General features: G+C 44.2%; 1 protein-coding gene across 6 annotated transcripts; it reads right to left on the reverse strand.

Moving 5' to 3' along the window:
- Window positions 1-8,998: 8,998 nt before the first annotated feature.
- On the reverse strand, window positions 8,999-101,818 carry septin9b (septin 9b). Of its 6 annotated transcripts, none has more exons than XM_084004683.1 (11): window positions 101,697-101,818; window positions 53,378-54,055; window positions 26,507-26,692; window positions 22,743-22,871; window positions 22,525-22,606; window positions 22,105-22,242; window positions 17,373-17,490; window positions 14,322-14,417; window positions 13,984-14,080; window positions 11,647-11,698; window positions 8,999-11,138 (listed from the first exon to the last, which is right to left on the reverse strand). In XM_084004683.1, exons 1-11 carry the CDS (start codon window positions 101,716-101,718, stop codon window positions 10,922-10,924), a joined length of 1,815 nt encoding a protein of 604 aa, XP_083860809.1. In that variant the 5' UTR covers window positions 101,719-101,818; the 3' UTR covers window positions 8,999-10,921. The 6 variants fall into 6 exon arrangements, with proteins under 6 accessions (XP_083860809.1, XP_083860808.1, XP_083860807.1 ...); XM_084004682.1 differs by lacking the exon at window positions 101,697-101,818 and adding an exon at window positions 82,358-82,472; XM_084004681.1 differs by lacking the exon at window positions 101,697-101,818 and adding an exon at window positions 66,801-66,870.
- Between the last annotated feature and the right edge of the window lie 42,361 nt (window positions 101,819-144,179).

The raw sequence follows: 144,179 nt of genomic DNA on the forward strand, positions 1-144,179 counted from the left end.
TCCTTGTTATTTTGTGCGTCTCTGCATATTTGTATGTGCACAGGAGCGTGAGGCGTGTGAATGGCGCGTGGCCATCGAATCGCCAGAGTGCATCATGAGAAATGTTGATGCACAGAGAGAAATACAGAGGGGGGGGGGGGGGGGGGGGGTCAGGCTACCTACAACGTTCCCTCACCAACATTTGCCTCGTGATCTCTCTTCCCCTTCCCTGTATCAACACCCCAGTCAAAGTGCAGCCAGGGAGAAAATTAATTTCTTATTACCTGATTATATTATTAGGTTTCGCTTGGACTGTCATTTAAATATTCAACATCAGCATTTCATCAAGCAGGGTATAGCGTGGTATACAGGAGTGTATTGTACAGCGGGGCTATGGGTTGAGCAGGGCAGGCCGAAAAATGTGAATCTGAATCGGGGGCTGTAATCGTCTGAAACGTGCCTCCCCATCCCAAGGAATAAAGAGTGGCGCTGGCAATATGCTGGCAGAAAGCAATTTGCTCGAGTGCTATTCTCTCTCTGACACACACAAAGGCACAAGGACAGACGCACACACACACGAAGCAGTGCCCAGCCATTCGATTCATAACTGGTTCAGGAGTTTCACTCGGGTAAAGCCCTCACCTACATACACATTTTCTGCCTCGCTCTCACTCACACATACAAGATAGGGCCTTTTTTTTTCAAGCTCACTGCATCCATCCAGCAAGCCCTCAGATTTGCCTTTTCATTCCCCCTCTGCTCCAAACACACAGGAGGATTTGAGACGTGAGCAATGCCCGAATGCACCCTGCAAAACCATCTCCACAAATCTCACACACACAAACTGATACTGGAATTTAGAGGCCATCAGATGAAGAAAATGATACATTCTGAACAATGCAGGGCATCAACTAAGGATATATATATATATATATATATATATATATATATATATATACACACACACACACACACACACACACACACACACACACACACACACACACACACTATAGGCTACATACATATAGTGTATATACACAGTATTTAAAAAAAGAAGATAGACATCCCGGATGTAAATCAATCTCATGTTTTTATATATATATATATCCCTGGCTCAGGATGTCCTGATAAATCCAAGAAAAGGTAGGGTAAACAAAATTGATCAAAATTCATGAGACCCTGAAATCCAAACTAGGGTCTCTTTCCTCCTGGAGGGCAATGTTATTATTTTTTCCCCATTCTATCCCTGCAACAAATCTACGCACTCAGTGGCTAAGACTCGAGAAAAGGGCAAATTTGCATACCTTCCATAAGCAAGAAAATCTGATCATATAAATGTAAATAGGGTGGGCTTTACTTATATTTTCCCGGAGAAAGCGGTGAATTGATAACATGAGTGAGCAGCGGGCGGAGGAGTCGAGGTGGATGGAGTGGAGAGGGCTCCGAAGGGCTTGTGGATCACTATATGCATTAATGTCATGGACTGACAATGGGAAATTTGCTTTTTTCTCCTCCACATGCTGGCACGGGGTTGAAATGTTACTGCTGTGGACAGACAGCAGGAGGCAGTGGTGCAGCATCAGCAGCACAGACGCAAACCTACTTCTTCTGCTCACTATCTGAACCCATCTGCTCCCCACCTGTATTTTATAAGTTGTTGTTTTACGTTTTTTTTCTCATTTTCTCAGACAAAAGTCCTGCAGTGCACTGAATGCATCACAGCAACTGAAATGTCTCTTGTTCCCTGTCATTGTTTAAATAAAACTGATGTAATTTCAGCTTCGACAGTCTGTCATCTTTCTGCTATGTCTCCTACTCAAAGTCTATACCAGCCATATACAGTATGTAACCCTGAATGAATAAAAGTAAAAAAAAAAGAAAAGTCTAAAAATTCATGGAAATTATAATTGAAAATGTACATGGCCTGAACTGTATCTGGTCACAGCATTTCACTTGATATTTGATGTCATAATACACAATCAAATGTAATGTTATGACAGATGTAATATTTGTTTCAATCCAACAGAAAAGGTATCATCCATTTTGACCACAGGACTAATTCAATGCATCTGGGTCAGTTTGTTATAATTATTCATGTGATTTCTAAGTGGAACTGCTTGCACTACATTAGGAAATGAGCCGCGGATTGGAGAGTTGCCAGAGCAACTGAGAACAATTGTATTGCGTTCTTATGTTTCATTATTGTATTCCAGATACTTGTGATATATACAGCTCTGCTCTTTTTTTTGTGGCTGAGATCAGAACTAAGTTTAGGGGTGAATGAATGAACCGTCCTTGTCGAGTTGAACGTGAGCATTTGACTGCTTCGCTTCGGCTAATATGCTGCATTTGGCTGAGAGGCGCCCAGGCCTCCAGACTGAATGTAATTGTGACAGATAAAAGTTCATGGCTGAGAAGATACAAGACAAGCATTCTATTAACTCACTCCGGGAGACGCTGCTCTACCTACTGGGAAACTGAAAGGACAGTCTCTCTGGCTGTGCACTGCAGGCTTAAATCTGATTATTTCCCCCACCTATTGTGACCCAGAATTTGATCTTTTCATTTCTGTCAAAACAAACACTCAATCTGATTTTCTCCATGTTTTGACATCCAAAGAAATACACCAGATACATCCCACAAAAAAGCGTAAGAGAAAACAGAAGAAATCAGGTTTGAGGGTGCGGTTTAACTCAACCCCGCGGAGGGGCGAAATGTGATTCACATTATCATGACCTCGAAGGGGGTTTCATCGCAGTGTGACTGTGAGGATGCCAACTCAGTCAATGGTGCATGAAACTGCCTCCTTTTATTGGCATGGCATTCAATCAGTTCCTCTTGGGTATATGTCCTTGGCTTTGTGGCGGGGGCCACCCATTACGGCTCTCCCTGCACCTGCCCATATCTCGCTACCCAATCCCTTTTAATGCTTTTCCCCCCCTCGCTTCCATCCCTGCATAAATACAATCAGCCCTGTCAAGAAAGGCAGAACCACTTGCTCTCTTCCTCCATTGTTTCTGATTGATTATGCAGAGCGACCACCACTCCGTCCTCCCATCCCTCCCCACGTCTTTGATTTCCACTGGAGTTGGCTCTGTGCCAAGAGATCCTCCCCCATCCTTCCTGTTCCCCACCCTCTGACCCTCATAGCATGCCCACCCACCTATACATCACCCTCATCCACCTTGTTGGGTGACTGCCACCCTCAACCAGGAAAAGAAAAAGGAAGCTCTTCTGTCGTTCACAGATTCATACTAAAAAACAAATTTATAACACTGAAAAGTCAGAACACAAGGTGGAAACTTTAAGAGAAGCAACTTATTTTGCTGAAGAGTTGGGTAAGCAATGCTTTTCCTTTCACCCTGCTCACATGGGAGCATCCTATCTGCCAGAGAGTAAAAGATGGCCACACGAGAAACCATTTCTCGTTTTATTACTCAGAAACAGCAGTTTGCCATTCTCTTCCTCAGCAGCCTGGCGGTGGTGGGTCGCAACACAACAGCCTTGGCATGCCGGAGCACCTTGAAGGCTGATGGGGGTCTATATTTCATTGTCAATTGCTCCAGTTATCATGCAACGCACATTCAGTCACGCTCTGCATCGATGTGAGCTTTAACTGATGTGCCAGTGAGTCAGCCCCATTAAACCCCAAAGCAGTCCCTGGGCAGCCCTTTTGTCTTCGCTATTTGTTCCCCTCAGCAGCACTAAACAGCAGCTCCCACAACATTCACTCCAGCTAAACAACCTTCGCCTCCCTGGAGAGGCATGCCTTCTCTTCTCCAACCTCCACTGGTGACTTTAATGAAATATGCAGCTGTCTTTTAATCAAAACAAGGCTTATTTGCATATGGACAGAAAGGGGCGGCGGACTCCAACCCCTCCCCACCCCGGCCGCCCAAGACCTGGCTGCGATCCAGGCAGACGAGCCGCTCCTGATGTCGGAGCAGCGGGAAGGAGACGGAAATTTGGCGGAGGAGGAGGAACAGGAGACGCAGGAAGGTGTGGATGGGGAGGGAACAGTGGAGTGGGAGGGGCGGGAACATGGCTAGAAACAAGCAAAACCCAAATTAAGCAAACGAACAGATGGATGTTGCACATTAGCATACACCAACAACAAACGGGCGCCATGCTCCGTGTCCGGGAGAGTGAGTTGGCAGGGCTCAAGGGTAAACCGGGCAGAGGATTAGAGAATACTAGAGGTCTCCGTGTGCCCGTGTTTACATGTATTTTAATTTGTGTGAAGTCAGTGATTTAAAAAAAATAAAAAATGGTGATTATCCCAGAGGGAACAGGACACAAAAACACAATTGTCAGCATGCACATTTTTAATAAACGCGAAGCCATTAAGCAATGCCAATTTAATTACCAAATTACCTTGCGTCGATTACTTTGGAGGCACTGAGCAGCGAGGAATGGCGGGTGCGAGCTGGACAGCGATCTTTTGTTTTGGGTTGTTCTCTCGGCGGAGGGCTGAGGAATAGGCAGATATGGCAGAGTTCTCTCCTGTTCAGTGTGAGTGTGTTTTAGGAGCTCTGAAGGAGACAGAGGCTGACGAAAGGTTTTGTTTGTGCGTTTAGAACTGAGGGAAGCAGACTACTAGCCCCTGGTGCCACATCGGTACAGATAGGCGTTGGCTCGCTCTACAATAGGCTGACCAGCCAGATGGTGAACTGGCTGACTGGGAGTCTGTCTGGTTGGCTTACTGGCTGTCTGGCTGGAAGAACTCTGCCTGGTAACGACGGAGCCAGCAAAGGAACAAGGGAAGCTTTGTATTTTAACACAGTGAGCTTCCTTCTCTCTCTTTCTTTTTTTAAAATCTGGCTCTCATCCTTCATTTTGCATTTGAGTGTAAATGTATGCATGGATGAATAGTTCTGTAGCACATTTTTTTTTTCATCTCATAAACAGACATTACGGCCTTAGACACCGTTAGATTACAATGGTGCAAAAGGCAGAAAGGCAGAAATACAAGGTGAATCACTGTTTCCCTGCCAGTAGACAGCGGTAACGTGCCGCCATGGAGCAATATGGTGGTGGGTGAAGTGCAATGATATATGAGGCGATATGATCCAACTGAGACACATAATGTACCTGCTGTTAGATTTGGCATGGATTTCTATATTTCTAACACAGCTCGGTAGTAGAGGGAAGGGGCGAGCCACCCTTTCCTTCCTGAGAATTAATCAGTACAGAGTTACAGCTGAGTCATTTACATGTGTTTCTTCATCCCATTGAAAAACCCATGAGAATTATTATCAAGCTCCATTGGAGAAAAAAGAAGAAAAAAAAAAACACTCATACCATGCCAATCTTCAACTGCCCCGCCAATTCTGTCAATCCAGCAGACACATCATCACAGAGCGCTGAGCCCAGCCAGCCACCTGCAGACAGACCGCTCACCATCTGAGAGAAAGTGATGAAACATTTTATCATGCTGTCACATTTAAAAGCTTGTCAGGTCCATTTTGCCTGAGCTGATACAACTTAAAATTATTCCGTGGAGCTGTGTGTTGTTGGATGTCTAATTAATTCAGACCTCCCAGTGTTTCACAGCGTGCTGTTGCATGTTGCATCTGCCAAAAGTGGAAGAACACCGCAAAACATGTTTAAAACTAACCAGGGGAGGTTTCTTCTTCTGTTCTTTGTGTGACTTCTACCTACATTTGTTAGAAATAAAGGCTTTGATGACTAGAAAACACCTCTGATTCTGAACTGCTGAGCAGGCTAATGCAATCTCTTGGAGTCAGCCATCCCGAGAACTTCAATTGATGATTAGAATAAAAGTAATTTGGAGCTACCATCCAATGCATGTAGCATTTCCCAGGTGGACTGAATAAATGAAAGGTTGGATGAATGAATGGATGATGCATGGATGGATGACTGATTGACTGACTGAAGTGCTGACACCAGGTTTCAAGGAGAGTGCAGAATCTATCATTGAGCCCTCTGGGGGTGTCCTTGCCATTCAACAAACCATGGGGTTCACTTAATAATACTCATTCCTGACGATCATGACATTATAAATGTACTTTACTCATAATTTGGACATTAAATGGGGAATCTGGAACAGCAAGTAGCAGCCGCCCAGCTAGTATGTCCTTAGGATACTACATAAGAAGAAAACCTAAAATCAATCCTATAAACACTCAATCACAAAAAGATATGGGTCTAGTGTACATTTAACCACTGATTTGTAGTACTCTATACCCAATACCCACACTGTAGCTGGCTAGCTAGTAGCTAACTAAGTAAGCTAGCTTGGCATTAGGTAGCTTGTAGCTAAATAAGGAAGTGAACGAGCCTATAGGTGGCTTGCTAGTAGCTAAAAAGGTAAGCTAGGTAGCCTGTAGGTAGCTAGTAGCTAAACAAATTATCTAACTAGATCTGAGATCTAATATGGTTTTAAATGTCAGTATTTTAGTATCACATATCTCACGTCAAATTATCATCAGGTAGAAATAATTACAATTACTATTTGAATTTAAATTAAGAGTAACAATGACAAAGTGTACATGCAGTGTGTCTGGAGTGTGTGATCATTTAATTGCACAATAAAAATTAAAATGACAAATCCCCAAAGCTCCAATGTGACGAATTTACATACCTTCACCTTATTGTGCCTCCATTTCTCTTTTGTGTGAAAAGTTTTACCTAATTAAAACTTGCTTATAGCCTACAATGCTATGCTGTGCAAGAAAAGCAAACTTGTGACTTTAGGAAATGATCAGGGACTTTACAGAGGAAGTAAAAGCATGGCTTTTTCAAACAACACAAATGACCGGTTCTTCATCAATTATCCAATGAGGACACACAAAAGGCTGCCCTCTAAAAGATGCTACACCTACAAAAGGAGATTTTCAAAATAAAAGTAGGCTTCTGGGGGTTGGATGACAATTTGGGGTGTATTTTATTCTTTTTTGGTAGGTTTTTCTGTTGAATAAGACTGCATTACATTGAGCTATGCAAATTTAATAAACTGGCAACTGATGGGTTGTGATTTTATTTGAGTCCTGATGAAGGCCACGTGGAGAAGTTTATTGGCTGAATCAAGTACAGACTTTCACAGTTATAAAGTAAATCAGACTATAGGCGAGTTCTTTGTATCTGTAGCACCACCAGGAATCTTGTTAGTGCCTGTCAAGATTTCGACCACATTTCCTATATGTCAAACACAATCTTTGCGTCTTTGATCAAAGGATTTCTATTTGTCTTTTCTGAGAAGATTACACATGTTGGGAATGATTTTCTTTCCTCCACAGTTGTTTCAGTTTTTCCACGTCAAGGATTGTTCTGAAAGCTCAGTTTGGCTCAGACTGTCTCTCTCTGTGCCATAAGATAATCCGTCTCAAGGAAAATGTCCCGGTGTCTTGCACTGTAAAATGCTGGTTTAAATCTTCATAGCACACTTTGCTGTCTAATTTACCGCATCACATGCATTTCAATTGGGAAAAGTCATTGAATTACATGAAAACATGCTGTATTGGTGAGATGGTACGCATCAGTTCACATGCACTACCAAATTGGTTTAGCACCTGTGCCAGCCAGTGGACCTGTCACAGCAGTGTCACAGTTGTCATTATCACTCACCTTCATGCTTAGGGTGGCTGCCTGGAAAACTATTTAGATAGAGCCGTCAACGTTAGGTGAGTGTTCGATATGTACTGATTTTTCTGAAACTTTCCTTGTCTCTCACCTTCACATCCTTGACATCTGTCACCCTGGTGCGATGTCGTCTTCAGCACAGAGGAGCTTCAAACCAGTGAATCCGACACAGAGAAAAGCCACAGCAGGAGCTCTAACGTGTGAAAGGGTGACAATGGGTGACAATGACCTTCGACAAATAACACTGTCAACACATTACCATCCGCAGAGTTGTTGAGAAAGTGTGACTGGAGGTGTAAATGAGAAGCCCCATTACACCAGTGCTGTGTGAGTGAGGTGCGACGCCACTGCAAAGCTGCAAATTCACATTTCCCCTTATTTGGGATTGAGTTTGGAATGTAGACGGCATGTTTTTATATGAATAAATGTAAAACTATTATGAATTGAACTCAAGTAAAGTGAGCTGATCTTTAAATAAAAAATAATGTCCAACAAATTCACAGCCGAGCATATTGTTGGTCAAAGTGTCCATATAGCCTTAAGTGTAATGGTTTCATGCACACATTTCTCAAACAATAATTTGCTAAGAAAATTTGCTACTGTTCAACAACTACACCCTCTGCCAATTATTTCATGATTCTGCACCAGCAACATCCGTGGCCGTTGAACTCTTTCACTTTTGTGAGTGCGATTTCTTAGGAAGGCCTTGAGCAAATTTCTTCAAATGTGGCACAAACATCATCTTGGATTCAATGATGATCTGATTAGAATTTGGTTGCCAAAGGTCACGGTTACTGGGACTTTAGAAAATATGATTTTGACCACTTATGGCAATTACACAAACGTCTGAATATATAGAGGTAAAATTATGAAGTGATGACATTTTGGAGAGACATGGATGTAAACCGCAACATTAAAGGCAACCACAAGGTGGTAGTTGTACTTTACTAGGGGAACAACAGATCGACATTTGCACTTTATTTTTCTCACAGTGAAAATGAAGTACTGTAGGTTTTTGATTTCAGAATGGCTAAAAGAAATTGAAGGACCTCTTTAATGTGTTCTAAATTTACAACAGTAGGCAAGGTCCTTCGTGGCTTATTCCTTAATTAGGAAGGTATAAATATTCAAATTGTAGAAATCCATTTTAAAAGTTGATGAAAAAGATTTGGCTCCATCAATCAGATCTGAGGTGAAATAGAAAGATTACATTTGAAAACCAGATACACAAAACAATTGTGTGAACTCATTAAATACAAATTTAAATGTCGTAGCTAACTGATGGTTGACATGTTTTCTTGGGTTGAGAATTGCTCCAATTAATTAAACATTTGGGAATCGTCAGCATAGAGAAGCATCAGCTCTAAGTTGCTCCTCTTCACTGAATTACGGTTTGACAATCAAGACAATCAACTTTAAACAATAAAAATATCAATCTTTATTCTTTGAGATAGCATATCAAAGATAAAACCTTATGCTATGATACCATAACAAATTACACAAAAACTTTACAACAGTAAACAAAGTGTAACCCAATAACTTTCTCCGGATAAAAGACAGGATAGTTCTCTTGGTTTTTGAAAGTATCATCTCATCTGTATGTTTGAATGGAACATATATTTGTTGTGATTTATAGAGACAGAACATACACTCTTGGCTATTTTTGTTAGGAAAAATATGTTTTGAATTTAGACGTAGGCTCTATAAAATATCCCTTGAGTTTGTATCAATGCACACATCTTTCACAAACATTAACAAAAACTCTCTCTCTGTAAATATATGGGTGTTATGTTCAGGTTTTTGGCACAAATTCTTCCTCTGTGATGGAGCAACATCCCTCTCTGACAAAATGCTTTAATTTTTGACTGTAAATATCACTGTTCTAACCATCTATTGGCTGGATCGCTTTGTTATTGTTAATAATCAATGTACAAATATAGACAACTTTTGCACTTTGGTGCTAGTTCTAGTGCAGTCTAGCCAACAGGGTACAACATACTGGAAGTATACAGGCAACTAAAAACAAACAGCGTCTAAAGCTAAACCCTCTGGAAGCCAACAGCTGGAATGAAAGTTGAATCAAACCAATTACACTTAACATACACATAAATACCTATTCATAAATCAACTCTATAGACTGTATGTGCTTCTCTTTAGAACAGAAAAAAATGACTTTTATTTGGTCAGAAAAAAAATTGACAAAACTGCTGCACGGGACAACAGTTGCACAGATTCCTCCACAACTCCCATCCTATACAATAATATTAGAACATGAACAACAGCAATAAAAATTCAATAGTAAATGAGCAATGTAAAACGCAAGGTATGACTGTATTACACAACACTGGCATTATATAGAAAGAGATGGGATGTTTTGGCAAAAGGGGTTTTTAAAAACATAACAGAAAATCGACAATGGGACACATTTTTCCCGAAAGCTGCTCCACACTGCCACTGCTTTTTTATTTTTATTTTTTATTATTTTGCAGTGCAGAGGTGTCAACAATATCTATACTTTCTCCATGATACAAGAAACCTAATCTAAATAACCCTACTTAACCTTAGTATCTATACAAAACTTAACACCACAACACAAAACAGACCAGGCCAGTGGCTCTGGCAGTTATGGCTAGTTTAGAGCTAATGTGGTATCATCGATATGCTGTACTTCATTTTGAATTATGTCATTTCTCCTCATCCGGACAGCGCTGCCTGGCTAAACCCATCAACCCAAGGTCTTGCGAAGGTATTCTGCACACAACAGGTCTTTTTTGTCTCTTATTGGCACTCTTTTCCCTTCATACTCATTGATTCTGATCCAAATCTTGTACATCGTTTCACTGATGGTTTACTTCCGACTTGCACGGCTAACTGCACTCCGCTGCAGTCCTGACAGTCGGTGACAGGTCTAAAAACTCAGCAGCCAAAGCTCAGTAATGAGACATGTATAGATTTACTTTTGTCTATCCACGACCTGACGACTTTCGTGTTTTTTCTTCTTCTCTTAAACCCTGAATGTAGAACGCATTGCGCAGTCAGGCAGATGGGTGAAAAAAAAAGAAGTTTCCTTCTGTACAGTATGTGGATCAGCAGAAAAAAGACATGATTTTGTATCAGAATTGTAATGATGGAGGGAAAAAAAGTAAAATATTCTGATTTTCTCTGATCGTCTTGGAACTCACTGTGTTGGTTTTTTTGGGGCAAAAAAAAGTCCTTCTAGTTAACAAAAACACAGGCTTCACAGCATGAGTGTGTGTGTGTTTGTGTGCATGTGGGCTTGTTCATGTAAACAGCATACATGTGTGCGAGTGTATGTTTTGTGTATCATATATGGACTCTACATCTCGTGGGACAGGGCTTCGTGCTGAGCAGCCACTCCGTTGGCCTGCAGGGCGGCGGGCTGCTCCTCCGGCTGACCGTTGGCCTTCAGCTGAGCAGCAGGGTGGTCGGACGGGTGTGGGCTGAAATGGCCGTTGGATTCGTTTAACCGGCGCACACGATACGTCTCATAGTGGATGCTGCCTGTGATGTCCTTGATGTTCTGCATGTGTGTCCTTAAAGACAGAAGGCAGCATTACGACATCAGTAAGTGTTGCTGAAAGCTTAGCAGCAAAATATGTCTTCTTGTGGTATTTTATGTTTTAGCCCTGTGGGTGCCATGCCGTGGGCCTGCATGATTTGTTCATGCAGTGCCAATATGTTTTGGCTTAGTTAAGTTTTTGAGAAGAAACACAGACCCCCCCCCCCCCCCCCCCCCCCCCCCCTTCTGCGGTGTAATAAGACTCCTGTCCTAACAAGCTCAAATGCTAACATTTAAAGGAGAACCTTTGTAGAAGCGCCTGTTGTACCACTGCGTGGAGAAGCGCTCAGGCCGTCTAAAACAATCGCATTAGTATTGATTTCAGCAGCGAAGTCTAGCTTCATAGAGTCTCAGTAGCCGTATCCAATTCATTTCAGAAAATAAGGAGTTGCTTCTAATGTAGCAGGAGACTCGGACTCCTAACAGTTCCCCTATATGGTAACATTCATACAACCTCCTCTAGCGGGAACATGGAGGCTCACCTGATGAGGAGGTCTCGCAGGTAAGCAAACTCACAGTGTGCAATGTTCTCAACTGCAGAGGGAGAAAAGAAGCCACATTAGTTGAATCACAAAACTTTACTGACGAAAACATAATCTTAACTGTTACGTTCTGATGCGGCAGTCGAGAGAAACTTTGCATACACAGGGAAATGGTTGGCAGCGATGCGATGACTGAAAGTGAATCCTCACGAATCCCACTTGCCATCCCTCAAAGCACCACAAAATGGCAGTGTTGTTCCCAAGTCAACTGAACGGCATCCTCCAATGTGACATCTCCAGCAAATTTTCATAAGCCAAGATAACACACTCCTCCACTTTCCAGTAATTTAATACATCTCGGCTCGCTTATATATTGGCGAACTTTAAGTGAGACGTTTTAACAAACTCCCCGTGACAAGCTGCCGGTGCCTCCAGTCGGGCTAACACGTGTTTGAATTATAGATTATGTCAAGAGTGTAAATGGGGGAAAAAAGGAGGGTGCTATTTATGTAAAGCTTTGAAATCCATGGGCAGGAAATTAAATTCTCTTTGAATGGAGGAGAGTGGAATAACTGCCGGGCCTGTGAGCGCTGATTAGTGGCGTTGAGGGAAGCCACTACCAACTTGTAACGAGCTCCACTGCTGGTATCTCCGCTCTCTACTGATCCCTATACAGTATATACATTTACACTAAATGCATGTCAGACGCTGCTCCACGTCCCCTAATTGTCCCCCCAACCCCTGAAAATGCTCCACTCCAGCAGCCCGGCAGCTTCCTCTCCCTCTCTCCCCCGCCTGGCGTTACTAGAATGGAGCCATTGTTCTTTTAGCCGGACAAGATGGCTTTGTCCCACAGTCCATGTACTTCACCTCTCTCCCTCCTCTCTCTCCCTCCCTGCCATTCTGTGGAGTTAATTTCATGATGCTGAGAAACTTGTATAGTCACCTTCAAATTCTTAACACTCAGTGGGTTCACTGTACAACTGCCTTGTTTAGTCTGAACTAAATTCACGAAGGCCAACTCGGATATCTATACGGTTGCATTTCTCTGGATTGAGCATTTTGATTCTTTTGCAGTATCTATATAAAATCTCACTTTTTAAAATATGGGACTTTTAAAAGTTGAGCAGTCGCTGAGCTAACTATTATATGTGGGTATATGACGTTTCTCTGAGGGCCCTCGTCTCCGTGAAGCAGTAGGTGGTTCCCAACCGCACAGATGAAATAAGACGAGCAGCTTTCTGGATTATGAATAATTTACAGGATATAAAAATGGTTTATTTTTAGTGAGATACTTATATTTTACACTGCATTCATAGCATGCCAATAAACTAGAGCTCACTGTGGACCGCAGAAGAGTGTGCTGAAGTGCATTCTGGGAAATAAACGTTAGTTTAACAGTAATAGTCCCTTGTCCAAGCCTCCTTCAGCTGTGTTATTGTCCTCCAATCATACTTTCACTCCCCATCCAGACAGATGTCCACACACACACACACACACACACACACACACACACACACACACACACACACACACACACACACACACACACACACACACACACACACACACACACACACACACACACACACACACACACACACACACACACACACACACGGGTGAGGTAAGGACATTCACTTACAAAGAACCTCTTTGGCAGTGTGAGCATGCAGCACAGTCCAAAAAATGTAAACTGTATCGCAGTCGTTGCATGTGTGTGTGTGTGGCAGCGTGTCTGTGATCCCAAAGGACACAGAAAGTCCTTGTAAATCTCCTCCTCCCATCTCATACATGTCCCCAGTTACAGACTCGGAGACGTACATAAACAAACGTCTGGTAGTCAAACAGCAGATGGTGAAACCAGCTGGCCAGATTTTAAAGCTGCAGTTCGTAAATTTACAAAAGTGTTGAAAACGCACCGACAACGAGAGTCTGTCGGCTTCTTTGTGGAGTTTCACCGTGTTGTTGCTGCTACGTTGTGTGAATGCGGTGGACTGACCTGGCAGCAGCGTGCCTGTGATTACCTATCAGAGGGACGGGCGGATAGATTGCTCTGTCAACTGAACAGGTGTGGCCCAGGTGTGAGTTCGGTAAAAGAGACGTTTCGGTGTTTGAACGAATTCCACCGCGCAGATGGACGTTATAATAAAATATTAGAGCCAATCTGTAAAAACCTCACTGCATCTCAGCTTTAACCGAGGCTGATCCGTCGTTGGACAGGAAACAGACATTATTCTGCCTGATGAATCATTTCCTAATGTCCTTTTGACGGGACGATTAACCAGCTGTGCATTTTTATGTGCGTGTTTGTGCTCCTGTGTGCGGGTGTGTTACCTTCTATGGTGCCCCATTTTGTTTTCCTTCCCAGAATCCTCTTTCCGTTCACCTGGTACTCCTGGTCGCTGCCCACAACAGCAAAAGGGATCATCTCCTGTTGAGTGAACACATGCAAACAGTCATTGAAGCGATACCACCGATTTATTTTCCGGTCATGCTCTTGGTTGTTCATCTTGGATAGAACAAGATGCTCTATCCCAAAGAAAGACTAAAGAAGAATAGGATACAAAAAATAGATTATATCTGACAAAGGCATGAATTTAAACCTGCAAAATACACAATATTTGTGATTGCCAGGTGAAGTGCAGAAGTCACAGGAAACTACTGAAATGTACCCTGATTTTGTCGTTGATCATCCTGTCCTCTGCGTCCTCGTCAAACTCTTTCTGGGGGTAAACATCGATGCCGTTGGCTCGCAGCTCTTCCCTAATCTGCACAAGCATAATGACAAAAAAAACCCACATGAAATCAAATCGGCTAACTAAACGCAGTAACTAATATAATTAGGTAACTAATTCAATTAAACAATGGTTATTTTACTCTTAAGTCTTGGTCATCACATTTCCCCAACTGCTGAATCAAAACACATCATCACTCAAAGGTTTCCATTATGAGAGCTGAAACCGACAGTGAAGGGAAGTCTGATTGGCAGACAAAAACAAATCAATCAGGCCTTCATCCATCATCTCACCACCGCGGCCAACATCGAACTCAATCAGTCACCATAACATGCAGACACCACTTGGTGCTTGGACCGAGTCCTGTTTACATATACCGGTATTTAAGTTTGGCCCGGGGACTTGAATAGAAGCTGCTCCGACCCACGAGGCGACTTGAATAAACACTTGGTTATGTTATACTGTCTGGTGTTGACATTAAATAGTTCCTAATATCCTTGACATGGAGGTGTTAACATGGAGGTTAACCGCTCTTAGGGGACAACAATGACATCCAGGAGGAGGTATGGCTATTTTTTATGATGACTGAAACGCAAAAATACAGACACACAAGCTTCTTGGAGAAATGTCCTTTTAATGAATGACTGTCCACTCCCACAATTACTACTCCGACAAGTTTCCACTTGGTCCGCGATCAAACACTTCATTGTTTATCCGTGGAAGCTTTCTCAGGCTTACATTATAGGACTCAAACCAAGTGAAATTCCATAAGAAAGCCACATCAACTGTCGGTTAGAGGAATGCAAACAGACACTCACAGCTGGACACGCTGAGGCTCAACATTTAATAGAAAAATCCCTCATATTCTGTTTGCAAGTTGCTGCGGGGAAAGTGGAAAAAAAAACAAATTGGCACGAGAGGCTTTTAGTCAATAATCTTCAGGGTCATACGGAGCATGTGCGGCCAACCAAAACAATCCAGCTACAAGCCCTGCGGCTTCCAGTCTCTGCCAGGGCCGGGTCCAAAACCCTGCTTTGTTCTCATTGGACGGCGTTACAGGCATCAGGGGGGAAATCGGTAGCCAAGACACCCATCATGCTTCTCTAAAACGAATAAAGCTTTAAGGGAAGTCTCTTGGAAGGAGGGATGGAGATATGAAGGAAGTGTTGGAGGAAAGCAGGTGGCCATCTGCCTCCTGTGGATTGAGAATTATCCAACAGGAAACACACGGAGGAACCGATGCGGCGGCGACCGTTTAAGACTTAAGCCAGGTGGAGCAAGAATCTGTTGTAGCAGGCAACGGCACGATAAGGAGGCGACATTACAGCGGAGGATTAACAGCCTGGGGAGAATCCTTGTGTTCTCGTTTGCTATGAATGTAACATTCCAAGGAGGGCTTTCGCAATGTCAGATTTTCACTTTCACTTCAAATTCAGGGCCGTGATATTATAGTAATTTCGATTAAGTAACTGCGAAAAAAAACCAACCAATACGTATCTTCTAAATAGCACTGGCCTCGTTACTTTTACAAGTATTAAGACACAAACCAAAGTCATTATAATTCATTTTCTGCTCACCATGGATATCTGTACCAAATGTCATGGCAATGCTGGTGTTATCACGGGGATGGCGAAACTCATTAGGAGATACCGCCTGTAACCAAGACTGCCTGTACAAAATGTTGTGCTTATCCATGCAACATTTGCTGGGCTATTTTGATTGCTAGCAAGGCTAGCATGTAGTATTTCAGTATATGCCTCTGCCAGTATACCAGTGAAGTTACAGTTTTCATCACCACTTCAAATGTTTCCTATTAGACATTTATATTTATATTAAGTATCATCATCATAATTACCATATGAATTAATGAGTTATGGCCAAAAACCTGATTTGTGAGGTCACAGTGACCTTTGACCAACACATTTTAATCAATTCCTTCCCGAGTCCAAGTCGATGCTGGGCCAAATTTCTTCAAGGCATTCCTGAGATATTGCGTTCACGAGAACGACGGACGGACAACCCGAAAACATAATGCCTCCAGCCACAGCGAACGCTGGAGTATGAAGAATAAAAAGATATTTGACCATCACCGACATCACAAACAGGGAAGTGACCTCGGATTCCTTTGTATAAACTGATGACTGTTGTTTGTCCACCAAAATGTGAGTTTTCCAGCTCCTTTAATCCTGGTCATGTTTCACAGAGGTCATGTTTTTTTTCATGTACCACACAGCGGAGACCTCTCTGAACTTCACCCAGTAATTCACTGGTAATGAAGGGCCTGCCTGCTCGCTTGGCAACTGGACAGAGGTTCCCCGTCTAAAAGGGAGACATAAGAGTTGTGGAACGCCGCTCAGTAAATAAATGCTTCAAATAAAGACTTCTTAAATGTTTCCTTCTGGACAGAACCCGACTCTTCCAAGTGTTGCCGTTATAGAGATGACAGTGTAGCCTATTCCCTGGGACGGGTGCAGCGTGGGTTTCGCAGATGGCTTTTGTTTGTGGTGCCTGGCAGCTCTTCATGTGTTACCAACCTGTGGTTGTGGAGATGCGTACACGTGCGTTTGTCAGGGGAATCCATCGACTCTTTAACCTCCTCAGCCATTTATTTTGAGCTTAAACACCCGTTGCAGGTTATTGCAGGTGTGATGGGAGGATGGTATTAACCAGAGTCACATGTGAAAACCAGCCTTGCACGCATAGTATTTTCAGACACTCATGAAAGCACCGACACACACACACCGACACACACACAACACACACACCGAGACACACACAACACACACCGAGACACACACAACACACACCGAGACACACACAACACACACCGAGACACACACAACACACACACACACACCGACACACACACACCGAGACACACACACACACACACACCGAGACACACACAACACACACACACACACACACACACACACACACACACACACACACACACACACACACACACACACACACACACACACCGACCGTCTGTTTAAAGTAGTCCCTCTCCTCCAGGGTGAGTGTGTCGGCCTTGGCGATGACGGGGACGATGTTGACCACCTTACTGAGACGCCTCATGAACTCCACATCCAAAGGCCTCAGACTGGGGGAAGATAGAGAGGACATTACAGCTTAATATCATGTAAAAAAAAAGTGGAGGAGTTTAAGTATCTTGGGGTCTTGTTCACGAGTGAGGGAAGGATGGAGCGTGAGATTGACAGGCGGATCGGTGCAGCGGCTGCAGTAATGCGGTCGCTGTATCGGTCCGTCGTGGTAAAGAGAGAGCTGAGCCGAAAGGCGAAGCTCTCGGTTTACCGGTCAATCTACGTTCCTACCCTCACCTATGGTCATGAACTTTGGGTCATGACCGAAAGAATAAGATCCCGGATACAAGCGGCCGAAATGAGCTTCCTCCGCAGGGTGGCGGGGTGCTCCCTTAGAGATAGGGTGAGGAGCTCCGTCACACGGGAGGAGCTCGGAGTAGAGCCGCTGCTCCTCCACATCGAGAGGAGCCAGTTGAGGTGGCTCGGGCATCTGCATCGGATGCCCCCTGGACGCCTCCCTTGGGAGGTGTTCCAGGCATGCCCCACCGGGAGGAGACCCCGAGGAAGACCCAGGACACGCTGGAGTGACTATGTCACCCGGCTGGCCTGGGAACGCCTTGGGGTCCTCCCGGAGGAGCTAGGGGAAGTGTCCGGGGAGAGGGAAGTCTGGGCGTCCCTGCTCAGGCAGCTGCCCCCGCGACCCGGTCCCGGATAAGCGATAGAAAATGGATGGATGGATGGAAAAAAAAAAAAACAGTAAATCAACTCACAACAGAGCAAACCTGTGCATCCCTAAACCGTTTTTTTTGCCGTGGAACAAAGAAAATATCTCCTATCAATGTAATGAAACACAGAAACCACTAGAGGGCAATCACGGTCCATTAATCACACCAGTGGACTCTGGTTTCTCATGTCGACACTCATCAGACATCATTAACGCATGCTGCCGTTTCTTCCCTACACTGAAACCATTTCCCTGCTACACTCTTTAGGTGTGACTTCAGTAACCTGCAGAAGATTCATTTGGAGGGTTAATGGATCCAACAGTCGGCTCTGCAGCTCTTTGTTTGACGTCTCCCATTTGTCTAATATTCCTGCTTTCAGACAAATTTTGGACAAAAAGATATTCTCCACATTTCAAGTGAGGTTGTCATGTTTCTCCTGTAACAGCCTTATTGTGCCTTGGTGAAGCACTGATTAGCGCTGTCCTTACATCACTCTGCACTGCTGTTCTGTCTCTGTATGTTTTTCTCTGCTTTCTGTGCTTTTTTTTTTTTTTCCTATCTCAACGTTGCTTCCAGTTGTTCCTCCAGACAGCCTCCCCTCATGCTGCCCACTCTGCCCTCCAATTAGCCCCAGCCAAGCCAGGCCAGCATGGTTCAAAGACCAAAAGGGGACGCTGGGAGAGTGGCCTGGCAGGCTCTCCACAGTGACTGACAAGCATGTCGCTGTGAAGATGGGGATGAAACACGGGGGAGCGTGGGTTACATGGAGCCAGACAGGGAAAAGGAGAAACAGAGCTGCACAAAAGTAAAGAGCTACGACACAGCGAGCGGTGCATCCAACCAGACATCCCAACGTTTTTAAGCATTTTCTTTTTCACGCTGAGGGAACAACTGGCATGTGTCATGTGCATGCAGAGAGGAGGAAGGATAGCGAGAAAGTAAACGGGGAAAAAAGACGAGGTTGATTTTCTTTCTGCGTGAATGTTTATCGAATATAAAATATCTGCAACTTGTTCTGCACAGATGCAACAACGTACAAATTGGCATGTGAGCTGCATGACTGGGCATACATGCACACATTGATGTGTACACATGTATGTTTGCACATGAGCATATGGACAATAAATAAGTATGTAGGCATATGAACACATGTATGTGGTTGGAAAGACCAATAACAGTCATGTATGAATTGAGAACAGCCAACCACAGCTCATCCTTCCTTCTTTTTTTTATAGATCAGAAACCAGCTCGGAGTTGAGAGTCAAAGTGCAGCCTCTCTTTTTCTCAGGGGGACATGTTAAATGCGATCGCCCAGAGGGGAAGCAGCGTGGCTGACTCTGCCATTATCGGAAATGGCTGCCGATGCCATGAGTGTGTTCTGCTTCACCGAGCACCGCTCGTCTATCTGAAATCACGGAAGCTACTTAAAAGCAAATTGCAGACACGCAAATGACATTAGAGGCCCAATAAATACAAACCGCTTAAAACTCTTTAGACAGAAAGACAATCGGAAAGCTATCTCCAGTGATGGAGGCCTGCGAGAGCTACCAAGGAAGCTCTGTCATGGTTTTCCTGCATGTCATTCTTGGACTGTGGTCACATGGCAGAGGCGTCCAAAGGCTTCTGGCACTCTGTGTAATTGGTTACAGACCCTAATTTAAACTTCAATGTTGGCGTTACTCTGTGAAATGAAAAAAAGGGAAAATGACCAAAAGGAGAATAATAGAGAACGTTTTTTTTTTTTAAGATTTGTTCCACCAGTATTTTTTTCCCTCATGAAACAAGCTCAAATCTGTGGGAGGAGAACAAACGTGTTAATATGTTGTTTACTTAAAGGTCCCACATTCTAGAAAGTGAGATTTCCATGTCTTGTCATTATAAAGCCGGTCCAAATGGTTAAATACTGGTAAAGTATCAAAATGTTCAATCCGTGGACGCACACACGCCTGTATTCGGTAACTGTCTTTAAACAAGCCGTCAGGACTTCTGTAACGCTGTGATGTCACAGCAAGTCACCGGTAGAAGACTGGGCTTTTTGGAGGGAGGCTTAAAGACACTGGCGTTAAAATGGGCCTCATATAAGATAAATAAAACATTTTTGTTCATAAAAGCATGACAACATGTTGAAATAGAAAACCAAATTACATGAATGGACTTGGAAATTACCATTATATGTCTCCTTTAGGATTCAAAACTCTCTTGCCTAGCGTGGAAGACACGGTTTAGTGTCTGACACGATGTGCCGGGCTTGCAACTAACGCCGATGTAAACACACCCGGGTCCTATTACACGCTCAGGGCGAGTGACATAGTATGAAGTGCGAGATGGTCCAAACAGGGCAGGTGGGCGGCTCAAACAAACACAGGACTTCCAGGAGACTGCAAGCTTGTACTGACATGCCTTCGTCAACGCGTCCCAAACGGACTCTATGGGGTACGGTGGTCACCGAGGTATTTAAAACATCGGGGTGAGAATGTGTTGCACACATTAACACACACGTTTCTTTTAACATACACTCATCTCTATGCGAGGTCACACCGGTAGCAACAGATGTCGCCTTTCTTCTGCTGCCTAGAACTCTCTGGTTGGCTGTCAGGAAGACACCACTTCCTGACAGATGTTTTCATGGATCGTCGAACACGTTTCAGTAAAGCGCATGTGGGTCAGTGACACAAGGTTTGAGGATTTAGGAGCTGAGAGAGGGGAGCCGCACGGATTCTTGAGCTGGCTGCACTGAGCAGCTGGAAGTGGTGCCGCAAACACATTCAGGGCATCCTCACAAGCGTACTTATAGGCTACAAGTGTTAGCATGCCTCCTGCCCACTTGAGTCCACGACACGCACTGCTTTACATGAAGGAGACGCACATTCTCTGAAGCTGCAGCTGTGGCGACGCAAGCAGATGATGAGGGGGCCTGTCAAGCAGTGGGACGCACACATGTCGTATGGTGAACGTTTAAGTGGGCAACTGTTGAGTTACTGCCGCGCCGAAATATGAAGCAGCAGTGGACGGAGCCGTCATGGAGACGTGTGCTCGGATTGGTTAGTGAATGATCGCGTGTTTACAGCTGCGCATTGGCGGTTTTGTGCGCTTTTATCTGCTTGTGTACAACACAACGCTCCTTTCAAGAATCCCCCATCGCCGGTCAATCCTCTGTGTGAGTACTGAGCCTCGGCACATGAGGACAGACCAATCATCACTGTTAAATTACAGAGTCGGCTCGGAGGGAGGAAAAAAGGACACTAATCACTGAGAAAGAAGCAGGAGAAATGTGGTTTTGTTGTTGTCTGCAGCAGTAAAGAACAACAAAGACTCCTCCACCTGGCTGTTTGAAAAAGGAAACCAAAAGAGCAGTTTTATTTCTAAAGAACCTTCCTTGGATTCATTTACTTGGACAAAACGTGGGCTAAATTGCAGCCCCTTTATGGTTACAATCCTCACATCCTCCTTTGGTTCACATCTTTTACACCAAGGAAAATCTTTTTCTGCCCGGCTCATCAGGCTCGGTCAAGTCAAACTCCACCGGGGACGGATCTGGGAACCCATGGTGTCCCATCTCTGTTTAACAACATTAATGAATCCACTGAACCAGTAATCTAATCCAGATCTCTGACGTTCCCGTTCTTTCTAATCAAATTCAGGAGAAAAACAAATTGTTTTTCTACTGCTCTTAACTATGAGAACTACAGAGTCCAATTTCATTGTGAAATCGAATTCTTCAAGTGATATTTAGTGTCTCTGGGGAGAGAACGAGTGCCACGTATGGTCCGTAAAGAGAGATGATAAAGACAAGCTGGGGGAGGATGTGGTTAAAGAGCTGTGGACACACAGAGGGTCAGGGGGGATTCCCAGCAGGCCTGATGAGTCACCGCAGCTGTGGGAGATACTGGTGGAATGGGGAGCAGAAAGGAGTCAAGAGTGCACGTCCCTTTAATATGGAGGTCTTACCAGTGGCCTGTGGGAGGTATGAAGTATATGCAGCAGTGCACCCTGGAGTCTGGGATCCTCTTCTTCCTGTTGATGTGGATTTCCTCCTGCAGGTAGGCTTCGTACTGGTCATTGATGAACTTCATGATGGGCTGCCAGCTGACAAAGGACACAGGAACGAGACGTTAACTTTGGATCAGCCCACAGTCAAACCCCTTTCTTACCGTTAATCAAAGTATGACAGCAACTTAGATTATAGGGATGAATAATGTGGTTTCATGCAGTCATGTTCTAGCATTTTATATGACTTTTATATTTTGTATGTATTCTCTATAGAATACTGAACTTTGGCTTTGATAAGTAAGCTACACACGAATGCAATGATGGAAATGACTTTGGTATCAGTGACCGAGGCCTTCAGATAACTTAACATCAGCTCACCAGTCTTCATTGTTGATCTGATCCCCAAAGCCCGGAGTGTCAATAACGGTCAGCTTCATCCTCACTCCTTTCTCCTCGATGTCTAAAGAAAGAAAGGCAGTTTAATTGGCATTTCTTTTGGACACACAGAAAACAACAAATAAGCAGTAAGATAGAGAAAATACACGTTAATAATATGCTAGAAATATTCTGGCTACTGAACATGAACGCTGACCGACCGTGACTGATGGACTTGATCTCGATGGTCTTGGGGATCCTCTCCTCCGGCTTCGGCTGCGCTGACTTGCGGCTCACCTTGGATTTGAACAGGGTGTTCATCAGAGTGGACTTCCCCAGGCCGCTTTGCCCTGATCAGGAAAACACACAGTGAGAGAAACCTTTAACCCCAGACAAAAGCTTGAACAAAAGAGTTTCTTTCATGCTTTTTTTGTCACAAAACCAGTGAGATTGAATTATGCACATTACATCATCTCAAATGTATGGATTGCAGACAGGCAAGCTGTGGAGGCCAGGAAGACAGATGTATAGACCACACACACACACACACACACACACACACACACACACACACACACACACACACACACACACACACACACACACACACACACACACACACACACACACACACACACACACACACACACACACACACACACACACACACACACACACACACACACACACACACACACACACACACACACACACACACACACACACACACACACACACACCCTACGGGTCTCCACGGTGGCGTGTGGAGCGTTGCCAAGCTGCCAGGCCTTCTGTGACACCCAGGGCGGCCTTTTCCACTACCACTCTCTCCATCTCTATTACACACTTGCTCTTTCACACACACATTTTGTCTCGCGCGCACACACTGAGACGCCATGGCCGGCCTCTCTGCATGGTGGAAATCAAAAAGGTCAGCTGGCTGAGGGCAGGGATTAGGCAAACACATCTCATCGAGGAGACCTCAACAGACGCAGCCAAGACCAAAAGCTGATGTAACCTTTCAAGTCCTCACTCGACACCCGAGAGACAACTCTGTGGGCCAACAGAAACTTTATTAGACTCACAAAACATGCTCTAGTTTTTAGATTTCGCTCCACTTTTCCTGGCATTCTTTATGTTTAGTTTACGTAAGGAACAAGGAATCTGACAAAGTTCAGGCCAAGAAAGTCCATCAAACCGACTGCATACATTGTGTTAGGGGTGAACACAACATCATCTCATGTGTCTGAGGAGTGGCAAAGCCAAATCAAACATCAAATAAACCCAAGGGATTGAGACATTTTTTGCAGGATTTTATGGGGCAGGTCAATACTGGCCTTCCAGTGAGAAATAAGAGTCCAGTGAGGCGTCACGCAGACAACTGCCAACGCATTACCCACAAGAATTTGATACTCTGATGTAGTCCTGTATATCAAAGCTCCCTCTAGTAAAGAAAAAGACTTCAGGCAGGTTAAACTCTTATTTTCTATTGTTAACTTTTATTGTATCGACTCCGATGTGCACAGTTTGAGAGTATCATTTCACAAGACAGTATTATATAATCTCACGACCCAAGTTTCATTTCTCCTCGAGGGGTCGGAGGACTACGAGCGGATACATGTTGGCGTTCTGTAGAAATGTGCACTTAGGCAGTGTGTGCATCAGTTAGACAAACAAAGTCATACAGCTTTCTCACTAAAACTCTTAAGACTTTCACTTCATTCCCCAACATCTATAAATCAATACGTCTCCTTTGATGAACAGTATCAGTACTCCTTGGAGTTGTGCTGACATGCCATCTAGCCGTGCACACAAGATAATGTCCCGCGGGGGCCTGAAATCAGACCGGCTGCATTCTCTCTCTCCCACAGAGCCATTATGATCCAAACATAAACACCCAGGCTTAAAGCTCCAGTCGGGATGCAGCCGAGGTTTTCCAATATATCCTTGTTTAGAAATCCGGATCTGAGCGTGTGATAAAACACACTCTCTCTGACAACAAGGCTGTAAATGAGAAGTGGACATCGTCACCGTGATGTCACCCACTAGATGGTTGATTGCAATTTTTAAACTTTGAATGTGGCATTGTGGTTGCCATCTTGTGTTTTTGCAAACAGTAGTGACACGAGAGGCTGGAGCAACTCATTTTTAACTTTCATGAAGTGAAAACACTGAAGGGTTAAAGTTCTAAGATGAATAAACTGACAACTCCCAGACTGGAAAACGCTGTGGTGGCCCCGCCCCAAAGCAAACCCTGCTTTATCCTCTATTTGACACTAAATGGACCATAATGTACTAAATGAAAAAAACGTGCTTGATTGAAGAAGACTTGAAACTTGTAATTGAGACCATAAATGTTTGCAACGTTTACTGAGGTAATAAATCAAGTTAGAAGTTGGGTCATTTTCTCATAGACTTCTATACAATCTGACTTCTTTTTGCAACCAGACGAGTCGCCTCCTGGTGGCCAATCAATGCAAACTTAAGGCACTTCTGCATTTACATCACTTTTCAGACCCTCCTGCTGAATGCATGTCAACAGGCGCATAAACGGATAATTGTGTTTGCACTGGCGGATCGACAGCAGGCGTCGGCGTGGCGCTGCTCTCCAAGGAAGTGTGAGCTTCAGCTCGTCAGAGTGATCGCCATCATTGTGCCACTCTCGGCCTGACAGCATACTTTTGTCAGCTGAAGCCTGTGTATTTGTTACAGCACTGACGCACAAATAAAAGGGCTTGTTCAGGAAGCACCGTGGCTCTTAACTCAACAACTGAAGTAGAAGCACACATACAGACATTTCTTTTCTTCTTCCCTTTGACAGCATCAAAGGACAGCTGCCCGAGAAGCTTCATGATAAATGGAATGAAGGGAAAGAACAGAAAGCTTGTCAGAGAATCTGCAAACTAAGCCTGTCCTATAATATCCTCTTTTATGTGCTTTGTTCTGCATTTCATGTTGCAGCTAAACTGATGACATGTTTTAAATTGTTGCATTCTGATGTTTTGTTGTTGAATTCAGTACCGAGTCAATAACTGTTGGAAGCATTTGGAAGCAATTACAGCCTCAAGTCTTCCCGGATACATCTGTGTCAGATTAGAAAATCGAACATGAAGCAATGATCGGGCTCAAGGTCAGACTGGATGGGAAGTTGGGAACATCACACAACTTGTTTTCACACAGTATTGTCACCAACCTTCTCTCTTAAAAAAAAATATATATATTTTAAGGCAATCATTTAGCATTAGCTGCACAGGATTCAGCAGTTTCATTCTCCCCCACAGTGTTGACTCATGGCAACTACTGCATAATTAAGTTACTTGATTTTAAGCAAATTGCTAATTTGCTGCATATGAACATAATTTGTGGGTGACAAGGTTAACATTTATAAATAACACCATTTGCAAGCAAGAGGAGTCAAGGGTACTGAACACTGATTTATTTTTCCCCCCAAATTGTACAGAGCAAGAAGATCAGAGTAAATATCCTGCCCATGTCGTTATTGGGTGTTATTTTAAGTGTCTAAACTTTCTTGAGGTGAACAGTCGAACTTTGGAGTCCAGGATAAATGTAAAATGCTTTTCAAACCCTTTTAGATCTCACTCCCGGCCATATTGTGCAAAAATGTACAAAATAATCAATTACTACTGCATTTTTATATCAAAAGATAATCAACTATTATTCCTGTTAAACACAATTTGACGTTAAATTGAGTACGCTACAGAAGCACCAACCAATAAAATCATAACATCCTTCCAATCAATCCATAGGCAACTTTGAGCCAAACGTGAGGTGAGTGTGTAGCGCTACATTTTAAACGGTCCAATCAAATGCAAAGGATTTTATTTAAAGCCCTCTTGTAACAGCACACCAATCACATCTTGAGTTTAACTGGGGAATACATCACAGTGCAAGAGCTAAAGATGCTCTAACTTCTGCTTCAGTGGGTCTTTAGGTGAGTGACTAAATGTGGGAATGTCAGACTCACCCACAACCATGATGTTGAGCTCGAAGCCCTGCTTCATGGCCTTCCTCCTCATCTGCTCCAGGATGGCATCGATGCCCACGTAGCTGAAGTCGCTGGCATGGCTCTTCTCCCCCTTAACCTGTGGGGTGGCATGGTGGGGCTTGGCGGGCTCCGACATGTTGCTGTGGCTCAGACTGACCTCTGACCCTGAGGGATGCAGGTTAAACGAAAGACAGGTCAATAAAACATAGGCGTTCATTTATCTCTCAGATTAATATGGTATAGACAATATAGATGCATAAAACATGACTTTCCAGCAGTGGAGTGTATAAATTGGTAATACAAAGTTACAGCAGCTGCATGAAACAAATGCATGTTAACTGCACAGCTCAGAGTGCAGTGTGGGGACCATCCAAGATACTGATCTGAGCAGTACATTTCCTGTGTGAAACAGGATACACCACACTTAAAATGTACCCGCCTTTGTACAAGACAACGGTGAAAGGTGATAATCTGTCATTTTAATTTTCTGCCAAAAAAACAACAACTTGTGCCAGCAGAGAGACACGTGTGCACACGTGTGCAGATATTCACAAACAAAATAACAAGTTTAACTTCCCATAAAGCTCCAATAAAGAATTATTGTTTTCCTAATGGTCTGGCGGTTACACTCGCAGGTCAAATTTACCAGTAAGTCATATGGGAACGCACATCTGCTCCTTAATGTTGCGTACATTTTCCGTTTAGCAACTGCCTCATGTAAGTAGCGCAGACCACAGGAGAGATTCAGACTTCTCAGGAATAAATGATGTAGAAGGTGTGACCAAAGTGAAACAGAGCATCTGTAAATTAGATGTGAAGCTCAGGACGCTACAAGAATTAAGAAGGCAAATTGAACAGACCTTGTTGGGAGAGAGCGCTGCCAACTACAAATCACGGCTTACCTCACTTAATGGAGGATCAATTGTGTTGTGGACGACGACGGCTGTGTGCCAAGGCGCTGCAGCACACAACCCGACTGCCAAGTGTGCTAATGTGTGCTTGCAGCAGCAGAGACTCACACTCTTCTTGATGTAGGAGGAGACAACATTTCCTGTGCTGTGTGACAGAAACCTGTGGTGATGTCTGACAGGACAAACCACAGACACACACACACACACACACACACACACACACACAAACCTAAAGCCGAGACAGCCATCCTGGCCACGTTCAGGTACAGCATGCTGACAGATTCAGGTTCTGTTTTGGGTCGAATATGTTTTCTCATATAACAGAGAAGTGAGATTTCAAGGCACCAAGAGTTGTACGCTTTTTTCCGAAGAACAGAGACGCCTTTGTGCTTTTGATTCGATAGCGTGCCTGCAACATATTTTTGCGATAATCATTGGAATATAAATGTAGTGCAAATAACAGTGTGAGATGGAGGTACAGTAGACAGTGGGAGGTTGGGAGAGGCATGCCATCTTACTAAGAGTATCGAATTACAGACTTTCCACAAGAAGAAAAGAAGCCCTTCTCTGGCTCTCTGTGACTTTGTCCTGGGGAAGGTGTTGCTAATAACCACGTTGTGCAACCCACTGGGTCCTTTTAATTTGAGGGAACAACTGGGACCATCTGTTTCACAGGAAACAAAAAAACACACTGACGGAGGTTGACCGTCTCTTTAACAATGCACGTGAATCAGAGTGATTCCCCCCCGCACATTTGCACTCCTCAAAAGGTGCTAAGTACGAGACAGAGAATTTTTATTGCCGCTTCATGGCTCTCACCATGACGACAGTTGAGCCGGCGGCTAGCAGCTAGTAGTGCCAACAACACGAAAGGTGCAAACTACTGCAAAAATGCTGACACAGGTGTTTACCTGAGGGGAAAGGGGCTATGCTACCATGACGACGCCGTCGGTCAGGGCAGCTGTATGAGAGCAGTGCAGAGCGGCGGCCATGAGTCAGCCAGAGGGGCACACTGACATACACAAAAAGCCCAGTTATGTCAGAAAGGGAAGGAGAAGCTCTGATAATAACACACACAGAGGGAGTGTCTTCATTGTCTGCTCAGGCAAACATTACTACACTATATCGCTACATGGCTACGAGTTGTTTGCTGTTCTATCGATGCTCTAAATATTTTAGACTGCACCTTAAAAGAAAAGTCATTGGAGTATTGATGACTCAGCTCAACTCCTCTGAACTCAATAGCCTTTTCTTCTCCTTCAAGCTACAGTGTTGGACCATGAGGAGGGTACCACACCTTGGACAGTCCCTGATGAACTGCGATGCGATACCACGTGTGTCTTGGCTAAAACTCAACAAATCAAAAGCAATCTAGAATCTGAACATTCCACTTTATTTTTACACTAGGACAAGAAAGCCTGACATTCAGGAGTACGGTTCAGCCCATGTAACGTGAACCTCCGGTTAATACCTCATCACGGCGGACTAAAGCTGATTTGTGCAGCGGCGCTGTCCTCAAGACGCCCGACACAGAACGCCAACGTCTCAGAAAGTGATACAATAATCCTGAGGTCGGCCTATTTGGATTGACTTTTCTTTAGCCTGTGAGATCTTTGCAAATGTTTGCATAGTGTCATTTGGCTAACCCTGCACTGAACTCCTATTACATTGAGCCCCGATTGCATCAGTAGCCTTTTGAATGACAGAATGCACATTAGCTCTAATGACATAGTTCCAGGTCTGCAGCCAAACCGCCTCCTGGGCACTTTGACAATGCCAGCCCCGGGCCATCTGCTGGTCCACATGGCTGCTCTCTGAGAGTAGGCAAACACAGGCGTAGTAACAAGAACGGGCAAATGTGAGGCACACAGAAACACATGCAATGGAAGAACAAAACGGCAGTTCATGGAGAGCCAAACACATTCCCCAGCCTGACAACCACCCTGTTGCTTTAAAATTCTCTTCTGGGGAAGGGACGGTATCGGATTTTATTGTGGCTCGTGATAACAAAAAAAAAAAACAAGTTGATCATAGTGAATTTCCATTAGAAAGATAATGACGAGTGATTTGAAAAAGCTGGTACTTGGTATCATTGTAGACAAGTGAAAGCCTGATTTAAAAATCACAGAAAATACTTTTTATTTATTGATTCTTTTATGCAGGGAAACCAGGATGTATGATCATCTTATTTAAGATTATTTTTCACTTCAAAAAGGATCTTCACTGAAAATATGTGTCTCATCTGTGATGCAATAAAATATTTGTTTCTTTAGAAATTGTACAGTGATTCCAGCATGTTTAGGTGCCATTTTAAAAGTTTTAAGCATATTTTGATGTTTATCGGGATAATCACGAGAATTATTTTGGCCAGAAGAAGAAACAATACATGTTGATATCGTCTCATGCATATTCACTTCTCTCTCAGATATATTCCAGCTGAGCACTTTCATTTTGTTTTATCAGCGTTGCTTCCTAATGATTTCTCAGGGCTATGGCTGAGCTGGCCATTAGGAAATCGCTTTTCACTGCTTTTTTTTTACCTCATGATTTACACGCCTAATGTATCAAAGCGACAGTTCTGCCATTTACATCCACAACAAATTGTCTCTTCATGAGTCAGATATGCATGCGAGCGTTATGATGTTCCGAAGAAAGCGTCAATAACCTTTGCCACGGCGAGCTAAAGTTACTGGATGAGTAACTCATTACAGACGTACAGTATGACTCAGATCAGTGGCCTCGGCCGTTGGCTCCTAACTGTTCTCAAACGAGATAGACCCGAGGGCCGCATCAAGATAGAACAACGCATTAGACATGTAAGACTTCACTGGAATAAACTTCCTTTGAAGAGCAGGGTTTCATTAAACTGCGGAGGAGCAAACAGGTGCATCAAGGCAACTTAAACCCATCCCTTGATGAGAAAACACATCCAAAAATGTGGCCTGCTGCTCTAATAATCTTCACGAATACAAATACATATCTCCAAATGGTAACAAATGTATTAAACTGCAGACACATACTATCTGTTTTGCTTCATGACATGCAACAGTTTTAGGAAGAGCTCTGTTTAATGAATGGAGTTGAGTTCAGGCCTTTTCTTCACATGAATGGATAGATCCCATCAAAGAGAGGACTCTAGCCCTTTATCTTCAAATATATGGGAATGAGAGCTGTTTCACGTTTCATCACTGGAATTTAGATATGCATCCATATATTTCTGAATATGACACTGTGCCGTTTATTCATGGTCTGCTATGCAGCACCACTGGTGTTGTCTTATTGGTGAAAAATGCTTGTGTTTCACTCAAACTGACAACAAAAATGTGTTTCAGTTGTGCGTTTTATCTGCATGATGGGAGCTGTTTGGTTTCCTGTTTGTCACCGAGGGCTTCACAGCAGACAAAACCACAGCATTAACATCCGCATTAGCCTGAGAAGATAGTGTGCATATAACGTCTCCTGTGTGCCAAGCGTGTAACTACTACGGTTTGGCAGGAAACGTGAATGGTCCTATCTAGAGCCAGTGTTTGCTTTGTTTTGGGCTGCCGTAGAAACATGGCAGTGCATCATGGCGGACTCCATGAAGAGAACCTGCTCCCTATGTACATATAAACGGCCCATTCTAAGTTAATGAAAATACAACAATTAATATAATATTCCATTCCATGGGCACGATAGGCATGTTACGGCTGAATGTCAGTTAACTCGTCGACTTCTGCCAAGCTTTTAAACCAGATGTATGTTTTCTGTGGCTCTGAATGGAGCTTTGTCAAGACTGAGAAAATAATCCTGATGATGTCATCAGTTTAAGCTTGGAGATCATCCAATCCATATTTTTTAAACAGAAAGACGTGGACATTTAGGGGAAGATATAATAAAATAAATGCTACCAAGCTGCATTATGGCAATTGTAGGATCCAGTATTTTTGGATCATGACCTAAATACTGGGGACTAAAAGTCAGGATTTCTCTTCCATTGTTGCATCAATTCCTCAATTGTGTCTCTCGTCTCTCAAATTTATGGAAGTGCAATACAAAATCACTGTGTGCTCCTTCAATTCACGGTTACTCTTTAATTTCCCAGTGGCCACTTTTCATCGGTATCCTCCTGATGCTGTGTTTTACAGAACTAGTGCATAGTGAGGGGAAATAAGTAATGCCATACGCTTCTGAAAGACCCTTTTAAGAATAAAACCCCTAGTTGTAATCATTGAATAATTTTAGACAAGACAAAAGTGATCAACTGTGCTCAACATATTCCTTGGAAAACATTACAGCCCGAAGCAGCATCACTTATTCGTGTTCATCCCGAATGCCGGCATAGCTCAGTGGAGACCAGAAAACACTGCTTTCAGGAAACATTCTTGTCTGGCCTCAGCCTTCACAGAAAAGTAATACATCATGTTAATAAGCGCGTACCATGTAAATATTGAGCTGCCTGATATCAAAAACCACTATCCTGCAGCATCAAACCCACTTCCATGGGCTGACCTGCAACGTAATCCTCCTGGAAAACCAACACAAAGTGTTCCCCTTCATCAGATACAATTTTCAATTTCGCTGTAACAGAGAATCCCGTTCCCACTCGAGACTCACACATAACTCAACACTCCCCTCCCAAGCCTTTCATTAAAATCCCATCAGGCACATCACATCTAACTGCACATTTAATATTCACTGAGTGAAACTTGAACGTGCCAATGCCAGAAACAAAGACTTCATTGTCTTCTTGAGAAGGCTCTTAAAAACCAAAAGAAATTCGGTTGCCTTCGATCCACAAGTGCCACTTCATCACTTTCCAGCCCTGCTTTAAAAGCTATGAGAAAGTAGGATTTTGTATGTTATTGTTCCGACAGTATCAGTGTGGTAATTACCCTGCAGGAAGGGAAAGAAAACGAAGGGCGAAGGAGACAAAAAGAAATCAGTAAAATGATTCATGGCATGCACAGCATGTAATTAGCGCAGATGAGCCAAACGGTTTAAATGAGTGCGGTTGATGACTGACGCTCTGCATACGGAACCGGTCTGCTTATAGTTGACCATAATTGGTTTTCAGTTCGGGATTCAAACTGTTCATTTCACAGATTTTGCCTACAGTGCATGCCGTGCTGATCTGTTGCTCTACCTCCACGATAAATCGTTTGGAAAATCTCACTGCTGAGACCTCTACAATCATTGACTAGTCGTTTTATGTTCTCTCTAGCTGGCACATGAAATGTATCTTTGAAGCGCTGACAAACTCCAGAATGCCAAACAGAAATTCAATTGAGGGATTCAGTCTTTCAAATTTAACTTAATTTATGAGAAAATCTATCGTATCTATTATATTCAAATCCTGGAACACCCCCGGCAAAAACATTGTTTTTCAATTTTTCTGTCTTCTTTCAGACTTGTGGAAAGAAACCATCCAAAATCCACATTTAGTGGTTTAGTTTACTAAACTCGGTCTATGTGTTTGCAGATTACTTCTAAATTCACCAAACGTTACTGTGCCTCATTTGCATATTTTAAAATGACATTTCACAACACTTATGCAAAAATAACTGTTTTAACAAGTAACCAACAGGGGAAGTTTCATAGTGGTTTTCCTATTATGTATTGTATGTATTGTGAAACAAGATTTTTTAACTTGAAACCAATGTTCACATCTCTGTTCTGCAAATGTGCAAATCAGCACATATCTAATAAGATAATGACTTATTTGCATATTCAAATGTATAATTTCAGGATGACATCTATTAGCCCTATTCACCTGCAGTGTCCCTTCATCTCACAGTAAGTCTGTACTGAAGACTCCTATTTCAAGTGGGTCATGAGTAAGGCCTCGTACCACAAATTCAACCTTTCTTAACCTCTTGATAACAACACTACTATTTGGTGAAAAGTTTTGTCAGACACCCAAAACTTCAAACTGCACTTAAAAATGGTCTTGCACAAGTGCAATTTTCTAGCGATGCTTGCAAAAGACAGTTTTCTCTCCGCCTGCCTGCCTTCAGTCTATCTAAGCATATGTTCTCAAGCTGTCCAGTTACTCCTCAGGGGTTTCACTTTGGGAAAAGAAGGTTTCATGTCTGTTCTTCTACTCACACACCTTAACTGACAGCTCTTAAACACTGTCTGTCTGTTATTTTTTTTAAAACATGGCTCCCATGAGGTGAGTCTCTGCCCTAGCGCAGTTCAGTTGCATATTTCCCTTTCCTCTGAAAGTATATTCTCCCCTCTGTTTTCTCTCTGTTCTTTAAACCGGAGATGACATTTGCACTGGTCCTGGTGGCTTTGGAGATCGTTAAGTTTTATGCCTGCTCAAGTCTGGTTGAGATGGATGGAGGGTCCAGGAAGAAGACTTGTAAGTGGGTCACAGGAATACAGGATAAACATATGCACAATTGCATTTCATCCAAAAAGGTTTATGGAGTAGTTTTAGGGCCAAGGTGAGGTATGAGAAACGCACCGTCTCAACTGGTGCCGCAAGTACTTCAAACACATCACCATTACCAGTCCTACTTCCACTGCTTATTTTCCTGATAATGAGTAATGACACTAACACGTGGAACTAACCCCCCAACTGTGGCAGTAAGACAATCTGTTGTGCAGAGCGTTGATGGCTTAAACCCACAGTGCCTCTCTAGCTGTACTCTGCTGAGACAAAGGTTCAGATGGCAAAAGCAGTAAGTATACGTTTCACAGGCACAGCTCTGTGACAGAACAACAGACTCCCGATCTCCCAAAAATGATAGCTGGGTGGAGAATACACTTCTCAAAGTCAGTGAGACTTTTTCCTTTAACCCTTTTCTATAAAAGCTAAGAGAATTAATTTGTAAAAGCCCTAATCTTGATGCTGAACTTAAACTGCACTTGGGGAAGCAATTGATGCCATAATGTAACGGCTTCATAGACAACACTTTTGAAGCAATCATAACCCCCTAGGCTGTATATAAGAAGTGGGCGTGGTCAACGCGGCGTCACCCATTGGTTTGTGAATTACTTTGTCATTTTGTCGCCATCTTGTTTGTGCATCCAGAAGTGAAAGGAGAGGGTGGAGCTACAGTACAACAGAACCCTTTTCAGGAGACCAAAATGTTAGTTAACTTTCATAACTGAAAACACACTGTGAGGGTTAAAGTTAAGGGTTGATTTACAAAATGCTTTTTGAAGAAGATTAAGACCATAAACTCACCGTTTACTGAGGAAGTAAATCGAGAGTAGTAAGGTCATTTTCTCATAGACTTCTATACATTCTGACTTCTTTTTGCAACCAGATGAGTCGCCCCCTGATGGCCAATAAAGAGAATGAAAGTTTAAGGCACTTCTGCATTGGGTTCAGACTCGCCACCTGGGTGGTCCACATTGGATTCAACACAGCTACAGTATATTGAGAGGTGGAAACCCACATGTCATCTGAGCCCGAATCATCATGTGTTTGATCAGGTGCATCAGTTATCAGAAGAAGGAGTATTCATGTTGAGGGACTGCCTTGAAAATAAAGACAGCGTAGGCCAAACACAGAAACTCAAACACACAATATTGTGGCAGCGCTTACAGTTGAGTCTGCTCGCTCAAAATGTCCTTCTCTCTTTCCAAGTGGTGTTAAGGTTCTTTTGTCTATTTTTGTAATGGTCCGATACTGGGCCAACCACAATCCTGAAGTGTGTTTGAAAAAGTTTCATAAATCTCTATGAATGGATTTGCCAGTTTTTTTGCCTGGTGTTGTGACTTCAATGCCAAGTCTATGAATATTTCTTTTACAGGAGCAAAGGCCACTAGCATGATGCCACTAGTGTTCTGTTTGAGGGAGGTAGCATTTACAGTAGGTAGTGACGGAGACAGGTCGACAGAAGGGAGCTCACTGGGCTGTCATTTACATCCAAAGGGAAATCCTTCTCTCTTAATCCCCCCTCCGTACTTGGAAACCAAAGGAACGTGGTGGTTAAAAAAAAGAAAAAGTCTTTCCATAGCAACAACTCCCCACCGTGTAAGACGATGAGGCTCGGTGCGATTGACGACGGCTGTAGCCGACACAAACGGACGTCGGCACCTCAGAAAAGGTCTGAAGAATGCTACCGACCCACATCATCTTTCAGCCCCGTCACTCGTGGCGGCCCGATGAGAACACGACCCCTGGCCTGACGCGGAGCAAAGCAGATGGCGTTCGCTCTGTGTTGAAATACAGCCCTACACACGGAAGCCCCTTTCCGCAAAAGGATTGAAAGGGTGAGTGGAGATGGAGAGAGGGAGGGTCATTGAGGTTAAGGGCGTGAACAGGGAGCGATGGGATGCGAGATAAACGCTACGAAAACAACGATGAATCGATAGCTATGAGACTGAGAGAATGAGAAAGCGAGGTCCGACCCAGCAGGGCGAGAACAACTGTAAAAGCCTGCTGCTCTCAGGGCCGCAGTCTAACTGAGCACAGGCGTGTTCTGAGAAACACGTATGGGGAACTAGAGTCCAGCCGCCGGCCCATCCACAGCTGCAGTAGGGGAACTGAAACAGGACGAAGGGCAAACCGATGGTGCAGTAAATCACACAACCTCAAAGTGTGAAGTGGGTGAGGGCTGGATCGAGTGTTTCAACGGGCGGACACTGCGTGGAGCTTAATGAGAAGTATCACGCTGATCGGAGTTGCCCATAAAATGCACCGCTAATTAGCTCTCTTTATTAGTTCCCCATTTTCCTTTCCTGAATGTAGAGAGACAAACGAGAAGAGAAACGCAAGAATGACTGGATGGACAACCATGTTTGTGCAAACCAGAGACGAAATTCGGTAAAACATTGCATTATCATCGCAGCAGCAAAAAAACTGTGAGGGACGACCCATAATGCCTTGCTTGAGGTATAGCACTGTAAATGAAGGCACCGCAAACTGGCCGATGCCACCCTCCCCCTCTCCAGTGTCAGCAGGCCCACAACCTGTCACCTCTAACAGGACATGACATGTGTGACTTCCTCCCTTCATGACGTAAAAACATCCTCCCACTGTGGGCAGCTAGAGAGATGCACAGAACGGTCTATTATTATTTTACAAAAAGGCCTCTAGTCCAGAGATCTTCAACAGGGGGTCTGGGAGTTACTGCAGGGGGTCCCCAAAATTATTTGATCGCAAACTTTTTTTTCTTCAAAAATTGAAATATGTCCAAAACATTAACATTAAAATATCTAATAAGAAAATATACATGTTGATTGTTGTATTAATGTGAAGTTATGATGTAGAAATATTGAATTACATTTAAATTATTATTTTAATGGCTTAGCATTGTATACATACATCATTACAAAGTACCTTCATCCCTGGCACAGGCTGCACTACACCTTATTATTGGCCCGGTTTAATAAGCAGCACGATTTTTATAAGATATGTAATTGGGGTCCTCTGATTTAGTCCATCATTTTACTTCAGTGTGCTGATGAGAGAACCCGATAGTCACACGAGAGAGACGTTCTTCACTGGAAGATAGAACAGGAAGACAAGACGAGACCACATGAGATCACGTACATGTGGGTACAATTATCTCAAGGACTGAAGACATACTGCAATGTGGGAACGGATATTTTCAGACAACAGTCGGGTTGTTTACTATAAAACATGTCCATGCCTCCTCTCAACCCTGCTGCCTTCAGGCCACATTCTTTGGTGAGGAACATGGGACAAGAGTGTGCTGAACAACGTCATGGCAACAACAGGTTTATTCAACAACGAGGCGGCTGTGAAGACTCAGGTTTGAAACCTTTGCACCTGCAACACAAAAATATATCATTTTTAGTATTTAAGTTTAAATATATCTCTGATGTGGCATAACTGGACTGATATGATATCAAGGATTAAACAAAAGCAAATGCTAAATTAATTCTGTGTGAATTTAATTCAGGCCTCCAAACAAAGTGTTTATCTGTGGTGATTGAATTACTCATAAATCAATCAAACTAATCTGATAAGCAACATGCAAACAATGGCTGAGTGGCTTGAACCGCCGCTGAGGGTGAAGCATATAGCTACGCTTCATGTAAATCAGATATGAGGCAGCATTAGGAATCTGCTGGTATCAAATGTATTGTTTGCTAAGCTCCAGCACACGGACGCTGCAGGCTGACTCCTGTTACTGGGGAAATAAATCCAAAGTCATTTCTTAATTCAATAAAGCTCTCTTGGACACTGTTATAGGGACTTGAAGGGGACGAGCTCAAGTGCGTTTAAGTCTCAATGTGAAAGTTCGAGTCACTTTTGCTGTTAAATATGAAGATAAAATGCGGCCGACAAGTGCAAAGCATGAACAAACGCAACATATCCGACAATGCTACGTCAGTGTCTCAGGATTTTCTGGCTGCAGCATCCACCCAAGCAACTACTCCAGCTGCATACTGGGTAAAAGTGGACCATGTGACATGCTGAAAACATGGGAGATTAAAGCTAAGCAGCTAACTACAACCTTCCCAGCATAAGTACCGACAAGAGTCAGGAAGAGATGAGTCCTTGCTATTTCCTGTGGAAGAGCAAAACTAAAAACTGAAAATACGACTCCTCAACTCTCCTCGAACTTGGCAACTAACTCTCCGGAGAGCAGACACAAGGGATTGTCAAAACTAAATCACGTCCAAACAGCTTGGCTCCATCAGTGCCTGGCTAATCCACTGCACTGGATCAAAGTCAGGCTGGAAACTCCGTCTGATGTGACGCTGAAGGAGAAAACATGACCAGAGAGAGAGAGAGAGAGCGAGAGCGAGAGCGAGAGCGAGCCCTGGAGACCTGAAAGAGTAATGGTGGGCTATCCTGATTGGTCAACATGCTGTCCCATTATGGCAGATTGATTATCCATGCATACTCCAGAGTTGAAGACACAATGGGAGGGAAAGGGAGAAAGAAAAGGGGAGGAGGGAGGAGTGCATGAGGAGGAGGAGGAGGTGAAGAGTGGTAGTGCTGACCCCCCCACACAAACTCTCCCTGGTGGCTGAACAATGGGAAAGGGAAAGCATAGGGAGGGAAAAAAATAAAAGAAATGAGAAAGTAGAAGGCCTGCACGCTAAATTAGGGTTTTTCTACAGATCTCCTGCCAAAAACACACTCCACCTCTCTGCCTCCAAACTTCACACAGCACACACGAGACACCTGGCTAACTAAGTTTGACACAGACGACCTCAGAGCACCACTCATCTCGCCCTCCTCCCGTCTCTCTCTCTCCTTCCCCCTTCCTGCCAAAATCTTCCACAGATCTCCTCGCGAGACAGAAACGCACACGGCGACACGTAAAGAAATCAACAACTCACCCAAACCCTTTCCTCTCCTTCCCTTTCTTCTCTGCACTTTCTTCCTCTCTCAATCACGGCTCCAGCTGGTGAGGCTAGATTGCTGCTGCTGCTGCTCCCCTTCGGCCACGCCCACAGCTCGGTCACGTGACCGGCCATCCCGCGAGGCTGGGGAGCCACACCCCTCATTCAGAGGGAGTGAATGGAGAACATTGTGGATGTAGCAGGCTATCTCAGACCACGTGCGATTAGGTAAACCCACCAGAGATACAACAAAAAGAGAGAGAAGACCAGCTGTGTGTGTCTGTGTGTGTGTGTGTGTGTGTGTGTGGTTTCATCAAAATGAAACACAGTGGGAGAGCATGTTCATGTGAAAATACCAGAACATTTATTTTCATTATTTTCTCAGAGTGCTTGTGTTTGCACAAGACAAGAGGCAACATCCTTCTTACCTCCTCGTCCTTGTGTGTCCATCTGCTCTCTGCCTCCCACTGCTTTGTTTCACAGTGGAGTATTTCATTATGTGTGTGTGTGTTCCTCCTCCTATCCTTCAGGGTGCTCTCTCTCTCTCCCTCTCTCTCTCTGTCAAACACACATCCCTCAAAACTGTGGTGGACTCGTGACTAAAGCCGTGACTAAAACAGACCGTCTCTAAGTTTAGGAGAGACAACCAAAACTAAGAAAGACAAAAACAAACAAAACATCTCTAAGAGGTATTCTTGACATTTTTGGAAATAGCCTACGCTAGGCTAGCTCTTTCTAAAGCTCATTACTTAATGAGAATTTGTGGTTTTATGGGGGGGTTACGTTCTGGACTATTTGTGACTAGTGACCAGTCTCCACTGGTTGCTTGGCAACCTCACAACGACAAAAAGATGTTTACCTTCGGAGAGACCTTTGCTAGCCATTACTCCCTGTGTCCAATCTTCAGCTAAGCTTACTTTCTCCAGGCTTACATGAAACTGGCGTCAATCATCACATCTAACTCTCACCAAATAAAGAGCATGCATATTTCCCAAGACATTAGAGAGACGAGTTCTCGACGACAAGCCAAACAGCTGATTCTCACCGACGGTTTTATGTGCTCTATGCTGCTGTCGTGCTTTCTCTACTTTTATTTTGTCGGTGACGCTCAACCAAGCACTCACAACAACTTTAGGGGATCAAGCACTGAAGTCAATATTTGCTGCAAAACACATGAACGTGGTTTCAGAACCCAAATGTTCTCTGGAAATATGTATCGCTCTGCTGTGCTTCCTGTGTCCCAGTTCAGCCACAACAGACAGAGTCACATTCATCACGGCCAACCCGCCGACTGCAAAACACTAATGTAGTCGACGTGTTACAAGATGCTGTCTCAGAACAGTTTTATGATTAAAGAAAGATGCTGCTTGTAAAAATGGATTTGATCCCGCTTGACTGGGAACGAGAGAAAGAGAGAGAAAGCACAGCATTTGTGCTTTTGTTGATATGGCGCCACTCCCCCCCCCCCCCCCCCCCCATCGGCAACACAGACTGGAGGACCTGAGAGAGATTTTCATAACGTTCAGCAGAATCACTTCCTTCCTGTTTAAGCTGAATCTTGCACTGCGCTGTGGTTTTGTTGTGAATGTAAATGTATGGAGGCATGAATGATTTTAACATCTTGATGGGCTTCGGTTCCATTTCTAAAACAGGAAACGGGGTAAATGTTACCTAAATGTCACTTTTTCAGCAAAGTCATTTTTCCATATAGCTCTCACCAAACAATAAACAACGTTGTCAGTAAAACTCGTGACCCGCCGGTGACTGAAGTGACCATTTCCTCTTGTGGGAACCAGAGATTAAAGGAGAGGGTCTGCTGTGTGTTTGGAGTGTTATTTTATTAGCCTTCCCGGAAGCCTAAAAGGCAGCTTTGAAAAAGACGGATGGCAAATGAATTCAATTAGAATCCCAGCTCGGTGACTTACTGTGTCAGGCAGCGGACACACAGCATGTTTACAAATGTGAAAGCATGCAATTTTCATTCAAAATAAGCGTTTAGTGTACCATTCAGCAGCTCCCTGCTTACATTATACATGCTCAGAAGAGAACAGGCACTTCTTCACTGGCAGATTTCAGCGTAACAATCCCTGCTGTGCTGTCGCGTAATATCCCATCAAAAAGTCCCTGCAGTGAAGTCATTAGTTCATTGCTGCTCTGCAAAACTCAAATTAAGGGATTCTAGTTGTGTTTCATCTTTTTTTCCTTCTTTTGAAACACAAGGCTCCAAACACTCAGAATGTTTGGTAGCATTAAATGATGTGGGCTGGGGATGTAACCGAAGACTGAAATTCAGTGGTGAGACTGGCATGCCGTGACCCCCGTTGGGGAGCTCTGTGATTGGCCCGGAGGTCAAGGACTGATTGCTCCAGGCCACCGAAATCCGGGCCAGAGCACACATGTGGAGCCGATTTAAAAAAGAGTCACATCCATGACTCAGCTGACCGAGGGACTCGGTTACACATCCTCAATGAAGAAGAAGAAGAAGAAGAAGAAGAAGAAGAAGAAGAAGAAGAAGAAGAAGAAGAAGAAGAAGAAGAAGAAGGAAGGGAGTAAGGGGAAAAAGAGGAGGCAAAGGAAAATAGAGATGATGGTTCGGGTCGGAAGAGTCAGGAGCAAGAGGGACAGGGGAAAGAGGAAGAACATCTGGCTTGGCCTGGATGTCTACAGGGTCTGTTGGAAACTTCCTGTTTGGTTTGTTTTGTTGCTGTAATCGCTCCGCTCCCCTGTCGCGCAAATGGAGACAACATGTGTGTGATGAGTGAGGATGGTTTATCTGAACACCCTAAAGGGGCCTCCAAGATCCAACCTCCCCCCGACTGAAACCACTGCACATACATCGACAATACAAATCTATTAATCTGTGTATATATCTTGAGCTACTTCACATGTTGACAGTGAAATTCTCCTCCAGGTTCCCTCCTCTGCAGCTTGCACGTTTCACATCAAGGTTACAATAACTAAGGCCCATGTTTGCTTTTTCACCAGCATTCGTGAGATAAAACTCCGTGCTGTTTGCTTAATGATGACCACGTATAAACTGGACAGATTCTGTGGTCGGGGCGTTTGTTTATGGGGAAGTTTTCGCCCCGACTCTTTTAAAGCTTTCCCAGCTGGACTGCTTAATACCGAGCGCTACCGTCGCATCGAGGACTAGAGAGACGGAGAGGGCGACCATAAAAGCGTTGTTTTTTAATGTGAACCACAATGACGGTCGGGTGAGAACTTGTTTCTTCAACTCCAGAGAATTAAACAAGGATTTTTATGAGGAAGTGTAAAATAGCGCTCAGCAAGAAGATGTCTTTCAACTAAACAATGAGGTTTGCAATAAAAAAAAGAAAGGGGGGGAGGGGGTGTTTCTGTGCAGCCATTTTCAAAATACATCAAGGCTTGATTGGCCTTAATGGAAACCAGTCGTCCCTCCTGCATCTACAGAGCGGCAGTCTAAAACTTCCCAATAATACAACCCAACAGATACTCACGATGGGATTCCATCTCGTTGTTGTTGAGTATCTCATTGCAGGGAGAAGTCATCTCTTCTGTTGGCCTTTTCTGTCTCTTCCAGTATTTAACAAGACAAAAACAAAAAATTAATATCTCCCAGCCTGCAGCAGCTGTCCTTAGGTTCTTTATTCTGTCGATGAGCGAGAGCTGATCCCACAAACTACGCTTCCCGCTGCATGCACACAAACCAACGTGAACTCCTTGTTTCTGCTCGTGTTCTGGAGTCAGATCCGTCCCTGACGTACAATAAACACAGCGGCTCCGAAGGGATCGGCCTTCTGGGGAATCCCTGGCCCCTCGCTACATCCGCAGGGGAGAGGGTCGGGGATGACTCAACTCCAGAAACGTCGAGAAGGAGCTCTGTGATTAAACTCTTTGTGCGGCGGCTGCATGTCTTCCACAAACATCTATAGCCCAAATATGATGCCAATTATCTTTCATGGAAAACCTTCCACGTGCAGAGACAGGAGGAAGCAGACTTCTATCATGAACCAACGTCTTTTTTGAATTGGTGTTACGTTAAAAAATACACCAGGACCAGAAATCAAGAAGCACTTTCACCCAATAGTGGATTTTTGTTTGCCAGAGCGTCACAAAATGTTACCCATCCAAGGCCACTTGCCCTTCCCCCAAATCATCAGTTGTAAGCATGTTTCCTCCATCTGCCTCCTCCTTAACTGAGTGATGGTGACGTTTGCAGTCTGCTGCCCAGCATCACAGAACACTTCACACCATCGAGCCTGGAGGTGAAAGTTCACCCGGAGCTCCTCCGGGCTCCGCCGCCGAGGCAGCAGATGATTGCGCTCTTCGAAGAAGCTAATTGCCTGCAAACCACAAAGCTGCAGCAATATTGTCTTAATCCCTAAATTGTCATTGCAAACCTCAGTTGTGACATGAGATCCCATCTCTGCTTTTTTAAGTGCTTTTAAATTCTGTGCCAGTTATTGAGAAGTTAAGACTTGAGTGCCCGTAATGACTCACTAAAAGCTCGCCTGCACATTCCCAACTGAGGGAGCGATCAGTCAGCCAAGCAGCGCGAGGATTACTTGGCTGATCTAAAACATTAATCTGTGAGGTGAGGAAGGTGAGCCTGCCGAAGCACAAAAAGGCAATGAGGATTATTACCGCAAAAAAGGTATGTGTTACTCCCTTCTGCCTGCATCAAACCAGTGCCACTGCAAGGTCGAACATTACATGCCAAGTGTCTCTTTTTTATTTTCGGTTTATCTAGGCTGTGTTTCCTGTGATCGGAGAGTTTCCCAGCTGAAATAGAGATGAGAGCTTGCACAGTTGAATGTCACATCTACGGAGCTGGCGGCCTGGAAACACAGTAAATGGCACTGAAACTACACTACATGCAGCATCACTTCATCACAGCCCAGTGGACCACAGTGTTTTTACACTTGCTGTCCTATCGGAGGGAGATTGTGTTTTGATTTTTTTATGTTACTTCAAAACATTATTTTCATGCACCAACAGTCACATGGTTGTTTTTTTAATGTGAGGGGTAAAAACTGAAGATTTGATATACTTCTAAAAATCACAAAATATAAGTTACAAAGATGGTGGTTTCTCAGTGTCTCACTTTGCATTTCAGCTTTACAAGGTCAATCTGTTGTCTTAGTTCCATTTGATAGAGAAAATCTCAACACAATTACTCCAGAGCAGCCTCTGTGCCCGGTTTATATATTATATATATATATTATATAAATCCTTTTGTGTCTTTCTGTTGCCTTTTTCTGCCTAAAATCTGATAAGTGATGTCACTTGAGTCACGGTCGGATAGGTTTCAAACTTAAAAATGGGGAAATCTTGGGGTGTTTAGGCTACATTAGCTGCTACTAGCATAACACAGACTGTAAGTTAGAAATGGACATATAATCACCATGACATCACACATGGGTTTGTGAGCTACGGATTTGAAGGCATTTTGGTCGCCGCCATCTTGGTTTTTGGCTGTACCATCTTAGTTTTATTAAATTGCAACCAAATACTATATAGCGATAATTTTAGGCGACTGGAAACATACTGTGAAAGGGTTAAAGTTGTAAAACGGCATCCACACTCCTCAAGCATACCCTGCGTTATCGTCCGTTTTATAAAAATGGGACCAGAATGTAGTAAATGATCATCATGCTGTATTGAACAAGACTTGAAACTAGCAATTGATACCATAAGTTGAGACATAGGGTGCAGTCGAATAGTCAAAAAATAAGGTCCTAACTCCTATTCCTATCTCCTATTCCTTGACCTCTGGGGAAAACGTCACGGGGTTAAGGAAAGGCGATAGGAGAACTCAAAAGGACTTAGGAATAGTCGACCGCGGTGCTCAGAGAATCCGACCGGACTTTCACTAAGCTACGTCATTATAACGCGGCCGCTGATGATTGACAGCTGATGATCGGCACCGGCGATTGACGTGCGTCTGCGCTGGAGAAACTACAATAATGGACTACAAAAAACGCGTCGTCCACTTCTCCACATGCTGTTGGTTTTATAAACAGCTGGTTCACTGACCGGCTTCAGGTCCAGCAGCTCCTCCTTTCTGTTTGACCATTTGCTGTTTTTACATTTCATTTGTGATTTTAGTTTAGTTTTTGTCAAGTTTGTAACATGATTGAAATAAATAAAAAAATACCATCCAATTATTATCACTGTCCACACACATTGATCGACACTATTCCAATTACTATATGTCTGCATGAAAGTTAATGTTAAAATTGCAAATGCACATATCGTTTGTTTTCATGAACGGCCGAGGTGTGCGGCACTTTAAATGTTGCTCTCGCAAAGAATTGTGGGACGGCGTAATCTCCTTTCCTATCGCATAGGAAGGTCCGTTGCATCCTATGCTAAAGGAGCTCTGAAAGGAAGCATTGGAGCTCCTTTCCTTTGCATTTAGAGAATCCGAACAGCTCTTATCATGGCGGCCACTTGTTTACTTCCGGGTCACTTCTTCAGTTAGGAACCTTCCTAAGCAAAAAAGACTATTCGACTGCACCCCTTCATTCAATCAGACTTCTTTTTTCAACCAGAGGAGTCGCCCCCTGCTGGCTATTAGAAATAATGTGGCCTGATAACACCTAGAACTCTGACTGAACTGTCTGCAGTCAAGTTGTATTGGGCATGTAGGTGAAAAGCCTACAACAGATGGTTGTGTTTACTGCTGCAGAATCTGCAAATGCTATGAAACCCATCTCCATTAGCTGCTAGGAACCAACCTGACAGCCATGTGACACATTACTGATCCGGTGCACTGGTCTACATGACCAAACTTATTGGGAAAACACTCGGGTAATGATCAAAGCAAGGATATAATTAATTCATCAAATCGTGGTGATTCATCAAACCAGCATGATGTTAATGGACACACTCAACTGCGTAATCAGTTGCAGTAGACTTTTTTTTTTTTGACTGATTATTCATTTTTCACGCATGCTGACTTCAGACAGACTCACACCCTCATACAATAATCCCTCCACCACCTCACTCATTTATTCATTTCAGCTGATGGTACTGTGGCACGAAAATGATCATCTGTCTGTCCACACACACACACACACACACACACACACACACACACACACACACACACACACACACACACACACACACACACACACACACACACACACACACACACACACACACTCCAGTATGGAGCCAGACAGACATCATTAGCATATGAACCTTTCTTCTTCATTAAAACAAGTCTGGTTGTAAATATAAAGAGATCAGATGATCAACCAAACTCACATTTTCACGTTTTTCCTTAAGTAGATTTTCATTGTAGGTCTGATAAATAAAGTATTCAATAAATGATTTAATTAAAATCCCTTTTGCATGTTTGATTGATGACACTGAAAAAAAAACACTCTAAGGCCTATTACTGGCATGGTGTGTTTTTTTCTTCTTCTATTTCAAAGCCCTACATTACTCCGGCTTCCTTTCTTCATTGCCATGGCCAAGATAAGGGACATGATTTTCCCATCAGTTTCTTGGACAAAGGAACCACAGCGGAGTCTTACATCTGGATAAACACGGGGGAGGATTCACCCGGAGAGCGGAGATAATGTCAACCGAGACGAAACGTTATCTCGGTTTGCTTCATCAACCTCTGATGGCCCGGCCATATCCTATTTGTCTTTTATCTCATGGCGAGTGAAAAGGTCGACAAAAAGGTGGTTTGTGTGAGTGTATCCAAAGTTAGGCTATTTTGTTTTGTCAAACTCCCCGTGGAAGACGAAGAGATGGTGATCATTCTGCCAGAAAGCATGTTCCCCGTGCGGTGAGAGGAAGATGCTTTCACGTGTATGTATGTTCAGGTGAAATGAGTGAATGTGTCGGTTTCAGAGCGGCGGGAGAAAGGGAATTGAAGAAGGGGTAGTGGGGGGGTTACTGCAGTTGTGGGATTTGGCAAGATGGCTGAAGAGGACAAAGGTCTTTCTGCAGTGGTGGGAAACTTCTTTAACCCTTGACTTCCCCCAGATGCTCAATGTAAACTTCAACTTCCGAAAGCCTTATCTGGGGGAGAGGGGAACTGTGTGTGTGCTTGTTGGAGTCTATTTATCTGAGGCTGAAGGGCTATCTGTTCCCATTCCTCTCAGCTCATCCTCCTGCGATGTAAAAAAAATAATAAAGAGGAAAAATGTTCATGTCCGTTTTTTAATAGTTTCCACACATCAAAGAGCTGCAAGACAATGTTTTGAATGAGTGTCCATCCTATTGATGTATCGGAGAGTTAAAATGGAAAAAGCATGACGTCTGTGTGTTGGATGCGTTTCTGTAACAGTACACCAGCGTGACCCCCAAGTTGTTTGAGGAATCTTGATCCTCTGAGAGAAAGGACAGAAGAGCTCAACTCATATAGAGTTTCATTTTTAAATAACACTGGCTTAAAAAAACAACAACACAGCTTTATGTCACCTGCAAGCCAGGTTCACTGGTTGCACTGATTTCACCTGTCACACACTGCCTCCTGGTGGCTCGTTTAGGAAGCACATCAACAGTGAAAGTCACATTCAAGATAATAAGGAGTGACGCATGTCACTGTTTATCACCGTGGGACATTTGTGAACTGAAAAAAACCCCCAGATGTTACAGCGTAGAGCCTCAAAGGCTTCAAGTGAGCACAACTGAACGCAGGGACAATCTGTGACTCACTGTGACATCACTTGATGATAATCTTAAAGTTGAGCTGAAATGAAAAATGCCCTTTTAACCATTTTAGATCACATCCTAGGTCATATTGTGCACCTATTTAACAATATATCCTGAAAAAAAATACAAAAACGTAATATTTTGTCTTGGAAAAGAAAATATGGCATGTGCTTACATCAGCTAACACTAAGCAATTTCAACCAATAATATCATGACACATCCATCAAATCAATCAATCAAAGCGCACAGAGCCAGAGAAGGTCGTGAGCTCATCTTTTCGACGATCAAATCTGCTTCCTCCCACCGTAACATCCCGCCTGACTATCCTCTCTTGAACTCTACTTTGAGGCAAAGATTTTTTTTAAAAAGTCAGAGAAAAAAACCATTGTATATAGCTTAAAGGGCCAGTTCACCCTTTAAAACAAATACACATAGTTTCATGTAATAAAACAGCTCACATCAAAGCCATATAGTCCCATTATATTGGAGAGAAGGCAGACAACTCCTCTATTTCAAAAACAAGGCAACCCACAGCAAAACAATGTAGATGATAAATAGCAGCGCATACTACTCAACTCTGTACAGAACAGGAGGAACTGATAAATTATCATTATTAATTCCTTTTCAGAAATAATGTCACCGTTTTACATATACATGCAGCCCGGTTCACACCGGTTCTCTCTATTTACAAACAACCCTTTGAATCCAGATAGGAAGCAAATTAGTCTGTGCTTTGCAACTAGAACACAGCATTTTAAAGCATACTGGTTGATTAATAGCACATTGTTTGGCTCGTAATAATCCAATCAATCTATGATCCCTATGGTAACGTATGAACTGTGAGCAAATGCTGCAATGGTTTTAGGTTTTTAGTTTTTACATGTGTGTGGTTTCTAACATCATTTAGTGTTAATTATTACAACATACGGAATGTATTAATGTATTAACTCTTTCTATTTCAACATCAAGTTTTATTGATTTTGTTTATTGATGTGCTGATTACCAAATATAAACTTTTGTTCAGTGACTTTTGTCTGGCCATTTCTTACTTAATTCTCTCAACTTTTCTTTTCCATTTCGGCATGTGCACACAGCCCCGCAGTCTGGAGGACCGGCAGGACGATTCCTACACCTTTCACTTATGAGGACAACAGGATTCATCACTATGACAACGCAGGTACCAACAATCCTGCGGTTTCAGAACACATCGTGAATCTGATGTAGACTTCACAGCAAACTTAGGAAGATGTTGGTCAATGATGAATTATTCTCAGTCAGCAACAGTTCCTTATCACAAAAAAAATCTCTTTCCTTTTCATTGCCTCTTTTTTTTCCTGGGTAATTAGCCCACAGGTCACACTGAGTAATGGTCTAGGATCAGTTCAGAGTAATTAGACTGGGAGTAGGGACCTGGGATATGCCTTCGCCTGAGGGTGCTTGTGTAGGCGTGTAGATAGGAGACAAGAAAAGTAAGACAAACATTTGAGGTGAAAAAGTGTGTGTGTGTGTGTGTGTCCTTTCCTGACCTATGGACAGGCAGAGACAAATCGCCCTCCGCTGTCCCCTCCTCCCTACTTTCAGAAGGTCAATCCGAATAAAGGACAAATGACATCACTTGCTCCTTCTTCCATAATGACTACACCTCAATTAGGAAAACAAATGTACTACAAGACAAACTGTTTATTTAAGCATATATATTCCAGTTCAGCACACATAATCTGGCTAAACTGAGATCAGGATTTCTCTGAATCCTCAGTTAAACCCTCAAAATACACTTTTCTTCCATAGCGCTGAAAGTAGCACAGAATTGATTTCCTCTCCTCTTTCTTGAGTGCCGTAACCTGTTTAGATGGACATCTTTCTCCTCCCCATAAAAACCCAATAACACACAGAAGGAGTTGTCGAATGAGGTTACTGGATGTGACCCCAATGATAGTCCAACAGTCCCATCATCCCTGTGTTAGCGACGGTATTTATGGTCAAGCTCTCCATCTGATGACATCGCCAGAGTAACAGAAGAGAGGAGGTCCATCTTGGTGTTCAAATTAAAACAAGTATCTGTTTTTATGTTAAAAAAAATCTATATTTTGTTATTGTCTTACATTAACTAGAGTTGAGTCAATTAGCTGATCGATAGAAAATGAATAATGAACTATAACAAGAGTTGATTAATCATTTTAATGCTAAATATTCACTCTGCGCTGCGTCTCTAAAAAAACTGAGCATGTTATGCTTTTCTTGTCATAAATGATAGGAAACTGAAAGTCTTTGGAACCTTGGTTGGTGGAATAAAATACACAAATACACCTTGAGCTGTTTTAAATGATAACAGGCAACAAACAAAATAATTAATCTTGAGAATAAGCAGCAGATTTATCAACAATGAAAATAACGGTTTGTTGCAGCTCTTTATTAAACTCTGTCCTAACAGCAAACAGATGTCCACATGTGAGGAAGTCCAAGGTTAAACAAAGATGTGAAAGCTGGTCTGACAAGTGATGAGAAATGTGTTATTTCTGACCACAGGTGGTCCACGCTGAGATGTTAGATGGATTTCTTCTGCGGTGTTTGATGGCTTGATGAACAGCAGGCCTGCCTGTCAAGATAAGGGTTCCCTGTCTGACTGAACCTGATGGCTTTTCCTTGTATTTTCTCTTCTTCACACCTAACATCACTCCTCACATCAGCTTGAAGAGATGACACACAGATTATGTAGCTGCTTCTTTCAGCACTCGAAGCTGTTTCACAAGTTTATGGCTTCACATTATATCTAATAGGATAATCTGGAAGTCTCAGTGTCTCAAGGCCAGCGCAAGTCCCAAGTCAAGATTGACAAGTCCCAAGTCATGTCCCAAGTCAAGACTGACCTTTTCATGCGATTCTGTTGTACAGAGAGGATATTTGCTAGGAAACGGACGGACTTAGATCACATGACCCCTGAGAGAGGAAGCGTACTGCAGTGAGGTCACACAGCAGGGAAACAATCACGCTGACAGAACACGGAAGGAAGCACAGGATACTCGTGTGTGTGTGCGTGTGTGTGTGTGTGCACAAATGATGTGTGATGTAATTTCCTCCTGGAAAAACTGAATGGGCATGAAAGCAACTTTTTTAATAGACTTCCAATGACACAGTCGACAGCCATATGGAAAAATAATAAAACAATGATAATCTTCTCTTGCAGCGTTGCCAACAGCTCTTCTATAAGTTTATTTTCACAGAATTTTTCTAATTGATGTCACTGAATTCACTGAAATCTATTAAGAGCACTTACAATGGAGAAATAGGGGGTAAACATTTTTGAGAACAATGCATTGGATGTAACTCGGACCAAATTGTATATTTTTTTATTATATATCTAAATTACACTGATTTTAAAACTGTGACTGCAGTGCTATTAGTGTTGATGTGATGTTGTTTTTCTTTCTGCTCTGCTGATAATGTGTTGGAGCCGAGCAGGGTGGGCCCGCTCAGAGCCACTGGGCCCTCCAGGCAGGTCACCCTTCATTTAGACCCCTATCAGGGCCTCTTGCTGTGGACAAATAAGTGGAGACCACCCCTATAATCTAGAAGACAACCATGTTAAACCTTCAACACAGAAACAGACTAAAATGTATAGTTATTTGAAATAGAATCATTATGGTAGGACATGAAACACAAACACATAGAGACAGTGAATATACTGTGGGAAATCTGACAAATCTGACAAAACATCTGTCAAATGACAAACTGCAGTACTACATCAGAAAAATATAACATGAAATGGTCGAAATCAACAAGACACTGATTCATCCAATCAGCTCTCCCGGGTTTTACAGAGCTTTATGGTGCATTACAAATCATTGTCTAACTTTGCCATTCGCTTTTTACGGTTTGGTTCACTGTCACTCTCTTGGGAGCATTTCTACTGCCTCTAAACGTCCCTCAACAGCTCGCAGCTAAAGGTGCTAACAGTGCAAACGACGGCAGAGAGTGCATGGGTGCTTCACTTCCGCGACAACACTATCATCAGCTGTAAACACCATATGAGAGCAGTGCTGAGCAGCTAGCCGGTGGAGCACGCTCAAATGCATAAACATCCGCTAAAAAAGAAAAGCAGGGAGAAGTTTGGACAACAACACACACAGAAGGAGAGCTACTTCTTCCTCTAAACATTACTCGACATTATCTTAAAATGGTAAATAGCTGTTTTGTGCTGTCTTAATGCTCTGACTCACGTTATTGCACCTCTTATATTCTGTGTAAGTGTTCTCTGTGTTGTAATGTGTTGCAAGCAGCACCCGAGAAACCAATGTAACCCTGTGGAGTAAAATCTATCCTTCTCTGTTGCATATAGTTCTACTGCAACTGTAGCACTACTTACTTTCTAACTACCTTACTACCGTTTTGGTGCCGCCAAGGTTGAGCTTTCATCACATAACAAAACCACGTCGGCTCCAAAGCTGCATTAAGAACAGACTGTGGATCACCACAAATACAGACATACAGTCTGCTGTTTGTACTGACAGACAGGCCTCCAAGGTCATGGCTACTTATGTTACTGACAGACATCAGACTAATCAAAAAGCTGCTCCTTTTACTGACGTTTTTCTTAGTGAGAGATCTGTTACTGGGGTTGTATGTGTGAATAAGGAGGATATTAAGTCAGAAGAAAGAAAAAAAGACAAACCCAAAAGTCAAAATGAAACGTAATCTGGAAAATGTGACTTTTTTTTTGCTCAGTGGGGTTTGAATGTAAAATAACTTACAGTGAAGAGTGAAATGTTTCCCCTTCCTTCACACATAATTAAATGTAATTTGGTTTTATTGGAGTCCAGGATAGCCTATTGCACTCAATTTAATCTCTTTTCCACTGGTGACAGTGTCACAGCAAAGCTGGTCAGTCTGTGCGCTAAAGCAATCACACAGTCTGGTGAGCTAAATAACAGCACCAAAGCACCGCTACGCTAAAATAGAAAGTCTCTGATTCAGCTTTTACACAACAGACCAACGACCTCACCAGAGTCCACATGCGATCCAAAGGAAATGATGTATGATAGACAGAGAAGAATCACCTCTTGTAGCTATAATCAACTATTAATTTGAACAGCTTGTGTTCATTCTACAAACAAGATAATCGTACATCATTAACAACCAATGTCCCAGAAAGTATGCCACTAAATTGCAAAACAACCAAACTGCAGTACAGGAATGTATGCTACAAACTTCAGTGTACCCAATTACAGCAAGATCTCCGTATATAATGGAGCTGTTTGTTGCTGTGTGACTGTCGACACAAAAATAAACAACTTACAGAAAGAGCTAAACTTATCACATTAGCCAGGCAAGTGAGGTCCCATGGGTGCCTCAGTGACTGTTTAAAGCATAGTAATCTAATTTTAATTTGTTGTGAGTTTATCTTTTGGTCTCTAAACATGATTTGTATGCATTTTTACAACAAAAAAGGTTTGGAAGAAAGTATTTGGCCTAAAAGACCTAGTAAGTAAGACCCAGTGTGTTCTGTAACTGCTGTAACCATGAGTGATGTCGGTTTACTGACACTCCCCTGACTTCACATCTACATCCCTGCAGCAAGATATAAAATCACTGAAAGTCAGCATTAACAATACTGTAAGCTAAGTTGCTCTTTGAACAAAAATGCAATCCTGCAGTATGTCTGTCTGTAAACATTAAGAACTGGGTGGTAACCATTACCAATTTGACTGAGCAGAGAAAGTGCACAAGAGATCAATGGGGAGTGAATGTATCTCCAAAAGAAATCTCACTAATACACAACATTTCTAGTTAGTACATGGAAAGCCCGGATACAAAGCTATTTTTAAAAAACGTAATTAAAAAATCTGTGAAATGCATTCTTTGCATTTGTTGCAGCTCAAGGATAAACAGAATGGGTGCACTGAATGAACAAAACATAGTTTCTCTAGAATAAATTCCACACAGTTTCTCAAAAAGTTTCAGTGTGAGGATATGACTGGAAGGAGAATGGGTTGTTATATTACGAAGAAAACACACTTACTGTCAGGGTTTGGGGACTTTCGTCCATGATTCGGCGAGGAGCAGCGGAAGGTGGTAACGATGGTGTTGTGGTGAGGATTAGGATGGTGTGGGTGGTGCACGGGAGGGTGGTGGCCATTGTTTTCAGGGGGAGCTCTGGTGATGCTGATATCAGGTTTACGGATATCTCCGGGACTAGGAGGCTCAAACTTGCGAGCGTGATTCTGCTCGGGGGTCCGGCTGGTGCCGTTGTTATTGTTGCCCTCATTGCGACGTATCACTGGAGAATCGGCAGGCGCCTTGGCAAATGTGACTTCCCTCTTGTGGCTCATCTCGGGGGTCTTGGAGTGGCCCAGGACTTCGGGGCGCTTCAGGGCACTGTTGGCCACATAGCGTGTAGAAGAAGGACTGGTGACGTTCTCCAGCGGCTTGCTGGAAGAGGAGGAGATGTCGATGGAGAGTTCGGAACGGCGTGACACAGGCTCGGGGGTCTTGGAGCCTCCTCCACCCATGATGGAGCGGGGTTGGGTATAGTTGAGGTTGTTGTTGTTGGTGGCGGGGGCAGCGGTGCCCAGGTCACGGTAGTAGATGCTGGTGGGCGACATGGCGTTGCGGTGAGGGGAGTTGGTTGTCCGACGGGAGCCGGGGGACAAGTGAGATGAGGTGTCAACATCCTCCACCTCGAAGGACCTCTTCAGAGCTGCATGTAAGGGACAAAAACAACATCAGTCATGGGATCATTTCACTTTCTGATAATATAAGATGATACACTGATTAGGTGAACAACAGAACATTATAATTATATTATAATATATTTATCATGAGTCATTGTAAAAGAGACATCTCAAACATTCTCTTGTTCCAGCTTCTGCTGTGTCGGGATCTTCTGCCTTTCTCTCTTTATATCATTGTGTATTGAATATTTTGTGTTTTTGGATCATGGACTGATTGATTACAAAAATAATGGCCAATAAAAATAATTGTTAATTGTTACTGTGACATGACAAAGCAGAGCACTATAACTAGGTAAAACCAGTGTTGGAAGTATTAAGACATGTACGTAAAAGAACCAACACCAATGTTCAAGTACTCAATGATAAGTAAAGGTCCTTCATGCAAAATCCTACATTAAATTAAAAATCATCAGCATCATCAGCAAAATGTATGTAAAGTTTAAGACGTAAAAGTGCAGTGTAAACAATATGTTGTGTAAGTTGTGTGATAAACATTTGAAAGAGTTTTTAATGTAAAATCTTTATCTGAAAATTAGGTTATTAGTAACTACAGCTGCCAAATAACAGAGATTGTTGTTTATAGACCTCTTTCAGGTGACATCATGATTATGTCACAGTGTTAGCTGGAGGCGTAACAACGGAAAGACTGGAGGGAAACAGGAATCGCCTGAGAGTAGTGGACACTAGCACATTGGAAATGTCACTTTCTGCTAACCTCATCTGGCATCACGTCTGCTGCACAGCAGAAGGTTAAACTATTAGAGAGTTGGAGAGAAATGTTGTTAATATGCTTAACTATTAGACAGATGAAGAGATGGCCTGCTGTTGGGCTTATTTTCTGTAACACTTGTAGCATGAAACCATGGTGGAATCAGCAAGCTAACTAGCAGATGGCTTGCTACTTCAGCTAGCTTAGCCATGCTTCATACCAGACACTTTACTGATACTGTCACTTATCTGGCAATATGCTTTCAAAATAGTGTGTGGATGGATGATGCATCAAGTTGCTAAATTTTAATCATTTAGCAGCCAGCTAGTTAGCTAGCTACCTTGCTAATTCCACCATGCTTTCGCGATATAGTGAGACATTTACAGAAAATGAACCCAACAGATCCAGGGCCAGGTCTAATTGGCTCTCTGCCTGACTTCGTAGCTAGGAGACTACTTCGCCTGGAGGAGAGCAGGCAGGAGCTTCAGGGACCAGTTAGGTAACTAGCGATCTTCAGACAAGCTAGCTAACAAGCCAGCCATCCTCTCCAGAGCTCCTGTATATTCTCGTCCTGGCAAAGTAATCTGCCAATGGCGTAGGTGTCAGCTCATTTTAACTTTCTCAATTAGAGGAGAAGACCAGAGTCAGTGACTGTACATCATAAAAAACAAGCCAACAAAAACCTAAAAGCCAGCATTAACTAATTATTCTGCCAACAGTCCACCCACAAAAATATGTCATTGTGTTTACTCGCAGAAAATGAGTCTATAGGAATAGGGAACAATATCATAAAATACTCATCAAAAAGGTTGTACTATTTAACTGAGCAGTAAACAAAGTCAATTGTTTTTTTCTAAAAACACATCACGAACTGTATCCAAGTAGTAAAGCGTGTTTGGGGTTTGAGGGTGGGGTGATGAGGCAATTTTGGTGGCAACACAAAGGAAACAGCACGCCAAGCCATACTTATGTAATTTCATTACAGTCCCCATCAGCAGCAGGAAGGTTTTTCACTGTACTGTAGCCTCCACGTTTAAGTTGATTCCTGTGCCCTTTTGTCATGACTTGGATACTACGCGTGGTAATCCACAAAACTCAAATTCTAGGGTTTTACACAGAGCCATTTGAAGTCCTTCACAACATGTTATAATGCATGCAATCAGCCAAGCATTGTTCCCTGCCAAGCATTCAGGCAAAACGTCCCAAAGTCTCCCTGTTTATGAACAACACAAGCACAGAGATAGAGGCGCATCCTTCCCCTTGGTTGGACGTGACGTGAGAAAATAGCCGTGCTGCCCAAGATGAAGATACTGTGCGAGGATGGGATCACCCCCTGGGAAGAGGGCACTGGCTCAGAGTCAACTTGAATTTGACTCCCATCGTGAAGTCGCTGCGCCGAGCCAATGGCCAGGAGCTGGTATCATAATGACACACTACTTAGACCGGTCCACTCACGCACACCCTTAAGAACATCTCCCCGTTTCCTGAAATCCAAAATGCACTGCTGATTATTTGATCTGCTTGTGGCTTGTGGTGTGTCTGTGTCTGCACGTGTCTTTATGTAACTATATGTAGTTTTGTTCAAAGTGCTCGTAAAAAAAAAAAAATGTGTGTGTGTGTGTGTGTGTTACGGGAATGTATACGTGTTTATTTTTAAGTGACTACACCCACAGGGAGGGGACCGTGCCCCGGCCCCACGGCAGTCTGTGTAAAGCCGAAACTCTGTCAGGGGATGCCGAGCTCAACACAATCACATCAAAGTAGTCTTAAAACACACAAACAATCACACACACACACACACACACACATGCATGCACGCACACAGCCAGCACCACTAATCTAATTTACTGCTATAAACTGCTTCATTGCAACATGGTGGACATTTGATACAATTTAGCCCCAAACAAAAATTCTTACCCGAGCCAATTCATTATTCTGTTTTCGTGTTAGCCGGACACACCAAGGACAATCTCATTTACCATGGGAATAAATGCATCGGCACTCACATCTTGGAGTTTATGGTGATTTGGGTTGCAAATTGCCTTAAATCCCCACTACTCCCTTTGCAGCCTTTATCAAGACCTTAAAGCACGGTTACCTTTCATCTTTGTCATTCCCGCACTATAGGAGACTGTTGCCAAGACTGTCAGGCTAGACTTACATGCAGTTGGACAGTATCTCCCTTAATAAGCACCGAAAAGGTTTTCACGTTAGCACTTTAACATAATTTTCTCACACTGCCATCACTCATGTCCCACACTCAGATGAGAACTTATCCAGTAGGACACCATACGACAGCTTTGCAAGTCCATCCTTTGATAGAGATACATTTGAAAGCATTACCCACAGTGAACTTGCAATTTGTAAGTTAGTGTCCAAACCCATATTGCCACTGGACTGTGTCATTCTTCCCGCTGCTTTCCCCGGTCTTGTGTTTTACGATTGCTGAAACGGAGTCCAAGGCTGTGGCTACTTTCAACTCGGGCCAGAGAATATGTCGGTCTGCCAAGGTTGGCCTGCAGATTTCATAAAGGAGCTGAAAGGTTGCGATGCATCCTTCAAGACTGTATTGTGTAACGAGCGAGGCACTCATTCCGACCTCCTCCGAGGGCCGAAACACTTTAGGAAACCGCGCACACTCTAACATCTCTTGACACTTGCTGCGGACTTTTGTTACACTGTGGAAGAGCTGGCAGAACCAAAGCTGGACGCGGGAGGGATATCACGATCCATATTCACAAGTTCTGCCCAAATAAGAGTTGAACCAAGACGTTGTTTTGCCAGTGACCTGTTAAGTGATCTTAGATTAGTATTTCTGTTCCTGGCTGCTTTGTGATTATATGGCCACAGGCACTGGACCACAGCGGAGGACTTGAGTGCTTTCCTCTCAAGCAGTTTGTTTGTATTTAGAGGCCGTGCAGTCAAGTGTACATGATTTAAGAGCAGAGATGAATTTGAATCTTTCTGTGCTTTAATGTTCTCTGAGAATATAGAGAATGGAAAAAGGCATTCAGGGCATCTCTCAGTCAGATGATCACTCAACTCCCATATTTTTGAGGATCACGCCTCTTCCCACAGACTCCCGGGTCTTTTTCCTGTTCGGCTGAAGCTGAAAGGGAAATAATGTCTTTCACTCAGATCCAGGAGAGACTTTGTATGAATATTGTAAAGGATCACGGAGCATTAGGAATAAAGAGGGAAGGAGTGTGGGACTGACAGATGGATGAAGGAGTACCGTTCCCAGTGAAACAGCATTCCCAGACTATGAGCTTGGAAACGCGAGGTCGAGTCCACCTCGGAGGAACCTCATTAAGAGCGGCCAGGAGTCTTGTCTCCCCACGTCCCAACACTACCTATCACCGCCCAGTGTCCGGTATCTCACGCCGTCTCATGTGGGAAGATAATGCAGCACAGGCAATATAGCAACGGTTTATTGGCGCAACAAAAACAAAGATGGAGGCAGCTGTATCCTCACTTCGGTTCATGGTCATTTTTCCTAATATGGCCCAGGTGTTAGACTAAGCTGCCTCTTTATCATCAGTGTCATCACTTTTCTCTCAAGGACATCCCAAGCAATGAACACAAACATTCAGTATCATCCGAGCCCAGATGCACTGAGAGGAGAGTCCAGAGTTAGATGGGGGAAAACAAACAGAGAGACTGGAGGGGGAGGCGGAGAAGAGACTGGAGACAGAGAGGCGAAGAGTTTGCATGATTAGAAACAATTAAAACAGGTCATGACAAGTTGTTAGTTATTGTCTTCTCTATCGCTGATATTAGCTAAATAAAATATGTTCCACTCCTGTTACACGCAGAGTTTTACTCTACACATAAAAACATGTAAGGAGTGACTCTTCTTACAGAATGTATCCTGGTTTTGCGAGGCGTAAAGCATCAGTGGTGTTATTGGTATCTGTTAACTCAATAAGTGTTACGATATTACAATAGTGACAATCCCAAATGATTGAGCCTAAACGATACCAATGTTATGCTGCATCTGTAAAATGTAAAATGTTATCATAGCTACGTCCTGATTATTGATTAATTGAATTCTGATGATTGATGTGAAGCTGCTGAATCTACACTTCATGTGGACGTATCACAATAAAAGCCTTCCAAGTGAACTGTTGGAAGGGTTTAAATGTGAAACAGAAGTGTCGACTTTGCATTAACAGCAGAAAACATGATAGTTTATCACTTGAACATTTTAAAACAAACATAAAATAAAGGCTTCTCAAATGTCGATGTTAATAAAGATTCAGATCAGAATTTGTGCATTTGCTTGGCTCTTCTTTGTGCCTGGAAACAGATAATTTAATAGACTTACTTATACTTCAGTAATCTGTATTGGTTAAAAGGAGAACAACAGATAGCCTACAGCAACAACAGGAAACCCAATGCACCAGTATTTTAATTAATAAAATATACGGACACAGCCTTGAACTCCTAATCCATTTTGTAATTCTAGCCTCAGGCAATAAATCAAGTGATGAAGACAGTTCCTCCATCAAACACGGGTTATATAAAAGCGGTTTATGCACAGTGGAGTTTATCTGATGACAGTAGCCGCAGAATATAAGTCAATGTGGTTAAACCAGTAAAAACATCCTATTTGACAAGACAAGGCCAAACAACGAATGATAGAATTTCCCACTATGGTATTTTTGCTCGGTCAGACGAGACCTTAATGCTACACTGTCAAACACACACTTCCTTATGCTGTTGGGTTCACAAATGCTGACCAGCAGCAGTACAGCTCACCGTTTCAGATTTACTGCGTGGTTCCCTGCTGGCCTGGCCGACACCCGGCGCAGAGGAATTCTGGGAGTGTTGGAAGTGTTTGGTAAAAAGTGAAGACGTGTGGAAGAAGAGGTGAGTCGCTGCGGGTCTCGGGTCACAATCTTTCATTTTCTTCAGTAATGTTTAAGCGTCTGGAGGATCTGAATCCTAATCAGAACCAAGAGGCAATTTCACCCCTGACTGAGGACACACACACACACACACACGCAGACACACGCAGACACACACACACGCAGACACACACACACACACACACACACACACACACACACACACACACACACACACACACACACACACACACACACATTCAGGCAGCTGTTGAATAGCTGTCCTGGTGCTTAGCTCCAGGCTCTTTAGGCCTCAACCTTTGACAGGTAAAGCCTTGTTCTTTTCCTTTGATCAAGCACTGGTTAAATATTCAGTTCATGCACAGATTGATTTACACCAGTGACCAGTGAAGGTATAAAGACGGCAGCTGTGTTCCACTTAACACCCGTTAACACGTATTGTTGCATAGCCGGTCCTATCTCCACAGCCCCGTGACAGTGCTAAAGAAAGAAGAAGTTATCATCCTAATATAGGGATGTATTCCTTCAAATCAATCACAATCATGGCAATATTGCCCTCGTAAAAAAAAAGACAGCAGAAGGAGAGGAGAATTGGCTGTTGAAACAGACAGCCAATCGCAGGCTTGTACCCACATTCTACATCCGGTGAGTCAGTTAACACAAAGTGTCCTGATAAAAAGCATGTGGGGGAGAGCAAGTGGTTGGCCATGTAGACTGAAGCAGATAGAATTATTAAATGTGATTCATTAGAGCTCAGTGACCTCAAAGCAGAACTTGAAATGTTCAGACCCAAGCCAACAATTCTTACTCCCAAGTCATCAAATTCCGACGGCAGGTCTGTGGCCCTCAGCTTCAAAGGATGATGCTCTACGTAGCCCTCGGCCCTCAGTTTTGGACGCATCAGTTTCCACTGGTGACAAGCATAGTCTCTTTTCAATATGAGCTTCCTTCCTCACAGGAAGGTGAGGTTTAGGCAACAATGCCACTTAGCTCGGTTTGGGAAAAGACTGTGGTTGACGTTAACTTGACTAACGACTCACGTGACGAGTGACTGACTAATGAGTCATGTGACTGTTGTGACACGGGATGCAAAAACAGGATTTTTTCAAGAAGGCGTAGTGATAACGCAACGGCAACGCAACGGCCACGCAGTTGCTTGGAGACCGTGATGGTTCTGCGTTGGGTTTACGTGTCGAAATGCAATTCAAAGCCTCACCGGGAAAGGGCGCTATGGTCTTTGTAAAGACTGACCGACCGACCGAGACTCTTGGCGTATATCATCGTAAGCTTCGTTATAGCGTATTTGTTTACTTTCCGGCTTTAAACGTCCACAATTTTTCAGAACTTGGTGTTTTATTTCTTTGTGCAAAAGCGAGAAGGTGCAAACAATAAAACGAGGTGAAAACAATAAAAGTAGCCTTTTAAAAGTTTAAATGGCGGTGTTTATGAGTGGAAACCGGATAGCGGTCTCCAGCGGATGTAGTTAGCGGACCAATCACAGCCAAAGCCGCTGCGTTGGTGTTGCGTTGGTGTTGCGTCGCCTCGACGCGCGTCGAGGATTTTTGGGAGGTGCACGTCAGGCCCTTGCGTAGGACGCAAGGGGGGTCCGCAAGGACGCAAGGGGTCCGCAAGCCCCCTTGCGTTGTGTCGACGCGGAAGCATAATTCAGCCTTTACAGTTTTTACCCACTGCTTGAACACTATAGACACATGCTTAAACCAAAGTAACATAACTTGAAGTTGTTGTTACTATACCTTAAACAAAGTGTAACCATACCTTAAACAAAAGCGCTGCTTTGCACTTTAGTTGCAATTCTGTAACACACTTGCTCCTTTCTGCAACACACTTGCTCCTGCACACTACACACTATTTCATACATAAGACACTTAGTTCAAAAATGAAATCTCAGGGTACCATTGGGAAAACACATCTATTCAAAATACAACACACATTGGTCAATTGAAAATACTTAGACACACACCTGAAAATACTTACTTACAAAACTGAACACCAATCAGCCAGCTACAAAAAGGCCTCAGTTCAGCCATTTTGAGAACTTTGCAAGCATGGAGGCAGGGAGAGCTAGAGGCAGAGGAAGAGGAAGACAGAGAGAGAGAGGAGGACGTGGTCGAAGAGGCCATGCAAGGACCATTATTTCGGATGACATAAGAGCAACTTTGGTGGACCATGTCATAAACCATGGCCTGACCATGAGGGAAGCTGGGCAGAGAGTCCACCCTAATCTAAGCCGTTTCACAGTTTCATCCATAATAAGGACATTCCGACTGGAAAACAGTTATGTCTTCAACTCTCTTCTCTACTCAGACTGTATCTAGAGTATTTACAGTACTGTACCATATCACATTACCGTATCACATGTACTGTATTGCAGGGTGGCTAATGCTCCTTTTTGAACAAAAGTGGTAGTTTTTTTAAACATACCGTGATAACGTGTTGAGATGCTTCAGTACTGTGTATGGTAAATACAGTAAAGTACAGTATACAGTACTGTAAAAAAGAAGCAAACAATAACAATTTGTGGTTGCATTTTTCTACAGAATGGCTAGAAGACCTACCGGGGGTGGACGCCAACGCCTGTTCACCCAACAGCAGGAACTTGCCATAGTGAACCTAGTCAGAGCAAACAATGCAATCCGTCTCCACCAGCTACAGCAACAAATACTTGCAGATAGGCAAGTATTCAACAACATAAATCGAGTAAGCATCAGCAATATCAGACGCATCTTGGTAAAGCACAACATGACCATGAAGCAATTGTACAAGGTCCCATTTGAGAGGAACAGTGTCAGGATCAAAGAACTTCGACATGAATATGTACAGGTAAGTGTTACAGTCCTTTACATTTACAATACAGAATGGGTGCAGTCAAGTAAGCTGAATATATACCACTGGATCAGTACCACATAGATACATTCAGAAAGCTACACAGGTACCTGTGTGGTGGGGTGGGGCAGTTCTGTATGTGTAGTAGTGTAGTTGTGTGCTTTGAGTAAAGCCATCCACAATATGTATTTTTTGTTACAGAGAATCTTGGACATGGATGGAGCTGCCCAGCCTCATGAATGTATTTACATTGACGAGGCTGGATTTAACCTTACCAAAAACAGACGACGGGGACGTAATATAATTGGCCAAAGGGCAATTGTGCACGTCCCGGGGCAGCGCGGGGGAAATATCACATTGTGTGCCGCCATAAGTCTTCAAGGGCTACTGCACCATCATGCCAAACTGGGTCCCTATAATGCACAACACATAATCACATTTCTAGATGCACTTCATCATGCAGTTGTACAGGATAGACCAGAGCAGCCCAGGTTTGTTGTTGTCTGGGATAATGTTAGTTTCCATCGGGCTGCTCTGGTCCAGAACTGGTTCACCAACCATGATCAATTTGAAGTTGTGTACTTGCCCCCTTACTCGCCATTTCTAAATCCTATAGAGGAATTTTTTCCCGCTTGGAGATGGCGTGTATATGACCGCCAACCACATGCCCGTATGCCTCTTTTGCAGGCAACAGGCCTGCGGAGACATTTTTCTGTGTTTACAGTAGTGTATTGTTTGTTTTATTTTTGTTTTATTTTTGCTTTAACTGAATTTACTGTACTGTAAAATACACTACTGTAATGTAATGATTTTGAATTGAGTATTTCATTTTTTGGTTGTTGTGAAAACGTGCCATCTGTGGAACTGAATAAAAACAGTGAAAACGAAAGACTGCAGTGTTTTATATAAAGTAAACTAGTGTGTTGCTGCTGATCTGAAAGTGTATTCATATGATGCAAGTGGGTATCATTTTGTCATCAGAGTGACATTTTGACAAAGGATTGTTAGGTTTTGATAGCAGAGTTTCAATTTGACATAGATGTGAATGGTTTATTTCCCAGTGTTGTGTCTTATTTGCTTGTGTGTAGAGTTTTGACACAATGAGCCAAGTTTTGCAAAACGTGTTCAAGCAACGGGCAAAAACTGTAATATGACAGTAAATGAATGGCTAGAGAACAAGGTGGTGCAGAGCTGTCAACTCCGTCTTTAGAGTCAGGGTGCAGTGTGTGTGTGTGTGTGTGTGTGTGTGTGTGTGTGTGCGCGCGCGCGCGCGTGTGTGTGTGTGTGTGTGTGTGTGTGTGTGTGTGTGTGTGTGTGTGCGTGTGTGCATGTACAGCAGAGACATGACTGACTCACAAATGATTCAGACAAATGGTCCGTAAAAATCTAACTTTTACACAACTGGCCTGATACAGTCAAACTAGCAATGCCTTACATGCACTTCCACCCCTGGTTTAATATACTTATAGGACCACTGAGACCTGCTCAGAAAGTACTGAATATATGCATGTAATCCCCCAAACCAACTTAATAAAACACTGATCTTTCTGCCAGGTTTACAAATTGTACCACACACATGGACTCTCTCCACCACAATGTTAATTTCCTCTCAATGTCCACGCGCCAAACTGGAGCGACAACATGGCACCTTTAAGCAGATAATCATTGCAAAATACCCTGGATTGCACTCAAAGCTCAGTTTAGGTTGGCAACCACCACAAGAGCCCATGTACGACTCGACAAAGTCTCTCTGAATATACAAATATGGGCTTATTCTGGGCTTATTCTCTGGTGACTCATACGTTTAGATCAGCGGTCAGAGACATTTTCTACCTTAGAAAATCATAACATTTAGTACACACACACACACACGGAAGATGGATTATTAGATCTTAAGTGTGCTCACCAATTGCTTTCCCTTTCCCTCTCTGTGCCTACTTCCTCCTTAGTGGGAGATACAGTGCAGTGCAATGTAGTGGAAAACATAATGATCTGGGATCAAATGGGGATTTACTCAGTCAAGTGTTTTCCATGCCCCTGTCTAGAGCTTTGTCTGTCCTGGATGAAAACACTAGAGTGGCTCATAATCAGCAGTGCAATACAGGGAGGAACTTGGTATTGACCCACACTCAAATGTGGAACATTTGGATTCAATGCAGGTTCCAAGGGTTCTACCTGAAGGGCCAGAATAATTTGCTTCTGAAGAACAGCCTTTTGAGGAAGCTAAAGAACCCTTTTCAGAAAAGAGACTTCTTCAATGATTGTTGTAAGAGTGGGCATTAACAGATCTTCTCAGTCACTTCCCCAAAAAACAAAGATCAATGTGTTTTAAAGTTTGATTTAAAGCTTCTAGATAAAACCTTCAGTAAGGGTTCTGGATGAAACCATAACACCAAAGATGGGTTCACTGTAGAACCTATAGGGGATTCGGAGTGAAACCTTTCCTAAATGGTTCTATATAAGCCTTCATGTTAGGTTCTAGGTAAAAAAAATAATGCTACAGTATATTTTCTGGGGACAAAATAGTAAATGCTGCAGTGTTGATGAACTGCTTTGTATGGTGTTTTGTACAGACCACAACTTAAGGAAAATGTGTTTATAGCTCTTCCAGACTGCCACACAGGAAGGCATCATTAACAGTTGACTATAATAGAGAGAGGCAAGGTACGCTAATTATTCAAATGAGGATACAGGTACCTCAGAAGTTTCCATACATGTCCACAGTAACTGTAAAGGTGAACATGGGAATCATCAGGTACGTTTACCAGTACACATAATTAAAGTACAGGCAAAGACTGTATATAGGAGGTGGACATAGTCACTCTGGCGTCACCCATTGGTTTATGGACTGCGGTTATACAGCCTCGGCTTCGACATTACAACCGTTGACATCTTGGTTTTTGATCATCACCATCTTGGAATCAGAAGTGACAGGAGAGGGTGGAGCTCAAAACAACTGAATGCTGACAGCAACCATGCCCTGAAGTATCCCCTGCTTTATCATTTATTTGACTTTAGATGGACCTGATTTACTAAATGAACATCATGCTGTGTTGAAGAAGACTTGAAACTCGAGATTGAGACCATAAACTCATGCTTCCAATGTTTACTGAGGAAATAAATCAAGTGAGAAGTAGGGTCATTTTCTCATCAGACAACCAGTGGAGTCGCCCCCTGATGGCCATTAGGATGAATACATTTAAGAATAAGTTTAAGGCACTTCAGCATATTTTTTAGAACCATAGGTGGCCGATGAGGTTTCTCTAATGATGTAAACAAAGTAAAACCAGAAGATCTGAGTCACCAGATCAAAACAGAGTTATCTCTTCAGTGTAGAATTAACCTGATTAAGGCCATACTTCAGCTATCAAAACTGTCACATAACTAAAATCTAATAACGTCTGATTAGCACAATTAGATGAACGAGTACAGTCACAAACAAAACAAGCACAAGCAAGCACACCTCGATATGCCAAGTATTTTGATACTTCAATTCAGTTTTGAAGCATTTAAAAACCAAAACAGATTTCATTCACCTTTTCCAAACTTTACAAGACAGTCAGACTAGACAGATGAAGTCACTGAATGAGCAACGGATTACTAAATAAATCCTTGTCAATGGACAAACGCTGTGCTACCTGAACTGGTCAAACCCTGCTAGACATATGGTTTAAAGGGCTGAGAATACTTCCAATGACGGGGATACTGAGGATGATTTATGCTTCTTGACGTCTCACAGTGAGCATCAGGCACAAAGACCAGCTGGAGGGACGCGGTCTAACCGGAGCAGGAACAGGAAAGAAGTGGGGAAGGAAGACAGACAGAATGGAAGAGGAAGATGAGGACAAAGGGAATTAATGCCAGCTCCACACCGGCATAACAAACAAAAGGAGAGCCACAGTTGTGAATGTTATATGAGGAGGTTAGACAGATGTTAGCTCTTAGTGCTGAGGTTTCCACTGCTTTCAGCTGAAGGCTTTCCGGTGCTGGAATACTGTGGTGTCAGTGCTGTTTGTTTCTATTATTGACGTAACTTGGGTATAATCAATAACAGACTATAAGCTGGAGGGACTTGGCGAGCGTATGCTCACCACCCTGTTTTTAACAGTAACAAGCAGAGACGCACACATGTGCAGTGCTACACAAGCAAAATGCACGCACACAACGTGGAAAGATAACTTTCGTTATTAACAACATTCACAAACGCTGAACAACATAATGCTTCTCACTGTAAACTCCAAACACGGACATCAGAGGTGAAAGAAAAGCAGAAAACAAATTACAAACCTTCAAAATCTGAAATAATTCCCTCCAAGTGTGGATTGACTCCAGAATCAGACATTTTCATAAAAAAACTTTTCAAGTGGCTTCCTGTAAATTCGGAAGAAATTCCAAAAAAGACGGAGCAACCTATTTTCTCTGACTTGCCACTAACTTCTATATATCACTGCATACAGACTTCAGAGAGTGCGAAAAGGCGAGCCTCCTCCCTACTCCTCCCCTCCCTGCAGCTAGAAACATACTCCCCCCTTCTCCCTCGTGTCCTGTGTGTGTGTGTGTGTGTTTCCCCTGCCCCCCACACACACACTCACATGCATGCACGCGCAAGCATTCACGCAGACAACAGACCCCGTCATTCCACCTTTTTTCGACCAAAGTGGCACTCTGGTTGGATTTCCTCATCCGGCCTCTGAGCAGCTCACACAGTCGCTTTAACCAAGTTAACCTGCAATCAGCCGGGATCCTCTGATACGACTGTAGCTCTTCAAACGGCACCTCAAGGCAAGTTGGACTAGGCTTCAGGCGCGAGTTTGAGGTTTGAGTTTAGAGCACATGACCTCTACAGACTGACTGACATGTTACACGTGCTTCTGTAGGACCTGCACCAGAAGAACCTGAGAGACTTCCCTGGAGAAATTTGACATTAGGGATGTATATATGATGGTGCCTCTGGGCAATCAGGAGGGTGATGCGTGCACCGACGCGCCCTCTGTGACTCCGTATTAGGAAGAACACAGGAATTTGAGCTTGGTGGACTGACCAGTCTATGGAGCCGTGTGGGAGGGACCCCGACGACAAGTCAGCGTTTGATGTGGTGGGTACAGTTACACTTCTTGTCCTTGAAGCTGCTGGGGCCAATTTAAAACTGGTCTTTTGTGTGTGTGTGTGTGTGTGTGTGTGTGTGTGTGTGTGTGTGTGTGTGTGTGTGTGTGTGTGTGTGTGTGTGTGTGTGTGTGTTGATAAAGGTGATGAAATATCAAAGTTGGCCTTGCATTCACTTAACCGCATCCACTGTCTCCCTGTGGGACTCCGCGCTACAGTATTTCTTATCCATGAATCTTATCCACAGGAACAAATAGTGATGCTATCGCTCTAATTGCTGATTGGTCATGAGTGAGCGGCTCTTCACAGCTTCCTGTTTGGAGCCAGGCGTGCCTGTGAATGAGATTTTGTGAGAAATTGTCCCTGATTCTGGGTCAGTTTCAACATTCCCACACTCACGGTTGAGGTCACCAGAGTGAATGGAAGCGGGTCCACAATCAGCCCTCATAGGAAACCTAAAACTCGTGCCAGGGCTGCAGGAAGCTGGAGTTTCCACTTCCAGATAGCCGAGGGATGCTGTCACGCATCAGATGTCACAAATCCCCTGATCGCACACAGCACCAGTGTCCGGCACTTTTACAGCCAATAAGCATTCAGGATTCTAAAAGGGGGCATACAATGCCAAGCCCACCCAGTAGCCCCTAACCCTAACACCTGAGAGGTCGATGCAGAATAACACTGTGTGTTTACGGTGCAGTCTGGTTGTTTCATACAACTGCTGCAAAGGTGTCTTATGATAAAAAACAGAGTATGGCACACACAGTGGTGCGTACACCTGATTCCAACAAGCAGGGACCTTTACTGGGGGGACCATCTGTCCCCTGAGACGCTTGTTGTCCAGTGTTTTGCAATTAAGCTTTGACTTTTAGTGCTCATAATATGCACCACACCCTGACAGCTCTGCGTGGGCATTCATGTACTTTCAAATTCTGTGTCAGCCCTTCCTCTTTCTCGGGACGTCAAAAATGGACACACAAGGCACCCTTTAGCACCGGGCTTTTAACTGCAACGTTAAACCCATCCGGGTCATTATTAGACGCTTGGAGAAAATACTCCGGGTGTGTTGAGGATGTAGTATAAAAACCCCACACATGCTGGGTGGGAGGGGGAGGAGGGGGAGTCAAACTTTCAACCAGGAGATTGTTGTTAAGTTATTTTGATGTTACTTTAGTGATGTTTGTGAACTGTTTTCCATACTTATGTTACTTGTTTACGTTTTAGTTTACGTAGCTATTTCAAGACCAACCATGATTTCTTTTCCTAAACTATATGTTTTTGTTTGAATTCACAATGTTAACCGCTTTTTTGACTGTGACTGTGGGCTTCCCAGGGCTTTAGAAATTGATGCGTATGTGACGGGTTGGACACATAGCTTTGTATATTATATATACATACACACACACACACACACACACACACACACACACACACACACACATATATATATATATATATATATATATATATATACACAAGTTAAGTGTGTGGCCTCTCTGTGTTCATGCAGGCCCGAGTGCGCTGTACTGTAAACCATATGCCACAAGCCTCTGCAGAACTCAATTAAACCAAAACACACCGTGTGTGAAACGCACACCTCGCCTGCCTCTCCCTGTGTATTTATCTAAACATGGATACACACTCTGGGCTGTGAGGAAAAGCTGAGCGACAGAACGAGGGAACGCTCCAAAACAACATCTGGAGAAGTATATGTTTGTGTGTGTGTGTGTGAGTAACGTTACATGAATATGCGTCGATGTGCACATGTGGTTACTTGACTGCGAGTGCGGACGCGGGTGCGTTTGTGTGTCTCGGTGCCCCTGAAATAGCACCGTAAACACAGAGGCCTTTGCGCATAGTGGGATAAATCTGCTTAACTAAAGCCATTCAGCCGCATATCATCTGTTGCCGAGGGAGTTGTGCTTGTTTTGTAACTTATTAATAGTAACAGTTTTGGGGTGTGAAAGTGTGTGATCTACTAACAAAGACACACAGCGTTGTTCCCCCAAGTAATTTCATGTTTTCAGCCGATTCATCTGAGGGGTTAGTTAGTCACATCGTAGCATGTTAAATGCTTCACTGTAAAAAGAATCCCTAAATATGTTGTATATACCCCTAACATGAAGAAAATGATGTGTGGGCTTGAAACAAAGCAATAATAATGTGTCACAAATGTGTGTGCCAGTAAGTAAATTCCTTTGGGGTTTTTGTACATTAAGTTTATAAAGGAGACATTACTATGTACCTCACATTCTAGGCTTTGTTGCTTGGTCAGTTGAAGACAAACAGGAATTCAGCACAACCACAGACATTTATTGGCAGGAAGTTGCTCAAAACCGACCTCTTTATTTGAGTCACTTACTTGTTTGCCCCGATGCGCTCATGTGCGTGGTTTCAGTGTTTATTGAAGTGACACCTTTTATAGATGATCATTTTGACCTACATATCCAGGAAGGATGCCAAATTACACTTCAATGTGTGTGGAATAAACTCACTTATTGAAGCAGAGCCTAAAAAACACGCTGTCACAGCAGAAATATCGTGCAATTAAATGGGGTAGTGAAACCGCTGCAAGAAAATACAAAGAAAGAATAAAGGGAAAACACAAGCAATAGATAGTTTGAGAGAGAGAGAAGTGCAACTGAGGGAGGTGGAGGGGTAGTTCATTGAGAGGAGCACATAAGGCCTTGCTTAAACTCACTTCAATCTATGCCACTACTCACATACACGGCTTTTATTAATATGACAGTTCTTTGGAAAACCTATAATCCTTGTCTCTTTCATAGTAAGCGTTTTAAATTGGCCGAATAGCTGTGTGGACAACTTATGCTGGCAGCAATATGGCCGCTGTGGTTTTTAGACTTGGATGTCGCTTGCTGTGCAGGGAATTGTAGTGAACCCAAATGTCATTTGTATCGCGGCTCTGTGAGCCTGATATCCTGCTGCAATCAACCACCGTCACCAAAGTCCGTCTTTACTTCTGAAATAAAGGTGCTAACTGGAACCATATTGGGTTCTTTAGCTTGGGCCCATAGGAGAGCCCTTTTTGGTTCGAACCCTTTAGGAGGATTTTGACCTACCTGGAACCTTCTGTGAAAGGCTCCACCCAGAACACCCTAAGAGGTATTATCCAGAATATCTCCACCTTCTTAGGGTGCAAACAAAAACCCACCCAGGGGGTTCTAATGAGAAACATTTTATACTCTGAAGTTAATCGAGAACCCAACCAGGGTTCCTTGTGAGGCTCCTAGAGGGCATAGGTTGATGTGGTGCAGTCCAACCCACAACAATCCTGTTTCTGTATTGTGGGAATTCCCTTTATGACTCCCACACTTTTAACAATCTTTGGATGAAAAGTGTTACTAATGGAACCCATTTTCTAACTATAAACCCTTGAAAAACCTTTTCTTCAAAAAGGGTTCTTCAGAATGTAGCAGAATGGGGCTGCAGTTTATTCTGCTCCAGTGTCGGTGATCCCGTACGTTGGCCCGGTGATTGACAGCCAATCATTGTAGGCTGGCAATCTATAAAGACAGGCAGGGGTCCTATAGGCTCCCCTCTAGTCGCTGAAACCACACGTCATCTCCGTTGCGTCCGATGTCCGCTGCAGCAGGTATGTTAGCGGTGGCCGTACAAGTTGTGCCGGCAGCAATCTCTGTTAGCATATCTGAACTAGCTGTATGGTTCTTTTAGATGCCTGTCGTGGACCCTCCTCCCTTCCTCAGACCTGCCGCTATTCTCGATCAATGCTGGTAGGTCGTTTTTATGCCGTGCGCCGCCAACTCAGGTGCGGTGTTGAAACTAATAGGCTGCGTTTCATTTTAGGAATTGGCTCATCTGACAGGCTAAGCTCCAGACACTTGTCTGCTCCCCTCCCCGAGCTCATAGGCACGGCCGGATCGGGACTGCGTGCCGGTGCATCTCTCAGTGCCAGTATTCGGCAGCTAGCGACGTAGCGGCTACATCTGTCCGAACTATCCCTACGCTGCTGCTTTGCCTACCTGTGTTTTTGCCTAAACGTTACCATTGTTTTTGCTCATGGTGGCTGTTGACCGTCTCCAATCATTTTAGTGTCATTTTTAGTATTGTGGGTGCGATCAGTGGGGCTTAACTTGTCATTTTTTGATTGCTTAATTGCTAACTGGTTACTGCCATTGTTTCTTTTGAAGTTGATTCTGTTTATTTTCCTTATTCCATTTTTGCTTTGTTAATTTCTTATTATTTGTCATCCCTGGCTGCTTAGACCTACCAAGAATCTGTTTTGTTTGTGTTCGTACAGTAATCATACCTTAATCCTTTGCCGCATGTCGGCCAGTGTTATCCAGTCTTTTTGTTTATTTGTGAGTGATGTCCCACTAATTGTCACGTCTGTTCTTTTCCCGTGCAGAAGCTGAGAGCCTCAAGGTGGTGGTTGGTGCGCGTAGGTGGTGGTGTCCCCTCGTTGTGTGCTGTGTTGACCCCTGGTGTGATCCTCCACGTGCGTGTGTGTGTGCGAGTGTGGAGGTGTGTGTGCACGTGTGCTTGGGGCGTCTCTCTCCCTCGGATACCTCACTCCTGGTGACCCATCCTTCCACTGGTAAGCCTCAGCGTCGGCCGTTTCCCCCCCCCCCTTCATAATTGTGTTTGTTGTGTTTTTGGCCTTTTTATTATTGAGGTGTTTGTGTAAAATAAAAGAACTATTGTTAAATGGAACCACGTCTCCAGCCTCATAAGTATTGCGAACCTCTGTGCCTTTGAATATCTGTTTTAGTCTGAGGTATAAGTATCATTCCTTGGGCGAAATCCCAAGGTGGCGTTGTTGGCTCCTTAATTATATCAGTTTTCTGGTCTACCTAAAACCGCCCGCCCGCCACATTTGGCGTTGTTGACAGGATTTACTTTTGAAGGCAGAAACGTGTGTTCCATTTTTGGTGTTTGTTTTTCCCTTGACAAAAGTGAGTTTAAAGGGACGTTTGGTGTTTTGTTTTTTTGTATTTGGAGGCAAAGCAGCAGCTAGTGGTGAACCTTGGTGGGGTCTCGTGTTTTGGGGTACTGTGTTGCAGCGTGTCATTTAAACCTATACGGCTGTAGTATGGGGGAAGAGTTGCAGGAACTGAGGGATCTAGTTGCCCAGTTGCGAGCAGATAATGAGAGGTTGTGCCAGGAGCAGGATGTGGCCCTACCTGGCCCTAGTGCAGCGCCTTCTATTTCTGTGCTGCCTACTGCGCCTTCGGCTGCTAGTGCCCATGTAACCGACAGACTAGTTTTTGTACCCAGAGACAGGAAATGCCCCATGTTTAGTGGACGAGCAGGCACCAGTTTGACGGAGTGGATTGAGGAGGCACAAGCTTGCATGAGGGTACGGCATTTATCTACACCTGACCAGGCATTCTTTTTGTTTGATCACCTACAAGGGGAAGCTCGTGAAGAGATAGAGTATCGCCCTAGTGCTGAACGGGGGGATCCAACTAAGATCATTGCTGTGTTGAGGGAGTTGTATGGGTGTTCAGAGTCCTACGTAGCCTTACAGCAGGCCTTTTTCTCCCGAAGGCAGCAAGAAGGCGAGACTCTGCAAGAGTTTTCCCACGCTTTGCTCGGGCTCATGGAGGTGGTGAAACAGCGTGCACCGAGTGATATGCCTAATGCTGAAGTTTTGCTACGGGACCAGTTTGTTGAGCACGTTATTGATGGAGCCCTTCGTCGCGAGCTGAAGCAGCTTGTGCGCAGGCAGCCCACTGCCACCTTACTTGAGGTCAGGGGAGAGGCGATCAGGTGGGAACGTGAGGGGTTGCCAGGTGGTGCGAGGGGCCGAAGTCAATCCGTCCCCACAGCCTTAGGTATACAGTATGTGGTCCAGAGTGGTCATCAGGGGACAGCTAACTCCCCCCAAGCGTCTGAGATGAGTGAGATGAGGGAGTTGTTGAAATGTCAGCAAGAGCAGTTAAATCAGCTTACTCGCAGCATGTCCCTGTTGCAGAGCTCTCATCAGCGCAGTCGTTCCCCTCGGAATGGCCCAATAATATGTAGACGCTGCCAGCAGCCTGGCCACTATGCTAGTGAGTGTGATGGGGTACGTGCTCCCCCTCGTGCCCAGCCCATGTTGCGTGCTCCATTGTCTACTCGGCCGTCTCATCTCTCGGAAAACTAGCGCCCACCGAACTGCAGGGCCACAGTTCGGTTGGGGTAACCACTGGCTCCGGGGTTGTTTCAAGTGTTTTGGGGGATACATCAAAACTGATGGCATCGTGCCCTCATCTAGATGTGAGCATGGGTGGAGTTAAGGTGCCCTGTTTAGTGGATACTGGGTCCATGGTATCTACGGTCACGGAGAGCCTTTTCCTCCAGCATTTTGAGCCATGGGGTCGAGAGCGACTCCAATCTTGTCATTGGTTGGAGCTAAGAGCGGCCAATGGTCTAACTATTCCCTATATTGGCTACCTAGAACTAGATGTTGAGCTCTGTGGTAAGTTAATGCCACGGTGTGGGGTTTTGGTGGTTAAGGACCCCCCTGGGGGTTTGTCAGTGCAGGTCCCTGGTGTTTTGGGAATGAATGTCATCCGCAGGTGCTATCGTGACCTCTTTGGGCAGCATGGCTTTGCCTTGTTTGATTCTCCTTCTGTATTTGAGGCCCCAGAATTAGTTGTGCAGGCGTTGCAGAAGTGTCACCACGCTAGTGTGCAGGCCCCTCAGGAAGCTGCGGGTAGGGTAAAAGTCAGAGGCAGGAAGGTTTGTCGCATCCCAGGCGGTGTAATGAAGATAGTGGAGGCCACATGCTCCGAACAGTATTCCGGTACCACAGTGCTGTTTGAGCCCCTACACTCTGGCTTACCTGCAGGACTGCTTGCTTCCCCAGCTTTAGTTCAGGTGCTACGGGGCACGGCCTACATCCCAATTGTCAATGTTGGTTCAACCGATGTGTTGCTTTACCCCCGCACCATTGTAGGTACGTTGGATGGGGTTAATGTTGTGAGCCTTCCCACAGGAGTCACTGAGGTACCATCTGGCATAGCCACTGTGAGGTCCCAATCAGTGGTTCATGCCATGCAGGGTCAGATAGAGGCCATTGATCTGTCCCCATTGCCTGCCGATGAGCAGGGCCCGGTGAAGTCCCTTCTTAGGAAGTATCACTCAGTTTTTTCAGCTCATGATGGGGATTTGGGGTGCACTAACCTAATGGCCCATGATATCCCTCTCCTAGACCAGGTCCCTGTGCGGCAGCGCTATAGGCGTATACCCCCGTCCGAGTACGAGGTTGTCAAAGAACACATCAACCAACTGCTAGAGGCACAGGTAATCCGAGAGAGCAGCAGCCCCTACGCTTCCCCCATTGTGCTGGTCAAAAAGAAGGACGGCAGTCTGCGCATGTGTGTAGACTATCGACAACTGAACCACAAGACACGGAAAGATGCATTCCCTCTGCCCCGTATCGAGGAATCCCTGGATGCACTGACAGGCGCTCGCTGGTTTTCCACTATGGACCTGGCCAGTGGATATAACCAGGTCCCGGTAACAGAGGAAGATCGTGCCAAGACTGCCTTCTGCACTCCGTTTGGATTATTTGAGTGGAACCGCATGCCCTTTGGGCTCTGTAACGCCCCCAGCACATTCCAGAGACTGATGCAGAGAATATTCGGTGACCAACAGTGCCAATCCTTGCTTCTTTACCTAGATGACATTGTTATTTTCTCCTCCACAGTAGAGCAACATCTTGAGAGGCTGGAGGTGGTGCTGGGTCGGCTACAACGGGAAAATCTGAAGGCAAAGCTCACCAAATGTGCGTTTTTCCAGCGAGAGGTGCGCTACTTGGGCCACGTGATCTCGGACAAGGGGGTTTCCACCGACCCAAGTAAGATAGAAGTGGTAGCCAAGTGGCGACCTCCCACTACCATCTCTGAGCTGCGGTCTTTCCTGGGGTTCGCCAGCTACTATCGTCGGTTTGTGGAGGGCTTTGCCAAGTTGGCGGCCCCTCTACATAGGCTGGTGGCAGAGCTAGGAGGCACCAGATCCAGGACAAAGGCAGCGCGGGGTGCTATTGGGGACTGGACGGAGGAGTGCCGTAGCAGTTTTGAGACACTAAAGACCAAGCTAACCACTGCACCAGTACTCGCTTACGCGGACTTCTCACGCCCCTTTGTTCTGGAGGTGGATGCAAGTTACGGTGGCCTTGGGGCGGTGCTTTCCCAGGAGCAAGGAGGCAAGGTCCGGCCTATCGCTTATGCCAGCCGCGGTCTGAGGCCCACTGAGCGCAATATGCAGAACTATAGTTCCATGAAGTTGGAGTTCCTGGCACTCAAGTGGGCCATGACGGAGAAATTCAGGGAGTACCTGCTTGGCAATAAGTGTGTGGTCTATACCGATAATAACCCACTCAGCCATCTGTCAACAGCTAAACTCGGTGCTACTGAGCAACGGTGGGCAGCCCAACTCGCATCCTTTGACTTTGAGCTGAAGTACCGATCAGGAAGGAGCAACCAGAACGCTGATGCTCTTTCCCGTCAGTATCCATCCGGGGTGCAAGAGATGGAAGCCATGGTCCCTGGCACGTCACTTCCTAAGCCATTACAGCAAGCTTTGCAGTTAGGAAGGACTGAAGCAACTCAAACTGCCATCACAGTCCTGCCCCATCATTCAGCTGCTGACATGGCTACCCTCCAGCAGACAGATCCCGTTATCCAGCAAGTGTTGGTGTTTTTGAGGCGGAAGCAGCGGCCCAACCAGGAGGAGCGGAAACTTGTTTCGCGTCCTGTACTGGCGCTACTCCGGCAGTGGGACCGCCTGGTTGAGAGGAATGGAATCCTCTATCGCCAGGTTTTCCGTCCCGATGGTGCCGAGCCAGTGCTTCAGCTGCTGTTGCCGGCTGCCTTGAAGGAGGAAGTGTTGACTCGGGTTCACCAGGAACATGGCCATCAAGGGGGAGAGAGAACGATGGAGCTACTGCGCCCACGGTGCTACTGGCCAGGGATGTCCTCGGAGGTGGCACAGTGGTGCCAGGCTTGTGAGAGGTGCCAAGTGGCCAAGGATGTTCAACCCGCTGCTCGTAGCTTTATGGGGCATTTGATGGCTTCCCGACCCAATGAAATCCTAGCCATTGATTATACCATGTTGGAACCTGCCAGTACCGGACAGGAAAACGTCTTGGTGATGACGGATGTCTTCAGCAAGTACACACTGGCAGTTCCCACACGTAATCAATGTGCCTCTACTGTGGCACAGGTTTTGGTAGTGGAGTGGTTTTATAAGTTTGGTGTTCCAGCTCGCATACACTCAGACCAGGGTCGGAATTTCGAGAGTGCTCTCATCCAGCAGCTTTGCGGCCTGTACAACATTGAGAAATCTCGCACAACCCTGTACCATCCAGCCGGCAATGGCCAGTGTGAGCGTTTCAATAGAACCCTCCACAACTTGTTGCGCACGCTACCCGTGTCTCGGAAGAGAGACTGGAGTTCCTGCTTACCACAGGTCCTCTACTGTTATAACACCACTCCCCATCAGGCTACCGGTGAGTCACCCTTCTTTTTGATGTTCGGCCAGGAACCCAGGCTACCAGTCGATTTTCTGCTGGGTAGAGTTCAGGAGCCTGCTGGTGGGAATATTCATGAGTGGATTCAGGAGCACCAGACCCGACTACAGATGGCCTTTGAAGGGGCTAGGGAACGGTTGAAGACGGCTGCAGAGCGCCGAAAGAAGAACTATGATCAGCGTGTTCACGATGCACCACTGAAGGAGGGCCAGTTGGTATTGCTGCGTGATTTCAGTGCCCGAGGGCGTCATAAAATCCAAGATCTTTGGAGCTCTGTAACATACCAAGTCCTGAAAGCGCCTCAAGAGGGTGGATCAGTATATACCATCGCCCCTGTAGACGACCGGTCCAAAATCAGGCGAGTCAATCGTGCCTTGTTGAAAGCCATGGTCAGAAAGCACTCCCCGGGTGGTGTCTTCACCAGTAACCCACTCCCCGTCAACGAGCCACCACCAGAGGATTCCGCATCAAGTGACGGTGATGTGTTGGTCCTCTGGCATGACGTTCCTCCAACCGTCCCTACTGGGACTCCTACCAGACCAATCGCAGTGACCCAGACCACCCCTCGGTTGCTGCCCTCACCATCTGAAGTGACTCCCATTGCACCAGGCCCTTCAGTGGCTCCCACTACTGTGATGCAGCGCCAACCCTCGGCTTCGTCAGCTGTTCTACCAACCAGTTATTTTGACACCAGCGAAACAGCAGTACGAAGGACGGCACGGTCAACTGCTGGCCAGCATTCCAACGTCTACCATCTTCCCCGGCCTGTGGGGGAAGTAGCACATGGGGCTGCAAACTCTTCTGGTCCTGTGTGTAATGCAGTTTCTGTCTTATTTAGGCCGTGGACCCAGCTTAGGTAAGGTCTTGATTGGTTCATCGCCGGGTCGACGATGCAAATTGGGGGGGTAGATTGTAGCAGAATGGGGCTGCAGTTTATTCTGCTCCAGTGTCGGTGATCCCGTACGTTGGCCCGGTGATTGACAGCCAATCATTGTAGGCTGGCAATCTATAAAGACAGGCAGGGGTCCTATAGGCTCCCCTCTAGTCGCTGAAACCACACGTCATCTCCGTTGCGTCCGATGTCCGCTGCAGCAGGTATGTTAGCGGTGGCCGTACAAGTTGTGCCGGCAGCAATCTCTGTTAGCATATCTGAACTAGCTGTATGGTTCTTTTAGATGCCTGTCGTGGACCCTCCTCCCTTCCTCAGACCTGCCGCTATTCTCAATCAATGCTGGTAGGTCGTTTTTATGCCGTGCGCCGCCAACTCAGGTGCGGTGTTGAAACTAATAGGCTGCGTTTCATTTTAGGAATTGGCTCATCTGACAGGCTAAGCTCCAGACACTTGTCTGCTCCCCTCCCCGAGCTCATAGGCACGGCCGGATCGGGACTGCGTGCCGGTGCATCTCTCAGTGCCAGTATTCGGCAGCTAGCGACGTAGCGGCTACATCTGTCCGAACTATCCCTACGCTGCTGCTTTGCCTACCTGTGTTTTTGCCTAAACGTTACCATTGTTTTTGCTCATGGTGGCTGTTGACCGTCTCCAATCATTTTAGTGTCATTTTTAGTATTGTGGGTGCGATCAGTGGGGCTTAACTTGTCATTTTTTGATTGCTTAATTGCTAACTGGTTACTGCCATTGTTTCTTTTGAAGTTGATTCTGTTTATTTTCCTTATTCCATTTTTGCTTTGTTAATTTCTTATTATTTGTCATCCCTGGCTGCTTAGACCTACCAAGAATCTGTTTTGTTTGTGTTCGTACAGTAATCATACCTTAATCCTTTGCCGCATGTCGGCCAGTGTTATCCAGTCTATTTGTTTATTTGTGAGTGATGTCCCACTAATTGTCACGTCTGTTCTTTTCCCGTGCAGAAGCTGAGAGCCTCAAGGTGGTGGTTGGTGCGCGTAGGTGGTGGTGTCCCCTCGTTGTGTGCTGTGTTGACCCCTGGTGTGATCCTCCACGTGCGTGTGTGTGTGCGAGTGTGGAGGTGTGTGTGCACGTGTGCTTGGGGCGTCTCTCTCCCTCGGATACCTCACTCCTGGTGACCCATCCTTCCACTGGTAAGCCTCAGCGTCGGCCGTTTCCCCCCCCCCCTTCATAATTGTGTTTGTTGTGTTTTTGGCCTTTTTATTATTGAGGTGTTTGTGTAAAATAAAATATGAACTATTGTTAAATGGAACCACGTCTCCAGCCTCATAAGTATTGCGAACCTCTGTGCCTTTGAATATCTGTTTTAGTCTGAGGTATAAGTATCATTCCTTGGGCGAAATCCCAAGGTGGCGTTGTTGGCTCCTTAATTATATCAGTTTTCTGGTCTACCTAAAACCGCCCGCCCGCCACAAGAAGTAAAATGGTGTTGGGGAGAACCTCAGCCCTTCAGGAAGAACCGGGACACCACTGTGAAGATCACAGCGTGCACACTTCTGTCCATATAAACACGTTATCACTAAGATAGTTTAATGTGCATGGTATCGATGTATTCTTCTGCTAATGGTGAAATGTGAAATGTATAGGGTGAAGAAATATCCATCTAAATTACTTAATATTGTGAATTTCTAGATACATATTACTATTGTTAATATAATGTATTGTGATGCTTTAACATGTTACTTTAAATATGGTGAGTTAAATGCTGGTCAGATAATGTGCACATTTTGCATGAAATTGTGAAATGTGGTCCAAAAATGCATTCATCACAAGTTTATACAGGTTATAATATCATAACTAAGGACAGAAATGAATCCTGTGGCATGAAAAGTAAGCAATTGCTTTTGTTAGCTCGCCTCAGTATAAACACTTGACACATACCGATTTCCTCTTTGCACCTGCTGACCACAGATACAGCAGCTTGTAAACAAATCACCTGAACGAGCTTTCACCGAGGACGCATTTCTGCTCTGCCACCCCTTTGGCTTGACCTGTGTTTCCATCACAGTGAATAATTTCACCTGTCAGAAATCCTCCCTTAGGCGGACAGAAGGTGCAGTCAGTTTCCTGAACTCCCCGTTTCCATGGTCTCCCTCACTTATCATCGTGAAATAATAATCCGAGGAACAATATGAGGTGAGATAGTGGGAGGGTGAGTGGGAGAACTGGGGCGTTCACTCATAGAGGATATCCTGTACACTTTTTTTATGGAACATGGTGAGCTGGTTGATTTCCTTCAGTTCCTTTAACTCTGAGTTTGTGTGGGTTTTTGGAAGTGGGTGGGGATCTGTGCACATGTGTTCTAAGGTGAGGTTACTGCAGGGCTCTGGGTGGATACATCAGCACCTCTAAAATCATGGATTCCCATGCAAAAAAACCCTCAAATACAGAGCTCACGTTCCAATAAAGTACCTTTAAACTAAAGGCCAATTTAAAAGGAACACTGAACATCACGTGCTGCCCTTTGCACGAGACGGTGAGGACAAGGGAACCAAAACAAGTCAAGTGTTGGCCTTTAATAGAAATAGTGATACATAATGAATCACAATATTATATATTAGAACAAAAAGCATGGGTCCTGGCCTCGACCCTTCATGTTAAAAACAGATTTGACTTATTTCCCAGAGTGTGTATAAACATGTCCTCAACTCAAACTGCTGAATCTTTTATTGTTGTCCGTCTGATGCTTAACAGGCCACAAGAATACTGCACCTAGTATCATCTCAACAGACAAGACAGGGATTCTCTTCCTGTTTAATTGGCAGAACATAAAGCAACATGACATAAGTATTCTTGTTTCCAGACTGGATCCTTTTCCCTTTGTTGTATATTCACGGCAGTGCGTCACCAATTAGCAGCCGTCAATGTGGCGACCATACAGACGACGCGGCACATAAAGATATTATTTTAATCCCTGAGTAGGGTCGGGGGGAAAAAAGGGAAATTACGAGTCACGATGGAGGTGTTGCTGATGCACCTATGAAAGTGCCACTTCATTTACCCCAATAAATTCTGAAGGGATCAGGGGTGGGTGGGGTAATGGTGGTGGCTACAGTCAAGGCAACAGGTCCAAACAGAACTACACCAGCACAGGTTGAAAACAAGGAAGTAGCTCAGCCCATGCAGGACTTCCTTAACGGAGAGGGGGGGTTGCCTGACATAATGCTCCACCACCTAACCTCTCTGCCACACCCTCCTCACCCAAACTGGAGTCCACCTTTACTGAATTCTCCATACAAAAACAAAATCCCTTCCGTCTGCAAAATATGAATCATCAACATGGAACATTTCACACAACTTCCAATGGTGGCTGCACTAAAGACGACAACATGACAACACTGCCACCAGGTGGTCATAAAAACGGCTGCACACCGTGCCTGTATGCATCACACGGCTCGCTGAGCTCAGCCACTTTATTAACGGTCGAATTAAAGGCTAATTTGCACAGTGCCGCTCAGCTTGATGTCCAGCCTTAATCACTGTAAGATGCCAGATTAGTTTTATCCTCTCAGCACAGACTGAACACATATGGACCCCGGCAGAAGTTCCACTGAATCTCCATTAAAGCTAAACAATTAAAATCAATGAAAAATAGTAACTGATTCATTGAAACAAGGAGAATCTCTGCAGAAAAATAGCAGAGGACAGTTGTGCCACAGATGCAGGACAGTATACAGACTCTGGTGCATGTTAAACATTCCTCAAAAGAGTCTGCTGTCTGTCAAAAACAAAACCATATAATCTGACATATGAGCTCTGCCTCCGCTCCCCGTAATTCAAAATAAACCGTCTGTGTCGGTCGGAATTAATCTGACAACTCGACTCCTTGGCTTAAAAGTGCCATCACATGATGACGGCAGGGAGATTTAACTGCGTCCATCTACGGTCGGAGCAGAGTTGCGCATGTGGGCCAGCCGTAAGTCGGGATCCGAACCCGAGGCTGCCAATTACAGTACAGCAGCCACTTTGCACTGGAAGATTACGTTTCCTGGTTCTGGGAAGTCGTCTTTGACAGCGTGAGGTCGTGGCTGTTCACAATGAGCTTAGCTGTGGCTGCCCATTCAACGGGAATGAGAGGAGACATGTCTGAAAAGCTCAGTTTGTAGCTCAGGCAACATATCTCTGTATGAGAAACACACCGGAGGGGTAAAGTTGACATTACCACAGACGGAGGTGAAGGAAACACAAGCAGGGTGGCTTCTAGCTGACCGCTGCCACTGCTAAGAAGCTGCTTCCTCTGCAGTCCAACAAAGACAAGAGTGAGAGAGAGTCCCTCTCAGCGTTAAAGTATCGAATAAGTCGGAAAAAGTGACAACTTACCAGCTATTCTGTCTCGCTCCATAACTCAACGGCTACCTCAAATAGCCACATGTAACCTCTCCTTTTCTCTCCTCTGCTTCCTTCCCTTCCCCTTTTTTCTTCATGAAGACTTCCCCTTTCTCCTAACTTAGTCACACTGTCCCCCTCTTCCAACCCTCCCTCTCTCTCTCTCTCTCTCTCCCCCCTCCTCCCTCCTTTTCCTCCCTTTTGTCTCCCTTGCTCTTACTTCCTCCAAGTTTTAATGTCTTCAGTCTGTCAGGATAACAAGTGAACGGAGCAGACGTCCGCGGCCATGTGCTAATCATATGGAGTCGCTTTTTCTTTGCTTTCTCTCTCGTTCTCTCCTACGCACACACGTCGCAGCCTTTGATCCCAGAAACACACGAGCTGACACTTTTTACCTCGTTTCTCTAATGTTTCCTAATATTCCCTTGATACTGAAGCTAGTCACACACACACACACACCCACACACAGACGCTCCCCCGACACCGAAGCTGCAGCCTATTGAGTCTTTGAAATAGATCCACAGCCCTCCGACCAAAGGTCCTAATCTGAAAATAAACTCAGTCCACTTATTACAGAGAAAAACTCCAGGAGTCCACCGAGACATCCTGCACTATACCAACAGCACACTCCTACCCCGTCATCATCACTGCTCTAATCAGGATGCAGAAACCCACATTAAGTCATCGGCCAAACAGGACTGAGGACTTGTTCTGACTGGACTGGAGAGGATTCTCAACTGTGGAGAAACTTCAGTCCAGTCGTGTCGTCTCAGAAAATATGTGCTGTACTAATGTGGACTTACAGCAAGTGAGCATAAAAGGCTCAAAATGTGTGTGAGACAGCACTTACGCTGATTTGACGGTGGGACAGAATTTAACTGCCGCGGGTTTCGCGTGAACACTCAGAGTCCGTGAGTGAGGACATTGGGATTGGGATCGTTCTTAGACTGCGACCTTCAACATGCAGTCTGATGTCATTTAGGGGTCACTCAGCACGACACGTTCTCACTTCCAACTCATCACGTCCAACTCCACGTACCAAGTCATCATGTTCAACTCTACGCGCCAACTCATCACGTCCAACTCTACGCGCCAACTCATCACATCCAACTCCACGTACCAACTCATCACGTCCAACTCTACGTACCAACTCATCACGTCCAACTCCACGTGCCAACTCATCATGTCCAACTCTACGCGCCAACTCATCACGTCCAACTCCACGTACCAACTCATCACGTCCAACTCTACGCACCAACTCATCACGTCCAACTCCACGTACCAACTCATCACATCCAACTCCACGTACCAACTCATCACATCCAACTCTACGTACCAACTCATCACGTCCAACTCCACGTGCCAACTCATCATGTCCAACTCCACGTACCAACTCATCACGTCCAACTCTACGTACCAACTCATCACGTCCAACTCCACGTGCCAACTCATCATGTCCAACTCTACGCGCCAACTCATCACGTCCAACTCCACGTACCAAGTCATCATGTCCAACTCTACGCACCAACTCATCACGTCCAACTCCACGTGCCAACTCATCACGTCCAACTCTACGTACCAACTCATCACGTCCAACTCTACGTACCAACTCATCACGTCCAACTCTACTACCAACTCTAGCGTTGGTTTAGGACGCGTCAGAGACGGCATGTCAGTATTTCACTCATAACATGCAAAGTCTTTTCAAATTAAAACTTCCTTCTTCACAGGAAGTTAAGTTGAGGGGAACAAAACCACTTAGTTACCTTCAGCGTGGTTGAGGTTAAGTGACAAACGAGTCATGTGACTCGCAACTCACTTAGCTACTAAGCAAAATATTGCAAAATATTGTTTAGTAGCTAATAATACAAATATTACTTAGTTCTCTTTATAAAACGTCAGTTGCTCTGAGCGTCTAATAATAACGCAGGTGGGTTTACATCGGAGTTAGTTGAAAGCCGGTGATGTCCTATAGAGACGCTATTGCGAAGTTCACACTACGCCATTTTTCCAATCCCCTCGACGCTTCCTGACAAAATCCAGCCACAAATCTGTTCTGGCTCAAAGACGCAAGCGAAGAGGCTCGCTGATACATCGCGGACACATTCCAGATATCTCGCATGCCAAATATCTGAGTCTGTCGGGGAGCTGCAGCCAATGAAAGAGCAAGACACAGGTCGAATGAAAAACAGAGGTCCAAAGCTGTTGTTGCACCTAGCATGTTGGATGGTTGCACAACAGAATAACTCAGTGACTCATCTACATAGCAAACGGGTGGAATTACATCAACAGAACGGCGCCCATGTCACTCAACTCATACGTGTTTTCATGAGATGGAGGGTCATAGGCCGAGGGGCGCTGACCAAGCATCGGTGTTTGACGAGTTGGAAGTGAGACTGGTTTGCTATAACGAGCTGTCTTTGTGAGAAAATCTTTGTTTTGGTGACAGGGAGAGACCACTGCTCACTTCCTCTTTCTTACAAGGAACATCCTTCCTTTTTTTGTCTTATCCTTATTAATGTCTTCCACATTTACACACAACAACACTAGCTTTAGCAGCAATCACGCATCCAAACACAGACGGAGAACGTGTTTCCTGGGTGAGGCCGGTGCTTGGATAATGCAAAGATACGACCGGGTGTTTCTCCAGACGTGCGGCGATGACAAACGCCTCTCCTTATCTGACCTGCTCCGATATGGGGAACACTTCAAGCTGAGTGGCCAGATGATGGTTTCTGTTTGTGTCTATCACATTTCCCAGCTTGTAAGAGGAAGAATCTTCACGTGATTTCACATTTATCAGAATACATTTATAATATGGGTGGAGCGTCTTGGGCGATACAGCTCCCACTCCCGTCAAGTCCTCGGGCCTTTTCTGACATAGAGGAGTGAGGAGAAGCAGAGCAGAGGAGGCAGATTAGGGATATTCAAGTGTTACTGCTCTGTGAGTAGACGTAGCCTCAGTAAGGCTCTTTGACTCATTCTACAGATCAGAGTAAAAATATGATTTATATAAGCCTATAAATCATATCATGTAGCGTGATTAACTGTTTCGTAAAATATTTTAGTTCAAATCTGGAAGCTTTGGTTTAAATGACTATTATTGGTGTGTAAGCCAAAACGGTTTTGTGTTGATATTATGCCATATGAAACATGAAATAGCTCTGAAGAGAAACCCTATCAGTGTTTAGATTCTCCTCCTGACGTCACTGCATCAGAAATGGAGACAAAGAAGAAGTTTTAGTGGCCTGTGGTCTCCCAGAGCTCTACGATAGAACCTCACATTAGTACAGAGACCGAACTATGTGTATAAACCAAACTGTTTTGGGAAAAAAACAATGATGTCGCTGCCGCATTTATGCCTAGATGACGTTATTTTAAGTGTTTGTGGAGCAGATACAGTGTTAGCGTAGCCTACCTTCGAACCCGAATCAGAAAACAAGCATTTTAAAAGTTGTTGCTTATTGTCTTGCGGACAGACCTAACATAACTAACATAACATGAGTTTGGACTTTTCTTTTTACGATTTTTTCAGGCATAGACGCCTTTTATTAGCAGTGGACAGATAGGAAAGACAGGAGAGAGAGGGGGGTGTGACTAGGGTGACCAGATGTCCCGCTTTGTGCGGGACTGCACAGCATTTTCATCACATTTTCCGAGTCCCGCATATTGAGATGATGTCCCGCAATTTGATTGGCAGCTGTAGTTTTTTATTTACGTCTGGCTTTTATCCAATGGCTGCGTAGAAAACAGAGAAGGCTGTCATTACGGGGCTGTTTGTTTGATGCTGATGCTGTCAATCAAACTGGGCACACGTTCGTTTTCTGCAAACTTTGCCAGTTATTTTTCTGTTTCACATGGCGGGGAATACGATGTCAAGCGACACAGTATATGCGACACTCACAAGAAACGTGTGGCTCAGAAAGAGAAAACCCGATCCATGGATGTATTCCTGCCGAAACCCAAAGACGACTGCTGCCAGACAGATAAGGTAACAGCAGCGGAAATAACCAACGTTTACCACACCGTGCAGCACTCTCAGTCATACAGATCAGAAGAATGGTAATAAGCTAGCACCGGTCATTTTTCCAGACTCGGAGATTGCAAAAAAAATGTCCTGTGGTCGCACAAAAGCGGCGTCCATAGTTACAGGTGTGCTTGCACCTGCCTCTGTAGAGACTTGTTTGAGAGAATTAAAAACACCAATAGTTCAGCTCCAAAGTGACAAAAACACACACACGCCATTTTTTAACAGTTAGATATACATTATATCAAAATGTTAGACTCCCTCTCAGCATTGGTAATGTGTCCCACATTGTCCCACACAAACATAATCTTTGTCCCACATTTGGTTTGTTGGGATCTGGTCACCCTAGGTGTGACATGTAGCAAAGGATCTCTGGCTGGGATTCGAACCAGGGTCTGTTGTGTATGCATAAGTGCGTACATGGCATGCGCTCTAACCACTCTGCCACCTGCGTGCCGACTTAAGACTTTTTACAAATTGTTGTTGTTGTGATTTTGGCCTCCTTTTATCTGTAGATTGCTATTAAATCAGAACAAAATTGTTTTTTTGGGGGGGTTTATACCACTGTAGTAAACCAGCCAATGTGTGCCTTGCTAATCAAAGTGAATACAGCTCAATGAAATTCACCAAGCACCTCTGGGTGATGCTATGAATTCGGACGCAGTTTGCTTACCCGGCTTATCTGGGATTTCACGACATGAACAAAGCAGCAATGGCAGTTATTGGTTAGTGGCGACTAAAATTAGCTATGCATTTGGCGTAAACGTACCTTAAAGTTTCTGTTGGGGCAATCAGTGTGAGATTCTTTTATTTTCAAGTGTTAAGGGAGATAACAAGACTTAGGAGTGTATTCCGCTCGTCTGATCAGTTGTCTATGTGCATGTCATGGTGTGTCGTCTATATGCTGTATTTTTTTTACATAATAATCCGTACACCCATGGGCAAACATCGAGCAAGATCTAAATTCTGATCAAGGTGATAAATAATAAAACCAGAGGAATTTGAAATGAGCCTCTGGATGCTGAATCCATAAGGAAAGCTGGATGCTGGTGCCGTGGTTTTAAAAATAGAGACATGTCTCTTTTGGCCGCTGGCTCTTTTTGCTGTCTCGTGATCATTTTCCAGTCTTGTAGTTAATCACAGGGTCACAGTCGAAAAAACACATGAAACACACATGTGCTTATGCATTTGTTGACTCACCCTTTACATGCGTGTCTGTTCCAACATGCACGTAAACACATGTATGTACGCCATACGTTTGTGCGCTCACGCAGCTTTTACATTACTTTTGTATAATTTATTGAAAGTGGAATCCAACAGCAGCACACACACACACACACACACACACACACGTTTTCATATAAACACTAAACATAAATTTGGATGGTGTTGATGACTCGGATGAGGACCTATCCCTCTGAACGCCTTTGCACACTAAACACATATTGTTCATGCCATTCATTTGCACGTTAATATTATTTTGGAACCTGTATCCAGTCATGCAAGCTGAGCAATATTGCAGCTTTATTTTTTTCCGAACCGCGGCCAATTCTTCCAAGTTTTCTTTACCGATACAAAAAATCGGACCGATGAAAAGACATGTTGTTCACAACGTCACTTTCAAAACCTTCAACATGGCAGATCACTTAATTGTTTTTGTCTCACGATTTTAAAGACAATGTTTGGAGAGGAATTGCAAATGAGCTGCAGTGTGATGATGGCGTGTATAAATTAATGAGTACCTTAAAGCTATGGTCTACATTTGGAATAAAAAAAAATCCATTCAGTCTATCAGCCGTATAGAAATTGACCAATGGGAGCCATTGCTCCGGAAGACTCCCATTGGCTCGTCCCCTCCATCCAATCCCCTCGTCTCCCCTGCTCCTCGTCCCCTCCCGCCTCGTCCCCTCCCACCTCGTCAAATCGTGGAACACTGAGGGGAGGGGTTTGGTTGGGGGGGCGAGATGCTTTTTTCAAATCCGTCTCAGAGGCTCAACTGATTTTCAGAATGTAGACCATAGCTTTAAGTTGAATGTAAAAAAAGCAACAACTGTTCTTGCCTCAGACATACGGCAAGCCGTTGCTCCGGGTTGATCAACTCTCTAAAATGACTCCTCTGCTTCTTCAGGTTTGGGACCAGATGTTGCAGCAGTGCTTCAAACTGTCCGACAGACATCCTGAAGTAGGTTCTGAAGCAGCCGCGTCCCAGTTTAAGATCCTGAACCAAAGAGTGGAACTCTCCTAGTTCTCCTCTCTTTAATAATGGATTTAAGCAGGTATTGAGTCCTTTTCATACCAGGTCATCATCACTTCATGTTGAATCAATGATGTGAATAGTCAGGCGCGTCAAAATTCACCTCTGAATTATTCAGAATTTTGTGCCGTTTATTTACGTCGCTGTTGGTGTGTAAAGGTGGGATCGGCTCCAGACCACCGGAACAAGATGATCGGTCCTCGATAATGGACGGAAAATGCTCAGAGTGAATTTTAGTTCCCTCGGGTAAACAGTTACGCAGTGTACATGTCTAGGGCTTTTAGTCTGAAAGGTAAGAAAGGAAAGAGTGGATCTGGTTCGGACCAAAGAGCCTCAGCGTTGTTATAAAATATAAAAGCTCCAAAAAATCGACCTCATTCAAAAAATACATTTGGACAGTTTTTTTGTAAGTGAAATATGCTGTGTGAAAGTCATCATAACAAAACACCCATCCATCCATCCATCCATTATCAAGCGATTATCCTGTATTCAGGGTCTCGGGGGGCTGGAGTCGATCCCAGCTGTCATTGGATGAAGGCAGGGTACACCCTGGACAGGTAACCAGTCTATCACAGGGCCGACATGTAGAGACAGACAACCATTCACTCTCACATTCACACCTACAGGACATTAGAGTCACCAATGAACCTATCCCCATCCTGCATGTCTTTGGACTGTGGGAGGAAGCCGGAGAACCTCCAGAGGGTGTTCTGGGAAGAACATTTCACAGATGGTTCTAGGTATAACCATTTATGTTGGATTCTTGTTAGAACCCTCTGAAATGGTCCCTAGTGGAACCTTTACACATTCAATAATGTTTTTCCTATCAATCTAACATAACCTACTTTTAAGGAGGTACAATCCTCCATGTAGACTCTGAAGTACTACCAGTCATTTCACTTCTATTTATTGAAATATTGCTTTGAATTAAAAACAGAAGTTCAAATCAAAATCTTTTGGAACTATTTTGGTTTTGCAACCACATATTAATCCAATGAGTTAGCGTGACTTCCTTGTGTTTCCTGGTTTAAGGAGACTCTTCACTGCTGTTTTACAGCAAATGAAGTTGTTTGAGCTTGTAGAGGACATAATTCAGACAAACTGATGCAAGAGAGAACAGACTGTGAGGGCCTCCCTCACTCATACCTTTCATCACCTGCCCTCTCCATCATCTCAACCTGCTGGCGAGATACAGCCGGTGCCTCCCTCACACACGCACGCAAACACACACACACACACACACAGAGAGAGAAAACAAACTCATATGTGCACTTGAACATCCACTTAAAACCAGACACACACAAACTCGGAAGGTTTTTCTGAGCAGATTCCTCTCGCATGACAGAACACCTTGTAAACACATAGAAACACACACACACAGCCTCTTTTTCCTTCTGACTTACATACACATATACCAAACGCGTAGCCTATGTTTCTGCCCTGACGACGCAGATGGTCATGAGGCACAGACGTACACATGTGCTTGTCCACTCACCCAACCCCCCCTTCAAACAAAAAACTGTGTATCACACATTGAGTACGGGTGGATGGTGAGCCTTGGGGTGCACATTAATGTAAGCCGTCACTTCAGAGCACGACCTATGGCCAAACGCGTGACTCAAACATGCTAAATTTAGTTATATAACAGTCAACTAGAAAAAAAAAAAAACCTCACCAGCGTGCCAGCCAACACTAAAGGGATGCCTGCGGGGCAGCGATGCACAATGAAGGAGAAAGAACAGTGGCATGACGATAAAAGATGAAAGGAGAAGAGGAGGGGCGAGCAGGGGGAAGTAGGGAATGAGGTAAATGGAGGGGAAGCAGAAAGGAGAGAAGGTGAGGAAGGAGATGAGGAAGAGGAGTGGAAGCTGCTTGCATTGGGGGTGAAAACCACACGTGAGAGGAATTTACTCAAACTGAACTCTGAAAGGCCGCCACGGCATGCGGGAAAATACTTTGGTGTATTGATTTGTAGTTCGGTGCCTAATTAACTCGCACCAGCAGCAGGTCGATATGTTGCACGTTATCAAGTCATGTTATGATTCCCCTCAAAGCCCCGGAAATCCTCCTTTCTCCAAACGTGACGGCAGAGGAGATGACGGAGAATGATAAAGAGAGCGGTGGTGCTTTTAGCTTGTAGGCACAGTCTGATGACCTCACCGCGGCGCTATGCGTCACCCATCTCGTCCCCGTCATCCCCACACACATACACGGTGAGAGGGAGAGAGAGAGAGAGGGGGGCGCCGTCCTCCTCGTTTGTGTCCCCGGCTGCTGCTCCAGCCTCCACATCCAACCTGGGGCGTGTACAGGGACGACACAACTCTTCACATCACTCATCAGCAAGCACAAGCCAAATTTAAAAGTGGACCCCATGCTCCGGTGCAAACAGGAGGAAAGGCATCTCTGTTAACGCAGAGAGATCCCATCGCTTGTTCCGGAAAGATCCCACTTTTGCTTTTGTGAGTGCTACTCTGCCAAACAGCACATCTTCTAAACACCGAGAGGCATCATCCGAGTGATCTGGAGGAACCAGAGATGATGATGATTATTCTCCTCAGTGTTTTCCTACAGCTGTGAGGTTTTTGACAAGCCGCCCTCTTAAACAAAAGGTGCCACCCAGTATAAGCCCAGCAGTTATTCAGACACCGTCAGACAGTAAGTACACATCGTTACAGCATTCTGGGAATAAGATGATGTGATTGCATCTCTATTTTCCAATCAGACTTCCCAGCCTGGCTTGATGGCAGACACATGTGCCTGCAAACGCCTCTGAATCTAACTGAGACACACAGACAGGACAGCTTCTGTTGTTCTTTCATCTAAACTCAGTGACAATGTGTTTTTTTCTTCCTTTTTTACATTGCCTCAAATACACTGAAAAATAATGCATCTCATGTAAAAATGAAGACTATGACTGTTTAGTCTGCTTCCCGTCCACTGCTGTGGTATTTTCACATTTCTGCTTGGTTGAGTGAACAAAATGAGCCTGGATTCAATAAAAGGTATGAGTGATTGTCTGAGAATTGTAAACATATAATTTATATTCAATTTGTAAATCTTTGTCAGGAAACTTCCTTTTGAGATTTCCCATGCACTCATTTGACTTTTACTGGAAAATTAAACATGTTCATAAAGTGACACTAGAAACCGCTCGGGCCAGCGGCCAAGGTGAAAACAATAGCCACATGCTGTCGCGGCTGGTGAAGACTGCGGGTGCTTTCACACCTAACCCATTAAAACAAAGTCCACTTGCTCGGTTAGATCATTCGGGCCGGTGTGAAAGCTGCTAATCGAACCCTGGTGTGGACCAAACAACCCAACCGAGCCAGCTGGGAATGTCTGGGTCCACTTCAAAGCAGACTCTGGTGAGGTATGTGATTTTAGCATCATTTCATCAGCTAAACTACTGAAAGATCCCTCTGGTGATCCTGAAATCTGTTCAGGATATAATTGTTCTATGGCCATGTGAATAACGTATTATGCAAATCAACACGTCTGCACGTTAGACTGTGTCAGTCCATTATTCTAATAAAAAGTGTGCGACAGTGATTCCACAGTAATAAGCCTTAAACTTACATTCTTTCAAATGGCCTGCAGGGGGCGACTCCTCTGGCAAGGCAAAAAAATTATTCTCACATGATTTATTTCCTCAGTCAACATTGTCAACATGAGTTTATGGTCTTACTTGCTAGTTTCAAGTCTTCTTCAATGCAATTACATTATAATGTCAATAAAACAATAGGTGATGACTTATATACAGTATAATGTTTTATATACAGTCTATTTCTTTATTTTCACCATTGAACAGATTTGCTAAATAGCACTGAAGCTGAAGCTGATCTGACAGCCATTACTTCTGCAGGCATATGGTCATATTTAGACCTGCTGGGGGGCTAGATGAAAAGTCATGGAAGCCATGACACTAGAATGGCTAAAAATACAACAAAATCCCAAATGAGGCAGACCTAAATGTCCTCCAGCGGTATGAGTATACCACTGAAAAGTGAAAATCCACACAGAAACACTGACCTCTATAATTACTAAGAGCTTATCACAAATTCTCAACCACTGAAGACGTTTCACAGCTCATGAAAATCGGTAGTCAAAACAAAATCCACGGCCCAAGTCGTTACTGACGTTGAGTCAGCAACTGGCAGTCAACGCTGAGAGGCCCTCAACCAATCCCCTGCTAGAATCGGAAACGAGTCCTGACGATAGCCAATACATGACCCTGTTACTCATGACACACACACACATGGAGAAACACACTCAGTCCAGTCGAATCCGGTTCACAGAGAACCCCATGCCTTTAACCTATAAGTCATGTAGGCTCCTCTCTTCCAGTTCTCTGACAATTTAAAACCCACTCTCGGGTCATTTGGACTGTCAGAGGCTGTAAAAGTGCTAGTAGTGCAGTCTGTCTGTCCCAGCATGGCTGTGGTAACACTGCTGGCTATTTCCTCCTCACCATAAGGTAATCATTAGACGTGAGAGGGAGCTGGCAGCAGGATATGTTAAAATGGGATATCCTCAAAGTTCCCAATCCCTTGCAGGAAAGAAGGAGTCCGTTGTAGCAAACGGTACGTATGTGTGTGGATGTCACAGATATAATGAAGAAGTCACAGTGGGAGCATTTTTTATCCACCGTTCCTGTAAGAAAACTTTTTGGAGTGACAGTGAAGCAAGAATAATGATTTAAAAAAAAAGGTGGCTTCACAAATCCATATGACGTTAGTTAAGCTGGAACAATAACAGTCCGTCAGCAGCGCTGAGCGTCCATTACAGTGTGTAATATACCTAATTGTGCTTTGTGCTGTTACGATCCTCACTGCTCGACTGTGCAGCGAGTAAAAGACGAGCTGCGATGGAGCACGGATGAGAGGAGCAACGCTCCGCGATTTTCATGAAGCACGGAGCGCGGCCACATTAGCCCGAGGCCCGCTGCTTTCACCTCCATCTCTGCAAATTAGCCCCAACTGATGGAGGGATGGTGCCGGGGAGAGAAAGAGAAGAGAGTTCCTGTGGTTCCCCTGTGGCTTTGGACCTCTGTAATCAGCATGCCAAGCTCCTGATGTCTAAATCCACAACTCAGTCTACACACACACACACACACACACACACACACACACACACACGCACACACACACACACACACACGCGGCGAGCTCCTGACACACGAGCTGCCTTCATGTGGAGCTGCTGAGCCATTACGCAACGTCATGTAGAAGTCATTTAGCTACTGAGTTTTCTGATTTGCTAATTAAATGACTGACGTTAAAGGGGAACGCCGGCTATATTTAGAATTCCAATATTTTGTTTCAATGGCTGAGGAAAGATCAATCAATATTTGTGGACATGAGCAAACAAACAAGCAAACTTCTCGGCCCGACTGACACTGGATTTTTTATTTTCAGTCAGTGCTGAAAAATCAGATAAGGACACATTGGCTGACTTACAGTTTTTGACATGAATATATAACATATAAAAATAAATAATAAATAAAGAATAACTGTTCCCATACATGCTGTCATCAATATATCTGTGAGAAGCTAATATCAGCCAATAATATCAGCCAAATTGATTTCAATCAAAATTTAAGCAAATGCCTAAAAAATGCTTCAAGCTTCTCAAATGAAAGGATTGAATGCTAAATTGAATAATCACACATTTAAATGAAAAAAAGATACAAATTATAAATAATATTGTTTTTATAATACTAATAATGACATAAACCATAAAATAAAAGGAAGAATCAGGTAATCACAGATCAGGTCCAAAATCTGAGAGGGGTTACGCTGAGGACTTCACAAATTCCAGGTATTATTTCCCCACTTCTGAGTATAATTCTCCATCTGGATAACGGAGAGACACTTTCTGATATGCTGCTAGTCCCAGCTGACCAGACCATATGTTCACTGGGGGCAAATTAGCCGACTTCCTCTCACGATCTGGGAATTTCCTACGTAGAATGAGAGCTGTGTGAATCCAATGTGCATCTGTGGTGGTGAGATCATAGTCGGTAGTGGGTATCACCCTGAATGTACGGAGAAAAATTAAACCAATCACCAATGATCAATTTAATATTTTCATATTATTGCACTTTTGGTCATTACGTCTCCAACAATGAACTTTCCCTCAGCTTAGCTCTAAATCACTTCAAGGGGGGACGGTAAGCATTTTTAATCAATGGAGAGTAAGAATCCACTGCAAGAATGTTGGTAAAGTACAGTAAACTGATTTCTAGTATTCAAATTGTTGTTTTAGTTTTATGGTAGGATTATGTGCACCATGGATTTTGCACATTATCAGGTTTCCTGCAATAAAATAAGAATAAGGTCATGACCCATGCACAAACAAAAGCACGTATTCCTTGTATTCCATCAAACAGTCACTAAAACACAAACGTTCTCCGATGGCATCTGTTTGTAACATCAGGTGTTTCGTTAATGAGCACGCAGCAACATCATTCACGCCTGGCTGCTCATCACGATAAGCAGCAGTGACATGACCCGTTTTCATCCTTATGTTATTCACAGGGGGGGCTTTGTTAAACCGGGACGTCATCGCCGACCGTCTCTATTTATAGCCTAACTGTGACACAGTGGCAGATGATGTCATGCTCCCATTTGTGGGTGTGTGTGCAACGCGAGCGTCTACGGGACTGCTCGGCAGGGAGAGAGGTCTCCCTCGTGGTACGCCTTGCATTGATGGGTCAGCTTCTCAGAGCCAAGTTTGATCGGATAGGGATTACAGCTGTGAGGAGATAAACAGAGAGATGAGAACTTCCTGTAGTGGGAGTGAAAGGATTAGGCTAATATCTGAAGGAAAGTTTATCCAAGTGGAATAAAAAGTTCAGTCCCCTCGATGAGAGAAACTTTTGTTGAATAACGGGTATCTGAAGCAGCCCTGGGGGAGCTAAGACGGTGAGCTTCTCGCTCCTGAAAGAAGTCTGATAAAGGGGGTCTAATGCTCATGGAGGCTTTCAAGCAGGGGGTTTAACGCGATCTGGATTATATGAAGAGCTTGGCATGCTCGACTCTCAGGTGAAGTAAGTGAATTATACAGACGCTCACCGATGAATAGCAATGTAATAAAGACAGCTTTATTATCACAGGGGAGTAGTGGTGAATGTGGTGGCAGTCCAGGCCAATACATGACTCAGACGGAGGGGAATCTAGCTCCGCTGTCACTGAAGGACCTTTGTTGAAGTGAAAGAAAGAGCTGTATTGACTCCCCTCATCTGCTCGTTCTCTGTGGGACCCACTGGTGCCGTTTCGTGGGAGGCTGCATGACATGATGGATGCTGCACTTAAGAGTGCCATTGCAGTGTCAAGAAACCAGTTAGAACCAACGGTTCTCCAGCTAGTCCCACCAAATCATGTGGGCTCAGTTTGACATTGCATCAGTGGACTGAATAGTCATTCAGCTGATCTGTGACCAGTTACAGCGGCCGTAGAGCCTTCTTACACGCCCAGAGCAACTAAGATACAATAAAGAGCGAGATAGTCCACATGTAAGTGGAGGTGGATGGGTCAAACAAACACGGGACTTTCACCCAGGAGACCGCTGTTTGTGAACCGTGCGAAACAAAAAGTCAATGTTGACATTTTGACCCGTCGGTCATCCTGCTGGAAAACCAATCCTGGGTGTTAAGGAACATTTTCAGGACAGAGGGAAGCTGGTTTTCCTTCAGGATGACCTTGTACGTGGCTTGATTCAAGCCTCCTTCACAAAGACAAATCTGCCTGATTCCAGCCTTCCCAGACCATCTCAATCCATCACCAAGTTTCACAGTGGGTCTGAGACACTGTGGCTTGTAGGCCTCTCCAGGTCTATGTCTAACCATTAGATGATCAGGTGTTGGGCAAAGCTGAAATTTGGACTCATCAGAGAAGATGACTTTACTCCAGTCCTCTATGGGCCAGTCCTTATGGTCTTTTGCAAACCTCAGCCTGGCTCGTCTTTGCTTCTCATTGATTTAAGGCTTGTTTCTGGCTTTGCACAACTTTAGTCCTGCCTCTCGGAGCCTGTTTCAAACTGTCCTCGCCGTGCACTTCACCCCAGCTGCCGTTTCCTTCCTTTTTGTAGGTCACTTGATGTCATCCTACGGTGATTGAGTGACATTCAAATGAATTGGCGGTCACGAGAAAAAGTGGTCTCTTAATTTCTTCCAGAGCTGGATATATTTTGCATATACATGAACACACAGTAATCTGATTAGGGGAATAGTTTGATTCAACTCAGATTTATTTTTTATTTTTCTGAGAAATGTGAGTTATTATGTGCTTGTGATTATCACTTCAGACAACATAACTGTGTGTCACAATATCTATATATATGATTTCATTACGATCAGTCAAATGAAGTGTATAGGCCCAAGTCTGCACTTGTCACCCACCACACATCTAATCCAGCTAAATCCTGGCCATCGCCCCCTCTAGTGTGCTGCACAGATTTGAGAGTAACTGTAGTCAGAGATGAGAATGTTTCCCAAAGACACCCATCATTGTGGTAGTCAGTGTCCATTCTACAAAAAGTCTAAAGTTCTGGACACTGCAACCTAAAAATACCACATATGTCAGTTCCATCCACAAGTCGACATCAGGAACGCCTCCCTGAGTTTTTATCAAAACGTCTATCAAAGACGAAAAAGTCCCACAAATCCACTTAGCCAGCCTCCAGCAAGTGCTCACCACAAAGGAGTCCATTCAGGCTGAGTACGAGCCTGTTTTGAAAAATAGTCCAACCATGAGGATATAACGCACAGCTGACTGAGAGCTCTGTCGTTCGTTGGAGGACAGAAGGAAAAAGAAGGGAAAAAAAACCTGTTCTGTTCATTCTGGGTCACATAACTGGAAACTACAGAACAACGTGGGTACATCCAGTTGATTAAGCCCAACGAGCTTCAGGTCTCAGTGGACCTTCCTCAAATAGGGGCCAACATATTTTTGTTGGTGATCTAAGGGACGACACAATGCTCCCACTGCGAGAGTAAAATTAAGCATGGGCGACTGGAGAGAACATGGATCTAATGCTCTCTTAGCAAAAAGCATCAAGGTATTTCTAAAAACAGAGCTTTTATTTGCATGATGTCTTGGGGTATTGTTATTGAGGTATCATACTTTTGTTGTCCATCCTTAAAGCAACACTAAAGAGTTTTTAGTGCCTTAAAATAATGTTTCAGTGGTTCATCACCTCAAAACTGGGTGAACGGCACTTCAGCATTCGCTCTGCAGCCCTCTATCAGCTGTAACCGCGCTATGTAACTTTGCCTCATCGGGTAGCGGTTTTGTAGTTCTAATGAGACTACAAATTTGACCTGCTTTACGGCAAGCGTTACAAAAGCCGGTAGGTGGAGGCTCTGCATGGAGATCAGTGGGAGAACACCCGGCAGGTGCGTGGAAGATACCTTGCAGCTAGGTAGTTTTTAAATTGCCGTCATGGCAGAGCCTGCAAAGGAAAGGAGGAGTATAATGTCAGATGAAGCGAAGAAAAGAAAACCGGAGCATGACAAAGAGAGAGCTCGTACGAGAGTGAATATCAGACCGGCTCACACTCGTTGGCGAGAGCTGAAGGAGGCTACAAAATGCAAGACAGATGGTGACTTGGCTTTGTTGCTGCTGGACTTGTAAATAATACCGGTAATCATTTTTTTTCCAACAGTGTGCATCTGTGTACAATACATTGTGATTATTTTATTGGCTCATGTTAGCTAAGGCGTTAGCTATTGTGCTAATATATATGTAACTATCGCTATGGCTCATGTTAGCTAATCTTAGCTAAGGCGTTAGCTACTCTACCTCGTCACTGGACATCGTTCAAATCGTTCATCTTTCCAGAGCCGGTTCTGCATACAAACAAATAACGTGCGTGCGACGGTAGGCTGCGGTAGGCTAAATTAGTTACGACGGCAGTTATGGACAATTCCGCTTCCAACCTGTAGGGGGACCGAAGAGGAAAACTTCTTAAGTGTTGCTTTAAAGAACAATGCAGAAAGTAAGACATGAAGCTCGTCAACAACATTTACAACATAAGCTGATAAGGGATTAGACATTTGACAATTTAGCAGCTCATAGCAGCTTACAACTGTGGACAGATATGTGGAAAAGAGTCCCTGTTTAAAGCATCTTCATGGGGAAAATAACAGTTTGGTTCTGCTAATTGGGTTCTCTCTCAGTTCAGCCATGAAATGCTCCAGCCTGACTGATTATTTGACACCATAAGGTCAAGATGGTCTGTGGAGAAACTGCTGGAGCTTCTCCTGGCTTTGAGCTGAATGTGGCTGCCAGGTCTCATGGTTTGTCTTTGGTCTCATGGCTTGTCTTTGGTCTCATGGCTTGTCTTTGGTCTCATGGCTTGTCTTTGGTTGGAGAGAGATCAGACCACCAGTCAACCTAACGATCAAAGTACAGAAAGACCTCAGGGTCAAAACACTCCTAATTCGGTCAACAGTGACGGACAATTTGCTCTTCCCGATTAAGCCTCCCGATTAATATCCCTGCCAAGAAGATCATGCGATAGGTCACGTGAGTGAGTGAGTGAGTACCTCTCTGTCTGTCCACGGCTAATCGCGCCTTCTGCTGAATATTTTAGGTCAAGCACCTATCATTGTTGCCGTGCGATCACTTTCTCTAAATAGTACTACCAGTACACAATACCAGTACACACTGCTGTACCTCTCGACAACTCAACCGTGTCAACGTCAAGCCCATTGCCTGCATAAATCACCGCTCGTTTTTGAGTTTGTTTTAGGACGCCTTATAGCCTCTTGGACAACCACTGACACATTACAGCAGTGGGTGTTGCAGACAAACCTGGCAGAGATCTGCAGCTTACTGAGTCACACCTGGACTTCCTTCAGTGATGCACTGATCCAACTTCTTCAGTCCTGATACCAAGTACTGATCTGATTCCTCTGTGAGATTAATACACTGTATTCCTCACAGTGTAGAAAGACTGGAGTCATTCAAGTGTAAGGTCACGCTGTTGTTTCAAAATAATAGGCACTGCTTGTTTTTTCCACATTGTCCACAGACAGAAGGGAGACGACCAGGACGGTCAACGGTAGAGAGAGAGAGAGAGAGAGAGAGTCTCAAACCCCAAACAGTGTCATAGCACAGTAAATAGCTGTTCATTGTTAGAACTCTAATGGTATTATTAAGTATTTGTATCAGTAGTCGGTATCAGCAAGTACTGAATTTTAAGTACTTGTACTCAGTCTGAAAAAAGGTTGGTGTATCCCTATTTGTGGTGCATACGCCTTCTGTCATTTATCTTTACATCCCACAACAATATATGGGAATTTTTTGGGGATATATTTATGAATGGTGATTAATCCACAGCTACCCTGTGTTTAATCCGATTAAAATTCTTAAATGTCTGACAGCACTAAAAAAAATGCATAGACATAAATGTAATAAATTGTTATTGTTAAAATAAATTATATACCAGCAACTTGGTAAAAAAAAAAAATCTAAGTTTAGAAGAATTGTATTTAAGTGTAAACCTTTTTAATGCAGCAACAAATTGGTTAACACTTAAACAGGAATTAAAATTCTAGTACGTAATATAAACAGAGAATTAAATATAACGACCCATTGTCTCCGATACCCGGTCAGCGATTTGAGTCAGCATCAGTATCATCACACACGATGAGTGACGAGGACTGTTGCCCGCTGGCAGCCTCCTGAGCAGGCTGACCACCTACAGGGCTAATCTCCCGCTGGAGAAAGACAACAGCAAACAGTTTGAGGGTGTTTGTAGAACGGTGCCGTCAGTGCAGGTGCAGCATTGAGGATCTCCAGAGATAGAGACTGACAGTTGACGGTGATAAGATTTCTTAAACAGGCCAGTCTCTCACCTCTATGACCTTTGCCATATTTCTATTCCCTGAAAGGTCAAGCACTGACATCTCCAACCTGCTGTGTTGCTTTGCACATAATTACTACTTTAATAAGCTGTTGGTTCGTTTGTTTTTCACATAAGTTTGAATGTGGACCATGTCATAGCACCAGGAGAAAATTCAGATTTTAACATGCACTTTAACATGCATAAATACTATAAACAGAGCTTAGAAAATAAATGTTCAAATATCCTATTTCAAAGACCCCCTCAAAACTCACAAATAACTTGAACAAAGAATTTGTTCTTTAGATATGACTTGGACAGCGATGATGGTCAGATACGGATATTAGCTTTTTTTCATGGTCTGGCTTTAGTCTTTTGAATGAATGCGACACCTTTTTTTTCTTTCAAACTCAGTAAAATGTGTCCTATGTTCAACCCAAGCCTGAAGCATCAGCCTGGGCCACATTTCTGTCTGCTTCATCTCCAGCACTTGCTCTCTCTTCCCAGAGTCCATCCTGTGTTCCTAAATGAGGAGAGGGGATACGCACAGATGGTGCCTGAGCAAAGCCAGAGATGTGTTGAAGAACACACACAAGCACACATTATATATATATATATAGTCACGTGTTTACAATGCAAAAGCACACACAAGCAGGCGAAAGCATGTGCACTGACATCATGAGCAAGCAAATGTCCGAAACGTTTGTTAAAGCCAAACACACAGAGTCCATGTGGAGAGCGCAGCCCGAAGGGGCCAGCACATCCACACAGAAGGTCAGGCTGAGAAGGACAGATGATGATGATGATGATGATGATGATGATGATGATGATGATGATGATGCACATCAGACTTTAATACCCAGGGGACCCCGAGGTGCTCCTCTGGGTGCTGCACACTCAGCCGAAAAACAAACTGGCCCAAAACAACAGAGGGGGCGAAGACTAAGCGTCACAGTTTGGCAAGTTGGAAAGTGATAGTGTATATATAAAGAAAAACGAGAAGATAAACAGAAATACAGCTTACAGTCAACATCCAGCAGTGCTTATTTTAGAAACAATACATTTTCTGAATTATAGTTACACCTGTACCGAAAGTAGGTCACATATTTGGGGAAATTCATTTTGTTACTGCAGAGTTTAGATCATGTGCTATCTGACTAAATGAGTGAAGCGTATTCCAGCATACTTTTTGGAAATCTCTGTACCTGAATTGGGAGTCTTCTTCATGCTTTGGGTTCGCTGCTGTTCCACTTCTCTCGGTCGTCAGTCAGCTCGGCGCTTCGGTCCTCGGAGGAAACTCTGGACGTGTCCGTCTCGCGCGGTGGACCGGAGTGGACTTTGTCTCCTTGCACGTCGCTGCGCTGTGACTGCGGGCAGAGCAGATGCACAAATGCCGTGTGTTCAGCTGAGCTCGATGATGTGCACTTCGGCAGAGAGTCTCGGGACCGCACGACCAGGGTGAAATAAATATGAGCGCACGGGGGGTGGTGGAGTTCCACTGACGCTCTTTTACGCACGGATCCCAATTGGAGATATTACAACATCTATCCAGTGTTGGACTCCTCACTCAAAGAAAAACCATCACTATTAAAAAAAAAACACATTCATTAGTGAATTAGTCATTCACTGCCTTGAAATAAAATGAATGTGATGGACTAAGAGGAATATAACAGCCCTTCTCTCTCAAGATCAATTCTTCTTATACATAAGCCTTCATTATAATATTACATTATATTATAATACCTTCTGGATAACACTGGGTTGCTCAGTGTGTATTGTGAGCTTGTAATCAAAAGTGAGCTGGCGACTGTGATGGATTGATCGCCTGATTGGCACCGAATAACGATGGAAACAGCACCAAATTCATGGCACAGCATCTGTCCTTGGTCCCCACTGTGGTACTGGAACTGTGTACTGGTACACAGACTCCCATTCTGCTCAGATACTGACAAACTAAAGTGACAGAGACGTGCTGACGCTCTCTGTGGTCGGCAGGTGCACTGACCCAAGCACAGCGCACCTTACTTTGGTGCCAATTAAACATGTGCACACCTGGGACTGAATACATCAGACAATCTCAGATATAGCACATATTCACTGACACGTTGTAGGGCTGCAGTAAAACGCCTGTCCAATCTCGCCCTCTTCTGGCTAAAAGGGCAATTACACCAAAGGCTTTCACTCTGAAGGGAGAAAGGGGGATGTTGTGCTCCAGCAATATTAGACTCGCATTCATCTGTTATAGCAGGAAAAGCTCCAGTGGAACAAAACAACATTAATGGTGGTTCTTTTCAGGGCTTCCGTTAACTGACAAACGTTCACTCCTCAGATTCACATCCACGTCTCAAAAGCAGACTCAGTAACTTAAATTAGGTTAAATAACAATCTTTACTTGGTCAAATAAAAGTCTGTAAGACGAGAGCACACTGCATTAGTGAGAGTAAACGGTTTTAAAATATTAACTAAATGATTCAATTCTAAAAAGGCTATGTTTTAGCTGATCCCCAGTTTGACTTGCTGCCACTAGGTGGCATGAAAGAGCAGCTCTTCAAAATAAATTACAAAGGGCAAAATATTTATATATATATATATAAATATTTTGCCCTTTGTAATATTGAGTACAAGGTAGTACAAGGCAAGCAGCACAATAAGTAGGTCTAGCTTCCTTGACGATCTCTACACGCATCTTCTTCTATTTCCCTTCTAGTACTACAACACAATATCAAACAGTAGAGTAGAGTACACCTAGTGGTGTAATCAGGTAGTGAACACAACAAACAGTAGTTTTGTGAATTTGTAACAAGGGATATTATTCCTTATTACATTATGCACAAATGGTGAGCATCAATGTTTATTTTCTTGCAATACTGTCAAGGCTTGCACAATACATGTGTCGTATTCCTGGGAAAATCCATTGTCCAGTTATGTCTGTATTGGAGATGGCGGGAAGAGAAACCCTGATCCCCTTACAGTGTTTAATAGTTGATGGACTACTTGCTAGAATGGTTTTGAGTGGACGGCTTTGAATTCTTGAATTGAATGCTCGGTTAGTTACTTTCATTTACAGACAGCAGGATAATATTCTCTTTGCGTTTCCTCTTTGTGTTCCCGGTGCAAACGTCTCAGATTCCTAAACCTGTTTTTCCTCTCAGATACTTCAGGTCACCTCTGCAGCCAATCTGAATGAAAATGAGACTGACAGCGAATCACACGACCCAGGAGGTAACTTAACACAATTACTCATTCAGCCAACATTGGGAAACTTTATTTATGTCCAGATGGGCCCTTAACATTTTAAAATTGGATTCAAACTGTCTGTCGCTGTCAGTGGATGTGGGTTAATTTCCCCTCGCCTCTGTCAGATCGCCAGGATGCAAGAGCCGAAGACGTCTGCCGTGCTGAGAGGTCAACCCTGCTCAGGTACCGTGCAGCTATGCACCCTGGGAAACATTACTGAATACATCATACTGCACACAACACGTCATATCGCTCCTACCTTACCTGGTGTTGTGTCTGAAGGCAAATACTGTTTGTGTGTTGTAGCAGCCAGGCTGAAAATGGCTGCTAATGACCTAACAGGAAGTGGAATGAAGATGGGGGGAAGAGAGGTGATTAGAGGAACACCTGGGAGCTGCAGGACAGTCAGTCAAACAAAGAGAGTGGAAGCGGACACAGAGAGGAGAGAGAGAGAGAGAAAGGATCATCTTCCTTGGTGTTTTCTGCTGCAATAACTTGAGTGGAGATATAATTAAGAGAAGATCCCACACACGGATTTTATTCATGGACTTTTCTTCCGCTTTTAACACAGTCAACCCGGCCACCCTCTGCAACCGCCTTCTGGATCTACAAGTCCACCCATCACTCATCCTGTGGATAAAAGACTTCCTGCAGGACCGGTCCCAGCACGTGGTGGTAAATGGCTTTAAATCCAAGAACGTGATTTTAAACACCTGTGTCCCCCAGGGTTGTGTTTTATCACCAATTTTATTTTCCATCTACACAAACAACATAACAAACAACAACAGTGACATTCCCCTTTTTAAGTATGCAGATGACATGGCTCTGGTGGCCGACATCAAGGATCACTCCTCTCTGGCTGCCTACTATCAGCAGGTCAACGCCCTGATGCAGTGGATCAAAGAGAGCTCTTTGGAGCTCAACATCTCCAAGACCAAGGAGCTGTGTTGTGGGGGGAGGCAAACATCTTCCCCCCAACCTCTCTTTGAACCTCTGAGGCTGAATGGGCAGACAGTGGAGCAGGTAGAGGCCTTTAGATACCTGGGCACAGATATGGACACCCACCTTTCCTTCTCCCAGCACACAGACTCTGTGTACAAAAAGGCACAGCAACGCCTGTTCCTGCTGAGGAAACTCAGGAGCTTTGATGTCAAACAGGACATTTTAACAGCTGTCTATAAATCACTCATAGAATCTGTACTCACGTTCAACATCACATCCTGGTTCACCCTCACCTCTGTCAAAAACAAATCAAAGCTTTCCCGGATCGTCAATCAAGGAAGCAAAATAACTGGCAAAACTCAAACTCAATTATCAGTACTCCATAGCCAGGCAGTTAAAAGGAAAGCCCACCTCATTACACAGGATCCCACCCACCCCCTGCACAAGTCCTTCCAAATTCTGCCATCAGGCCGCCGGTATAGAGTACCCCTATCTAAGAAAAACATACACAAAAACTCATTCATACCCATTGCCATAAACAGCTTAAATAAACAATGAACAATGGACAAAGGAACCCTGACGCACTGTCACTTTACACTTTACACATACCCACAGCTTTTATTTAGTTATTTTTACAGTTTTTAATATTTATACTTGCTTTAAGATCTATACACACTGTGTGTGCTCTCAGAGATCAACGTTGTTGTATGAATGCCTATCAGTACATTTTCATGTTTGTATGTCGAGCCACGTCAAAGATGAGATGATTTTCTGTTACGACAGACAATAAAGTTTTCTGAATCTGAATCTGAAGATGGGATCTATTGGACTTTCGTGGCTCAGGATCCAATAAGGCCAAGAAGGAGATGATCTGGCCTGGAACGGGCTTTGGGGTTTGGGTTCGGCCTACAGCACCGCCTTGACCTGGTTGGTTCCGGTCGTGGTCATCTCACTCGGGATTCGGACCTAATAGAGCTAAGTCATAGCAGTCTCTAGGCTCCCCTTGTACTGTGGCCTTCCACTCACACAGAACTTTTGACACACACACACACACACACACACACACACACACACACACACACATGCACACTGATGAACTGAACTGAACTCTACTGCCCCTCTTCTGAAGGACAATACAGACTATTACACTGACCCAGCGTCTCCCCATACACACACACACACACCCTCACACCTCTGCTGTGCAGTACTATTTGATGATTTACCTTGGACATTTTACTTTACTTTATTTTTATTGAATTTTGACTGCATTGGGAATATAATAATGATTCTTTGTTGTGATTGATGCATTGTTGTATCATTAACTTCTCCTCTTGAGTTGACTTGATGCTGATTTAAAGGAAAACACCACCGCATTTCCATACTGAACTATGTTCTGCTCTGATGTTAGACGAGGTGATACATACCTCCCTCTCCTCTGTGCGTGCACTCAATGGCTCTTGCGCGCACTCCGCGCAGCGCTAATTTGCTAGCATGTAGCTTGTCCTTAGGATCCAAAGGGGGGTGAAGTTAGAAGCGACCAAGCACTTCCACGTTGTCCCTATTTAAATACGGTTACGTGAGTAGTTACACGACCCAAGTTTGGTTACACAAAATTAAACATGCCAATTTTTCTAAGCAGATAACAAGGATAACTATATAGTATGGCGGAATAACAACTGGAAGCACTTCGACGTCGGCGCAGTAATATCATCACTCCGCTCCCCCTCTTACTTCCGCCAATAGAACCTACGTGACCTGCACGCCGTCGCCTGCACTACCTGTAGTAGTTTGTGCACAGTTGAGGAAGCATCAGGTTGTAGTAAGATAGTTTGTGAACAATCAAACATCATGGTTATAACGTGCATCGTACAGGGTTGTGAAAACAAGCAGAAGGTATATAGTCCCGTCATGTTTTGAGTGATGATATTACTGCGCCGACGTCGAAGTGCTTCCAGTTGTTATTCCGCCATACTATATAGTTATCCTTGTTATCCGCTTAGAAAAATTGGCATGTTTCATTTTGTGTAACCAAACTTGGGTCGTGTAACTACTCGCGTAACCGTATTTAAATAGGGACAACGTGGAAGTGCTTGGTCGCTTCTAACTTCACCCCCCTTTGGATCCTAAGGAATATACTGGGACAAGCTACATGCTAGCAAATTAGCGCTGCGCGGAGTGCGCGCAAGAGCCATTGAGTGCACGCACAGAGGAGAGGGAGGTATGTATCACCTCGTCTAAGATCAGAGCAGAACATAGTTCAGTATGGAAATGCGGTGGTGTTTTCCTTTAAGTTATTTGAAAAAGAGAAGACAACTTGATAATGGTTGATGAATGTTTTTTCTAATTGTTTAATTGTAGCTAGGCGGCAGCTATCCGGGTAATGTTATATTCAATTATGTACAGTAGTATTGACAGGGTGGATTCTCCCCTGTCTGGCGCCCACTTTAATTTTGAATCTGCGGATGTGAATGTATAAATAAACCTACGCTACAGAATGGCGCCCAACGTGGGGCTCGACACCACGGAAAGGGGTTAGCGAAAAGAAAAGAAAAAAGAAAAAATTCAAATTATTTGACGGTTAATGCTTTTGGGAAATTGAGTTCTCGCTGTATGTCATTTTGCTTTACATTATTTCAGATAATTGATTGATTGATTAATTACTTGTATCGATGATGAACATTTCTGATCTCCCTTACTAATTCGCATAGAGGTCTTATTCATGAAGATAATTATGTGTTGCTAAAGCTAATTATGTCTAATCCTGAATCATCGCAAATTCACCCCAGTTCTTTCCCACTGAATGTAGATATAGAGGCACCTGATGCACCTAACATTCACACCCCCTCACATATAACACAAAGACCCATTTTTCAAACTCCAGTCCAACTTCCCTTGAGAACACCTGGCCCACGTGTACAGTTTCCCACCTTTCCACAACTCGAGCAATTTAATACATCTAGTCAATCGTTGGTTTGGGAGCATGAAAACATAAATAGTGATCATGCACGGCACTGGATTGATCCACCAGAGGTCAGCAGAGACACCCTCTCTTCAACCTCTGAGGCTCGGTGTGATTTACCTGGAACCCTGGATACACCTGCAAGAGAGTTGGGGCAAATTGCTGTTAAAACACAGGATGTTTGGATGAAAATTGTGGATAGAATGGAGGAGCAAGATCAAGAATTAAAAGAGTTAATCAAATGTGTACGAGACAACCAAACTCACTCTAAAGGCCTGATTATGCTTCCGCGTAGTGATAACGCAACGGCAACGCAACGGCAACGCAACGGCCACGCAGTTGCTTGGAGACCGTCATGGTTCTGCGTTGGGTTTACGTGTCGAAATGCAATTCAAAGCCACACCGGTAAAGGGCGCTATGGTTTTTGTAAAGACTGACCGACCGACCGAGACTCTTGGCGTATATCATCGTAAGCTTCGTTATAGCGTATTTGTTTACTTTCCGGCTTTAAACGTCCACATTTTTTCAGAACTTGGTGTTTTATTTCTTTGTGCAAAAGCGAGAAGGTGCAAACAATAAAACGAGGTGAAAACAATAAAAGTAGCCTTTTAAAAGTTTAAATGGCGGTGTTTATGAGTGGAAACCGGATAGCGGTCTCCAGCGGATGTAGTTAGCGGACCAATCACAGCCGATGCCGCTGCGTTGCTGTTGCGTTGGTGTTGCGTCGCCTCGACGCGCGTCAAGGATTTTTGGGAGGTACGCGTCAGGCCCTTGCGTCGGACGTAAGGGGTCCGCAAGCCCCCTTGCGTTGTGTCGACGCGGAAGCATAATCCAGCCTTTAGGGGCAATTCCAGGCCTTGGTGGACCAAAGTAATTCACATTATTCTCACCTGAAGTCGGCCATATCATATATCACTGAAAAAGTGGAAATGGAACTGGATCAAATGGTGGAAGCAATTAAAACTGTAACCACAGAGGAAGCGAAACATGCAGAGAGCTCTCTGTTGTCAGAGATGCGTTTCATGATGGAACAGCTCCAGAGGGAACTGCAACAAGAAGTACATGCCTTGCATGAACATGTTCAGGACGGCAATCGCAAATGGTCCAAAGGAAGGGACAACAGCGTTGCACAATTAAGCAAACTATCTACGGAAGTGGGGAAAATGGAAATCAACATGAAGCAACAGAGTGATGATCATGAAAAGAGATTGGCTGAATTAGAAGAAAAAAGTGGGACTGAACCGTGTCTACTACCCTTAAGTTCTGCAATACCCCTGAAGGAAGCTCAAGCAGCACCCTCTCGATCATTCATCCCTCCACATTCAGACGGAAGATGGGGGATGATTCCCCCCCCTATTGTAAAAAGTGAGCATGTAAAATTTATATTTCCAACCTATGGGAGACGTGATGATGATCCCGATCCTCTGAATTATTTAGCTAGATGTCGGGACTTTCTGGCTTTATACACCCCTTAAATGATTCTGATCTGCTAGCAACTTTCAGCACCGTACTTCATGGCACGGCTCGGGACTGGTGGGAGATTGCCAAGTCTAGTGTGGCTACATGGAAAGAATTTGAATTCTCTTTCCAGGGAGCATTTCTTGCTGAAGACTATGAGGATGAGTTAGCTGATCGAGTGAGAAATAGGAAACAGGGAGAGGAAGAAAGCATAAGAGATTTTGCTTTCTCCTATCGAGCACTGTGTAAAAAATGGAACCCCTCTCTCCCTGAGTCTACCATTGTCAAGATGATTTTAAAGAGTATCAAACCCCAGCTGGCAAGCCAACTCAGGGGTCGAGTGGAAAATGTCAACAGTCTGGTACGTTTGGGTCATCAGCTGGAAAAAGATGTTGAACAGCAACAAGAATATGACAAGCAGACAAGTGTCAGACATATACATGCTCCTCCACGGAACCAGAAAACCATTCCCAATAAAACCTTCGACAACCAAGTACTGTGCTGGAGGTGTAAGGGTGCGCATCCACCTGGTCACTGTCCCCACTATAAGTTAACCACAGACCACCCCTCTAAACATGTAAGTAAACAGCCCTTTCAGTCGTCTAACACAAGTTCTTCTCGTAGTAGTTCAGTGTCCACAGTGGCATCAAGAAAACCGAATCAAGTACAACCAGGAAAAGGAAAACCAATCCTTGGTTCAGGTGATCAAAGGCAGTTGTCTGGACAGAGGCCTAATCCAGAACAATTAGTAGTGCCCATCACTATAGGAACATGGCGGGGAAAAGCCATAGTGGATACTGGAACAAGTTATCCTCCATGAATATCTCTGGGTGGAACTTGGAGGGTCCAGAGCAGACCTTAAGGCGTGGCTTAGAGGGCCACTGTACTTAGCCAATGGAGAGGAAACGACTCCGCTCGGATGGAGTGAACTAGAAACAAACATTCAAGGACATCAGGTCTGTCTCCCAGTGGCAGTGCTGTCCCCCAAAGCCCTTGCTTATGGCATCGTCCTCGGGCTGGATTATCTATCACTAAGTTCAATAGAGATTAATGTAACAGACAGGGTGTACAGTTTCAAGGAAAATCCGTCTGTTGTCTATCCATTTCAACCTGGCGTGGGCCGAATCCCAGAAATGGTCTATCATCAGCAGAAGCAGAAAGGCAGACAGTGTGGCTTTGATAAGCTCCATTCCTCCTCCTATACTCTCCTTGGAACCTGTCCGTCTGGAGGTGGCAGACTACATCCAGCTTGCTGTTACCACTGCCCATTTAACAGAACCTGAGAAGAAACAACTACAACAGTTACTTGAGTCGAATCCAAAAGTCTGTACACACAACCCCGGCAGAACAGAAGTTTTGAAACATCAGATCCATACTACCAGTAGGATGCCCATAAAACAAAAGCCTTACCGTATGTCACCTGTCAAACAAGTCATTGTTAAGGAACAACTGCAGGAGATGCTAGCAAAAGGAATAGTGGAACCGTCACACTCAGGATGGGCCTCCCCAGTGGTTCTACCACCAAAAAAGGATGGAGGGCACAGATTTTGTGTCGACTACCGTAAAATTAACGCTACCACAGAAACAGATGCATATCCCCTTCCCAATATTAATGAAATTCTGGAATCCCTCTCAGGTGCTGCTCTCTTCTCTACAATAGATCTAAATAGCGGCTACTGGCAAGTGCCCATGGATCCAAGTAGCAAAGATAAGACTGCTTTTGTCACCCCAGTTGGCTTGTACCATTTTAATGTTATGCCGTTTGGGCTGAAAAATGCTCCTGCTACCTTCCAAAGGTTAATGGAGACGGTCTTAGGAGACTTGAGGGGCAGAATTTGTTTAGTCTATTTAGACGACATAATCATCTATTCAGCATCTGTGTCTCAGCATTTCAGAGATCTCCAGAGAGTTTTGGATAAACTCCATGAAGCAAAACTGACCATCAACCTTAAAAAATCCAAGTTCTGCCTACAGGAAATTAAGTTCCTAGGCCATGTTGTCAATCGTCAGGGAATTTCAGCTGATCCTGACAAAGTTAGGGCTATCCAGTCCTATCCGGTACCAACCAACCTCAAGGAAGTTCAGAGGTTTCTTGGGTTTACCGGATGGTATCATGGATTTGTACCTGACTTCTCCAAGATAGCTGAGCCGATAAATGCTCTTAAGAAGAAAGCGAAAAAGTTCATCTGGAGTTCTGAGTGCCAGAATGCTTTCGACCAATTACAGGCAAAGTTGCTTTCTCCTCCCATTCTGGGGCACCCAAATCTCGATTTGCCATTTACTGTTTATACAGATGCGAGTGAGACAGGGCTGGGAGTGGTGCTAACCCAACAAAAAGGAGATAAAGAAGAAGTACTTGCCTATGCCAGTAGAACCTTAAATAACGCAGAACGGAACTACTCGATCACCGAAAGGGAGTGCCTGGCTGTTGTATGGGCTCTGGAAAAATGGCAGCATTACCTGGAGCCGAAACTATTCACAGTTGTCACGGATCACTCTGCTCTGCAGTGGGTGTTGAGTTCCACAAGGAATACCAGCCGTCTTATTAGATGGGCACTGCGTCTGCAAAAATTTGATTTCACAGTGGAATATCGTAAAGGTAAACTGAATGTCGTGCCTGATGCCCTCTCTAGGATGCCCTCCTCTGGTGTCTATAACCTCTACTCAACCGCCAAGGAGGAAGATCCTCTTCCAGTGACACTGGAGTTGATATGGGAAGAACAGCACAAAGACCCGACAATAGAAAACATCCTTAAAACTCTGGCAGAAAGTAAAGACCCGATGGAATCAAATTATGCTGTTTTGGAGGACAAGGTGTATCTCAGGATAAAGATGGCAGACCACCAGTTTCACTACCGACTCTACATCCCAACCAGCCTAGTTCCTCACATGCTCAAAAGTTATCATAACAACCCTTTATGTGGTCATGTGGGAATCTTCAAAACATACAAAAGACTTCAAGAGGTTGCCTTTTGGCCTGGAATGTGGAGGAATGTGAAGCAATTCATAAAAGGTTGTTTGAAATGCCAGCAGCTGAAAGCAGATAACCAAAAACCTGCAGGTAAACTCCAGCAGTCAAAGATAACAAAACCCAACTCCATGTTGGGGGTTGACATCATGGGTCCTCTGCCACAGAGCCCAGAAAGACACGAGTATCTCTTGGTCTTTGTGGATTATTTCACACGATGGGTGGAACTTTTTCCTCTTCGAACTGCGACGGCCCAGGTCATTGCTCATATTCTCTGAAAGGAAATCTTCACCAGATGGGGTGTCCCAGACCTCATTTTGTCGGACAGAGGATCCCAGTTTGTTTCAGCTGTTTTCAAGGAGATCTGTAAGCAATGGACAGTGACAGAAAAACATACCACGGCCTACCATCCCCAGACAAATATGACCGAACGTGTAAACCGTACACTAAAATGCATGATTGCTTCATATGTGGAAGATAATCATAAGCATTGGGACAAATACATCGCAGAGTTCCGATTTGCTTTGAACTCAGCAGTTCACGAAACAATTGGCGTCTCTCCTGCAGAGTTACAACTTGGAAGGAAGATGAAGAGTCCGATGGATAAACTCCTGCAAACTGGTGCTCCTTGCCCAGATGTTCCGCCTTATAATGTTGTGCACCAGTTGAAACAACTTTATGCAAGTGCTAAAGTAAGCGGTGAGAAAACATGGAAACGACAATTGAGGAACTACAATAAAACCAGGAGGGTTATCGGGTTCAAAAATAAGGACAGAGTGTGGGTCAGGAACTTTCCACAGTCCAGGGCCAAGGACAAATTCATGGCTAAGTTGGCAGCAAAGTGGAAAGGCCCCTACAGAGTTGTTACTCAACTAGGACCCCTGAATTATCAGGTCGTAAGGGAAGAGACGGGTGAAGATATTCTAACAGTGAATGTCTTTAATCTGAAACCATTTTATCCTAGTGCTGAGGATGTGGAGAACCAGGAGAGACAAACAATTCTCGACATCTTTCAGGACTCTTCTGGAGATGAGGAATTCCTGGGTTTCTCTGACTAAAAACTGGAGACCAAAACCAAACAAAAACCAAACAACAACAATCTAAAAAAAAAAAAAAAAACTTGACAGTTTTTTTTTCTCACAAAGGGGGGAGAGTGTAGCAGCCAGGCTGAAAATGGCTGCTAATGACCTAACAGGAAGTGGAATGAAGATGGGGAGAAGAGAGGTGATTAGAGGAACACCTGGGAGCTGCAGGACAGTCAGTCAAACAAAGAGAGTGGAAGCGGACACAGAGAGGAGAGAGAGAGAGAAAGGATCATCTTCCTTGGTGTCTTCTGCTGCAATAACTTGAGTGGAGATATAATTAAGAGAAGATGGGATCTATTGGACTTTCGTGGCTCAGGATCCAATAAGGCCAAGAAGGAGATGATCTGGCCTGGAACGGGCTTTGGGGTTTGGGTTCGGCCTACAGCACCGCCTTGACCTGGTTGGTTCCGGTTGTGGTCATCTCACTCGGGATTCGGACCTAATAGAGCTAAGTCATAGCAGTCTCTAGGCTCCCCTTGTACTGTGGCCTTCCACTCACACAAAACTTTTGACACATACACCCTCTCTCTCACACACACACACACACACACACACACACACACACACACACACCTACACATGCACACTGATGAACTGAACTGAACTCTACTGCCCCTCTTCTGAAGGACAATACAGACTATTACACTGACCCAGCGTCTCCCCATACACACACACACACACACACCCTCACACCTCTGCTGTGCAGTAGTATTTGATGATTTACCTTGGACATTTGACTTTACTTTATTTTTATTGAATTTTGACTGCATTGGGAATATAATAATGATTCTTTGTTGTGATTGATGCATTGTTATATCATTAACTTCTCCTCTTGAGTTGACTTGATGCTGATTTAAGTTATTTGAAAAAGAGAAGACAACTTGATGATGGTTGATGAATGTTTTTTCTAATTGTTTAATTGTAGCTAGGCGGCAGCTATCCGGGTAATGTTATATTTAATTATGTACTACTTATTGACAGGGTGGATTCTCCCCTGTCTGGCGCCCACTTTAATTTTGAATCTGCGGATGTGAATGTATAAATAAACCTACGCTACAGTGTGTTTGCACCTCTGAGTATGTGCAGCGGCAGCGTTCCCAGGTAGTAGGGGGCTGTGACTCATAACGGCGATCCTGCCATCTGCTCCTTTACTGTATTCCACACATCCACACACTCACACACACACATCCAGCGATCACAACCCCGAAAAACAAGCACACCTGTAAACGACGCCCACCACACCTGTATCTGCACTCAATGTGTCCCCCCCTCTGGTACACAGCACAATAACCTCACTCAGTATGTTTTCACCTGCGTCCTCTTAAAAATGAAGTTAGAATACGCTTGCTTATATTTAACCTTGTCATGGTAAACGACTTTAAGGAAACCCAGTCACATTCACCAAAATCATTTCAATAAATATTTTTTCCTTTTTGGTAGCTAAATTGCCACTGCATTTGTTTGGCAACCCACACTTGCATCATATAACAATAAAGTACCTCATCTCATCAGTTATTTTCTTAAATTGGATTCCTTATTTTGTCTTATTGCTTACTTAACATTATTAAGAGTGCTGGAACCAAAATGTCTATGAATTCAAAACCCGTGCAAACAAGGAACTTAAGGAATCCTCAATTTAAAGTGTAGAAAAAGTTTATTGTTACGACGTGAAACCTTTAACTGGTTATAAAACCGCCTCCAATTAATACCTCAATTCCCCACAAAATCAGACGAAATAGTTCACCAGAAACTCCTTGATCTCAGACTCTGGTTCCACTGGTGGGAAGGGAGGCATGGGAGATCAAGGACCAGGGCCGCGTGGGTCAGACTGTCAGACCCTGTAGCAGTAAAAAGAGAGGTTTTCTCAAGGGAATCTGGTGCTCTGAAACACTACCAATCATAACCAGATGAAAGTCCCTTGTCGAATCGTCCAACAACACATTACTGCATCTCTGACACATTTACAGCTTCAAACTTGTTACACTTACAGTCTTATTAACGGAGTGGGAGAGCTGAACCTCAACAGGAAGCATCAGGAGATGGAGACCACGTTGGTGTCCAGCCCCCAGCTCGGCGAAAGGCCCTACCCCAACTGCCCCTACCTGCTGCTGGACGCACGGGATGGCGACCAATACGACTGCTGCCACATTATTGGTGGTAGGTGTCAGCAACACCAAGCCTCTTATGAAAAAGGATTTCTTGTTTTAATCCTCTCTCTCTCTCTCTCTCTCTCTCTCTCTCTCTCTCTCTCTCTCTCTCTCTCTCTCTCTCTCTCCCTCTCTCCCCTACAGCACACAGTTGGCCCGTTGCCATGGTGACTCGAAGAATGCACCCCTTCACCAAAGACATGCTGAAATATGTATCCTTCAATGCAAACGACACACCTGACCAGCCTTTTTGAAAAGCAGTCAACTGACCATCGTCTTGTCTGAACTTAACCCACCATCCGTAGAAAAACGCAGCTGGGAAGATGGTCATCGTGTACGACGTGGATGAGACTGTAGCCATCCAGGCCGCCAACATCATGTGTGAACGGGGATTCGAGAATCTGTTTCTGCTGTCTGGAGGTAAAGTAGCAGCTGAGTGGAGCTCACATCTGTGCGTGTGGTTGCATGTATGAGAAGAGCGATCGTCCCACTCTGCTGTCCTCTGCCAGGTCTCAAGGTCATCGCTCAGATGTTCCCAGAAGGGCTGACGACGGGCTCCATCCCGACCTCATGCATGACCTCTCCCAAAAAGCCGAAGGTGAAGAAGAGCTCCCGACCGCCGCAGCCGCCGCCGCAAGCAGCAGAGGAGCGCTGGCGCTTTACCTCCGACGAGGTGGCCCAGATCCAGAGACAGCTGGAGGAGATTCTCGCCAACAGTAAGTCACACTGTCAGAGTGACGTTTTGTGTAAATGTTTTTGGTTCGTAGAGTTTTGACAAACTAGTTTCAGAAATTGTGGCTTAGCAAGTGTAGAGAAACTGTAATTAGAGCATTGTTTAGGCGTTTCCCTGGGAAAACTACCCCACTAAGCTTGAGGAAAATAGAGCCAAAGTTCTGACAAAGTTATTATTTGTGACTTTATAAGCAGTCTTTTATGTCCAGAGGAAATTCCTTGGAAGATTTGCCTAATTTAAACTAGAATTAATTCATTATTGTTCTATTATTAGAACATTATTCAAAAAACTAAGACCATACATCAGAAAAAGTTGCCTGTTCCGTCACTCTGCTGTTTGCATGTGTTCCCTGCAGGACGCCGGTCCAGCCGCGGGTCAACCAGCAAGTCCCGGCCTCAAGCACCCAACGCTCGCAGTCGCTCCTTGGCAGCTAGAAAGGACGGTGGCAGGCTTCAGCTTCACTGATCAGCTGAGGCTTCACTGATCACTGTAAAAAATGAATAAATGAATTGCAAAAAAACGTTTAATGTCCGGCAGCTGGTAATTTTAACAAGATCTGCCTTATTTTCAGGTGTCTGTAAAACAGAAATGTGTGGTTATTAGTTGGTTTTAATGACATTATTTTATGGAAAGGTTGTATAATCATTAATATTTGATGTAATATAACAGTATATGACACTCAAAATAATGTGATTCATCTTTCAAAACATGTCATAAACTGTTGAAAAACTAGATATTGGGTTTAAAATTGCAACAATTTAATGTTAATTTTAGATCACATCAAATGTATATTTAGTTATTTTATGTTGTTTTTAACGTTTAATTACAAACATTTTAGGTTTTAAAATGAATGAAATTACCCATAAAGATTGTAAATTAACATTGAAACAAGAACAGCTACAATTTCCCATTCTCAGTATTTTTATTCAACTGTAACAGGTAACCAATATTACAGCAATATTCAAAAATCAATTACATTAAAATGACTGGCTCTAAATCAAAACAAAAAAAATCAACTGAATTGGAAAAGAAAAAAAAAAAAGTTGAGTTACCAATTCACAGTATTATTTCTATCCAAGGCATCCATTACTTGTGAGCACTTCTTATTCCCTCCACTCGTAGTCTGATATTTTGGTGATCAGTGTGAAAACCTTTGGACTGACTGCAGGTTGTTTTTGGTGGTGTTCCGCCCCACTTTTGATCCCTTGTCTGGATTTATCTTGAAGAGGCACTTGTCAAATGAAAAGAAAACAACTTTAGTAACTGTGGACTGTACTGTAATTTAATGTTTTCATACTTTTGCAAAAAGGTTACACAACAGTGTAGACAGAGCTTGCTTGAAAGAGTGTTTGGACAACATTTACATTTAGGTCATTTAGCAGACGCTTTTGTCCAAAGCGACTTACAATAAGTACATTTGTCAAAAGAAAGAAACAAAGGAACCACAACATATCATTGCCGATAAAGTAAGAGCTAAAAATAGAACAAGTGTTAGATCCTCATCTGAGTAAAGTAGTAGCTGTTCAGCAACATACCTTAAGAACAACAGTGCTATGATCAAAGTGCTATAGGTAAAGGACAAACAGGGAACTGTGGAACAGTGACGTAATGAAAAAAATTAACAAGCGAGGACTATGTATGTATATTGTGTATGAATGCGTATGAATGTTTGAAGGTGGTCGGAGGGGCCGTTTGGCGCGAAATGGCAGCCACGCTTCCCTCAGTCTGCCCCAGGACAGCTGTGGCTACAAACTAGTCTGACAGCACTAAAACAAATGCATAGACATAAATGTAATAAATTGTTATTGTTAAAATAAATTATATACCAGCAACTTGGTAAAAAAAATAAAAAAAAATCTAAGTTTAGAAGAATTATATTTAAGTGTAAACCTTTTTAATGCAGCAACAAATTGGTCAACACTTAAACAGGAATTAAAATTCTAGTACGTAATATAAACAGAGAATTAAATATAACGACCCATTGTCTCCGATACCCGGTCAGCGATTTGAGTCAGCATCAGTATCATCACACACGATGAGTGACGAGGACTGTTGCCCGCTGGCAGCCTCCTGAGCAGGCTGACCACCTACAGGGCTAATCTCCCGCTGGAGAAAGACAACAGCAAACAGTTTGAGGGTGTTTGTAGAACGGTGCCGTCAGTGCAGGTGCAGCATTGAGGATCTCCAGAGATAGAAACTGACAGTTGACGGTGATAAGATTTCTTAAACAGGCCAGTCTCTCACCTCTATGACCTTTGCCATATTTCTATTCCCTGAAAGGTCAAGCACTGACATCTCCAACCTGCTGTGTTGCTTTGCACATAATTACTACTTTAATAAGCCGTTGGTTCGTTTGTTTTTCACATAAGTTTGAATGTGGACCATGTCATAGCACCAGGAGAAAATTCAGATTTTAACATGCACTTTAACATGCATAAATACTATAAACAGAGCTTAGAAAATAAATGTTCAAATATTCTATTTCAAAGACCCCCTCAAAACTCACAAATAACTTGAACAAAGAATTTGTTCTTTAGATATGACTTGGACAGCGATGATGGTCAGATACGGATATTAGCTTTTTTTCATGGTCTGGCTTTATTCTTTTGAATGAATGCGACACCTTTTTTTTCTTTCAAACTCAGTAAAATGTGTCCTATGTTCAACCCAAGCCTGAAGCATCAGCCTGGGCCACATTTCTGTCTGCTTCATCTCCAGCACTTGCTCTCTCTTCCCAGAGTCCATCCTGTGTTCCTAAATGAGGAAAGGGGATACGCACAGATGGTGCCTGAGCAAAGCCAGAGATGTGTTGAAGAACACACACAAGCACACATTATATATATATATATATATAGTCACGTGTTTACAATGCAAAAGCACACACAAGCAGGCGAAAGCATGTGCACTGACATCATGAGCAAGCAAATGTCCGAAACGTTTGTTAAAGCCAAACACACAGAGTCCATGTGGAGAGCGCAGCCCGAAGGGGCCAGCACATCCACACAGAAGGTCAGGCTGAGAAGGACAGATGATGATGATGATGATGATGATGATGATGATGCACATCAGACTTTAATACCCAGGGGACCCCGAGGTGCTCCTCTGGGTGCTGCACACTCAGCCGAAAAACAAACTGGCCCAAAACAACAGAGGGGGCGAAGACTAAGCGTCACAGTTTGGCAAGTTGGAAAGTGATAGTGTATATATAAAGAAAAACGAGAAGATAAACAGAAATACAGCTTACAGTCAAAATCCAGCAGTGCTTATTTTAGAAACAATACATTTTCTGAATTATAGTTACACCTGTACCGAAAGTAGGTCACATATTTGGGGAAATTCATTTTGTTACTGCAGAGTTTAGATCATGTGCTATCTGACTAAATGAGTGAAGCGTATTCCAGCATACTTTTTGGAAATCTCTGTACCTGAATTGGGAGTCTTCTTCATGCTTTGTGTTCGCTGCTGTTCCACTTCTCTCGGTCGTCAGTCAGCTCGGCGCTTCGGTCCTCGGAGGAAACTCTGGACGTGTCCGTCTCGCGCGGTTCCGCCGTCCGATGGACCGGAGTGGACTTTGTCTCCTTGCACGTCGCTGCACAGTGCGTGAAGACCCCGTGTGACTGCGGGCAGAGCAGATGCACAAATGCCGTGTGATCAGCTGAGCTCGATGATGTGCACTTCGGCAGAGAGTCTCGGGACCGCACGACCAGGGTGAAATATGAGCGCACGGGGGGTGGTGGAGTTCCACTGACGCTCTTTTACGCACGGATCCCAATTGGAGATATTACAACATCTATCCAGTGTTGGACTCCTCACCCAAAGAAAAGCAATCACTATTAAAAAAACGCATTAGTCATTCACTGCCTTGAAATAAAATGAATGTGATGGACTCAGAGGAATAACAGCCCTTCTCTCTCAAGATCAATTCCTCTTATACATAAACCCGGCATTCATTATAATATTACATTATATTATAATACCTTCTGGATAACACTGGGTTGCTCAGTGTGTATTGTGAGCTTGTAATCAAAAGTGAGCTGGCGACTGTGATGGATTGATCGCCTGATTGGCACCGAATAACGATGGAAACAGCACCAAATTCATGGCACAGCATCTGTCCTTGGTCCCCACTGTGGTACTGGAACTGTGTACTGGTACACAGACTCCCATTCTGCTCAGATACTGACAAACTAAAGCGACAGAGACGTGCTGACGCTCTCTGTGGTCGGCAGGTGCACTGACCCAAGCACAGCGCACCTTACTTTGGTGCCAACGATTAAACATGTGCACACCTGGGACTGAATACATCAGACAATCTCAGATATAGCACATATTCACTGACACGTTGTAGGGCTGCAGTAAAACGCCTGTCCAATCTCGCCTCTTCTGGCTAAAAGGGCAATTACAAAGGTGTTGTAGGGTAGCCGACAGCTCCCTCTAGTGGGCTTGTGTGTGTATGGACTCGGGCAGTCGTCACGCGTTAGTCCTGTTATGCGCTAACTCGTTCAATACATATTACTATGAGACACAGCCCGACTCCGTGTATTCTTCTATGCACCTTCACTTGCAACATGGTGTCAGAAGTGGTTTTGGAACCCAGAGTGCGTGCTACGTTGCCTGTCAATGGAACAAATGGATCTGCATGAAGCAGTTTGCTGTGACGTGTACTCCTCCCAGCAGGGAATTCACAACAGTATTGTCAGAATTATTACAAGCTGATTTTAAATGGTTTCTTCTGAAGATGTCTTAGTATATTTTTGATTTTGAGTTTAGTTTACAAGTATATATCATTTTTGTTTGCCACTGGTGAATAAGTTCATCACAGCTATTTAACTGTCACTTGTCTGATATTACATTAGTGGTAAAGGTGATGAGGTGTTTCTGCTTTAATTATTGTTCAACTTTATCTGTAGTGGCACTTTCAAAGACAATTAGGTGACACTTAGTCAGCGGGAGTTTGATCTTCGATGCATGTCCACAAACCAAAAAGACGTCACTTATATCTCAGTTGTTTCTTTTATTTCATATAGTTCTTTACAGCTCAAAAAATATTACTCACGATCGAAAGATGTAGCGTGACGCTCCCGCTGATTCTGAACAAAGACTGAAATCAGTAATCACACTTTTCACCTGCGCTTCACCTGGCTGCGCCCACAGTCCCCTTTGGGCGGGGAGCCCATCAGCACCTCAAATAATAGAATTAAATAAATCGGCCAATACAACCCGGCCCCTAATTATAAGGCAGGGGAACTTATAATTAACTAAAGCAGAGCATCATCACCGTTTCACTGTATCACAAAATTCTAACTACTTACTATCCTTATAGTTCATACATGTACATAACATAATATAGCAATACAGAAGTACTTGATCTTATGGGTCCTTGCTGTAAAAGAAAATAGTCGTTTCTGGGGCAGCGATCCGCCTACACCCCTTTGTCAATGTCAGTCAGTCGTCCGTCATTAGTTATTAGTCAAGTGTCAGTCTCACAGACGAGGCAGAGCTTGTCGATGGGCCTTTCGAGGGTGCTGCTCCTAGTCTTGACATGTACCCTCCGAACAAGACCTCTGGCGTCCAGCGTAGTCTGCTCCACTCTACCTAGTAACCATGAATTTCTTGGCGAGTTTTCATCCATTATCATAACGACGTCCCCAACTTTGAGGTTCCTTTTTATCCTGTTCCACTTTTGGCGCTCTTGAAGGCTTGGTAGATACTCTTTTGTCCATCTTCTCCAAAACACATTGGCCAGATACTGGGCTTGCTTCCACCGCCTTCTGGAGTAACAATCATGCTTGCTGAAGAGACCAGGGGGAAGCAGTGGCTTTTTCTTAAGTAGCAACAAATGATTTGGCATTAATGCTTCTATGTCACCTGGATCATCCGACGTAGTGGTTATAGGCCTATCATTAACAATTGCTTCCACCTCACAAAGCAGAGTTTGTAGGCATTCATCGTCCATAGTTTGTTCACCAAGCACTGACTTTAATATTCTCTTCACCAGCCTTACTTGCCTCTCCCATATTCCACCAAAGTGTGGTCCAGCCAGTGGGTTGAAGAGCCACTGTATTCCTTTTTTGGCCAGAGTGTTTTTGATTTTGGCTTGATCCATTTCTCTTATAGCGGCTCCGAGCTCTTTCTCAGCTCCAACTAGATTTGTCCCATTATCGGATCGGATGAGATCCACTTGTCCTCTTCTACACATGAAGCGTCGGATAGCATGTATGCATGAGCTTGTGTCCAGGCTGTGAGCGACTTCGATGTGAAGAGCACGTGTCGTTAAGCAGGTAAACAGTACACCATACCTTTTAATGATGGTGCAACCTATTTTGACCTCTATGGGCCCAAAATAATCCATCCCTACGTGTGTGAAAGGGGGTTTGTCAGGAATCAGCCGATCTTCAGGCAAGTCTGCCATTTTTTGCTCCTGACCTCTTGCATGATATTTTCTGCGAACCACACAATGAAATAAACATTTCTTACTGCTGCGTTTGCTGCAGGTATCCAGTAGCGCTGTCGGAGGCGAGAGAGCATGAAGTTCCTGCCAGAATGTCCAGTTTTTTCATGAATGTCTTGCAATAACAAGTAAGTAGCATGGAGACCTTTCGGCATTATCATGGGATGTTTTGAGCTTTCAGGCAGGGCGGATTTATGTAATCTTCCACCAACTCTGAGCAGGCCATCCTGGAGGCAAGGATCCAACCTATAGATGGGGCTGTTTCTTTTTGGCGCTTGCTTTCCTTTTTCCAGAGCTGAGATTTCTGACTGAAAGCTGCAACGCTGACAGTACCGCACAATCGCCACTTCTGCTTTGTTCAATTCTTCCACAGTCAGCGGTCCTTGAGGGGGGGAGGCAGAATTTACTATTTTTCTTCCCTTGTGTGCCTTTGAAATCAGATAGTCTCTTATTCTCAGGATCCAGGCTATGGCCCGTTTTAAGCGCCACCAGCTATAGTAGTAGTCTATCAACCTTTCCACTGCACACAAGCCTTCAGCGACTGCAGAAAACGCCAAGATTGTTTTTCTCACCTCTGGATCATCCTCACCAAGATTCAAGCATTGAGGCTTGTCCACCGCTCCCACATTTGCACACTGTAGGAAGGCAGGCCCTTGCAGCCATGTTTGGTTGGCCAGGAACTGCTCCACTGTGAGTCCCCGTGAGGCACAATCAGCTGGGTTCTCGGATGTATTGACAAAGTTCCACTGCTCCACACGTGTGGCCTCCTTAATGACATTAACTCTATTAGCCACAAAGGTTTTCAGCCTCAATGCTTCATTTGTGATGTATCTTAGCACGGCTGTGCTATCTGTCCAAAAAGCTGAGGCTTGGAGGTCCCACTGGAGCTCCCTTTTCATCACCTTATCTATGTTTACAGCCATTGCCGCTGCAGTAAGCTCTAATCGTGGTATGGTGGTTTGTTTCATCGGGGCTACTCTAGCCTTGCCCATCATAAAGGCGCAATGAACATGGCCGTTCTTATTTGTCAGCTTCAGGTATGACACCGTCCCATAGCCACTCTCACTGGCGTCTGAAAAGTGATTGAGCTGGGCTGCGGCTATCGGACCAAAATCCCTTGGCTTGATGCACCTTTTTGGAAGTTGGATATTTCGGGCAATTGGTTCACCCAATTTCTCCAATCATCCAAGAGGGTCGTATATGGAGCTGACCGTAGAAAGAACTGCTCTTCTTGTGTTTGGCTTCTCTTTTGTAGAAACCTTGAATTTAAAGGAGTCTGACTTTTCACACCACAATACACCCAAGGCTCTCTCTATGGGAAGGGCGTCTTTAACAAGGTCCAATGCTTTCACCTCTTTTGCTCTGTCATTCTCCGGCACCGACTTCAAAAGGCCATGGCTGTTACTCGTCCATCTAGACAGTTTGAAGCCTCCAGTGGCGCATAGTGTTGTGAGCTCTTTTCGTAATGCTATGGCAGCCTTCTCACTGCTAACTGACTTTATGCAGTCGTCAACATAAAAGTTTCTCATTATTGTTTCCACAGCTTCTGGTGATGACCTTATCCTGTTGTCCTCTGCAGTTTTGCGCAAGGCAAAGTTTGCACAGCTGGCAGATGAGGTGGCTCCGAAAAGAATTAAGTACTACCTTGTGCTCAGCCATCTCTTGGGACAGGTCTCCGCCTGGCCACCAGAAAAAGCGTAGGAGGTCAGTGTCCTTCTCCGGGACTCTCACCTGGTGGTACATGGCTTCTATGTCGGCCATCATGGCCACACTTTCTTCTCTGAATCGAGTCAGCACACCTATGAGTGTGTTAGTTAGGTCCGGGCCTTGGGGCAGCCTTTGGTTGAGAGACATCCCCTGGTAACTGGCAGCACAGTCAAACACAATGCAAAGCTTTTTCTTTCATGGATGGTATACACCATGGTGAGGTATATACCAAGCTGTGAGTTCCTGCGTCTTTAACTGCATTTCAGGGAGCTTGACAGCATATCCTTTATTCAACATGTCTGCCATGCAGTTGGAATACTCTGCATGAAAGTCAGGATTCCTGCTCAGTCTTTTCTTAAGGGTGAGTGCACGCTGGATTGCTGCTTCTCGATTGTTCGGCATCTTTATCTCTGCGTCTTTCATTGGTAGCTCAATGTAGTAGTGTCCCTCCTTGAATTCCACGGACTTTGAAACTGATTCCATGAATCTTTTGTCTTCAATTGACATTTCCAGTTTGTCATCACGGCTGTGTTCTGGAAAGTCTATGCTGTACTGCTGCAACAGCATCTTTTCTATGTTTTCCACTGCTATCCAGTTAACTGTGACAGCCTGCTGTTCTCTTTCCACATGTGCCCTTATTGGTCTGTTAACTGTCCATCCCAGGATTGTCTTGACAGCATATGGTCCATTGTTGCGACTGTGAATCACTCTCCAAGGCTCAAAAACTTCAGGAGTGTCATTTCCAATAAGGAGTCCTGCATCAGCATCGATGTCTGGTAATTTCACGTCCCTGAGGTAAGACCACTTGCTAATGTCCTTTTGGTGAGGGATGTTTTTCTTTCCAACTGGAATCCTCTTTTGGACAAACACCTTTGAGAGAGTTACATATTTGTCCTCATTGATCCCACAAACTTCCAGGTTTCTTACAAGACAGCCCTTTACACGCTTGGTTGAGTTCATGGTGCTTAAAACTATCTCTGTTCCTTTACCATGCAGGTTAAGCTGTTTGACCAGTGCATCCGTGCAAAAGGTTTCTGGAGCTCCCCGGATCGATGAATGCATAGGTCTCCAGAATTTTTGTCCCCAGTTTTGCTTTGACATGCACGGGAAGAATTGCCAGGGTGCAGCTGTCTCCGGCCCCAGTAGCGAGAGAGACGCTTCCTCATCCAGACCCACGAGAGCAGTTGAAATTGTTTGCTGATTTTCAGTGTATTCAGTTTGACAGCCTGTGTTAGTTTGCTTTGTAACATTTCCATCTTTATGAATGTGCAACAAGCTTGGGTGTTTTTGTGAGCACACCTGACATATCATTCTTCTGCTGCAATTTTTGCTAAGATGCCCCCTCAATAGACAGCCGAAACATATGCCGTTATTTCGTAAGAAGTCCAGCTTCTCTTTGTGTGATTTTTCTAGGATTTGGTGACACTCAGCCATTGCATGATTTTTCCTGCAATACAGACATGGCCTGGTGAGGGCAGCATTGTTACATTATGCGGTGGGCCTGTTGCTTGTATTGACAGCTTCACTGCACAATGACACGCTGGTGGCAAAACTACTGCCTCTTGGATTTTCTTTCTTTGACATTTTTACAGCAACAGGTATTTTTCTTTCTTTTCCTTCACCTGCCATTCCATGCAGGTCGCCAAAGAGGGGGTCATTTGCTATTCTTGCCTCTTTGTCCACAAAGGTTGCAAGATCCACAAATCTTACCCGGCTTTGCTTTGTCTCAGTGATGTCAAAGGCCACAGCTCTCCATTTTTCTCTCATTTTATAGGGGAGTTTTGCAACCACCACTCTCATGTTGGCCGGGTTATCCAGTTCCTCCATATATTCAACATCTCCCAAAGCATTTATGCAGGTCACAAGAAAAAGGGAAAAACTGTGGAGGGATTTGGCATCTTCAGATTTAATCTGCGGCCAGTTCAACAATTTATCAATGAATACTGTTGCAATCTTAAGGGGGTTTCCATAGCGGTCCTCCAGTAGGCGCACTGCTTCTCTATAGCCCCGGCCAGAGGGCATATGTTGGCAGCTTTTCACCAGGTCATGTGGCTCACCCTTTGTAAACTGCTCCAAGAAGAAGAGTTTATCTGCATTGTTGTCAGTTTTTGAGTCTATAACATGTTCAAATGCCTTCAAAAAAGACCTGAAATCAAGTGGGTTGCCACAAAACACAGGCACATCACGATGAGGTAAACAAGTTGACTGTTGTTGTTTGACAAGCAATTCTGTTATATCCGTCTGCCTTTTTATAACATCATATAATTCATTGTCATGCTTTATTGTTTGTTGACGACCAGTGTTGGGCTTATGCATTGTGAGCGTCTCACGTGGCCCTTTAATCTTGGGTCTTGCTCCCATTGATGAGACTGGAGGCTGCATGGGATATGTGGGGGGAATTGTCACCCTTTGCAAATCAACACCCTTTTGAACATGTGAAACAACTGCTTCTTCAAGATATTCATTCATCCCATCAATTGGTCCAGAATCATATTCTTCATACACTTTAATCTTTGCATTAGACACCGCCAGGGCAGTTTGAATCTTTAGCTCCTCCTTTTCAGCAGCAAGCTGTGCCTCCTTTCTTCTTCTTCTTCTTCTTCTTGTGCAATTCCGGCAGTTTAAACACTATTTAGCGTATTACTGCCCTCCACAGGTTCGATTATGAACTATATTTTCACATATAATCCTGTATTGCGCAGGAATTGCAAAATTGCCTTAGAGATCAACTGATGGTTCTCACGATGTCCAAGCAAAGAAAAAACAGAAAAAGCCTGAACTCCAGGTCCTAACAGTCTATCAAATAATGTATGTCTTTCTGATCTATATTTTCGACACTCCAGAAGAACATGTTTTGTTGTCTCAGGACTCCCACACTCACATAGACCAGACACATGTTTCCCTACAATAAACAAGGAGTGATTTAACCCACAGTGACCCAGTCTTAGTCTACACAGTTTAACTGAATCCCTACGGGACTGAAAAGTGCAGGTACATCTTTTTTTAACAAGAGGTTGTAAAGAGAAATAGTGTCTACCCCTACTTTCTTTTTCCCACCCTTTCTGCCATTCCTTCATTAAGCCCTCTTTAATTATTTCTCTCAGCTCCGCTCTCCCCCAGGATATATGGACATCTACTTCTCTATTCAAACTCTGTTTTGTAATCTGATCCACCTGCTCATTCCCCTCAACCCCTGCGTGTCCCGGAACCCAGCAAAAGGTGATGTTAGATCTAAACCCAATTCTAAAAAACACAGTTAAGATGTCAATAATAATATCAGGTCGAGCCTTAGATTTTCCCCTTCTTAAGGCTCCTAGAGCAGCTGCAGAGTCTGAACAGATGATAACCTCTCTAGATCTGGTTTCCTCAATCCAGTTTAATGCCCATAAGATTGCCATCAACTCAGATGTAAAAACAGAGCTCCCATTAGAGATGCGCCGGTCAATCTTCACCCCAATCTGCTCCACAAACATCCCAAACCCAGCTCTCCCACTAACTGGATCTCTAGATCCATCTGTGAAAATAATCAAAGTGTTGTCTCTGATTGAATTGAGATGTTCTACTACTTTTGGATTTACCCGCTTTTTATCTTTTTCTTGTAAAAAGACCAGTTCGATGTTCAGCTCAGGCAGCACCCAATATGGCATAGGTAGCCAGCTTGTATGTTCCGCTACGCTTACCTGTTCCAAACCCAGCCTCCCAGCCCACTGATTTATATTTGCAAAGAATGTTTTATACTTGTTGCCTCTGTCAGACTCTTGTAACAGGCACCTTGCTGGAAAAGTTTGATGACACCCACTTAGTTTCACCCAGTACTGTAACCCTAACTTAATGCGCCTTAACCATAAGGGCATTTCTCCCATTTCAATAAGCAGGGCAGGGACTGGGGATGTTCTGAAGGCCCCACAGCAAAGCCTCAAAGCCCTGGCCTGCAACACATCTAGCTTTGCCAGAACAGATTTAGATGCAGACCCATACACAAAACACCCATAATCAAGAGAGGATCTGATCATGGCCTGGTAAATTAATAGCATTGTCTCTCTGTCAGCCCCCCACTCACAGCCAGCCAGACTTCTGATAATATTCAAAACTTTTTCACATTTCAGCAACATTTTTCTGACATGCACAGCCCAAGTCATCCGCTCTTCAAACCAAACACCCAGAAATTTGAAAGCTTTGACCTTCTCCAGTGGGGATCCATACATATGCAATCCAATATTAGGCAGCTTCCTTTTAAAGCCAAATACTATATATTTAGACTTAGAGGCAGATATTTTGAAACCCCATGTGTTCCCCCATTCCTCTACTGACACTAATGCTCTTTGAATCTGCTTTAAAATAAACTCAACATTTCGCCCTCTTTTCCAAATAGCCCCATCATCAGCAAACAAAGACAACCCAAATGCTCCCTCCATTTTGCAGAAAATGTCATTAATCATTATATTAAATAAAACTGGACTAATAACACTTCCCTGTGGGGTTCCATTCTCTATTTCTACACTCTCTGAACTGACACCACCCACCATAACTTGTATAGTTTTATTCATGAGAAAATTCTTAATCCAGTTAAACATCCGCCCCCTCACTCCTAAGTCAAACATTTTAATCATTAGACCCTCCTTCCACAAAGAGTCATATGCCTTCTCAATATCTAAAAATACACTAACTACACTTTCCTTATTGCTAAATGCCCTTTTTATATCCTGATCTAAGATCGCAACTGACTCCATTGTGGATCTCCCATTTCGGAAGCCATTCTGAAAACCGACAAAGAGTCCTTTGGTCTCTAAAAAGTACACTAATCTATTAGTAACAATTCTCTCCATAATTTTACATAGCACTGCTGTGAGTGCGATAGGACGGTATGAACTAGGGTCAGATGCTTCTTTGCCTGGCTTCATGATAGGGACCACAACCGCATGTTTCCATTCCTTTGGCAAGCAACCCTCTGCCCACACAGTATTAAACAAAGCCAAAATGTCCTCGAGTACCAAATCATCCAAATGTTTAAATAACTCATACGACAACCTATCTCTCCCTGGGGAAGTATTTGCCCCAGACATAATTGCTTCTTTCAACTCTTTAATAGTAAAAAACAGATTAATGGGATTAACATTATCTGAACTCACCTCCAATTTCCACTTATTAGCTGTCAACAACTCTGTCCTCTTCCTACATCTCTCAACTCCCAGGCTCCCTGAGCTGTGTACTGCTTGAAAACTTCCAACAAACATGTCTGCTTTTTCTTTATTGGAAACTGCTGCAATCTCTCCTTTCCATAACACTGGTATTGATCTGCTTTTATATACCCCTGACATTTTATGTACAGCTAACCACAACTGCCTTACTGGAGTCTCAGTATTGCTAGTGTACCACAGAACTTCCTCCAACTACATCTCTTCGCCTCTTTAATGACTCTTCTCGCCACTGCCCTTAGTCTTTTATACTCTGTCACATTAAACGTTATTGGATATTTTTTTAATCTTCTATATGCTACATTCCTTTTCCTTACAGCTTCGTCACACTCTTTATTCCACCATGGGACCAGTATATGGGGCCTCGGTGCCTGCTTCACAGGAATGGAACATCGAGCAGCCTCGTGTAACATGGAACTAATAGCAGCATTCCAGTTGTCCACAGAATCACTATCAACCTCTCCAATTAAGCTTTGAGCACTTTCCTGAAATTCATCCCATTTGGCTTTAGAAAAATTATATTTAGGAACTTTCTCTTCCACTTCTCTCCTTAAATCCCTTCCAAACCTGCAATTAATTGGATAATGATCGCTACCCAGATTATATTTGTCCATTACCTCCCATTCACCAATTCTGGCTAAGTTTGAAGAAGCAATTGATAAATCTATATGACTACATACATTTCTAAGAATATCATATCTAGTTGGTCTTCCATCATTTATCACTACCAGATCATACTTATCTAAAAAATCTTCTATTATCCCACCATTACTATCCCTGTGATCACTGCCCCATAAGGGATTATGCGCATTCAAATCTCCAACCCATATAACGGGACACCTTACCTCCTCCATTATCTGTGCCTCCTTTAATGCCAGTGCTTGCTTTTGTCCCAATACGGCTGCCTTTGCTGCCAAGGCTGCTCTCCTCGTTTCCTCTTTAATGCGCGCGGAGGATGTTGATGTTGCGCTAGAGCGCGCACTGTGTGAAGTTGATGATCTTTGTTTTGACACGTTTGACACACTGTCCAGCGGAGATAATGCATCCCCCTCATCAGCAGCCCCGTCGCTGTGGGGTTTTGCCTTGGCCTCTTTGCACCACAAAAATACTGTGATGTGAATATGCTGGGGGACACAATCGGTGACGTAATTAGCATCACCTGTGTATCAAGGGAATTGAGTACAGGTGTGTGTGTGATTGCGGGCGGGAGGTCGTCTGGAAGGTGACAAAGGACAGAGCAGACGGGGCACGGGAAGGGCATCTGACTGCTGCGGTTCGGCACTCTTGGGAGGGAGGGTGTCGTTCGCAGCCGTTTAGGACTGCCGGCGATGAAGATAGTTAGAGAGGGGGTCAGAGGTTCCTGTGTGAGGAGGGGAGGTTTGCTGCCTCCTGTAAGAAGTTAGGGCCGGGCTTTAGAAGAGTGCAGGAGCCGCCACTGCTCTTCATACTGCTGCCGTGCGCGACACTGACGCCAGCCGAACTGTCTGTGCCGTCCAGCGAAGCCGCTCCCCGGGGAGTTGGACGGCATCACAAGCTCAGACCCCGGGGGAGGGTCTTGTCAAGCGGGCGAGTTAAGTTTGACCAATATTCTTGTTAAATGTATTTCTGTATGTGTGTGTGTGTGTTTTATATAGGCCGTTGTGTAGTGCAGAGGGGGAGGAGGTTACAGGTGGGAGAGCTATCGTCATAAGCGGGACATCCATACGGTTTCACTTTAAACGGTGAGAGTGGATTGCTGTGATTTCTCAAGTTGCTGTGATTGATCAATTGCAGTGCCTCCTGCGTTGAGGGTGTTGCGTGCTGTGATTTGAAATGATGTGCCTTAAGCTAGAAACTAGCCCTGTGTGTGCTGTGTAGTGGTTCTTCACCTAGATGAAAGGTGCAGTGATCGTCCTGTGGTGACTGTTGACCTCTAGTCATTTGTAGTCCTCCCTACCTCTATGCAATAGTTTTATATATTCAACGTGTGATAATTTAATAAAGATTGTATATTTTCCTATACCGTTGTGATTATTTAAAGGCTCTGACACTGGCAGTATTTTCCTGCCAAAGGATAAAACCCATATTTATTACAATACCTTTTGAAGGAATATCTCAAATCTCTTCAACTTTGGCTGAAACCATTGCTCCTGGTCAGTGCGCAGCTCCTCCGCATTTAAACGCCGTTGAACGGATTCGTTAAGCTCTTTGAACGTCTTGAACACAGCGTTGAAATCCTTCATCCTCCTCTTTATGTCTCGATAGTCCGCTTCCTTGCCCAAAAGATCCTCGATCTGGTTTGACTTTAAGGTGACCTGCCTTAACTTTGTTCTCCTTGCACCGATGTCATGATACAACTCATCATCCTCCCCTCTTTCCGCGAGGTCAGTATCACCGGTGTTTCCACTCGTCATGTTTCTCAGCCAAATCATTTATTTCATTCGTTATGGAGGCAGAAATCACGGCTTTCACTCTTATGGCATGTTTGACCCGATGGATTCCAATTAAATGCAACAGTCGATCTCCACGTTATCTTTCGATTTATTGTAGTGGCACTTTCAAAGACAATTAGGTGACACTTAGTCAGCGGGAGTTTGATCTTCGATGCGTGTCCACAAACCAAAAAGACGTCACTTATATCTCAGTTGTTTCTTTTATTTCATATAGTTCTTTACAGCTCAAAAAATATTACTCACGATCGAAAGATGTAGCGTGACGCTCCCGCTGATTCTGAACAAAGACTGAAATCAGTAATCACACTTTTCACCTGCACTTCACCTGGCTGCGCCCACAGTCCCCTTTATCCCCGCCCATCAGCACCTCAAATAATAGAATTAAATCAATCAGCCAATACATTATCAGTTTGTCTTTGAACAAGTGTCGGACCAGTTCTTGGCAGTCGCGTGCTGTGTGTTTGTGAGTGAATGAGTTGCAAAAAAAAATGCGCCAGTTTCTGTCGGCGAAGAAAAGAAACATTTATTTTACACAAGCTGCATATGCACTCCTGAATGTCAGGAGGGAGCACCTCCATGCTTTCTGTGCACAGGATATGAGGTCGAGTATCTTAGCCACAGAGATTCATTTTGGCAAGGCAGATGATAAATACAAGATAACGATACACCAGGCACAAATGCAAGCTTATTCACAGCTCGGAGCATTGCTATTGTATGTATCTACTGTAGTATTCACAGCCCGGATATAATAAATACATACAATGTGCTACTTTAGCGCAGCTGCTAGCCTAGCGGCTACGATGGCTTCTCTCTTTCCCTGTCCTCCTTCTCTTCTCTCCTGCCCGGTGTGTCTGATGTTAAGCTACTACTCTGCCTCCTTTACTGATAACGGTACATGTAATAAATGTAGTTCACTTTTTGCTTTGGAGGCGAGGATGAATGATTTGGAAGCGCGGTTCCGCACCAACAATCCTCCGTCGGCTGCCGCTGTAACCAGCCAGCTGACGCTAGCTGTACAAGGTGCGGACCGACATAGCATAGCAGCTAGCCGTCCCTCGGCAAACCCCGAGCAGCCGGGAGGCTGGGTGAATGTCCGAAGGAGCATAGTTCTAAACCGAAGCCCACGGTTAACCACCATGTTCACGTGTCCAATCGATTTTCCCCACTCAGCGACACACCCGCTGAGAAACCAACTCTGGTCATTGGTAGCTCCATAGTGAGACACGTGAAAATAGCGACACCAGCGACCATAGTCAAATGTGTCCCAGGGGCCAGAGCGGGCGACATCGAAGCTCAATTGAAACTGCTGGCTAAGGATAAACGTAAATACAGTAAGATTGTTATTCACGTCGGCGTTAATGACACCCGATTACGCCAATCGGAGGTCACTAAAATTAATGTTGGCTCGGTGTGTGAATATGCAAAAACGATGTCGGACTCCGTAGTTTTCTCTGGTCCCTGCCAAACTTTACTAGTGATGACATGTATAGCCGCATGTCATCTTTCCACCGCTGGCTGTCGAGGTGGTGTCCAGATAACGATGTGGGCTTCGTTAATAATTGGCAGCCTTTCTGGGGAAAACCTGGTCTGATCAGGAGAGATGGCATCCACCCCACTTTGGATGGAGCTGCTCTCCTATCTAGAAACATCGCTGATCTCATTGGTAGTCCTAGAACATGACAAACCAGTGTTGAGACCAGGAAGCAGAGTTGCAGTCTTACACACTTCTCTGCGCCTCCTTTAGAGCAGTCACCCACCCAAAACCAAAACCACATAAGAACGGTGTCTGTCCCCCGACCAACCAAATTAATAAGGTCAAACAGAAGAGAGTTTTCACATGAAAACCTAAGAAAAATTAGCACTTCCGATGTAGTAAAACAAAATAAGAGAATTACATGTGGACTCTTAAACATTAGATCTCTCTCATCCAAAGCAGTATTAGTCAACGACTTAATATCAGATAATCATATTGATTTATTCTGCCTGACTGAAACCTGGCTGCGTGATGAAGACTATGTTTGCTTAAACGAAGCTAGTCCTCCCAGCCATATTAATACTCATATATCTCGAGGCAGCAGACGTGGAGGAAGAGTTGCAGCCATTTTTGATTCAAGCCTGTCAATCAATCCTAAGCCAAAACTAAACTATAACTTATTTGAGAGTCTGATTCTCAGCCTTTCGCACTCAAACTGGAAAACAATGCAGCCAATTATGTTTGTTATAGTGTATCGTGCTCCTGGTCCATACTCTGAATTCCTATCTGAATTCTCTGAGTTGCTATCAAGTTTAGTCCTTAAATCAGATAAAGTAATCATTGTGGGGGATTTTAATGTCCATGTGGACGTTGTAAATGACAGCCTTAGTGTAGCATTTACTTCCTTAATAGATTCTATTGGCTTCAGTCAGAGTGTACATAAACCGACTCACTGTCATAGCCACACTCTCGACCTTGTCTTATCTTATGGCGTTGAAATCGAAAACTTAATAATCTTTCCTCAAAATTCTTCTTTATCTGACCATTACTTGATAACCTTTGAATTATTGTTGCTGGACTTCACTCCTCTAGGAAAAAGCTACTACTCTCGGTGTCTATCGGATAGAGCAGTAGCTAAGTTTAAGGAAGTAATTCCGCCAGTCTTGAGTTCACTTCCATGTCTTAATGAAACGGAGGACTTTTATGCTAATCTAAGTCCCTGTTACGACCGGCTCTCAAGCCGCAACAAAAAAGAGGGAGATGCGCACGCACTAATCAAAGTTTAACAAAAGTAATTTATTAAATTAAATGTTAAAGCTAGTATGGGGTGTGAATATCAGTATCAGTAGTGTATGTAAGGGTGTGGGTGCTATGTTAAATGTATGGTGGGTGTTGTGGGTGCAACAAGATAAGCAAACAAAAGGCCAAAGGGAAACAAAGGTCTGCTGTGGTGAAGCGTCAGAGAGAGACTGGCGCCCAGGTAGGCGGGCCTATTTATCCTGCAGGTGCTCTGGCCAGGTTGGTCTAGTTAGCAATCAATCACCAATCAGTCCTGCAACAGAAACAACAGCCAGTACACAGAAAGGAGCAAGACCACAGGCCACAGGGCCGTAACACCCCCCCCCCCCATAAAGTCAGGGTCCCAAAGGGAACCCTGGCGCCCAGTCATCAGCAACCAATACAAGAGATCCGTTTACCCTTAAACACACTTCTCATACAATACTAGAAAAATATAATGCAGAAGAAAAAAACAAAACACCTCACCGCTTACATGACCACATCAGCCCCCCACCTCTCCACTCCATCCTCAGCAACTGATCTCTGGAAGCGAATTTTTAAGAGGAGAGAGAGAGAGCAAGAGGAAGACGCGACATAGCATTAAATTGGCATACAGAACGCAACATTAACAGCAAGGAGCCCGAGACAACGCGTCTGCCACCACATTGTCCCGTCCCTTGATATGGCGAATGTCCAAACTATAGGACTGCAACATCAGTGCCCAACGAATCAGCCGCTGATTTGGACACTGCAAAGAGTTCAGGAAAGTAAGAGGATTGTGGTCTGTGAAGACCACCACAGGTCCAGATCCAACATACACACTGAAGTGCTGCAAGGACAGAATCAAAGCCAGTGCTTCCTTTTCTATTACAGAGTAGTTCAGCTGATGTCTATTGAACTTTCGTGAAAAATAACAGACTGGCTTGTCCACTCCCAAATCATCACACTGCAACAATACTGCTCCGGCACCAACATAACTGGCATCAACCTCAATCTTAAAGTCCCGATCCCACCGAGGAGCAGCCAATACAGGAGCATTACAAATGAGTGCTTTTACATTCTCAAATGCAGTCTGACACTCTGTGGACCAAACATACTTGACCTTACCCTTCAACAAATTTGTAAGGGGAGCAACCACAGTGGAAAAGTTCCTACAGAAACAGCGATAGAACCCAACTAGCCCCAAAAAACGCATCAGCTCCTTTTTAGTAGCTGGTGGAGCATAACCATCAATCGCTTGGACCTTTACCCTCACAGGACACACCTTGCCTTGCCCCACAACACGACCCAAGTAAGAAACGGTAGCTTTCGCAAACTCGCACTTGGCCAGGTTAACTGTCAAATGAGCATGAGCTAAATGGACAAACAGCTTCTCAATGCGATCAAGATGAACATCCCACTCATCAGAATAGATAACCACATCGTCAAGGTACACCGAGCAACCTTCCAGATCTCCAACAACCTTGTTCATCAGGCGTTGGAAGGTCGCTGGTGCATTCCTCAACCCGAAAGGCATCACCTGGTAAGAAAACAACCCTGTGGGTGTAACAAATGCAGCAATCTCTTGCGCTCTCTCAGACAAAGGAACCTGCCAGTAGCCTTTCAGCAGATCGAACTTGCTGACAAATTTAGCTGACCCCACCTGGTCAATGCAGTCTTCCATCCTAGGAAGAGGAAAACGGTCTGGTTTTGTGACACTATTAACTTTACGAAAGTCAGTACAAAATCTGGATGTGTTGTCTGACTTTGGCACCAGCAAGCAAGGTGAAGCCCAACTAGAACCTGATGGCTGTGCAATATTATTCTCCAACATGTACTTAACCTCAGCATCAAGCAACTTACGCTTCTCTGGGTGGGCACGATAAAACCTCTGTTTGATAGGCTTAAAATCCCCAATGTCTATGTCATGCTCAATTAAATGTGTGCGAGTAGGTGTATCACCAAACAAATCAGGAAAATCTCTAATCAAACCTGCTAGTTGGTTGTGCTTGGAAACATCTAAATGGCTGAGCAAACCATCCAAGTTCCTCAGAGACTCCGAATTCTTCAGCCGACCATAGAGTATGGACTCGTCAGGGCCCGATACCTCATTCCCCCCTTGCTCTGCCACAACAACAGGAGACGCAGACACTGAAAAACAGGCAGGATGGACATGTAATACCTGCTTCTGAGCAGCTAAATGGTCAACACGAGCATGATATGGTTTTAACAAGTTCACATGACAGAGCTGAGTGGAGGACCTACGGCTAGGAGTAGCAATCACATAGTTCTGATCTGAAACCACCTTCACTACAGTGAATGGACCAGAAAACTTTGCCTGAAATGGAGATGTCACAATAGGCAACAGAGCAAGCACCTGGTCTCCAGGGAGAAAGACACGATTTTCAACCCGCCGATCATAAAGTTTTTTCATCTTGCCCTGTACAGAAGACAACTTGCCCTTTGCTGCCTCCTGGGCTTTATACAGCCTGTACCTAAAACCATTAACATACTCCAGAAGGTTTCGAGGTGGTTCTATCTCCTTCCAATTATCCTGCAAAAGTGCCAGTGGACCCCGCACCGTATGCCCAAACACCAGGTCATTGGGGCTGAACCCTGTGCTCTCCTGGACAACCTCCCTAGCAGCCAGTAACAGCCATGGCAAGCCCTCTTCCCAGTCACCCTTCATCTGAAGACAATATGCACGCAACATAGACTTAAGTGTCTGGTGAAAACGTTCCAGGACACCTTGGCTCTGAGCATGGTATGCAGATGCCTGGTTATGCTGAACGCGCAACTGCTTCAAAATCTGCGAAAACAAATGGGATGAAAAATTTGACCCTTGGTCTGACTGTATGACTCTGGGAACCCCAAAGATGGACATAAACTGTGTTAAAGCACGCACCACAGACCTAGCTGTGATTGTGCGCAGAGGGTACGCAGCTGGATACCTCGTACTTTGGCACATGACAGTTAACAAGTAACTAGCACCTGACTTAGCAGGGGGCAAAGGCCCGACACAATCTATCACCAAATGCTCAAAAGGCTGGGCTATAGCTGGTATTGGAAACAATGGCACTGGCTTCAAGGTCTGGTTCGGCTTGCTGGTAAGCTGGCATGTATGGCATGACTTTATGTATGCTGACACATCTCTTTTCAAACGTGGCCAAAAGAAGTACCTCAAAATACGGTCATACGTTTTCCTCACACCCAAATGACCGGACTCATCATGAGAAACCTGCAACACCAAACTGCGAAATTTAGAAGGCACAACAACTTGGTAAACAGGATCACCAACAAAGTTTTCCCACTGAGGTACCCACTTCCGCATCAACACATCATTCTCAACAAAGTAACATTGAGCGTGGTCCTTTATCTCACCAACAGGAAGAGCCATCTCCAGCAGAGCCCCCAGGGACTCATCAGCCTGCTGTTCCTTCACCAGCTCACTGTGGGAAACAGACCAGCGAACATTAGCACATGTCACCTCATTGTGCTCTGGTGTAACCACTTTCACACTGGACTTTGACTGCGCACGCGTCACAGCGCATGCGGCAAACACATCAGGGAACTCTGCCTCACTCATGTCAGGGCCACTGCTAACCAGGGGCTCTGGAGCCACGATAGCAGGAGGTGGACCATCAGCCCACACCCGACTCCCGCAAATATCATTACCCAAAATCATCGTGACCCCATCCAAGGGCAGAGCTGGACGCACCCCAACTGTCACTTCCCCCTGAAACAGATCACAGGACAACGTCATTTTATGCAGCGGTACGTAAAGAACCTTTAACCCCATACCAAGCACAGGAATGAAAGACCCAATGTACGTGACATCTGAAAATGGTAAGGCTGATGCCAAAATGAACGAATCAAATGCAGCAGTGTCACGCAATATTGTAATTCCCACTCTCTCATCGCTACCCACCAAAGAGACAGAACCTTCACTCAGGAAAGGCTCAAAAGATTTTAGCTCTGCACATGACACATGTGGATGTGCCTCACAACCTGACAACTGTCCAGTCATCGGTGCAACAAGCATAGCTGGCTTGGGGCTAGCACTGGGTCCAGTCTGCTTAGACCTGGACTTCAAAGCAAAACAGTCACGCCTCCAGTGCCCTCGTTTATGACAATAATCGCAAATTTTGTCAGCCCCACCGAAACCACGGTCATTCTGCTGCAGGTCGCCTCGTCTCCCTGAACGAGCAGTCCAAGCACCTCCGGCCCAGGAATTGTCCCTATACCCGCTGCCACTGCGAGCAACAGAGCCATCCCCACCATGCACAAGAACATAGTCGTCAGCCAAAGAAGCGGCCTCCGCTGCCGTCTTGACCTTGCGCTCACTGATGTAAGTTGCTATACGCTCCGGCACAGAGTTTTTAAACTGCTCCAAAATAATTAAATCACGGAGAGACTCACGAGAATCAACCTCTGCTGCACTACACCAGCGATCAAAATGCGCAGACAAATCACGAGCAAACTCTAAATGCGACTTGTCACCTTTCTTCCAACTCCTAAAACGCTGTCGGTATGCCTCAGGCACGAGCTCATAGGCCTTGAGAACAGCAGCTTTCACTGAAACATAAATTGTACTTTCCCTGTTACTCAAAGAAGAATAAGCCTCCTGAGCTCTGCCGGTCAACACACACTGCAGCATCAACGTGCGCGTGGAATCAGACCACCCACGAGCATCAGCCAAACGCTCAAATATCACAAAAAAAATGTCGGGGTCCCTTTCATTAAATTTAGGAACAAGCCTCAACTCACTAAAAACATCATTAGCAGCTCTCCCCGAAGCCCCGACTGACACAGAGGGATCACCAGCCAATGAATCAACTGTCATCTTTCCCTCCTCAATCAACCGCAGCTTATGCCTCTGCAAATCAAGCCTGGCAAATTCAGTCTCTGCCTCTAGCTTCAACCTCAATTGATCCGTCTGTAGCTTCAACAATTCCTTTTGCTGCTCGAAGGACAAACTTGCACTGGGCCCTCGTATAAGCGGAGACGAGCCCCCATAAACCGCAGAAGCAGCAGCAGCCTCCTCTGAACCCAACACTTTCATCTTAAACAAATGAACCTTCAAATTTGCCTTTACTGTCTCCTTAACACGTTTATCACCAACGTCTAGCTCATAGTAGTCAGCTATCTTGACCAACTGGTCCTTTGTACACCCGTCTAAAAGATGTTCAGACGGCTCCTTTACAAACGCATTTACTGCCTCATCCATTTTAACACTTGGGTACCAGCTGGAAAACAAAAAGGAATGCAATGTGTTAAACCCGCCTGTGCGCACTGGAGGAACAAGCAGCCTCAAGTCGGAGTTTCCCCACTAACTAACTACCTAACCAAAAGCTTGCTACCTACCTCCCCCCTAGTCTTCATGAGGCCTAGCGGCGGGTACTTATGCACTAGAGCCCGCTGGCCTAAGAGAAGCGACCAGAAAACTGGCAACAACCCCGAAGCCACGGACAGTGCTCCCGAGCAAATTCAGGGAAAAGGGAAAAGGAAGCTCTTCACCGCTGTACCCCAACACTACCAACCCCCCACCGACGAATCCCAAAGGGGAGACGCCGCTTAACCTATCAGGGAAAATTCCAACAGGTAATGCACACAAACCGATCAACACTCACCTTCCTAAGCTTCCAACGACCCACAGATTAAGGGGAACCGCTTAACCACTACGGGTTACCACAAACACCACAGCAAAACATATGCGTGCCAAAACTCTGCATCTCCCAGAGTGCAACAATCTCACCATATAAAGGTAACATAAGTCACAACAAACCAAGGAAAATCCCTCAAAAATGTCTGGTACTTAACTTCAATTGGACGAGCCCCCACTTTTGTTACGACCGGCTCTCAAGCCGCAACAAAAAAGAGGGAGATGCGCACGCACTAATCAAAGTTTAACAAAAGTAATTTATTAAATTAAATGTTAAAGCTAGTATGGGGTGTGAATATCAGTATCAGTAGTGTATGTAAGGGTGTGGGTGCTATGTTAAATGTATGGTGGGTGTTGTGGGTGTAACAAGATAAGCAAACAAAAGGCCAAAGGGAAACAAAGGTCTGCTGTGGTGAAGCGTCAGAGAGAGACTGGCGCCCAGGTAGGCGGGCCTATTTATCCTGCAGGTGCTCTGGCCAGGTTGGTCTAGTTAGCAATCAATCACCAATCAGTCCTGCAACAGAAACAACAGCCAGTACACAGAAAGGAGCAAGACCACAGGCCCCAGGGCCGTAACAGTCCCTCCCAGATCGATTCTCTTATAGATGAATCTGGAAGCTTACTGCAAACGACTCTCGACTCTGTTGCTCCGCTAAAACAGAAAACTATAAAGCATAGGAAGTTAGCTCCCTGGTATAACTCCCAAACTCGTAAATTAAAACAAAAACTGCGTAAACTTGAAACCATCTGGCGCTCCACCAAACTAGAAGAATCCCGCCTAGTTTGGCAGGACTGTCTTAAAACGTATAAGAAGGCTCTCCATAATGCCAGAGCAGCCTACTACTCATCTTTAATAGAGGAAAATAAAAACAACCCTAGATTTCTTTTCAGTACTGTAGCCAGGCTGACAAAGAGTCACAGCTCTACTGAGCCATGCATTCCTAGAGATCTTAGTAGTAACGACTTTATGAACTTTTTTAATGATAAAATTCTAGCAATCCGCGACAAAATTACTTGCATCTTGCCTTCAATTGGAACCGCGTTACCCTCAAACTCAGGAGTTCTAGAACTAGCATTAAGACCTGATATATATTTAGACTGCTTTTCTCCAATCAACCTAAACCAACTAACGTCAATGATCTCTTCTTCTAAACCTTCAACCTGTCTCCTAGACCCGATACCAACCAGGCTGCTGAAAGAAGTCTTACCCTTAGTTAGCACGTCGCTATTAGATATGATCAATGTGTCTTTATTAACAGGCTATGTGCCACAGTCATTTAAAGTAGCTGTAATTAAACCTCTTCTTAAGAAGCCTACTCTAGATCCAGGGGTTTTATCAAACTACAGACCAATATCAAATCTTCCTTTTCTCTCTAAGATCCTTGAGAAAGTAGTCGCCAATCAACTGTGTGACTTTCTCAACAATAACAGTCTACTTGAGGACTTCCAGTCAGGATTTAGAGTACATCATAGCACAGAGACAGCTCTGGTAAAAATTACAAATGACCTTCTTATTGCTTCTGACAAAGGACTGGTTTCTGTACTTGTTCTGCTAGATCTTAGTGCTGCATTTGACACCATTAACCATGAGATTCTAATATGTAGACTGGAAAAATTAATTGGCATCAAAGGAAACGCATTAAGCTGGTTTAAGTCATATTTATCCAATCGATCTCAGTTTGTGCATGTCAATGAAAAATCCTCCAGGCACACTGAAGTTAAATACGGTGTTCCTCAAGGTTCTGTGCTCGGACCAATTCTTTTCAACTTATATATGCTTCCTTTAGGCAACATTATTAGAGGACACTCTATAAACTTCCATTGCTATGCTGATGATACTCAGTTATATCTATCGATCAAGCCTGAAGAAACCAATCAGCTAGTTAAACTCCAGGCATGTGTGGATGACATAAAATCCTGGATGACCTGCAATTTCCTGATGTTAAACTCCGATAAAACGGATGTTATTGTACTTGGGCCTAAACTCCTCCGAAGCTCGCTGTCTAAAGATATAGCGACTATTGATGGGATTGCCATCGCCTCAAATGCTACTGTAAGAAACCTTGGAGTTATCTTTGATCAGGACCTGTCCTTTGACTCGCATATTAAACAAACCACGAGGACAGCCTACTTTCACCTGCGTAACATTACTAAAATTAGGCCAATGCTGTCTCAAAAAGATGCAGAAAAACTCGTCCATGCATTTGTTACCTCAAGGCTGGACTATTGTAATTCTTTATTATCAGGCTGCTCTAATAAATCTCTTAAATCTCTCCAGCTGGTTCAGAATGCTGCAGCTCGTGTTCTGACTAAAACCAGAAGAAGGGATCACATTTCTCCTGTATTAGCTTCTCTGCACTGGCTGCCAGTAAAATCCAGAATAGAATTTAAAATCCTTCTCCTCACTTACAAGGCTCTTAATGGACTGGCACCATCATATCTTAAAGAGCTCATTAAACCCTACTGTCCTCCTAGAGCACTACGCTCTCAGAATAAAGGGTTACTTGTAGTTCCTAAAGTCTCCAAAATTAGAACAGGGGCCAGAGCTTTCAGCCATCAAACTCCTCTTCTGTGGAACCGTCTTCCGGTTCTGGTTCGTGAGGCAGACACTGTTCCCACATTTAAGAGTAGGCTTAAAACCTTTCTCTTTGACACCGCTTATAGCTAGGGCTGGCTCAGGTTTGCCCTGAGTCAGCTCTTGGTTAAGCTGCTATAGGCCTAGACTGCTGGGGGATTATAGTGACACACTGAGCCCCCCTCTCTCTCTCTCTCTCGCGCGCGCTCTCTCTCTCTGTGTATGTTCCCCCGGAGTCCCTGTGCTCTCTTGCCTAGCAGGTCTCCCTGGACCGTGGTGGAACCTGATCCGGACTGCACCGATGTTGTGGTCTTGTTTGCCTCTTACCGCCTGTATTTTTAATTAAAGTAATTGACTAAAATCGGCATCTCTACTGTCACTAACTTGACTACTCCCGGGATCACTCCCGGGAGTCTGGCTATGCTTTCTGGTCCAGCAGAGTCCACTGAGGTCCTGACCGATGCAGACTGCTAACTGGCCTGATGCTGGAAACACCACATTGTAGCTCCACCTGCCCGCTGTGTGACTGCTCAACTACTCCTACTTTCTGGTTTACGGCGACCTGGTTGGGATGAATCCATCTCGGCGTAGCTGTGCCTGCTGCCATGGACTACTACTGTTGATACTATTGCTTCTGTTAATACCACCACTACTGTTAATGCTACTACTACCATACTACCAACACCAAATGCAGTTGGAACCCAAGGGCCTGGGCTGCACGAGATTTCTGCCTAAAAGCCTATTAAGGCAGTTTTTTCTCGCCACTGTCGCTGTAACGCTTGCCCCTGGGTGATGTTGGGAATTTGAAATTGTGTTGACTCTTGAAATTCTGAGCGTATTCTAGTCCTGCTCAAGTGTCCTGAGATGACTTCTGTTGTGATTTGACACTATAAATAAAATTGAATTGAATTGAATTGAATTGCTTCAGTCTCACTCCGGCGTGCGTGTGCCGCCAACCTTTATTATGTTTTACATGACCCTGTCTCTCGCCTTGGCGCATCTTGCTTACGTCATCAGTTAGTGAACTCGTAACTATGCCCAAATACTACATCACAACAAACAATTTCAACATCAGTTTCTTTTTCTTTTTTTTTTTTATAGGTCTAGTATAGCTCTTGGTTTCATTATGCGACCTGATTTAGTGGTGGTAAAGTGCAAGGGTTCTTTGGGGCCTGGTTGACCCACAGTGTCCTGCTGTAAAGTCATTGACTCAGTGTTCTCATGATCAGGGTCACGAGCTGGTGTTTCTTTGTCGGTGCTGTTCTCAGTATTTAGGAGGTGGCGTCTGTTGCGTCTCAGCACCTGACCTTCTTCTGTGAGGATGTTGTATGATCTCTGGGTGCCTGCTGGATCCACAACTGTTGCAGGCTCCCATCTTCCATTTGGCAGTTGGAAACGGACTGCGG

The sequence above is a fragment of the Eutrigla gurnardus genome (assembly GCF_963514095.1).
Source record: "Eutrigla gurnardus genome assembly, chromosome: 3".
Lineage (NCBI taxonomy): Eukaryota > Metazoa > Chordata > Actinopteri > Perciformes > Triglidae > Eutrigla > Eutrigla gurnardus.

Bases quoted from the DNA above. Each gene is read 5' to 3' on its own strand.
- septin9b (XM_084004681.1), bottom strand. From the start codon at position 66,861: ATGAAAATGTCTGATTCTGGAGTCAATCCACACTTGGAGGGAATTATT. The intron at 26,693-53,377 runs GTAAGTGTGTTT...TGCATCCCTCAG, and splicing joins AAAGTCCCCAAACCCTGACA to GGTCAGAGGTCAGTCTGAGC. The intron at 14,081-14,321 runs GTACATTTCAGT...TTCACTCAACAG, and splicing joins TGATCAACGACAAAATCAGG to GAGATGATCCCTTTTGCTGT.